The sequence below is a fragment of the Ambystoma mexicanum genome, chromosome 9 (genome assembly GCF_040938575.1).
Source record: "Ambystoma mexicanum isolate Mex_15411 chromosome 9, UKY_AmexF1_1, whole genome shotgun sequence".
Taxonomy (NCBI): Eukaryota; Metazoa; Chordata; class Amphibia; order Caudata; family Ambystomatidae; genus Ambystoma; species Ambystoma mexicanum.
In genome coordinates this window covers 235,132,407-235,276,585 of record NC_090931.1, presented here as the reverse complement: position 1 = coordinate 235,276,585, position 144,179 = coordinate 235,132,407, and the positions used below count along the sequence as shown (strand labels likewise).

Genomic DNA, 144,179 nt, shown 5'->3' with positions numbered 1-144,179 from the left:
GCACACACAAGACACCCCTTCAAGTATTGGTCGAGGTCCTGCCCCATGTGTGGCCAGTATGCAACCTCTCTTAAGATTTCCAGTGTTGTGTAAAACCCCCTATGACCGGCGGTGGCCGCATCATGGGCGTGACTTAACATCAGGCTTCGGAATGAGGTAGGGACCACCCACTGATCATGGCCAGCTTGGGATTTCCTTACCAACAAACCGTCTTGGATTCGGAACCTTTTTGGACAATTCATCAACACTCTTAGGTCCTCTTTCCCAATGTAATCGGTATCCGTCAGGGGAAAGTTCTCAGGGTCCTCAATGTGTTGGTAAAACTTACCAATTATTGGATCCCCCTTCTGAGCTGTAATCAAATCAGCATCAGGGGTCTCCTTACTCCACTGTGCAGTTGAAAGATCATTGTGAGCATTTGTCTGGGACCTAGTGATAGCAGTGACCTGGATTTCCCCCAATAGGGACTCTATTTCTATTAGCTCCCCTTGGATGGCGCAGGTTTTGGCCAGCTGATCAGATAAGTCATTTCCAGTTTTGTCTGGTCCCTTTACCTTGGAATGACCCTTGATCTTTTTCCAGTAGATGGTCATCCCATTCGATGTGACCAGATCATCAATATTTTGGATTAGCTTCCCATGTTTCAAGGGTTTGTTTTTAGCACATAACATGGCTCTGGTTTTCCAATTAACCAGGTGCTCCACGAACCCGTTCCGTACATAATCCGAATCTGTGATTATGACCAGTTCGTGGAGTTGACGTTGGACAGCAGTGAGGATGGCCTGATGCACAGCCATCAATTCTGCCACCTGACTACTTCGGGGACCAATTTTGTACCCAGCGGAGGGTTCTGGAATTTCCTTCACCTATGCATTCCCTACGCCGGCCACCAGTTCTTTTTCCCCGTTGTTGTCAACATGGAAAGAGCATCCATCCACATAGACAGTGGCCATTCGCTCACACTTGTCTTCTTCAAAGAGTTTGTGTGGGGAATTAAGGTATGCTTCCATGTTGTCCTTGATTTTTAGACTTTCGTCCTCGAGACAGTTTTCTCTGGCACAATCATGCAAGTCAGCCGGACCTTGCGCGACGGGCCTCTTCTTGTTTTGCCCATATCTGACCTCCAAGGAAAGCCTTGCATTGACAGAATCCAGGAAGTAATTCGGGAATTACTCACATTTCCGGCCCGGATTCTGTCACTCTGGAGATATTGCAGAGGCTGGTGTGGAGTCTCCACTATGATGTGTTCCCCCTGGATAAACGGGCGGTAATTCTTCAATGCCCACACCGTTGCCAGGAGTGCCTTCTCACAATCGTTGAATTTTTCCTCCACAGAGAATAAAGTTTTGCTCGCATAGGAGATTACTTTATTGACATTGTCATGCTTTTGGTATAATACTGCCGTCAAGCACGTATTAGAGGACCCTGTCTCCAGGAAGAACTCCTTGTTTCTGACAGGGTAAGCTAGGCAAGGCGCTTGTGAGAGGCTTCTCTTGAGTTGTCTTACTGCCTCAGATTGTTCTGGACCCCATTCCCACTTGACCCCCCCTTCAAGAGATGAATCAGGGGTCTAGTGATCTCTGCGTAGCCTTCAATGAACTTTCTGCTGTAATTAGTCAGTCCAAGGAGGCTTTAGTTCCCGCAGAGTTGTGGGGTCTTTCAGTTTCTGAAGTGCTTCCACTTTCTTTTCCTGGGGACAGAGACCCTGAGGAGTAATCTCATGCCCAAAGAAATTAACACGGGTTCTACACCACTGTGCTTTCTGAAAGGAAATTTTTGCTCCGGCGGCCCTCAACTGCGTCAGAACATAACAGATCTCCGCTATGTGTTCCTCCACAGATGAACTTTTGATGAGGACATCATCTACATAAGCCAGGTTACCCCTCGCACCCAGGTCGGGCATGGCCTTATGTAGGAAAATGTTGAATTCATTGCCGGAGTTGAGGTATCCGAAGGGAGTCCGGGTCCATGTGTACCGCTGGCCCCCAAAGGTAAAAGCAAGTTTGTATTGGTCCTCCCTACTGACAGGCACGGTCTAGTATCCATTTGTCAGGTCCATTACTGTGAATACCTGTGACCCTTGAATCTGGGCCAGCCCTTGGTCAATGTAGGGCAGAGGCCATCGGGAAGTATGGACCCGTTTGTTGAGCTCCCTAAGGTTGGCGCAGAGTCTCCACTGGCCGTTTGGCTTCAATATTCCCAGCACCGGATTATTGAAGGTGCTGTGTACTGGACGGATTATTCCCCGGGACTCAAGGTTCTTAATTATTTCAGTAAGGGACTCCATGGATGCGAGAGGCAAACGATATTGCTTCACAAACACTGGAGTCATTCCAGGGTCTGTGGGAATTGTTGTGGTGTGGATGTCGGTGCGATCACAGTCATCTGAGTCTACCGCAAAGAGATCTTGGAAATCCAAGAAAACTTGTTTCAACTTTTGCTTCTGTTCCAGAGTCACGCAGGCATCAGCTAGGTTGACCATCTCTTCCACCATCTGCCTGAAGCCTGGAATGACTTCTGGTTTGGCTATCTCAGCGGCCTCCTCCAGCTGGGTGGAAAAGTCCCTGGTCAGAGTGCTGATTTGGACTGGAGGCTTCAGGTGGGAAAGGCAGCCCTCATGGACCTGGAAAATCACCTCATCCCTCCTGAAGTCACAAATCACATCTTCCTTACCATAAGGGCAAGAAGTGTACACCAGGAAGTTCCCCCCATGCCAGGTGAAAATCCAGTCTGGTGTTGTGTTGTCCTCACTGTCACTGTCAAAACAGTCCTTGGGGATCGGTCCTAACAGTTCATTTCCTAAATCAATGGAGAAATGTCGGTCATCAACCGCCATTCCAATAATGGTGCTTGCGGCTAGAGTAATACTCTTTAAGTCGCTGTTATCCACCTCTATTGGAATGGTTTCATGTTCTATGTTGACTAATGGAGTTGGGTTTACCCCCAACCCTTGCTGTTGGAGAGAAGCATTTAGATGAATATAAGCATCAGGGTTTTTCAATTTTTGTCCTCTTTTAACTTTCACTTCCAGGGAGAATTGTCGGGTCCTTTCTGGGATGGTGACTTCCTTTTTAAGCTGAATTTCAACTGCATAAGGTAGCAATTGAGCTGACCTAAATGCTTTTTCCTGATCATCAAAGCCCACGGGATTATCCGATAATCGGGACCAAGCTTTGAAGTTTATTAGGTCCAAACTAATGGCGAAGCGATTGAGAATGTCACTGCCTAAGTAAAAGGCGGCAGTGACGACTCGCATGACCCAACAATTATGGACTATGCTCTTGTTGCCAATAGAGATTTTGAGCATACACCTGCTTGGCAGGAGATGTTTCAAATTGGGTGCTTCCAGGTCCATTTCCCATTTGTCTATCAGTTTGAATGTGGGAATGGCTGGATCTTTTGGGAGTTGGCGGAACATGGCTTCGCTAATGAAGCTCTTACCGTTGTTCACACACACTCGAGCGAGAACAGAGTCCTTCCCATCATATAACTGAACAGGGATGAACAACTGCTCTCCAATTTGCTGAATATCAGCCAGGCTCTAAGCTGATTTCCCATCTTTCTGGACTATAGGAGTGGGAGTGTCTGATTGTGGATTGGTAAAGAATTTCAGAGTGTTTCCTTCCAGTGTGGAATACCATCTTAAACTGGAAGGAAGGTTGATTTTCAGAAATAGAGAGGACCCCCCACCACCAGTCTGTTGTCCTACTGCTATTACTGTCACGTCTGGAATTTGGTTGTTCTGGAAGTGAAATTCTACTTGGTCAGATTTTTGTTCAACCATGTGGCAGGTGCCATTTAAACTAACATGGTTGGCACTCTGTTTTAATTTTATTGGTCGGCTAGTCTGGGTCCAGAGGACCTTGTTTACGCAATCTATTAGGGGTGACAACCTTCTCAGGAGGTCATTCCCTAATAAACAAGGGGTGCCCTCTGGAGTCACTACTATGACCGGGTGTTTCACCTTGTGTCGCCCAATTTTGATGTCCAAATCATCAGTCCCCTCGACGGGAATTTCCTTCCCGTCAAAGTTCTGGAGTTGTCCAGGAAGAGAGGTGAGGGGAATACGGTAATTCTCCCCCCTTCCTGCATTTAGTTCATCAAAGGCCCTTCTGGACAGAAGGGTAGCTTGAGATCCAGTGTCCACCAGCGCTGAAATTGTACCCTGCCCCTGTACTTGTACCGGGGCATAATATCTTCCCTCCTTCTCCTCAAGGGGGCACAGATAATGCACATTTTTGGACACCTGGTGGGCTAACTTTCTGGTTTTGGACATTGCTAGCGAAGAGATTTGGGCAGAATTCTGTGAAGAGCCTGGGGAATCTGAAAGAAAAAGTTGGCAACTGGAGATCAGAGCCATTGTGGGTTCCCCTGGTTCCAGTTATGGGCCACCCCCCCTTTTCAGAGGCAGTCATCAGGATGGGTTTGAACCAGGGGATTTTGGTATTGTCGGTTCTGGGATGAGATGATGGGCGGCGGTAGCTCAGTCTCCATATCTCCCCAGTCTGAATTGGCATCCCTTGGGACCCATTTTTCCTTGGGAGGAGTTCCCCCATCTCTAAAGGAGAAGATCCTTTTCCCAGGATCCTCTGAGGATCCCTCTCCCTCAAATTGGAAGATCTGTACCTCCTCCACAAAGTGGGTCTGTTTGGGTCCTTTGTTTCTCCTACCCCCCCTCTGCTCCTTGGGAGGCAGGCTTTCAGGGGCAGGAGATTTTGTTTCCGGTTCCTGGTTTTCCAGGGGCTGTTTCCAAGTTGGGAAGGAAGCTTCCTCCAAGCCTTTACACCCCCCTTCCCCTTGTGCCTCCTCCCTGGGAACCGGTGGGTTATCGGGGTGCTGCCCCCGTCATTTTTCTGGAGCACCAGGTCCAGAGTTTCGGGCATTCTGCGGTGGCATGCTCATCTGAGGGTTCTGTTGAGTACTCAGTATGTGACCCAGATCCCGTGCCATATTTTGGACCTGGCGTTCTAACTGGGAAACCTGCTCAGGCTGATACGGGGCTCTATTTTCTCCCCTGGGCTGATCCCGGGAAGGGTAGCTATCCCTTCTCTGGTAGTACCCCTGGTTGGGAAGATTTTGGTACCCCTCCACCCTTGGCCTCCCCTCTCCCGGATTAGGTTGTCTGGGCTCAGGGAATTGGGGAAAGAAGGATGGATGATTTTGGGGCTGGAAATTGGGTGGATACCTGGGGAAAAAGTTCTGCCCAGTATTTGGAGAATTTCTGCCCTCCTGTGGGAAGTTGGGAGGGAAGCTCCCTGGTTTAGGTGCTTGCCTGAATCCCCCCCTTGGGCTGGAGGAGTCCACACATAACCCAGGATGGGTCGGTTTCCCTTGTAGCGGGGACTGACATAATCAGGGGAGTGAGTGACCCCATTTGTGGGACTACCTCCTTGGCTCCCTGTCTGTGACTGGCCCGAGGGCCTTCTGGGCTTGGCATTGTTAGGTGCAGGTAGGTTTTTAGGCCCCCCCATCTCCAAATCCAAAACGTGGGTGACCTTTACCTCTGCCACCGTGGCAGCAGCAGGGGTGCTGTTGGTTTTGGGGTTTTTCTGCGCATTACTTTTATTTTCTATGGGCTTCTGCACCTCATAGATCCGGGTAGCCTGTTCAATGACCCAGTCTAAAGATCTTTTCTCATGAAAATCTCTCACGAGCTGGGTCATTATGTATTTGGGTAAGGCATGGAAATACGTATTGATAAATTCTCTGCTATCCGTGCGCACCCTTCTGGTGGTCTGCGCAAAAGCATGGTTTAATTCTTGCACAAACTCTTGTGGGGCCTGATCCTCCCCACATTGCAGATTGTAGGCTGCCTTGCGAGCCTCTTGAGGATTTCTGTGCACAGAAAAATGTTTCAAGATGGCCGCCTTATATGCGGACCATCTTGAATGGTTTTGGTCCTCCAGCCCTGCAAAGAAACTGGAGTATTCTGTTGAGAAGTTCCATTTGACGTACTGGATGCAGCTACTGCTGTCCTTCAAATGGAAAGCCTCCATCATTTGTTCATAGAGCTCCAAGTGTTCCCAAACAGAATACTTGGCGTTCTTATGATAAGGCGTGATGACACTCCTTATTGCATTTATTTGTTTCACTGGGTCCTAAGCAAGGCCCTTTTTGCCTTATTGGCCTTTTTGGTTCGGGTAACCCTGGTCCATTCATCCTCTGACTCAGAAGCACTGCTGCCAGAGGTGCCCGTCTGATCTTCCAGGTTTTCCCGGATTCTGCGAGCCTGGGAATGGCTGGCAGAATGTGTGGACCTGGTCTCCTGTGTCCTGTAATGCTCAGAGGAGTCTTCAGATCCCTCCTTGCTGCCAGGATTTGATGGGTACCCCCCCCCCACTGACCTAACTGGGCAGAGGTTTTCAGGATACCCTTAATGGGCCTACACTCCTGGGGTTCCCCACTAAATTGCACTGTGCTGGGGTGCCCATACCCGGATGCCCGCCCATCCATTCCTGGGAGGTACTGGCCTATGAGCCCCATACTTCTAGCTGGATAGTAATCTGCCATCCCCGTGGCCCTGGGCTCATGTGCGCGAGGGGACATGGGGGTTGCAGAGTCCAGGGACTGGTAGAGATGAAGGCCTCTGGTACTAGGGCTCCTGAGGTTATGCTCAGGAATTTCTATTTCCCAGCGAACCTCATCTCTATCCGCCCCTGCTTCCTGTTGCAATGCAAGAGCCTGCGCTTTAAGTTCCTCAGTTAAGGCCTTACTAGACTCTATCAGTCTCTCCTGCGTTGCTACCTGTTGCTGGAACCTATCATTGTGCTGGCAGAGAGCATCATTTTCTCTCTGTGCCTCCTGATTGGTCCTGGAGTACTGGGCCAGTCTTTGCTGCAGGAGGGTTACCTCCTGAGCTGTGCCCCTATTGGCCTGCTCCTTTCTTGCCGGAGCATCCTCCACCCTCTTGGTGTGCTCTAACAAGTTTTGATATTCTTTTTGGAGGTCACCCACTCCCTGGAGGGCCAGGTGATTTTCGTCCATTTTCCTTTTTATATGGCAGACTTCCTGGCCTAAGGTATCCCTTTCCTGACTAAGAGCCTGCATCTGTGCCGCCAGGTCGTCCCTTTGCCTTTGGACGGCACAAGCTTTCTGGCGCTCCTGGTGAAACTCTGCCTGGGTATCCAGGTCTTTCAAAATCAGTTTATTGCTCTCTGCCTTTTCCCTATCTAGGTGGCTTTGTAGGGTGACTACCTGCTCAGCACATGCCCTATTGAAATCTAATTGTTGCTCCAGCTTTTTCTGGCTCTGCAGTAGGGAGTCCAAACTGTCTTGGTACTCCTTCTGCAAGGCCAGAAATCTGGTATCCTGGTCAGCCTTTTCCTGTTGCAGCACATCCATATCCTCCTTTATTTTAGTGATGTGCTGTCTGCTGTCCTTTTCTGACTCCTGGCTCCTGAGCAGCCTCTGCTCAGAAGAGTCCAGATCAGATTGGGCCTTCTCTAACGCCATCTGTTGCCTATTTGCCAGATCTTGGCCTTCAGCACATTTGTCCTGCATGGCTCCCATATATAGGTACAAATATGCCGCTATCCTGGCCATCTTATTATGTTCATCTTTGGCTTTAGGGGCCATATATAGTTCACTCAGGGACACATGTAGGGGACCCTGATCTCTCCATGTATCTGACCCTGTTATAGTGACCTGTTGCGCGATTGCCTGCAACCAGACTGTTTGGTCCTGATGAGTCCACTCACCTCTCACAAATAGCTTATGTAAGAAGTGCTCTCTGACTATTTTGATGTCTACCAGTGTCGTCATTCTGGAATTTGAGTTCCTTCCTGACTTACAGAAGTTTGTATTTTATTTTTGCAAAACAGACCGTTTCCTTAGAGCGTTCCTTTGAGGAGTGCTTTCACAGTGTAAAACAGTGTGGTGATCTAACCGGATATGTGTATCTGGTCAGTTGGCACACTGTATTAATCTGCACAAGTGGTAAATCTAACCCAGAATATCCCGGCTCCGAGCCCCCACTTTTGTAAGCGATATTCAATCAAAACTACAGCTAAGTCAATGCCTAGTCTGGGATGCTGAGGGAAACCCTTATTGATATATTTTTAGGTCCAGTTCATGTACTCAGGATGACAACCCTTATATAACACCCCTCTCTTAGAATCCCCCTGACCCCACTGAGCCAAGAAGTAGGTCTGTTTTGCAAATTTAGGTTTATTTGAGAAATATAAACAATATATATATATATATATATATATATATATATATATATATATATATCACTTCTATAAATAAATTGATAATGGATATTACACTTGTGAATATGAGCAGTAATCAGCAAGAGGTAACTTATGAATAGGAACAGAAGAATAAGGTGGGAAAGAATGCTTTATATGGTTCAAGGAATCGCAATGATGAATGAAATGCAGTACAGAAAATAACTTGATATGGCTTCAACAAAAGACAATGTAATCACTTTTCCCCTGGTGGCAATTCACCCCCCCCCTATATGCAATGCAAGGAGATGGAAGTAACACACAAAGTCTTCGGTATACAATCAAATACAATACGGAATTCAGTTCCCCCCCCAGCAAGCTTAGAGGAAACAGGCAGAAGTTTGAAACACAGGCCCAAAATGCTTTAAAATGTGATGGCAATGGATGGGAAAATGTGCTAACTGATTTTAATTCCCTCTAGAGATTCAGGGTGAGTGAGAGATGCTTGTTGGAATTAGTTCAGGCTCACTTTAGCAATGCTCTATGAGTTATTACCAGGTTGCAAACGGATTTTAACAAAGGAAAGAATGGAGCTGCTATTTTGACAAGTGGAGAAATTGAGCCAAAATCGCAAATCGCAGTAAATGTCATGAGTGCGTAAATCGTTCGTTGGAAAGCCTAGAAGCCCAGCTTTAAAATGAAAGTTAAACCAGGTTCCTAGCCCAAACGGTTCAAGAGATATGGACGATTTAACAAAGGTAGATTTTCGGATTTAAAGTAAAACTCAAAATGACAGGTGACAGCTTGCAGCTGCAGAATTGACAGGTGACAGTTGTGCAGCTTTAAAAATGACAGATGACACGATTTCTAGGAGGCAGTTCTACTTAGGTTAAAATAGCTTGAATTAGATTATTTTAACTAAGAGATTGGTTCTGCACAGTTCTGCTAGGTACTCACAATATAAATTTGAACTAGGCCTCGTCACGGATCTGGTCAACACATCCGGCGGCGGTTCTGTCTGCTCGGCGGGTCAATCAGGCACCGGTCTGCTCACAGCGATCCGGATCTCTGGTTCTGCTCACAGCGGTCTGGGTCAGCTCTGCTCTGCTGGTCTAGCCTCTCTGGATACAGCGGCCTTTGGTTCTGGATACTGCTCTGCTTTCCGGTCTGGATCAGGTGGATTCTGGATGTAACACTGCTTTCTGGGTACTGGCAAAAGTTCTTGGCAAAAGAATTCAGACAGCTCGCCCGGCTGTGGAATAGTTTGCAAATGATTTTAAGGATGCTGAGGCCTGCTGAGAAGAGTTCTCAGTTTGTGGGTTTAGGCCCTTGCTTTAAGTACTGAAGTAAATTTCTGGTCTCTGAAGATTGATGGATGTGAAGTCTGGAGTCTCCCGGCAGAGCGTCCCGCAGAAAATGGAATTGAATGTCTCTACCTGTCCCAGCAGTCTCTTTTTATGTGTTTTGGAAAGTGGGTGTGTGCGTTGGTCATAACTAAACCTGCCCCTCTCACTTATCATTGGCCAATTCCTCCTCTCTCCCTTGATTGGGGGAAGGAAATGGATTGTCATCATGATGAGGTCTGTTTATGGGTCAGAGGATCCTCCCCTGGTCAATTTGCCCACAAATCTCTATTTGATTCAAATACATATTTCCCAGATACACAATTTGTTGAAATTTCATGTGCACATTATATATTCCTTATGGTCCATGCTTGTCCGTCTCTGATCTTCCTGGGGGCTTGCATTCAAAAATTACAACATTTTGCGCTTTTTGGTCGGTTTACCAATATCGGACATTTACCCAAAATTACACAAATGTGCGCAAGGAGTATGGACATTAATTGATGAAGTGTCAGATTTTTAACATGCAGACATTTGGAGTGAGACCCTATTTTCCGCTAGCAACCCCCAGAATATAACACAGGGTCCTAACGCCTCTTAAAACGTGCACAGACAAATCACCAGAATAATGATATTACTTATATAATTTTGACCAGTCCGCACTTTGAGTTATCTATCTTTTTAACTTATGCCCTGGTGAAAAAGGGGTGTGGCTTCCCACATCACATGGTGGAAGAACTGGTTTATCCACTTCCCCCAAGCTCAGCTGGCTCTCACAGGCACTTCTCCTCCCACTTCTCCCAAGAGGAATCCACTTTAAGGCCCCCCCCAATATAACATTTGCTTGAGTCCATTGTTCAGTTTCCTGCAGTCCCCAGGTAATTCAATCAGAGAGGTGTCACCTCCTTTTTGTGAGGGCAGCAGAATGCAGCCAGGCCTGGGAACACAGCTGTTGATCCAGTTTCAACTCCTGTCGGGGGTAGTTGTCAGGCAGAATCCAGTTTCATTAAGCCAGGTTTCAGCTAAATGTCACTTTTTGTTCCCAGTTTTCTACATTCAAATCAAACTGACAATTTTTACACATGCAGCTAGAGTGCTGATTCTAAGTTCAAAACTATGACATTTCAACAGTTACAAACTATGTGACACTCAAAAGTAGGTCCCTCATTTAATTTAAACATTTCGATTTTACTGGTTTTCAGTTCAGTTTAACTTAAGATGCTGACCTCCACAGCTCAGCCAGTTTTGTTATGAACATTGTTTTGGGCTCTTTTTCTTTCCAGAATTTGTATGCACACAAAACTTCATTCTGCCAAATGTCTGCTGGTGTTCAGTGAGATTTTTGAATATCCTGAAATGTTTGACATAGGCATTTTAGCTTGCATTCAGAGAAACCAAGGTGATTTCAAAGGGCTTTTTAAGCTAACAGGCACTGCTGTTTTTCCTTTGGCACACATTCCACTCATGGCACCCCTGGCCCATCATGCTCGCACTGGTGGGTGGAAGGTTAGACGACCATTTTGGTGTGCGCACAAACTGCGCGGTTCTCCTGGATTCTGGCGCACATGTGGGCTTTTTGGCCATCTTGGATTTTCTAAGCCCACAGCACCAAATGTTGCAGCTTAATGACTCAAACATGGGTCAATACACCTGACAATCTAGACAGAGATTTGATTACCAGCATGTGCCACACCTTGATGGAATTATCGAGTTTAGCATGCGTCGCATCGAGATAGAAATTTGATTGTTAGCATATGCCACACTTAGATGGAATTTTCCGAGTTTGGTCTGCGCCAAATCTGGACAGAAATGTGATTGTTGTCATGTGCCTCACTTAGATGGAATTTCTCAAGTTTAGTCTATGCCAGATCTAGACAGAAATTTGATTGTTAGCATGTGCCACACCTAGATGGAATTCTTAAGCTTGGCCCGCGTTGCATCTGGATAGAAATGTGATTGTTAGCATATGCCACACTCATATGGAATTTCAGAAATGTGACTGTTAACATGTGCCACACTTTGAATTCTGAACCTAGCTTGCGTTGCATCTAGATAGAAATGTGACTGTTAACATGTGCCACACTTAGAATTCTGAACCTAGCTTGTGTTGAATCTAGATAGAAATGTGACTGTCAGCATGTGCCACACCTAGATGGAATCCCACAATTGCAAGGACAGCAATGCCAACTAACCAACCAACTAACAATTCCATCGCTCTGCATACACCTCTCAAGCTATAACCAAACAGAACCACAAGCCTAAAACGCAGCAATCCGTACAAACTTCACAACAATGCAACAAAAAACAAACCACACATAGACCTGCACAACAGCACACGACGACTGCGGACCACAAAACACCCCAAGCCCAGCCAACGGACCCACCGGGCTGAGGCTGTCAACAGCACATCACTGCTCTCTTGCACTTTTCCAGCTTATCCCCACTAACCCATCCCCTCTACCCCCCTTTTCAGAGCCGCCAGAGCGCCCGGGGACCACTTCGATGGTGATAGTGCACGGTACAAATGTCCTTTAACATTAACATTAACACATAGAGCTTCTGACAGGATAAGGGCATTGGTGTTTGAGAGAGCCACCCGCCCTTCTCAGGTTGCCAGCGCTGCCAGGCCAAGAGACAGGAGCGCTACCGAGAAGGTGCCGCAGGGAAGCTCTCAAGGAAAGACGTTTCCAGGGGATTCTCGCGTGAGCACACACGGGCTGCAGTGACACAGGGCAGATACTAGCCACAGGTGGGTTCAGCCAGAATATATATTTGCACTACATATAGGCTGTGTATACTAGCTCGCAAGCAACACTAAGCTCTGCACAAAAAAGGGGAGTCTTGAACATGGAAAATACTGCTATGAATGCCTTGGGTGCTAGGAAGGAGGAGGGTGGTGTCTACTCCAGTTCATTCTCCCAAAATCTTTGCTGCGCAACTCAGCTGTCCCTCCCACCACTATCCATCCCCCCTGGCCACGCCCTTTCCCCATCACTACCCTCTGCTGGCTATTCCTAGGCTCTTTACCCACCCCATCCTTTCCCATACTCTCCTAGCCATGCCACACCTACTTACCACTTACACGTGTGCCAGCTCGACTCCTTGCCACTCCCAGCACTTCCCATCTCTCCACGCCCCTTTCTCACCTCCCGTCTTCACAGTTCCCAACTCCCCACCTCTTCCTAACATGGCCCACCCCTATCCAGCAGCTTACATCACGGCCCGGCCCCGCTCAGCATCTCACAACTCCATGCATATGCCCATAGGTCCTTTACAAGTCCCACCTTCTTACCCCCCCCTCCTCCCCTTCACCTCTCCACGCTGCATACCCAATACCTCACAATGCCTCTTCATTCATCTCCATAGCCCCCCATCTCTGCCTAACCTTCCTCCTCTCGCTATCTCTGTGCCTCCCTCCCCTCACTCATTATCACATCACAGCTCTCCCTAGTCTTCCACCGCTCTCTACCTCTCTAACCCCTCCCGTCTCTCATTATTAGATCACACCTCTGCCTAACCTTTCACCTCTCTCTACCTCTCCAACCCCTCCTTTCTCTCATCAGAACACACCTCTCTCTAACCTTTCATCTCTCTCTACCTCTCCAATCCCCAACCATCACTCATTATGAGATCACATCTCTCCCTAACCTTCCACCTCTCCATACCCCTCAAACCACCTACCATATCTCTTTATCAGATCACACCTCTCCCTAACCTTTCACCACTCTCTACCTCTCCAACCCCTAACCATCACTCATTATGAGATCACATCTCTCCCTAACCTTCCACCTCTCCCTACCACTCCAACCACCTCCCTTCTCTCAAAACCACAACACACCTCTCCCTAACCTTTCTCCTCTCTCTACCTCTCAAACCCCCACCCATCACTCATTATCAGATCACACCTCTCGCTAACCTTTCACCTCTCCCTACCTCTCCAACCCCCTCCCTTCTCTCATTATCAGATCACACCTCTCCCTAACCTTTCACCTCTCCCTACCTCTCTAATCCCCTCCCATCACTCATTCTCAGATCACACCTATCACTAACCTTCCACCTCTCCCTACCTCCCTAACCCCGTCCCATCTCTCAGTATCAGATCACACCTCTCCCTAAACTTCCAGCTCACTCTTCCTCTCTAACACCCTGCCATCTCTCATTATCACATTGCACCTCTACTTAACCTTGCACATCTCTCTACCTCTCTACCTCTCTAACCCCTTCCCATTACTCATTATCAGATCACACCTCTCCATAACATTCCACCGCTCTCTACCTCTTTAGCACCCTCCCGTCACTCATCACATCACACCTCTCCCTAACGTTCCAACTCTCTCTACCTCTCTAACTCCCTAACGTCTCTCATTGTCATATCACACCTCTCCCTAACCTTCCACCTCTCTCTACCTCTCTAACCTCCTCCAATCACGCATTGTCATATCATACCTCTCCCTAACCTTCCCACCTCTCTCTACCTCTCTAATTATCTCCTGTCTCTGATTATCAGATCACACCTCTCCAGGCGTTCAATGTCATTGAGCCAATCGGGCTCCCGTGTGAGGGTTCCGTGCTGAGCCTTTAACAGTTCAAAGTATCAGGAACATATTCCTGGGCACATTTTGTTTCTTCCGAGAAAAATCGACAATCTGCTCGGCTCAGATGATCAAGCACTGCCCCTTTCCCTGAGTCACAGCCCCCCTAAGACACACAGGGGCCAATTCATGGAATTTCACACAGAAATTGCGCAAGGGCCGAGTGCTGAGGAAGACACTGTGAGAGCCTGCACGCAGAAAGAAAAATGAACGTAACGCGTATTCATGGAATTGTTCGCGCAAAAGTAACCGTATTTGCAAGTCACGGCTGGAACGGCCCCGACACGCCCACACGCAAAGCAGGAAAGTTACCTCTGCATGCTCCCCGGGCGCGAAATACACGCACCCTTCAAACAGTGAATGGGGTCCCCCGTAAGCAGGCCTGCGATGGGGGGGGAGGGAAGAGCATGTGCATGGTCCCCAGTAACTGTATCCGGCACCCTGAAAACATGCCTATGAAAATGTGTAACTCAGCAATAACTCAGGAAATTACCAGTCGCCAGCTTGCAAAAAGATGGGCCGGGTCTCAGGAAAAGGGGGCGGGGACCTGACGACAAATGTAGTCAGGTATTCTCCTCACATCCTCTCCAGTCAGCCAGTCCTGCCAGCCTCTGTACTCAACCCGCCCTGCAGTCTCCCTGGTCTTCCAGCCTCTGCACACAGCCAGACCTGCAGCCTCCTGGGACTTCCATCCTCTGCACCCAGCCGTTGCCGACTGTCTCCAGGGTCTCACAGCCACTGCACACAGCCAGCTGCGCTCGCTCTCCCTGGTCCCTCCGCTCTGCACGCAGGACATCCCAGCACCATGGAGCAGTCCGCTCGCCGCTTTCCCTCCTACATGGCCCTGTCCATTTTCAACATGCTGTGCTGCTGTTTTCCTCTGGGAATTACCGCCCTCATTTGTTCCCTCCGGGTAAGTTTTACTATTTCTGTTGTTTTTCTCGCGTGAAAAAGCGTCAGGCGCCTTCCTTCATAAAGGTATGCACCAATGCAAAAAGCCAAGTAAAGTTAGTAAACACTATTTTGGCTAAACAGAGTAATCCTCTTCTGAAATCCTCGGTTATACTTGGAAACAAAATTTAAAAACAGCTTAACTTTTGAGCCACCGCAAAATCTTGTAACATGGATGTCAGAAAAGCATCTTCCACTGAGAGAATCCTTGCAATGGAATGGCGCAGCTTTCTTACAAAAGGAACTTTAGACGCTGCAGCAACGGGTCTCTCGGATCTCTTTGGAGTCTCCCGCACTACTAGCCACCCCAACGCTCCCCTCTTGCCTTCTCTCCAGAAAAAGGCGGATTTTAACTTGCCAAATTTCTTTAGACGCTTAACATATGGGGGGCAGTGTTTCTATAATTTTAACTGGCGAATCTTGCTGCTGTAACACCGTCGAGAATTACCAGCGACCCCACTTTTATGAATTTTTGGGAAATGTTTAAATTCAAAGCTTTGCCCGACTGCTTGGCACCAAGAAGGGTGTGTCCCGGGATCTCTCTGGAAAAACTGTGCTGCGGGCCGGGGGCCCTCGGATTCCCCAGGCGCTCTAGCGGATCTGTAAACAGCAAGGATGGGTAGGGTTAGTCAGCAAGAGGGGAGAAGGAGAGTGGGAGAGGTGGTGTGCTGTTGGCAGCTTCAGCTCGGTATACACAGAGTGCTGGGCTTTGGTGCTAGTATTGGATCGGGCGAGACCTCGAGTGCTGCAGGTGGTGTTTATGTGTTGTTGATGCGGTGTGCTAAAGTGCGTGCAGATTGCTGGGAGAGAGATGGTTGTGTGGCTTTGTGTGGTTTAAGTATGCAGAAGATTGAGGGTTGGGTTAGTGGGGTCTGTGTCCTGATTCAGGTACTTCTGATTCCGTTAGAGTTGTATCCCTGTGGGTTGGGTTGATGCTGGTTCCGCATGGGCTGCCTCGCTTTGTTGGTGCTGCGCTGATCCCGCTGTATCATAGTGAGTAATTGTTTGAATTGATAGGTATGTCTGAACCTTTCTTCGGGTGTGGGACTGGGTTGGTAATAGCTCTATCCTCTTGTTATCTAGCGTGACGCTGGTCAGTTGAGGTTTGAAAGGTTGAGGGTCGGAGTGGTGTTGATGTGGCATTCTAGTGCTTCCGTCTTGGTGAGCCTGTGTATTCAGTCGTTAGTTTCCTCCTGTCATGACTGTCTTTCCGTTGGTTCTTTGGTTTCTGTTGGGTGAACATCCCTGCGGATGTTGTTTGGTTGTAGTTTTTGTGTGATGGGGCATTGTGCTTCCCGCTGTGTAGTAGGTGGACAGTGTGTAATGATGAAAGATTCTGTTTCTCACCCACTGGGTTGGGGCTTGTGCTGTAGTGCTTCCTTTCCTATCTGTTATCCTTTGGTCTGTTGGGAATGGCTATGGTTTAAGGTCATGGTCCTCTTGATGATTCGTCCTAGTCTTTCTGTCTTTGTCTTGCTATGTATAGGGTCTTTGGTCGTATTGAAGCTGTCTCCCAGTCAGTCGTTTGGTATGTCGTGGGATATTTTCCTGAGGGTTTTTCCCATTGATTGCCTGGTGTGGATCCGGATCTCTCTCTACGTACATAGATGCCTTAGTTGTTTGCATGCCCCTGTGGCTGGTCTTTTTAGTTATTATGTGAAAAGCCAGGTTTGAGTAGTTTCCTAAATGGTAGGTGGTTTCTTGTGTTACATATGTTCTTTGGAAGGTCGTTCCTGGTTTTCGGGGCTTGGTGATAGAAGGAGTATCCTTCAAGTTTTCTTTTCTTGTAAGGTTTCAGTTCCAGGCGGATGTCAATGCTTGATCTGAGCGTTCTTGTTGGTTGATGTAGACGCAGTTTGTCTCTCAGGAACTCAGCGCCTTCGTTGTGTACCGTTCTGTGCGTGATACACATTGTTTTGAATTTTATTAGTTGTTTTATTGGTAACCAATGTAGTGTTTTCAGCGATGGTGTGGTGTGGTCTCTGCGGGGTAGTTTCAGAAGCAGTCTGGCTGCCGTGTTTTGAATGCGTTGTAGTTTTTTTTAAAGTCGTTCTGGCATACCTAAGTTTCGGCTGTTGGTGTAGTCTACTCGGACATGACTAGGGAGATAATCGTGGTTGTTCTGTTGGTGAACAATAGGAATGGTAAAATCCTCTTTGTTGCTCACAGGAGGAAGAAGCTTTTCTTGCAAAGGGTGTTTACTTGTGGCTCTAGCGTGAGATTATTGTCCATCAGGACCCCCAGGTTTTTTACAATCGGCAAGGGTGCTGGGGTTGTCCCGAGTTCCCTTGGCCAAAGGATGAAGTGGTTTTCTCCTCCATTTTTTGTGACGCTCATTATTTCTGTTTTGCCTGGGTTGATTTTGAGACAGTTGGAGTTCATTCAGAGGAATACATCTCTGAGGCAGTTTTCTAGCGTTGAAATTATTTCCAGGTTGTCTTGTATTTTAAAGATTATTTTTTTATCGTTGGCATAGTTGTAGTAGGTGAGGCCATGGCTTTGGATGATTCTGATAAGTAGATACAGGTATATGTTGAATAGTAGCAGGGAGAAGCAGGATCCTTGTGGTACTCCACAGGTGAAATCTCTCGGGCTAGATTTGAAGGTTTTCATCCATACGGTTTCCGTTCTGTTTCTAATCTCGTTGTGAGGGAGTCGTGGTTAACTGTGTCCAATGCTGCTGATAGGTCTAGGAGTATCAAGGCAGTGCTGTTGTCCGAGTCTGCGTCCATTTTTAGATCATCCCATATTGAGAGTAGAGCTGATTCCGTTCCTCTAATTGGTCTGAAGCCAACTTGTGCTTGGTCTAGTAGGCCGTGCTCTTCTATGAAGTCTTGTGTCGTTTAGTATATGTAAGTTTCAAGCAGTTTGGCTGTGTACGGGATGTTGGAGATGGGTCTGTAGTTGGAGAGGTCCTCTACGTTTCCCGCTGTATCTTTGAGTAGTGGCCTGATGTATGCAGTTTTGAAGGCTTGTGGCACTATCCCACTTTCAATGGAAAAGTTGAGGATGTTCCTGTGATATTCCAGGGGCGTTCCTTGTTTAAGAATCGATTTGTATATATCTGGTGGGCATGGGTCTTCGGGAGACCCTGAGTTATTGCTTTCATTCACCAGTTTGATACATGTCTCCACTGATATTTCTGGAAAGCCTTGTAGTTTGTTTGGGTGTTCCTCCAGGGTGTAGGCAGGGGTCGTGATCAGATCAAGCAGTCTGCTTTGTATGGTTTGTTGGATGCTGGTGATTTTGTTTTTGAAATGGTCAGCAAGATCATTGCAAAGTTTTGTGGACGGAGTTGGTGTGTTGTTACATCCTAGAGGGTTTTTGATTTTGTTTATGATTTTGAAGAGTTCTTTTCGGGCATTTGGTGCTTCGAAGATTCGGTTGTCGTCGTGTTTCCTCTTTGCTTTTTGTGTTTCCTTTTTGAATGCGTGGTTGTGTTGTGGGAATTTCAGTTTTTTAGCATCGTCGTTTTGTTTTCTCCAATCAAGTTCTAGTCTTTGGTTTTTCCTTTTCATGGTGCTAAGTAGTGGGGTGAACCATTTTGCCATTGCCCGTTTATGAGAAAGAGTGAAGGGTTTTTCTTTGGTGATGTTGTCTATAGCAGTTATAATCCAGGAATGCAGCAGGGCTACTTTTTTGTCCAGGTCATCTTCTTCCATGAATGTTTGGTGTGGTTTGCTAAGCTCCAGGAGTTCAATTTTATTGGAGTTTTTGATGGTTCACCAATTTCTTTTCATGGTGTTCGGTGTTTTGTTCGGTTGATTATTTGTTGGGTTGGTCATTTTGATTACGAAGGGGATGATCAGATGGTCACTCCAGGGTATTTGAATTGGGGGTGCCGTGGTGAGGAGAAGATTGCGTCAAGAGTGGGCCCTGCCGGGTGGGTTGCTCCTTTGACTAGTTGTTGCAGATTCATTGCTGCTAGTTGACTGGTTAGCGATTTTTGTATGGTCATGGTTTCTTCTTCAAACCAGATGTTGAAATCTCTGAGGACTATCAGGTGATTGTGTTTGATGGCTAGGATGGTGATTGCTTCTGTGAAGGTGACTATGAATGTTGCATCGTAGGTTGGTGGTCTATATATTAGTATGAATTTCAGGTTTGTTTTGGGGCTTACTGTTAGATGTATGATTAGGGATTCGCATTTATCAATGTTTAGTGGGTCTTCCAATTTGATATCCAGGTGTTCCTTGTGAATGATTGCCAGCCCCCCCACCTCTTTTGGTTTTTCTGTTGCTTGGACGCATTTCAAGTATTCGGGCAGGCAGTTGTTGAGGGTGATCTTGTAGTTGTCGTCTAGTCATGTTTCTGTTAGAAACAGGATGGCAATCCCTCCGTCGCAGAGCAGATTGTGTATTTCGGTGGCATGTTTGGACATTGACCTTGCATTGATGAGGTTGCAGTGGATCTTTTTGGTGTAGTTTTGCTTTTTAGTTGTTCCTTGTTTTGGTTTGTGGTAGTTTGGTTGCGGTGCATCGTTATTGGCGTTGATTGGGGGTGGATGAGGATCAGTGAAGGCTGCATCTTCATTGCAGGGTGGCGAATGATGATCAGCGAAGGCTGCTTCTTCATTGACGCAGTCTGCTAGATTGAAAGCTTGGCTGTTCACCGGTGGCGCTTCTCTATTCATGCCGGTTAGGTGAAGGTCCGTGATGGCTTCTTCGTTGAATTGGTTAGTTAGGTTGATGTTTGGGTTGTTGGATGTTAGATCTTCGTCATCGTTTTGTCCGGTGTGGTGTGGGTTTTGAGGGTGTCCTTCTGTTCTTGTGATGTATGGTGTGATGGGGTCGGAGTTTATCCACACTCTTCTTGGGTGCTCCCATCTTTTTCCTGGTTGTCTCTCGCTCTTCTTTGTGTGTTTTGATGTCTCTGTGTCATTGGGGTATCCTGGCACAGGGGTTGTTGCGAGGTAAGGTGTGAGATATAAGGATTTTTCCCTTTGGAAGATTGTTCTGGTCGTTCTGGTTTTTGGCGTTGTGTTTCCTCTATTTTCAGTTGTTGCTTTAATAGTAGGGGATGTGTGGGATGTATAAAGAGCCAACCTAGCTGTAAAGCAAAAGAGTGCTGTTCATAGGGGCAGTGCCGGCCCTAGGTCTGCCAGAGCCTTTTGTCAGATGTGTGTGCCCCCCAGGCCCCGCCCTGCCCACCACAAATGAAGAACAGCAGAGGCTCAGTTCTGTTGTTCCAAGTATCAGCCGAGCAACAGAACTGAGCCCCTTGCTGTTTTTGTAAAGTGTGTTTAAGGGTGCCTTACCTCAAGATCAGAATCATGCAAAAGGCGCCTATTCAACAAACAGGAATTACGCTGGGATTCTTTAATAGGCGCTGTTTACATGACACTGAGCTGGAGGCAATTCGCCCCCTTTTTGCTGCGCTGTGGGGGGCGCCCTTGTGCGGCCGCACCCTCTGAGCTCAACTTGAGCCAGTGCTGCCTATGTCACACCCAGGAGCTGTAAGTAGGCGGGTCAGGGGTAGCAGAGAACCTGGGATAGGTAGGGGTGGCGGGGTAGGGGGCGACTTCAAATGGGGAGAAAGGGTTGCATGAGTGCCCTATTCCAATGAACACTGCCTCACTCCCCCGATGGAGCGGGGAGGTAATCATCTGAATATAATGTTATTAAATGCGTCCAGCCACCGCAGATGCATTTAATAATAAAAGGGCGCCTGTCACACCTTCTTCCACTATGCCAGCTCAGGGAAGCCCTTGAAAGATTCCCCCGAGCCTGCGTGGCAGGGGGCTAATGGCTCCCTGGGGGGCATGGCACCCCAGGCGGTTGCCCGGCCAGCCCTGCCCTAAGGCCATCCCTGTTTGGGTCCTTCCTAAATTGTAGGGTGGAGGGGATTCATTAGGGTTCAGATTGCTTGTTAAAGCCGTGTTTTGTGTGCCCAAATGAACCTTCCTTAGGGGAAGATCACTGTAGCTGTGTGTTTTGTTACATTGTAAGCGTGTGAGGATTCCCGTCGGCTCTGTTGACCACAAAGGCTTGGGGGGCAGGGAAAGGATGCACAGAGAGGAGGTGGGAAAAGTGGGTTACACAAAGGGCTCTGTATAGTTGGAGGGACTGGGGACAGGTGGAAGGTGAGGTGGGATGGGTGTAGGGAAAAGATGAGACTTGTTATGAACAGGGGTAAGGAGAGGGAGTGGTGAGATGGCGTATACAGGATTTGGAGCATACCTGCCTGGTCACCAGGTTTTTACGCTCTTCTCCAGGTCTCCGGGGAAGAGCGTGGAGTCTCTGGGGTTTCCCGCAATCCAAGGAAATCCGCCCATGCCTCGATGTGATTAACTACAAACACAAAGTTTGTGGCCAATCACATCGAGGTGTGGGTGGAAACTAAGGATCTGAGACAGATCTGAAGGCTGACGGCCAGTTAGCAACATCTCCTGCACCGATGTGAAGAGTGACATCCGCGCACACGCAAAAGAAAAGAAGAAAGACTCCTCTTTCGCTTTTGTTGCATGTTTGGGCATCTCTCAGACGTTTTTTTTTAAGTGGGCGGGGACTTGGGGAAGGAGGCGTGACATTGGTGATGTCTTTCCCCAGGTTTTGCTTTTGGGAGTGTATGCAGGTATGATTTGGGGATGTAGGTTGGCCAGACTGTACAGCCGGTGGCAATGCATTAGAAGAGGTGGAAGGGTTAACAGGGGCGAGTTATGTTAGGGTAGGCAAGAAGGTTTCAGAGTAGGTGAAAATGGTAGGGAGAAAGTAACAGAGGAAAAAAGTGCTAGGGAGCAATTGGAAGGGGCCTCTGCTAGTGATTGGGTGGGGTGAGGGATGAGGAGTGTTAGAGAGAGGTGTGATGTGATAATGAGTGATGGATGGGGGTTAGAGAGGGAGGCAGAGGTGGAAGGCTCGGGAGATGTGCACATGTGCAACAAAACCTACATTTTGGGGCGGGGAGGCTAACTGGTGATGGGAGGAACCACTTCAGGAAATAGGAGGAGCAAACATTGAGGGTCTGCCCCCACTTTTCAACCCCCCCTCCATGGAATGGTGTGGCGACCAACTATTGTATAGTACATTTTAAAGCGCAATATGCAGGGAGGCGATGGAAGTCTTTCTTGAAAGTAGCAGCTTTAAAGTTTTACTGCACTTGTTCAAGTACATTTTTCTGCACAAACACTGTAAAACTTTAACACCGCCAGTTTCGAGAAAGGCTTCCCTCACCTCTCTGCCTAACAAAATGCAAGTACGAACATCCAGGGGTGCGACTAGGCTAAAATTTAGGCTGGGCTAACCCTTCAAATTTTGGGAGAGGAGCCTAACTATAGAGACGTCAGGGGAGTGACACACTTACTTGTGTAGCGGCATCTGACTTCTTAACTCATTATAGTGAGACAATTCTAGTGCTGCTTCAATGTTACAAGCAGTTAACTCTCTCCTTTAAGCCTGAAAACGCCCACTTAAGGACTGCCGTGAGAATGAGCTGTCTGCTGTCCCTCCCTACCCTTCCAATCACTCTCCTGGCATGAAAGTACCCCACATCACGATTTCTATTGTCTAAAAATGTATGCATATGAGTGCAAGTGCTAACATTTAAATGCTTTACACAACTAAGGTTTCCACAAAGCACTTCAAGGGATCAGGCCTCGGGTTCTCCGCATTTCATGACATATCCCCAAACCAATTGAAGGTCATCACTCAAGACTCGGGTGCTTCTGACCTGCACCCACCTGACAGCACTGTTACCCCTGATGCACGTCAAAATGCCTTTAAATTCCATATAGAGATGACATTAGACTGTAAAACCACACCTTCTTCGAATAAAAACAGTTAGCAAGGGAGGAGGCAAGTTCAAGTAGAGTCAGCGCTGCATCCTGTGCCAAGAAAGTTGTTTATTCATGTTAAAAGTACTATATTCAGAACAGTGGTGGAAGTGGAAAAAAGGAAGTAATGGAACTCTGCATCCAGAAAAGGAGGAAGTGGGGTGGTGGGAAATGGGGGAGGATAGGACTGTGTCAGATGGGGTTTGACCTGGTATGCGGTAATATCAGCACCATTAATATTGCCATATATACGGTTGCGGGGAATGGCCATAGGCAATATTATTGGTGTGGATAATTTCTGGAGTTAATGGGAGCGGGGGTTGCAGGTGTCCCCAGCTCCCTTTAAAAGAATATGGGGATTGCGGGTGGTGTCCCCCGCAGGTTCCATGGGTTAATATCGCAGCTTGTATGGCGTTATTTTTGCAGGGATATTAACACGTGCAACCTTTGACCTTTGGTTTGCCATCTACAATGTCTCTCGTTGCTTTGTAGGTAGACTAGATGTTGCCTGGAATAATAAACAAGCACTGGCAAAGCCGACAGTTTGGGCTTTTGTGCAAGTATGAGATAGCCACTGATATTATGGTATTGCCTTGCGATAAGATGGCAACGGCTGAAACATTCAGTGATTAACTAGGCATATGATGGAATCAACTGGCAAATGCCTATCTAATACCTTAACCCAAAACTGTTGCTTTGTGATTGCTTGTTTTTAGAAGGCGTTCAGTGCATGCAACAGATTTAAATCAAGTGGCTGAAGGCGCACTTGGTTGAGGCTTTTTTATTACACCAGAAGCCATTTACAACTGTAATTAAGCTATTAACTCTCATCAGACTGCATAGAAATAACCTTGGAAGGGTAATGGTTGATGTTAATGCTTGATAAAACTAGCTCATATAGATCCAATGAGGATGTGTTTTTGGAAGGGGCAGTTAGTGGGTGGGATTGGCCATAGGAATCTAGCATAGCCATGGGCACTCAGTGGGGTCGTAAAACATCCTCAAGCTGTGCGTCCCTCCTCACAAGTCATCCCCCTTCTAATTGTACTCCAGTTCAATAGTTTTGGTTTACAACCAAAATTAAAAATAGAATGAAATAAAACTAAGGCAAAAGTGCACCTCTTTGGGCAGTTGCCCCTCTGGTCCTTGGCTGCTCTGTTTAACTCTCATCTAGTCCTTGACTCCCTTGCAAGTTGAACCTTTGGTCCATCCCTCCTTTGATCTTTGTCTCTCTGGTGAGTCGGTGGCAAAAACAAGAAGCAAAACGCTTCAATTTTCTGTCAATTACACAAACAAGTACCATAACTACCCGAAACCTATATAACCACTGCTCCACAAAAAATATCCAAAATGTTCATCGTACAGAGCCATATCTTTTAAGAGCTGCACACATCAATGTTGTAATAAAGCAATCTTGGCCTGGTCTCTCTGCTACTTCATTAGTATTATCCCCCTACACTTTTTCTTGCAGATCCTGAAGCCCTTAGAAAGTGTGAAAATGGCAGATGGTGTGCAATGAAAGACTCAATATCATAGCATAACAGGACATAGTGGAGTGTGGGGCAGTACTCTGGATGGGCCAAGCAACTTCAGTAGCTGGGAGCAACAGGGGAGAACATGTAATGTTGGTTCAACCAAAGTAAGTCCGCTATACAAGAATCTCTGGTGCACTGACTGGCTGGTGAGACTATGGGCCTCATTACGAGGTCGGTGGTAAACCGACGGTGCTACTGGTGGGTTGCCGCCGACCTCGTAACGCTGTTCCGCTGCCTGATATCCCAGTGCCACCGGGATATTCCAGGTGGCGTTGGGCCGGGATGTCAGGAAGCAGAAAGTGTAAATTGGACTCCACAGGAATGAGGACATGGAAGTACCATTGCTAACGGTGCCGGTGCTTCCATGAAAACCATGCCGGCAGGGGCCTGTGCTCCAGGCAGGTCAGACCTGCTGGGAGCACTGGCTCCTGCAGGCATTCTCATAGTATGGCGGAACGCAAAGGGTTCCGGTACATTGTTACTGGCATCCTTATTTCTGGACCACCAGACTTGTAATGAGGCCAATATGTCTACCTGTCAAATCAAGTGATACGAGACTGAGGGAGAGCCAGTGCAGCAATAATGCAATTCTATGTGACAGTATTGGACTCACTAGCAGAGGAGCAGCAGGGTACACCAATTTGTCCCTACAATTATTAAAACTGTCCAATTGTAAGGGTGTAAACGTAATCACTTATAAGCAATCCAATGTTTGCAGTTGAAGTCAGGATGAGATTACATTATTTGCCAGGATCACACACTTATGCTAAACAGTGAAGCAGGGATTTCAATCCACTCTGGAATTTAGGCACGGCCACCTTCTTCCATGCTTTACTTGGAACAGATATTTAAGTTTTGGGTGTCATGGCCTACAATAATACTGTCATATAGAGAATACACAAATTGCATAGTAAAGCATCATGACAACATGTAAATCCTTACAGCAGCATGTTGAGCCAAAATAATATCAGTGTACCTTTATTTTCCACATCCTGAATGGAAAACTATAAGATTCAAAAGGCAAAATATCTATTTACCCACTTTTTTTCAGCAAGACATGTAATAAAAGAAGTTGTGTAATAAACTCACTTAGGTTTGGAGATTCGTCACAAACCTCCAGCGTGTTGTTATGTATAGTTTTAAGAACATTCAACTAAGGACATTAAAGCAAACTTTACTTTTAAGCATCTCATGCTATTAGACGTTATGGGTATGAACAAATATTTTGAAGGGTGCTTTATTGTGTTGCTCGCTTTAACTGTTACAGATTTGCAAGATGACAGGGGGACTTTCAGTTGAAAATTCACCATCAAGCATAAGAAAGGCTATACTGCTGATGACAAAAGAAAAGTGTTGTCGAGTTCATTATGGCTCTGGCTGCAGATCCAGGGACGCAGTCTCAGGGGCCAATTCATGAAATTAATTGCTCAGAAAATAGGCTACTTGCGCCCATTCTGCACCCAATCTATGCATGCAACTCTGTCGATTCATGGAATCAAATGGGCTGCACTTTTCGTGGACTTCTGTGTATTTTGCGCTGGCCTGGCACGACTGCGAGCTGTCGAGGGCCTTGAGCGAGATTCCGAGCAGAGGGTGTGCGTGCAACATTGTATGTAAAAGTGCATGGCAGACTATTCTAATTGGTTGGCAAGCCATATTCAACCTTGGATAATCGGCTTGTTAGCAGCACATACATAGAAATGAAAAACAGGTGGTTGGAGATACATCAGCTCCTCCTTTGTTTCCCAATTGGTCCATCCTCTCTCATCGGTAGGCCTCATGCCAGTGTCTTCTGTTTGAAGACTGGCCTTGCTGTCTCGGGACATTCGAGGGAGTGTAAGTACACTGCTATATTAGCTACAGGCCTAATAGCCCTTGTTTGCGAGCTCATCACATGTTGCAAACCGTGAAATTGTCCATATCAACAGTGCTTTTAACATCGTTTGATTAAATTTATGCTGGGTGCAGTTCTCTTTTTAGCCTTTAGAGACTTTCTCCCTCTATCCCATGTTGACTTTATGCCTTTTTAAACATCCAATATTTGGCATCGGTAAATGTTCTTATTCCTACTAATCTTTGGGAAATGTGTCCTTGCTCTTGGTCTGCTCGTAGACTCCCTTTGTGCTTTTCCTTCATCTCTCGAAATAGCATCCTTGGTTAGCAAGGAAAACAGCTTCTTCATCATCTTTCTATGTTAAATCTCTGTGCTCTTATTCTGAGGTAGTTGGGTTGATTGACATGAGCCGTAGTTGTTAGGGAGAATTCTCATCTATGGCTAATTTCTCTCACCTAGTGAGTCCCCCAGCAGCTTTGCTGGACTTCTGGAGTCTATTTTTTTCTCCACTTGGTAAGAGTGAGAGCTTTTCCCCACTGTTACCTGTGTTTTGCTATGTGTTTCTACCTGTTTTTGTGATTGTGGACTCTGGCGTACACCACTTCAGTAGCCCTCTTCTTTTTGTGTGTCACACAGCACCTTCAGTGCCGTGGCACAGGGTTGTCTTTGAGATTTCCCTCGACTCCATTTCTGAGGCGACTACCGTCCCCCAGAAAAGGGTAAAGTTACCATTAACTTTACTTAGTAAATCTACCACAGATACAGTACATCTCATCTTCCATGGAGTACTGGAAAGGGTTAATTCGTATCCCTTTTTATCTGTAACTCCTAGAGCATTGTTTCGCTCTTTTAACATTTAGACTTGGCTGGTGGCAGTGGTATCTACCCTACCTTTTCTACCGCGATTATATTAGATAAACGTGGTACTGTTCTTGGCTATTATATTAGCCTCGAACATAAACCCGCTTGACCAAATCGTCTTTCTTTTGGCTCCGGTTGGGTTTATTCACCATTTCTTTTTGTTAAAGTCCTTCTTGTGCTTTACTTTGCGTGGCAAACTAGGTTTGCCTTCTTTGTTCACTGTCTTTTGGCGGCCTTCTGCTCAGAAGCCCTCCTCAAGGCACCTGGGTGTCTAGTTGGGCTGAATGTGAGGGAGGGGTGTAGTCACCCTCTGCACAGGGTATCTTAGGAAACCCAAGTTGCACTTTGTCATGATTGGCCAGGGTAGTTGTCTGGGCTGGACAAATCCCCTGCTGGGTGATTGACAACCAGGCTGTGTGAATGGGGGTTTTCCGCATTAAAAGGCACGTATCATGGGCTAGAAGTCAGAGAGTCGCCACTGGAACTACAAGGAACCGAAGAGAAGCGGAGAGAACGACGGCTGCTGCAACTACCCCGTCCTGGTGAAGCCCTGCTGCAGTCCTGAGCTATCTTCCCTTCAACGACTTAGAGAAGATCCAGTCCAGAGTCTTCTTCCCTTGAGCTTGGTGCGGATAACCAGCTCATCTTCTATAACCAGAGGATCCTCTTCCTTGGTCGAAATCGCTGCACACTGCTGTAGTGGTCCGGATAGCCACCTGAAGAGCCTCTCCTGTTTTTAAGGAGCGTACCTTTTATTCCTCATCGCTGCTGCCGGTTTCATCCCTGTGTGGTGCAGACCCCCTTCAGACGTCCTCCTTTACAACAAAGCTCCAGGAATCGTGGGTTTGTGGGAAACCAACAGGAACAACTGCCAGGGCACCAGCTGTACCACTGGAACAAGGTACTGTGTTCTACTTGAGTAAACTGGGTGAATCCCTTTTCTTCATTTTCCAAGGCTTGCCCTTGTCTTCCCTCCTTCTTCTAACTTTTGCTTCCGAACATTGACAATATCGAAGTACTTTTGGCTATGTTGAATCGTGAACTGTCTGAATGTGTGATCTTCGGCAACAGGCCCGGTGTCTTTCGACCCTGGCTCCGGCCCTTTGACTTTTGAACTCCTGTCTCTGAGTGTTTCTTGATTCTGCCTGCCTAACCAAAATATTGCCTGTGATTTTTGCCTCCAACTCCTTCTGGGTATCTCAGGTGCTAAGTGTGTTCTTTGCCCTGGTAGCATTTCATATCACGGATACGTGTTTATTTAGTAGACCGAACTGTCAAAAAGTGATCGCAATTGTATTCACGGTAACGTGTTTTGTTCGTAACACCGGTTCATTCAAACACAGGGTACTTACCTTGAGACTTACTGTACAAAGTGAATTGGTTAGTTGTGGTATATCTAATGGGTGATTTTTATTTGAGTTTAATAGAAGTGTTGTGTTTATAATGAATGGTTTAAAAAATAAATTGACTTATATTTTTTACCTCAAACCATGAGTCACAGTAATTGTGGTCCCTTTGTGTAATCTCTGCTACTGCTCATATACTCTTGAGATAAGCCTGGCTGCTCCGCCACTGCTACCACTCTGATATAGTGGTACAGGCGTGTACTAAAGGTAAAACTTGTATTGCCACCTGTGGTCTTAATTGTGTGTAGTGGTCCCAAAGCGCACTGTACAGGATTCTGCCGAACAGTAGTCCGTCTTGTTCTAATGGTAGTCCTAAACGTTGAATATATAGCTCTCATAAATAAGCTTCTACATGTTCTTTCTACCTTGCGTTTCAACATATTTCCAGTTATTGACCAGGGGAGTCCCTTCATTCTTCTTTGTATTCGTAAATACTGCATAATGGAATACTTGCTTCTCTTAGTACTTCAGTTACATCGTCATTCTTAAGTATTTTCATATTGTTTCAACATAGGTTCATGTATCTTCTTTGGGACCTTCTTTAGCTGTCATTAAACGTTTAATGTACATCCATGTCACGCACCATTGGCTGCCTTTGGACAACTCGGCAAGGGACATCCTTCCTGATACGTTTCTTCAATTATTTCATCGTGAGGGTATCTTCTGAATGACTGCCTGAGCGCATATCGTTTTTCATATAGTCGACGAGGTATGGACATATCGCAAACGCTTGTACATAGGTTCCCAATTGTGGCTCCTCGTCTGTCATTCCAATAGGGTGGGGGTAAGGGGGCGTTGACTAGGGAGAATGTGTCCACATGCTCCTTTACAGTTACATTTGTGGAGACACCCTTTTTTTAAGAGGCCTGAACAAGAAAGCCAGCCACTCCAGAAACAAAGAGCCACATGGCGCTGGACACAGCCCAGGAGCTTCAATGAAACATTTTTTTTTCTTTTTTAGTGGTAGCAAGGGAGACCACAGGGGTCTCATGGGAGACCACAAGGGTCACATGTGCGACCGCCAAATGACGTCCTTGTGGAGACCCTGTGAGAGAGGTGGCTATGTGAGAATTTAGGTGGCCTTTAAGCTGTGAGAGAGGTGGCCATGTGAGAATTTAGGTGGCCTTTAAGCCCGCGGACCATCTCCGATTACTATATGCAGGTAGTGGAAAGAATCACAAAAGAGGAGTGCGCCGAGAAAAACTCTCTTCCTCTGTCCCAAATATCATTGCACACAACAATCAGACCTCGGCTATCATACCGGCGTTCGATTTTTCCTCGTTTCAATTACTGCATTTAAGGTACCCTTACCTGTAGGGCTCAACAAACATTGCCGCGCACAACCAAATTAATTTGTGCCAATATCTAGAAAGGCACCTCGGAAAGTAGCCACCATGAATTTATAAGTAACCAACCGTTCTATACATCACAGAATTAGGAGCACAAACTCAGTTATACAATTATCCACCAGCCAATCTCTTCTTACCCTCCTGAAGAACCAGTATTAATATATTGGAGAAACACGTGTCGAGGGAATCAGCATGTTAAGAAGAAACCCAGCAAAACCAGACATTTATATGAAGTAATATCAATGTCTGCACCAAATGCAACTATCAACCTTAGCACCCCAGCAACAAGAAAATAGGAAGCAAAGAAGGAAGCGACAAGCTATCCCATTGGATATTGAGCAAACTATTATAACTAATTTACCAAGGACCTACAAATGACAGTAGTACTTCAGCACACTAAAGACAACATTATCAAGAACTTTCTCCCTTTGTGGGCAATATAACTAAGGGACATAACGAAGTTCCAAGGATCATACTATGAAGTACTACTAAGGCTCTTCAAGGACTTCATTAAACAAGAAGTCTCCTCAAAGGACCCTTAAGAATAAGAGCAATTTCAACAGATCTTTACTGTGAAATTAACAAATATCTAATAAACACGAATTTGTACCTACTTTGTGTCTCTGCCCATCACTCAAAGACCAACTAACTTTTGATACCTGTAGGCGCAACCAATAAGGTATTCTATCCACCTTCCCTTATCTCTGTCCCAAATACAAAGGCATCGAGACACTAATTTCCAGACTTTCTGCATTAAAAAAGGAAGACTTCCTGTGGAGAGGAGAACGTGAGGAGCAGCGCTGTCTCTGGGGTACTAATAGAGAAGGCAGCAAAGTCTGTCCGTGCAGGCCAGCAGTAAAGACGGTACACAAAGGAGGCCACGCCCTGTGCCTACTATGGCAATAGCTGTCAAGACTAATACAAATACTCTCACATGTGGTGCTGGGAGTGAACGGGTGCCTCTGTGTTAATGATGGATCGGCTCTCTCAGAAAGGAGACCCAGCACCATGGGAGCCCCTCCCAGTCCAGATGCAGTGGGACGACAAGCCGTGCCTCTGCTCACTCTGACGTGCCTGCCTCCTGGGGTGCCTCCTCTCCAGTCAGCCAGTCCTGCCAGCCTCTGTACTCAACCCGCCCTGCAGTCTCCCTGGTCTCCCAGCCTCTGCACGCAGCCAGACCTGCAGCCTCCTGGGACTTCCATCCTCTGCACCCAGCCGTTGCTGATTGTCTCCCGGGTCTCGCAGCCACTGCACACAGCCAGCTGCGCTCTGCACGCAGGACATCCCAGCACCATGGAGCAGTCCGCTCGCCGCTTTCCCTCCTACCTGGCCCTGTCCATTTTCAACATGCTGTGCTGCTGTTTTCCTCTGGGAATTACCGCCCTCATTTGTTCCCTCCGGGTAAGTTTGACTAATTCTGTTGTTTTTCTCGCGTGAAAAAGCGTCAGGCGCCTTCCTTCATAAAGTTATGCACCAATGCAAAAAGCCAAGTAAAGTTAGTTAACACTATTTTGGCTAAACACAGTAATCCTTTTCCACTTATCAAATGTGAAATCCTCGGATATACTTGGAGTCAAAATAAAAAACAGCTTAACTTTTGAGCCACCGCAAAATCTTGTAACATGGATGTCAGAAAAGCATCTTCCACTGAGAGAATCCTTGCAATGGAATGGCGCAGCTTTCTTAAAAAGGAACTTTAGACGCTGCAGCAACGGGTCTCCTGGATCTCGTTGGAGTCTCCCGCACTACCAGGCACCCCAACGCGCCCCTCTTGCCTTCTCTCCAGAAAAAGGCGGGTTTTAACTTGTCAAATTTATTTAGGCGCTTAACAAGCGGGTGGCAGAGTTTCTATAATTTTGACTGGCCAGCGCCCCAATTTTATTAATGTTTGGGAAATGTTTAAATTCAAAGCCTGGAAAAACTGTGCGGCAGCCGGGGTCCCTCGGATTCCACTGGCAGACAGCCCAGCTGTATTGCTTGCAGTGCCCGAGGCTGGTCGGAGACTGCTGGGGTATGTGAGCCCATCGCAGAAAGGGGGGCCCAAATGAACCTTCCCGAGGCGAATATCACTGCAGCTGTGTGTATTGTTGCATTGTAGGCGTGTGAGGATTCCCGTCGGCTCTGTTGACCACGAAGGCTGGAGGGTGATGGGGGGTGATGGGGGGTGAAGGCGGGGGGCAGGGAAAGGATGCGCAGAGAGGAGGTGGGCTAAGTGGGGGTTAATTACACAAAGGGCTCTGTATAGTTGGAGGGACTCGGGCAGGTGGAAGGTGAGGTGGGATGGGTGTCGGGAAAAGATGAGACTTGTTATGAACAGGGGTCAGGTGAGGGAGTGGTGAGGTGGGTTAGACAGAATTGGGGGTTGTAGGTTGGCCAGATTGTACAGCCAGGTGACAATTGTAGGAAGAGGTGGGAGGAAGTAAAAGAGGAAAAAATGAGTGCTAGGGAGAGGTTGGAAGGGGCGGCCGCTAGTGATTGGGAGGGGTGAGGGATGAGGAGTGAGGAGTGGTAGAGAAACTGGATGGTTATTGAGAGGTGTGATGTGATCATGAGTGATGGGAGGGGGTTAGAGAGGGAGGTAGGTGGAATGCTTGGGAGAGGTGCATGGGCGCAACAAAACCTACATTTGGGGGAGGAGGGGCTAAGTGGTGATGGGAGGGACCACTTCAGAAAACGGTGGAGCAAACGTGGAGGCTCTACCCCCACTGTTCTACCCCCCCCCCCGCCCCCTGGCCCCATGGAATGGTGTGGGGACCAACTATCGAATAGTACATTTTAAAGGGCAATATGCAGGGAGGCGATGGAAGTCTTTCTTGAAAGTAGCAGCTTTAAAGTTTTTCTGAGTTTTGTTCAAGTACGTTTTTCTGCACAAACACAGTAAAACTTTAACACCTCCAGTTTCGAGAAAGTCTTCCCTCACCTCTCTGCCTAACACAATGCAATTGCGCACATTCAGGGGTGCACCTAGGCTAAAATTTAGGCTGGGCTAACCCTTCAAATTTTGGGAGAGGCGCTAACTATCGAGACGGCAGGGGAGTGACACACTTACCTGTGTACGGGCATCTAACGTCTCTACGCACTGTAATGAGACTATTCTAGTGTGCTTCAATGTTATAAGCAGTTCACTCTCTCCTATAAGTCTGAAAACAATCACTTAAGGACTGATGTAAGAATTAACTGTCTCCTGGACTCCCTACCCTTCCACTCTCCTGGCATGCAAGTACTAACCCCACATCTCGATTTCAATTGCCTAAAAATGAATGCATATGAATGCAGGTGCTAACAATGAAATGCTTTACACAACTAAGGTTTCGACAAAGCACTTCAAGGGATCAGACCTCGGGTTCTCCACATTACATAACATATCCCCAAACCAATTGAAGGTCATCAGTCAAGACTCGGGTGCGTCTGACTTGCACCCGCCTGACAGCACCGTCACTCCCGATGTATGTCACAATGCCTTTAAATTCCATACAAAGCTTACATTAGATTGCAAAACCACAACTCCTTCAAATCAAAACAGTTTGCAAGGGAGGAGGCACGTTCAAGTAGCGTCAGCGCTGCATCCCGTGCCAAGAAAGTTGTTTATTCATGTTAAAAGTGCTATAACAGTGGTGGAAGTGGAAAAAAGGAACTGGTGGAACTCTGCATCCGAAAAATGAGGGAGTGGGATGGTGGGAGATGGGGGAGGGGAGGACTGTGCCTAGAATAATAAACAAGCACTGGCAAAGCTGACAGTTTGGGCTTTTGTGCAAGCATGGGATAGGCACTGATATAATGGTATTGCCTTGCAATAAGATGGCTATGGCTGAAACATTCAGTGATTACCTAGGCATATGATGGCATCAACTGGCAAATGCCTATCTAATACCTTAACCCAAAACTGCTGCTTTGTGATTGCTTGTTTTTAGAAGGCGTTCAGTGCATGCAACAGATTTAAATCAAGTGGCTGAAGGCGCACTTGGTTGAGGCTTTTTTATTACACCAGAAGCCATTTACAACTGTAATTAAGCTATTAACTCTCATCAGACTGCATAGAAATAACCTTGGAAGGCTAATGGTTGATGTTAATGCTTAATAAAGCTAGCTCAAAGAGATCCATTGAGGATATGTTTTGGGAGGGGCTGGTAGTGGTTGGGATTGGCCATAGAAATGAGCATGGCCATGGGCACTCAGTGGGGTGGTAAATAACAAAACACCCTCAAGCTGTGAGTCCCTCCTCACAAGTCATCTCCCTTCTAATTGTACTGCAGTTCAATAGTTTCGGTTCACAGCCAAATTAAAAATAGAATGAAGTAAAACTAAGACAAAAGGGAATCTCTCTGGTCAGTTGCCCCTCTGGTCCTTAGCTGCTCAGGTGAACTCTCCTCTGGTCCTTGGCTTCCTTGAGAATTGCACCGTTAGTCCATTCCTCCTTTGGTCTTTGTCTCTCTGGTGAGTCGGTGGCAAAAACAAGAAGCAAAATGCTTCAATTTTCTGTCAATTACACAAACAAGTACCATAACTACCTGAAGGCTGTATAACCACTGCTCCACACAAAGTATCCAAAACGTTCACCGTACATAGCCATATCTTTTAAGATCTGCACACATCAATGTTGTAATGAAGCAATCTTGGCCTGATCTCTCTGCTACTGCATTAGTATTATCCCCCTACACTATTTCTTGCAAATCCTGAAGCTTGTTGAAAGTGTGAAAATGGCAGATGGTGTGCAATGAAAGACTCAATACCATAGCATAACAGGACATAGCAGAGTGTGGGGCAATACTCTGGACGGGCCATGCAACTTCAGTGGCTGGGAGCAACAGGGGAGGAAATGTAATGTTGGTTCAACCACAGTTAGTCTGCTATACTAGAATCTCTGGTGCACTGACTGGCTGTTGAGACTAATATGGGCCTCATTACGAGGTCGGCGGAAACCCGACGGTGCTACCAGTGATTTGACGCTGACCTTGTAACACTGTTCCGCCGCCTGATAGCCCAGATCCACAGGGATATTCCAGGTGGTGTCGGGCCAGAACACCAGGAAGCGGAAAGCATAAGTCTCCATTCCCGTGGAGTCCTATAGAACTCCATGGGAATGGGGACTCAGAAGCACCAGCACCATTGCTAACGATGCTGGTGCTTCCATGAAAACCATGCCCACCGGCCCCTGAAGCCATTCTTGTAGTATGGCGTAATGGATGCCGGTACCTTGATGGGCCAACAGGCTTGCAATGAGGTCATATGTCTGCCTGTCAAATCAAGTTATACGACCCTGGGGGAGGGCCAGTGCAGCAATAATTCAATTCTATGTGAAAGTTTTGGAGCCACGAGCAGCAAGCTACACCAATTTGTCCCAACACTTATTAAAACTGTCCTACTGTAAAGGTGTAAACGTAATCCCTTATAAGCACTTCAATTTTTGCAGTTGAAGTCAGGGTGAGATTACATTATTTGCCAGTATCACACACTTACGCTAAACATTGAAGCAGGGGTTTCAACACACTCTGGAATTTAGGCACGGCCACCTTCTTCCACGCTTTACTTGGAATAGATATTTAAGTTTTGGGTGTCATGGCCTACAATAATACTGTCATATAGAGATTACTTGCAAAATACACAAATTGTATAGTAAAGCATCATGACATGTAAATACTTATAGCAGCATGTTGATCCAAAATAATATCAGTGTACCTTTATTTTCCACATCCTGAATGGAAAACTATAAGATGCAAAAGGCAAATATCTATTTACCCACTTTATTTTCAGTGCTTTAAGACACATAATAAAAGAAGTTGTGTAATAAACTCACTTAGGTTTGGAGATTCGTCACAAACCTCCAGCGTGTTATTATGTATGGTTTTAAGAACATTCAACTAAGGAGGTCGAAGCAAACTTAATTTTTTATCATATCATGCTATTAGACATTATGGGTATGAACAAATATTTCAAATGATATGATATGATATTTATAAAGTGCTTAATACGCAGAGGTTTCTAAGCGCAGACCCGGGGATCGAACCTGTGGTGGTTCGTGTCGTCTTGCTTCCAAGGCGAGTACGTTGCCCCTGGGCTATCCTCCCGAGACTGGTGCATTACTGGGGTGCATTACTGAGTTGCTCGCTTTACTGTCACAGATTTGCATGGTGCCTGTGGATCTTTCATTTGGAAATTCACCATCATGCATAAGAAAGGCTATGCTGCTGATGACAAAAGAAAAGTGTTGTCGCGTTCATTACTGCACTGGCTGCAGAGCCAGGGAAGCAGTCTGAGGGTTCAATTCATGGAATTAATTGCAAAGAAAATAGACTACTTGTGCCAATTCTGCACCCAATCCACACGAGCAACTGTGTTTGTTGATTCATGGAATCAAATGCGTTGCACTTTTCCTCGCCTTGCATGGATTTCGCGCTGGTCTGGCACACCTTTGCGAGCCATTGTGGGCCTTGCGCTAGACTCCGAGCAGAGGGTGGGCATGGCCTGCGCAGAGGGCTAGGAAGGGGGTGGAACACCAAAAATGGGGACTAACTTGCCAAGAAGTGGGCGTTCTGGGGGACGGCCTCCAGCCGTCCCTCACACGCCCACTATTGCGCGGCAAGAGACATATTCATGGAAGCGATCGCACAACGTCTCGGCTTGGAAATGCTCATGCAAGTCCTTCATAGGATCCGCCACACGAAGGCTGGCGTAAGTACATGTGCGCATAGGATTCTCAGCACGAGGTGGGATCGCATATCGGATTTTGGGGTGTGTGTACTCAATCAGGGTTCCGATGTAATGCAGGGGTGCATGTAAGCGGGGTACAGGAACATTTTACGTGGGTTCGCATGCACATCTCCTGAGTTATTGCAGAGATACATATTTTCATACGCGTGTTTTCGGGGTGCCAGATACAGTTACAGTGGACCATGCGCAGGCTCCCCGAGTCACATGCCTGCTTACAAGGGACCCCATGCACTGTTTGAAGGGTGCGTGTATACGCGCCTGGGGAAGCATGCAAAGGTAGCTGAGCCGGCAGTTTCCTGCTTTGCGTGTGGGCATGTCGGGGGAGTTCCAGCCCTGACTTGCTAATACGGTTACTTTCGCGCACACAATTCCATGAATATGCGTTGAGCACATTTTTCTTTCTGCGTGCAGGCTCGCGCAGTGTCCTTCTCAGCGTTAGGCCCTTGCACGATTTCTGCGTGAAAATCCATGAATCGCCCCCTGTGTGTTTCAGGGGTACTGTGACTCAGGGAAACGGGCAGTGCTTGAACATCTGAGCCAAGCAGATTGTAGATTTTCCTCGGAAAAAACAAAATGTGCCCAGGAACATGTTCCTCATCCTTTTAACTGTTAAAGACTCAGCACAGAAGCCCCACACGGGAGCCCGATTAGCTCAGTGACATTGCACGCCTGGAGAGGTGTGATCTGATATTGAGATTCGGGAAATAGTTAGAGAGGTAGAGAGAGGTGGAAGGTTAGGGAGATGTGTGATGTGACAATGAGTGATGGGAAGGGGTTAGAGAGGTAGAGATCGGTGGAAGGTTAGGTAGAGGTGCAAGGTGATAATGAGTGACAGGAGGGATTTAGAGAGGTAGAGAGAGGTGGAAGGTTAGGGAGAGGTGTGATCTGATAATGAGTGATGGGAAGGGGTTAGAGAGGTAGAGATCGGTGGAAGGTTAGGTAGAGGTGTGATATGATAATGAGTGATGGGTGGGGGTTCGAGAGGTAGGGGGAGGTGGAAGGTTAGGGATAGGTGTGATCTGATAATGAATGACGGGATGGGGTTAGTGAGGTAGGGAGGGGTGGAAGGGTAGGGAGAGGTGCAATGTGAACATGAGTGATGGGAGGGAGTTAGAGTGGTGGGGAGAGGTGAAAGGTTAGGGAGAGGTGTGCTCTGATAATGAGTGACGGGAGGGGGTTAGAGAGGTAGGGGGAGGTGGAAGGTTAGGGATAGGTGTGATCTGATAATGAGTGACGGGAGGGGGTTAGAAAGGTAGGGAGGGGTGGAAGTTTAGGGAGACGTGTGATCTGATAATGAGAGACGGGAGGGAGTTAGGGAGGTAGGGGAGGAGGAAGGTTAGGGATAGGTGTGATCTGATGAAGAGTGACGGGAGGGGGTTAAGGAGGTAGGGGGGGTGGAAGGTTAGGGATAGGTGTGATCTGATAGTGAGTGACGGGAGGGTTTAGGGAGGTAGTGAGAGGTGCGATTTGATAATGAGTGACGGGAGGGAGTTAGAGAGGTAGAGAGAGGTGGAAGTTTAGGGAGAGGTGTGATGTGATAATGAGTGACGAAAGGGGGTTACAGGGGTAGGGAGAGGTGAAAGATTAGGGAGAGGTGTGATGTGATAATGAGTGACGGAGGGGGTTAGAGAGGTAGGGGGAGGTGGAAGGTTAGGGATAGGTGTGATCTGATAATGAGTGACGGAGGGGGTTAAGGAGGTAGGGGGGGTGGAAGGTTAGGGATAGGTGTGATCTTGAATGAGTGACGGGAGGGGGGTTAGAGAGGTAGGGAGGGGTGGAAGGTTAGGGAGAGGTGCAATGTGATCATGAGTGATGGGAGGCAGTTAGAGGGGTAGGGAGAGGTGAAAGGTTAGGGAGAGGTGTGATCTGATAATGAGAGACGGGAGGGGGTTAAGGAGGTAGGGGGGTGGAAGGTGAGGGAGAGGTCCAATGTGATCATGAGTGACGGGAGGGAGTTAGAGTGGTAGGGAGAGGTGAAAGGTTAGGGAGAGGTGTGATGTGATAATGAGTGACGAAAGGGGGTTAGAGGGGTAGGGAGAGGTGAAAGATTAGGGAGAGGTGTGATCTGATAATGAGTGACGGGAAGGGGTTAGAGAGGTAGGGGGAGGTGGAAGGTTAGGGATAGGTGTGATCTGATAATGAGTGACGGAGGGGGTTAAGGAGGTAGGGGGAGGTGGAAGGTTAGGGATAGGTGTGATCTTGAATGAGTGACGGGAGGGGGTTAGAGAGGTAGGGAGGGGTGGAAGGTTAGGGAGAGGTGCAATGTGATCATGAGTGATGGGAGGCAGTTAGAGGGGTAGGGAGAGGTGAAAGGTTAGGGAGAGGTGTGATCTGATAATGAGAGACGGGAGGGGGTTAAGGAGGTAGGGCGGGTGGAAGGTTAGGGAGAGGTCCAATGTGATCATGAGTGACGGGAGGGAGTTAGAGTGGTAGGGAGAGGTGAAAGGTTAGGGAGAGGTGTGCTCTGATAATGAGTGACGGGAGGGGGTTAGAGAGGTAGGGGAGGAGGAAGGTTCGGGATAGGTGTGATCTGATAAAGAGTGACGGGAGGGGGTTAATGGGAGGGGGAAGGTTAGGGAGAGGTGTGATCTGATAATGAGTGATGGGAGGGGTTAGAGAGGTAGGGTGAGGTGGAAGGTTAGGGATAGGTGTGATCTTGAATGAGTGACGGGTGGGGGCTTAGAGAGGTAGGGAGGGGTGGAAGGTTAGGGAGAGGTGCAATGTGATCATGAGTGATGGGTGGCAGTTAGAGGGGTAGGGAGAGGTGAAAGGTTAGGGAGAGGTGTGATCTGATAATGAGAGACGGGAGGGGGTTAGGGAGGTAGGGGGAGGTGGAAGGTTATGGATAGGTGTGATCTGATGAAGAGTGACGGGAGGGGGTTAAGGAGGTAGGGGGGGGTGGAAGGTTAGGGATAGGTGTGATCTGATAATGAGTGATAGGAGGGGGTTAGAGAGGTAGGGGAAGGGGGAAGGTTAGGATAGGTGTGATGTGATAATGAGTGATGGGAGGGTTTAGGGAGGTAGTGAGAGGTGCGTTTTGATAATGAGTGACGGGAGGGAGTTAGAGAGGTAGAGAGAGGTGGAAGTTTAGGGAGAGGTGTGATGTGATAATGAGTGATGAAAGGGGGTTAGAGAGGTAGGGAGAGGTGGAAGGTTAGGGAGAGGTCCAATGTGATCATGAGTGACGGGAGGGAGTTTGAGTGGTAGGGAGAGGTGAAAGGTTAGGGAGAGATGTGCTCTGATAATGAGTGACGGGAGGGGGTTAGAGAGGTAGGGGGAGGTGGAAGGTTAGGGATAGGTGTGATCTGATAATGAGTGATGGGAGGGGGTTAGAGAGGTAGGGGGAGGTGGAAGGTTAGGAATAGGTGTGATCTGATAATGAGTGACGGGAGGGTTTAGGGAGGTAGTGAGAGGTGCGATTCAATAATGAGTGACGGGAGGGAGTTAGAGAGGTAGAGAGAGGTGGAAGTTTAGGGAGAGGTGTGATGTGACAATGAGTGACGAAAGGGGGTTAGAGGGGTAGGGAGAGGTGAAAGATTAGGGAGAGGTGTGATCTGATAATGAGTGACGGGAAGGGTTTAGAGAGGTAGGGAGAGGTGGAAGGTTAGGGATAGGTGTGATCTGATAATGAGTGGTGACGGGAGGGGGTTAGAGAGGTTGGGGGAGGTGGAAGGTTAGGGATAGGTGTGATCTGATAATGAGTGATGGGAGGGGGTTAGAGAGGTAGGGGGAGGTGGAAGGTTAGGGATAGGTGTGATCTGATAATGAGTGACGGGAGGGTTTAGGGAGGTAGTGAGAGGTGCGATTTAATAATGAGTGACGGGAGGGAGTTAGAGAGGTAGAGAGAGGTGGAAGTTTAGGGAGAGGCGTGATGTGACAATGAGTGACGAAAGGGGGTTAGAGGGGTAGGGAGAGGTGAAAGATTAGGGAGAGGTGTGATCTGATAATGAGTGACGGGAGGGGGTTAGGGAGGTAGGGGGAGGTGGAAGGTTAGAGATAGGTGTGATCTGATAATGAGTGATGGTAGGGGGTTAGAGAGGTAGGGGGAGGTGGAAGGTTAGGCATAGGTGTGATCTGATAATGAGTGACGGGAGGGGGTTAGGGAGGTAGGGGGAGGTGGAAGGTTAGGGATAGGTGTGATCTGATAATGAGTGACGGGAGGGTTTAGGGAGGTAGTGAGAGGTGCGATTTAATAATGGCTGACGGGAGGGAGTTAAAGAGGTAGAGAGAGGTGGAAGTTTAGGGAGAGGTGTGATGTGACAATGAGTGACGAAAGGGGGTTAGAGGGGTAGGGAGAGGTGAAAGATTAGGGAGAGGTGTGATCTGATAATGAGTGACGGGAAGGGTTTAGAGAGGTAGGGGGAGGTGGAAGGTTAGGGATAGGTGTGATCTTGAATGAGTGACGGGAGGGGGGTTAGAGAGGTAGGGAGGGGTGGAAGGTTAGGGAGAGGTGCAATGTGATCATGAGTGATGGGAGGCAGTTAGAGGGGTAGTTAGAGGTGAAAGGTTAGGGAGAGGTGTGATCTGATAATGAGAGACGGGAGGGGGTTAGGGAGGTAGGGGGAGGTGGAAGGTTAGGGATAGGTGTGATCTGATGAAGAGTGATGGGAGGGGGTTAAGGAGGTAGGGGGGTGGAAGGTTAGGGATAGGTGTGATCTGATAATGAGTGATAGGAGGGTTTAGGGAGGTAGCGAGAGGTGCGTTTTGATAATGTGTGATGGGAGGGAGTTAGAGAGGTAGAGAGAGGTGGACGTTTAGGGAGATGTGTGATGTGATAATGAGTGACGGAAGGGGGTTAGAGAGGTGGAGAGAGGTGAAAGGTTAGGGATAGGTGTGATCTGATAATGAGTGACGGGAGGGGGTCAGAGAGGTAGAGAGAGGTGAAAGGTTACGGAGCGGTGTGATTTGATAGTGAGTGATGGGTGGGGGTTCGAGAGGTAGGGGGAGGTGGAAGGTTAGGGAGCTGTGCAATTTGATAATGAGTGACAGGAGGGCGTTAGAGAGGTAGAGAGAGGGGGAAGGTAGGGAGAGGTGTGATGTGATAATGAGAGAGGGGAGGGTGTTAGAGAGGTTGGGAGAGGTGGAAGGTTAGGGATATTTGTGAGCTGATAATGACTGACGGGAGGGGTTAGAGAGTTAGAGAGAGGTGAAAGGTTAGGGAGAGGTGATCTGATAATGAATGACGGGAGGGGTTAGAGAGGTAGGGAAGGTGGAGGTTTAGGAGAGGTGTGATTTGATAATGATAGATGAAAGCGGTTTAGAGAGGTAGGCAGAGGTCGAAGGGTAGGAAGAGGTAGAGAGAGGTGAAAGTTTAGGGAGAGGTGCGATGTGATAATGAGTGACGGCCGGAAGTTAGAGAGGTAGGGAGAGGTGGAAGTTTAGGAGAGGTGTAATTTGATAATGATAGATGAGAGGGGTTTAGAGAGGTAGGCAGAGGTCGAAGGGTAGGGAGAGGTAGAGAGAGGTGAAAGGTTAGAGAGAGGTGTGATCTGATAATGAGTGACGGGAGGGGGTTAGAGAGGTAGGGAGAGGGGGAAGTTTCGGAGAGGTGTGATTTGATAATGATAGATGGGAGGGGTTTAGAGAGGTAGGCAGAGGTCGAAGGGTAGGGAGAGGTAGAGAGCAGTGGAAGTTTAAGGAGAGGTGTGATGTGATAATGAGTGATGGGAAGGAGTTAGAGAGTTAGAGGGAAGTGGAAGGTTAGGGAGAGGTGTGATGTGATAATGAGTGATGTGCGGGGTTCGAGAGGTTGAGAGAGGTGAAAGGTTAGGGAGAGGTTTGATCTCATAATGAGAGAAGGGAGGGGTTTGGAGAGGTAGGGAGCGGTGTAAGGTTAGGGAGCGGTGTGATCTCATATTGAGTGATGGGTGGGGATTGCAGAAGTAGGGAGAGGTGGAAAGTTAGGGAGAGATGTGATCTCATAATGAGTGATGGTTGGGGGTTGGAGAGGTAGAGAGAGGTGAAAGGTTAGGCAGAGGTGTGATCTGATGAGAGAAGAGAGGGGTTGGAGAAGTAGAGAGAGGTGAAAGGTTAGGCAGAGGTGTGATCTAATAATGAGAGACGGGATGGGTTAGAGAGGTAGAGAGCAGTGGAAGTCCCGGGAGGATAGCACAGCGGCAGCGTGCGCGTCTTGGAAGCAAGACGACACAAAGCTACAACAGGTTCGATCCCCGGGTCCGCGCTTAGAAACCTCTGAGTGTTTAAGCGCGTTATAAATACGTAACTAAGACAAAGAAAAAAACACAATTGCACAACTAAGAAAAACTAACAATTCCTGTAACAGCGCCTCGATGCCTGCGGGCTGTGTGAGCGCTTTATAAATGTAAATAAATTAAATTAGGGAGAGCTGTGATGTGATAATGAGTGAGGGGAGGGAGGCAGAGAGGTAGCGAGAAGGGAGCGAGAAGGGGAAGGTTAGGGAGAGATGCGGGTCTATGGAGATGAATGAAGAGGCATTGTGAGGAATTGGGTATGCAGTGTGGAGAGGTGAAGGGCAGGAGAGGGGTAATTGAAGGGGGGAGTTGTAAAGGACCTATGGGCATATGCATGGAGTTGTGAGATGCTGAGCGGGCCGGGCCGTAGGTGTGGCATGCCTAGGGGAGTATGGGGAAGAATAGAGTGATGGAGGGTGGCAACAGAAGGGGTGGGCAAAGAGTCTAGGAAAAGCCAGCAGAGGGTAGTGATGAGGAAAGGGTGTGGCCAGGGGGAAGGATAGCAGTGGGAGGGACAGTTGAGTTGCGCAGCAAAGAGTTTGGGACAACAAACGGCGACTGGCGAAGACCCCACCCTCCTCCTTCCTAGCACCCAAGGCATCAATAGCAGTAATTTCCATGTTCGAGACTCCCCTTTTTTGTGCAGAGCTTAGTGTTGCTTGCGAGCTAGGCCCCCTCCATACACAACCCATATGTAGTGCACATATATATTCTGGCTGAACCCACCTGTGGCTAGTATCTGCCCTGTGTCACTGAAGCCCGTGTGTGCTCACGCCAGAATCCCCTGGAAACGCCTTTCCTTGAGAGCTTCCCTGCGGCATCTTCCCGGTAGCGCTCCTGTCTCTTGGCCTGGCAGCGCTGGCAACCTGAGAAGGGCGGGTGGCAATGCCCTTATCCTCTTAGAAGCTCTACCTGCCTAGAGAAATAAAGGGGCCTGCACCTGGCAGCACCCCCTGCTCCCCAGCAGGCTAACTGCCATTAGCCATGGGCTATACAGTGCAGTGGAATGGGGAACTCCATTCAGGAGAGGGCAGGCCTTTCCGCGTGCACCCTGGGAAGAGAAACAGAACTGCATACACGCCCCCCACCCCCTGTTCATTGTCCCATCATACTGCTCTCCAGAAGTTCGGGACTCTCTTTCTTTTCACTGTCACTTGCTTTAATTCTCTACCGGAACACCGGCTCCACCGTCCCCCATCTGTATTATTCCCACCCCCATTTCTCCTCCATCCATAGGGCTTTGAAACTGAAAGATATGTTATGTAATGCTACTTTGCATTTATATAGCGCCTTATGTATCATTGGTATGATCTCAAGGCGCTGATAGGTTGAACGCCCTCGGGAACCGTAGTTCAAGTCAGTAGAGAGAGAGAGTCATAAGGTGCGTGGGTGCACCGGATATTTATGCCGCTGGTGTGGCACTTGCATGATAGCTGCTTCTTAGCGGTAGGTGTGTTGGTTGGGTGATCAGGAATATGTGTTCATTCTGGTGGGTTGATACCCAGACTGATTTGTGGCTGCCCTAGGCCTGAGGAGACGCATAGGCTAGCGGGTGTGCTGAGCCAGCTGTGTTTAATTAGGATGATGAGGAGTATGTGGCGGCTGTTAGTATGAGAACAGCTATACCAAATGTGTCATAGTATTGCTGTGTTCTAGTTGAGTGGTGGTGTATAGGAGAGAGTAAGGGTGGTGATGAGATATGGTGGTTTTCAGTAAGGTGTATGAGATCGGGCACACATCTGAACCATTTATTCTATCCGGTCTATCCATCCACTCCGTCCGTTCCATCCACTCTGTCCGTTGAATCCACTCTATACGTTCCATCTACTCTATCCGTTCCATCTACTCTATGCGTTCCATCCACTCCATGCTTTCCATTTTGTCCAACCACTCAGTCCGATCCAACTTTTCCTTTCGATCCGACCATTCCTTTCGATCCGACCATTCCTTTCGATCCATCCATTCCTTTCGAACCATCTATTCCTTTAGATCCATCCACTTCATCCTTCCCACCCACTTCATCTGTCCGACCTACTCCATCCGTCCCCCCACTCCATCCGTCCCCCCACTCCATCCATCCCACCCACTCCATCCGTCCCACCCTCTCCATCTGTCCCACCCACTCCATCCATCCCATCCACTCCATCCGTCCTACCCACTCCATCCGTCCCACGCACTCCATCTGTCCCATGCACTCCATCCGTCCCACGTACTCCATCCGTCCCACGCACTCCATTTGTCAAATGCACTCCATCCGTCCCACGCACTCTATCCGTCCCACGCACTCTATCTGCTACATATATTTGGCACTACACAAGAAACCTCCAGAACACAACATCCCTGCCCTAGCAAGCTATCGCGAGAGACCATCTCTGCAGCACTCGTCACCACTGGGCTGCTGCTGTGAGAGGAATTATCTGTGCCCTGCGCCAGTGATTTGATTCTCTGATTCGCTCAAATCCTGATGAAGTCACCAACATTCCTCAAAATAGGAGCCACAAAGTCAGATGTCCATAGATGTCACCGTGCTGTGGAGTCTCTGACATATTCTTAACCCATCAAGCGCTGGGCTATTATGCCATTCTCTGTGAAGGTATATTTTTATTAACATGGGCAGTCCGGTACCGCTTGCCCCCCTATTCTGTCCAGCCGGTAAGCTACATACCATCCTGTTGTAGCCCACCTTGCTTAAATTACTGGGGCCAGACCAACTTTTCACATTCGAGGCATAACAAGGCTGCAGCTTTATTATCACACATTTCACACTGTCATCGCAAAGCAAACAATAACATCTTCAGTACATTATTACAGTCCCAGACGATTGGGAGCACCTTTTTGTTTGCACATTCCTAGGCACCCCCCTTTCACCTTTCTCTGTTCCTGCTGCGGTGGGAGCGGGCATGCTTATAGACCGCTCCCTTGATGATAGATTTACTGAGGGCTGGACTGGCCTAGAGGGATCTTTGGGGATTTCCCGGTAGGCCTCCTCAGCTTGAGGCTCTTTTGTGTGGTAGAGGCTTGGAAAGTGTGTAATATGGGACCACAGTGAACATTATTTCCAGGGCCTCTATTGGTACCCAGCCCACCCCTAGATCCATCAGTGGTGATTTTTGGATACCAAGGTTTGAGCCTCATGACTCCATCTTCTCGGGTTGAGTATCTAGTCGTGGGTTAGGATTCTTCGCCTCATTACTCCATCTTCTCGGGTTGAGTATCTAGTCACGGATTAGGATTCTTTGCCTCATTACTCCATCTTCTCAGGTTGAGTATCTAGTCATGGGTTAGGATTCTTTGCCTCATTACTCCATCTTCTCGGGTTGAGTATCTAGTCACGGATTAGGATTCTTCGACTCATTACTCCATCTTCTCAGGTTGAGTATCTAGTCGTGGGTTAGGATTCTTTGCCTCATTACTCCATCTTTTCGGGTTGAGTATCTAGTCATGGGTTAGGATTCTTCATCTCATTACTCCATCTTCTCGGGTTGAGTATCTAGTCGTGGGTTAGGATTCTTCGCCTCATTACTCCATCTTCTTGGTTTGAGTATCTAATCGTGGGTTAGGATTCTTCGCTTCAACACTCCATCTTCTTGGGTTGAGTTCTAGTTGCGGGTTAGGATTCTTTGCCTCATTACACCATCTTCTCAGGTTGAGTATCTAGTCGTGGGTTAGGATTCTTCACCTCATTACTCCATCTCTCAGGTTGAGTATCTAGTCGCGGGTTAGGATTCTTTGCCTTATACTCCATCTTCTCAGGTTGAGTATCTAGTCATGGGTTAGGATTCTTCATCTCATTACTCCATCTTCTCGGGTTGAGTATCTAGCCGCGGGTTTTGATTCTTTGCTTCAACACTCCATCTTCTTGGGTTGAGTATCTAGTTGTGGGTTAGGATTCTTTGCCTCATTACACCATCTTCTCAGGTTGAGTATTTAGTTGTGGGTTAGGATTCTTCACCTCATTACTCCATCTTCTTGGGTTGAGTATCTAGTCATTGGTTAGGATTCTTCATGGTCTGTGTGGACAGTAGGGCTGGTTTCACAGGGTCTTTGCTGTCAGTGGACCGCTCACCCCTGCGTCGGCTCTAGTTATAGGGGCCATGTTTGTGGTCCCACGCCTCACTTTTGAGGCGGCAAGTGGGGGAAGGGGCTGCTCACCCCCTCCGCCCTGTTAAGCCTTGCAGCTGCTAGCCTCTACGGGGCTGCGCCATGCGCCCCTCCCCACATTTCCCTGGCCAGAGTGGGCCTTTTATAAATCCAATTCCTTCTTGGTCCTCTCTGTTGTTCTCAGACTTAGAAGCTAGAAGATTGCAGTGCTATTTTAGTGGCATGGCTGTTATATATAGTCTTGTACTTTGTCACTGGCCTGGAGTGATTGCCAATAGAATGTGATGTATGATGCAGCCAGGAGAATGTTGAGTGCATCAGTGTATGAATGTTCTGAGTGAGTCAGTTGGGGGCCTGAGCTGGAGTGAGTGGATGGCCGGTGGGTCTTCTCCTTCATGTGTACTGTACTACCTATCCCTGTCCTTGTCCTGTTATCCGGACTACTGTAAATACCTGAGAGTAACTGGAACTGTACATATTGTACCAATAAAGCATACCTGGACCAACATCAGTCTCCACAGCTGGTCTGTGTGTCCCTTGTGACTAATAAGAGACTCTATTACAATGGCCAGGGCTGCGAGTAGCCACAGCGGTTCCTACATTACTGGGGCCCATGAATTCCCATGTGTCTGCGGTCAGCTAGGGCTAGTATGTGGATGTACGGGTTGCTCCGGTTTTTGGGTGTGACACGTTGCCAAGCACCTCTCTTCCCACGAAGAAGGAGCCCGCACCCCCGCACGACAGCAGAGGGTCCCCTGCCCCATCACTAGGAATGCATTCTGCTTTCCCACTCTCCATCTGGCCCCTTCCTTGCTCAACCTCGCCCACTTTAATGAGGTATAAATCCTCAAAGGGAAGGGGAAAGGGCCCGGGAAAGGGTAGCCCGGGGATGTGGTGGAGGAACGATCAGGGCCATCGCGCTCTTTTTTCCGCCATCCCTTTGCCACTTCTCTCTGTATCCCGGTCTGTAGCCTTCTCTATAGCTCAGCACACACCTACCTTAGCCCCCACCTCTCTGCATACCCCATCATTACTAGTACACCCATTCTCACTGGGGAAGTGATTTGGCGCCTTGAAGCAGCTATGTCCACGTTAGGCACTTACGAAACGCCAAAATTAACTGCTTAATGCGGTCCCGAGACACACACGGAAACGACCACAACGTTGTCCTGGGGAGGGTGCAGCGCAATGACTCCCACCTCACAATTGACACTTTCAGGTCTGTCCCTTCTAGGAGGGACAGCCGCTCTCAGAATTGTTACCGCCTGAAATGCTGCGCCAAGTCCAACCCATGAGGTTGTCATTTCCAGGCCTGCCAGTCGGAGGACGATCAGACACATAACTGTCACCAGTCCAAAACTGGCACTCGATGGACGGCCATTCACATGACTGTCATGCCAAAAGCTGTCACTCTGAGGACTGTCTCTCGGCGGACTGCCATGCCCAGTACTTTACTGACAGGAATGTCACTTTAAGGAGTCCCCGACCGCCATTTCTGGGACTTAACCCCCAAGACTGCATGCAGCCTGAGCAATATCACCATGAGATCTTGGGCAACAGTACATTTCAAGGCCTTGAGCTCGATATGGATAAAATAAAAACAATCTTAAGGAAAGGAGACAGGTGCGAGGGTGGAGTTTGTTGCAGTGCAGCTTTTTTATTTTGATCACATTTAACCTCTTGTGTTGCATCTGTTGGACAGTAAAGCAATCAGCAGTGGGAGGGTAAGGCAATGGATGGATTCATTGTACTTCAAACCTCTGATCTTGGTCAAACAGCATGTACGTACCTACTGTGTTTCAAGGGAGGGGAAAGTGGAGTATTCAGTACGGACGGATGTAGGGTCCCCACGAAGCCGTCTTGTGCAACCTCTACCCACTAAGCTCTTGTGTGCTATGGGTAGGAATGGAAAGCAATCAGAACACGAATTTTGAGTGATTCATCAAAGAATAGTTGTATGATCTCACCAACCAAAACGTTCTAAGATCTTCTGTTCGATGAGATGGTCAGCAGTCCGCTTTGTTGGAGTGAGCGATTCATTGCAGACAGGGCCGTCACGAGGGGGGTGCAGGGGGGGCAAACTGCCCCGGGCCTCGCGCTTGCTGGGGGCCTCGCGGCCCCCTCTCCTAAGTGGAAGGCAGCACAGTCTCCCGTGTCCTTTATTCACACGGGGGACTGTGCTGCCCCTGCAATGATTTTGCTGTTTCTTGTGAAGCCGTTTGGCTCCGCAACAAACAGCAAAATAATGGGAGACAGCAGGGCTCAGAAGTGAGCTCTGCTGCCTCCCGTCATTCAGCTGAAAACGTGGACACGCTGACTGACAAGAGAGGACTGTCAGTCAGTGTGTTCACGTTGCTCAGCGTGACCACACTGACTGACAGGAGAGGAGTTCTCTCTTGTCAGTCAGTATGTTCATGTTGTCAGTGTGACCACGCTGACTGATGGGAGAGGAGTTCTCTCTCGTCAGTCAGTGTGTTCAGGTTGCTCAGCGTGACCACACTGACTGACAGGAGAGGAATTCTCTCTTGTCAGTCAGTATGTTCATGTTGTTAGTGTGACCACGCTGACTGATGGGAGAGGAGTTCTCTCTTGTCAGTCAGTGTGTTCATGTTGTCAGTGTGACCACACTGACTGATGGGAGAGGACTCCTCTCCTGTCAGTCAGTATGTTCATGTCAGCGTGATCATGCTGACTGACAGGAGAGGAGTTCTCTCTTGTCAGTCAGTATGTTCATGTTGTCAGTGTGACCACGCTGACTGATGGGAGAGGAGTTCTCTCTTGTCAGTCAGTGTGTTCATGTTGTCAGTGTGACCACGCTGACTGACAGGAGAGGAGTTTTCTCTTGTCAGTCAGTGTGTTCATGTTGTCAGTGTGACCACGCTGACTGATGGGAGAGGAGTTCTCTCTCGTCAGTCAGTGTTCACGTTGCTCAGCATGACCATGCTGACTGACAGGAGAGGAGTTCTCTCTTGTCAGTCAGTGTGTTATGTTGTCAGTGTGACCACACTGACTGATGGGAGAGGAGTTCTCTCTTGTCAGTCAGTGTGTTCACGTTGCTCAGCATGACCACGCTGACTGACAGGAGACTTCTCCTGTCAGTCAGTGTGTTCATCTTGATTAGAGAGGACTCCTCGCTTGTCAATCAGTGTGTTCACGTTGCTCAGCGTGACCACGCTGACTGATGGGAGAGGAGTTCTCTCTTGTCAGTCAGTGTGTTCACGTTGCTCAGCGTGACCACGCTGCCTGATGGGAGAGGAGTTCTCTATTGTCAGTCAGTGTGTTCACATTGCTCAGCGTGACCCCGCTGACTGATGGGAGAGGAGTTCTCTCTTGTCAGGCAGCATGTCTACGTGTCGGCTGTGTGGATGCTTTTTAAGGGTGCATGGAGGTAAGGTAAGTGTTTTTTATTTTAAATTAAAAGTGGGTATGTGTATTTAAATTAAATTAGTATGTATATGTGTATGTATGTATGAATGCATACATGCATGTTGATGTTTGTGTCAATGCTGTGTTTGGTTTTATGTATACATGCATGTATGGAGTTGTGTAACTGGTGGTTGAATGCATGGGTGAAAGTGTTTTTTGTGAGTGTGTGTTCAGCACCACCCCTAAATGTAGCCACCCTGGGGGCCACTTCATTAAGGGCTGGGCTCATGGCATCAGAGGTGCACCTAGGCTAAAATGTCAGGGGGGAAAGGGGACTAATACTTCAAATGTTGGGAGAGGTGCTAACGTCAGTAGCTGTGAGGAAGGGGCAAACTTCCTTGTGTGGGGGCACCTAAAATCTTTCCACTTTTCGAATGAGACTATTCTGGTGAAGCTTCAATGTTACAAGCAGCTACCTCTTGCCTTCATTTCTGAAACATCACACTTAAGGACTGCTGTGAGAATGAGGTGTCTCATGTCACCACTTCCCTTCTAATCACTCCCCTAGCATGCAAGTGCTAACCCCACATCACGATTTCAATTACCTAAAAGTGTATGGATATGAATGCAGGTGCTAAAAGTGAAATGACTTCCCATGGCCATGCTTATCCCTATGGCATTCTCACCCAGTCCCTGTCCTCCCCACCCAAAACAACTCCTCACTGGAACTCTTTGGGCTAGCTTTAAACATGGCTAGCCATCAAACTTTGCCCTCAATGTGCCTGCAAGTGTTTCCTCAAAGGAGTCTTCTAAGAGTTCATGACTTCATTGGAGTTGTAAACAGGTAACTGGTGTAATAAAAATGTCTTAATCAGGTCTGCCTTTGGCCACTCAATTTAAAAACACCCTGCATGTCTTTCGCTGAAATTCTTTTAAAAATAAGCATTGGCAAAGCCAACAGTTTTGGCTTATGTATAAGTATTAGGCATTTACGAGGCACTGCTATTAGCTGCTCAGGTACTCAAACCATTTTGCACTGGCACTATCAATGGCCAGCTAATACCAATACAGAAGTGCCTTTGCCATGCCTACACAAATGCCCAAACTGTTAGCATTGCCAGTGCTCTTTTTGCTTTACCCTTGATGCACAGGACTATGCATCAAGGTTAAAGCAAACATACTACTTAGCTAAATTGGCCCACTTTGAATGTAGGCCAATCTAGCCAGTAATAACACTTATGGTACACAGTCAGCCTGGATATACTTTCTGTGGCATGGCATTTTTACTGGTTGGGAATCCGTACATGGTAATAATGGAAAATATTGATGCAGCCTGCTTCAACATAATTAGAACAACCAGCATGAATATATGTTTATACTAGCATATCCCGTGTGGAAAGGCGGCATGAAATGTATTGGAAAATGTTCCTATGCACAATTTGTGATTTGCAACTATTGGGAATTTCCATGTGCTTCCATACAAAACTAATTGCAAACTGTGTGGATTTCTACCCAATTTTGCAAAGAAAGTGCTATAAAATGCATACTTTTAACCCAATGTTTCAAACATTTTCTTGGGAGTGAGAACCCCCTCCCCCACCCCCAAGCCACCCTTTGGTTTGGGCTCCCTCACTGTGCTCTGTTGATCCTGACTAATTGGAACAAACATTTAAGCCTCTTAAGTTCAGAAATGTACCAGCCTCCACTGTACATCATTTGTCACTGTGTATGATGTGTGTTTTAATGCGCAAACAGGGGCAGGGTGCTCCTTAATTATATTATATGGCATTTATAACGTGCCTGTACGCAAGTGTTTCTAGGCGCGACAAGGCAAGGAGGGAGAAACAAAAGAGTAGGACAAAACACAGATCTTACTAGGCCTTGTGTCATTCAGATCGTACAAGAGCAGGGAATGGGGAGGGGAGAAGTGCCGAGGGTGGGGTAGGATGCAGAAGTGCAGGAACAAAGTAGAAATAAGAGTGCAGCCAACTGGTGGCAAGTGTGAGTACTCATAAGTGTAGCCAACAGGTGGACAATACGAGCAAGAGCGGGGACTGTAGGGTTACAGATACAGACCACAAGTGCAGGGGAGCCAAGAGGCAGTGCGGGATTGCAATAGGACGTACAGGCAGGGACCTGGGCCCGAATTCAGAGCTTGACCAGGTGACCAGTGCATGGATCAGGCAGGTGATCAGCAAGGGAGAGGAAGAAAGAAGGCAGAAGCAAATAAACAGGTCTTGAGGTGCTTCTGGAACCGGAGATGGTGCTCCTCGTTTTTAGCGAGGCAGGGAGGCTGTTTCCAGAGGGAGGCCCCAGCCGAAGAAAGAGATCTGCCCTCAACTCTTTGCTTGGAAAAGTGATTGACCCTCAGAGAATTGGAGGTGGCGCAGTGGAGAGCTCCTGCCATCTTATATATATTTATTCATATGATAAAAAAGTTAGTCTGGCATGAACCTTTCTGCAGTAGAGAAAGTAGTAATAAACCATATTTGGGATCCTGCACACAAACTCAAGGGTAGATTTCTCAAGTCTCCTGTGTGCGGATATGCCGCCGCTGGCCGAGTGCAAAAAACTGTAAGGGGGCCTCACCAAATGTTTTGCCCCGGGCCTCACCACATCTTCTGACAGCCCTGGCCGTGATGTAAGCTGCTGTATAGGGGTGGGCCATGTTAGGAAGAGGTGGGGAGTTGGGAACTGTGAAGACGGGAGGTGAGAAAAGGGCGTGGAGAGATGGGAAGTGCTGGGAGTGGCAAGGAGGCGAGCTGGCACACGTGTAAGTGGTAAGTAGCAGGGCCGTCACGAGGGGGGTGCAGGGGGGGCAAACTGCCCCGGGCCTCGCGGCCCCCTCTCCTAAGTGGAAGGCAGCACAGTCTCCCGTGTCCTTTATTCACACGGGGGACTGTGCTGCCCCTGCAATGATTTTGCTGTTTCTTGTGAAGCCGTTTGGCTCCGCAACAAACAGCAAAATAATGGGAGACAGCAGGGCTCAGAAGTGAGCTCTGCTGCCTCCCGTCATTCAGCTGAAAACGTGGACACGCTGACTGACAAGAGAGGACTCCTATCCTGTCAGTCAGTGTGTTCACCTTGCTCAGCGTGACCACACTGACTGACAGGAGAGGAGTTCTCTCTTGTCAGTCAGTGTGTTCATGTTGTCAGTGTGACCACGCTGACTGATGGGAGAGGAGTTCTCTCTCGTCAGTCAGTGTGTTCAGGTTGCTCAGCGTGACCACACTGACTGACAGGAGAGGAATTCTCTCTTGTCAGTCAGTGTGTTCATGTTGTTAGTGTGACCACGCTGACTGATGGGAGAGGAGTTCTCTCTTGTCAGTCAGTGTGTTCATGTTGTCAGTGTGACCACACTGACTGATGGGAGAGGACTCCTCTCCTGTCAGTCAGTATGTTCATGTCAGCGTGATCATGCTGACTGACAGGAGAGGAGTTCTCTCTTGTCAGTCAGTATGTTCATGTTGTCAGTGTGACCACGCTGACTGATGGGAGAGGAGTTCTCTCTTGTCAGTCAGTGTGTTCATGTTGTCAGTGTGACCACGCTGACTGACAGGAGAGGAGTTTTCTCTTGTCAGTCAGTGTGTTCATGTTGTCAGTGTGACCACGCTGACTGATGGGAGAGGAGTTCTCTCTCGTCAGTCAGTGTTCACGTTGCTCAGCATGACCATGCTGACTGACAGGAGAGGAGTTCTCTCTTGTCAGTCAGTGTGTTATGTTGTCAGTGTGACCACACTGACTGATGGGAGAGGAGTTCTCTCTTGTCAGTCAGTGTGTTCACGTTGCTCAGCATGACCACGCTGACTGACAGGAGACTTCTCTTGTCAGTCAGTGTGTTCATCTTGATTAGAGAGGACTCCTCGCTTGTCAATCAGTGTGTTCACGTTGCTCAGCGTGACCACGCTGACTGATGGGAGAGGAGTTCTCTCTTGTCAGTCAGTGTGTTCACGTTGCTCAGCGTGACCACGCTGCCTGATGGGAGAGGAGTTCTCTATTGTCAGTCAGTGTGTTCACATTGCTCAGCGTGACCCCGCTGACTGATGGGAGAGGAGTTCTCTCTTGTCAGGCAGCATGTCTACGTGTCGGCTGTGTGGATGCTTTTTAAGGGTGCATGGAGGTAAGGTAAGTGTTTTTTATTTTAAATTAAAAGTGGGTATGTGTATTTAAATTAAATTAGTATGTATATGTGTATGTATGTATGAATGCATACATGCATGTTGATGTTTGTGTCAATGCTGTGTTTGGTTTTATGTATACATGCATGTATGGAGTTGTGTAACTGGTGGTTGAATGCATGGGTGAAAGTGTTTTTTGTGAGTGTGTGTTCAGCACCACCCCTAAATGTAGCCACCCTGGGGGCCACTTCATTAAGGGCTGGGCTCATGGCATCAGAGGTGCACCTAGGCTAAAATGTCAGGGGGGAAAGGGGACTAATACCTCAAATGTTGGGAGAGGTGCTAACGTCAGTAGCTGTGAGGAAGGGGCAAACTTCCTTGTGTGGGGGCACCTAAAATCTTTCCACTTTTCGAATGAGACTATTCTGGTGAAGCTTCAATGTTACAAGCAGCTACCTCTTGCCTTCATTTCTGAAACATCACACTTAAGGACTGCTGTGAGAATGAGGTGTCTCATGTCACCACTTCCCTTCTAATCACTCCCCTAGCATGCAAGTGCTAACCCCACATCACGATTTCAATTACCTAAAAGTGTATGGATATGAATGCAGGTGCTAAAAGTGAAATGACTTCTCATGGCCATGCTTATCCCTATGGCATTCTCACCCAGTCCCTGTCCTCCCCACCCAAAACAACTCCTCACTGGAACTCTTTGGGCTAGCTTTAAAAATGGCTAGCCATCAAACTTTGCCCTCAATGTGCCTGCAAGTGTTTCCTCAAAGGAGTCTTCTAAGAGTTCATGACTTCATTGGAGTTGTAAACACGTAACTGGTGTAATAAAAATGTCTTAATCAGGTCTGCCTTTGGCCACTCAATTTAAAAACACCCTGCATGTCTTTCGCTGAAATTCTTTTAAAAATAAGCATTGGCAAAGCCAACAGTTTTGGCTTATGTATAAGTATTAGGCATTTACGAGGCACTGCTATTAGCTGCTCAGGTACTCAAACCATTTTGCACTGGCACTATCAATGGCCAGCTAATACCAATACAGAAGTGCCTTTGCCATGCCTACACAAATGCCCAAACTGTTAGCATTGCCAGTGCTCTTTTTGCTTTACCCTTGATGCACAGGACTATGCATCAAGGTTAAAGCAAACATACTACTTAGCTAAATTGGCCCACTTTGAATGTAGGCCAATCTAGCCAGTAATAACACTTATGGTACACAGTCAGCCTGGATATACTTTCTGTGGCATGGCATTTTTATGGTTGGGAATCCGTACATGGTAATAATGGAAAATATTGATGCAGCCTGCTTCAACATAATTAGAACAACCAGCATGAATATATGTTTATACTAGCATATCCCGTGTGGAAAGGCGGCATGAAATGTATTGGAAAATGTTCCTATGCACAATTTGTGATTTGCAACTATTGGGAATTTCCATGTGCTTCCATACAAAACTAATTGCAAACTGTGTGGATTTCTACCCAATTTTGCAAAGAAAGTGCTATAAAATGCATACTTTTAACCCAATGTTTCAAACATTTTCTTGGGAGTGAGAACCCCCTCCCCCACCCCCAAGCCACCCTTTGGTTTGGGCTCCCTCACTGTGCTCTGTTGATCCTGACTAATTGGAACAAACATTTAAGCCTCTTAAGTTCAGAAATGTACCAGCCTCCACTGTACATCATTTGTCACTGTGTATGATGTGTGTTTTAATGCGCAAACAGGGGCAGGGTGCTCCTTAATTATATTATATGGCATTTATAACGTGCCTGTACGCAAGTGTTTCTAGGCGCGACAAGGCAAGGAGGGAGAAACAAAAGAGTAGGACAAAACACAGATCTTACTAGGCCTTGTGTCATTCAGATCGTACAAGAGCAGGGAATGGGGAGGGGAGAAGTGCCGAGGGTGGGGTAGGATGCAGAAGTGCAGGAACAAAGTAGAAATAAGAGTGCAGCCAACTGGTGGCAAGTGTGAGTACTCATAAGTGTAGCCAACAGGTGGACAATACGAGCAAGAGCGGGGACTGTAGGGTTACAGATACAGACCACAAGTGCAGGGGAGCCAAGAGGCAGTGCGGGATTGCAATAGGACGTACAGGCAGGGACCTGGGCCCGAATTCAGAGCTTGACCAGGTGACCAGTGCATGGATCAGGCAGGTGATCAGCAAGGGAGAGGAAGAAAGAAGGCAGAAGCAAATAAACAGGTCTTGAGGTGCTTCTGGAACCGGAGATGGTGCTCCTCGTTTTTAGCGAGGCAGGGAGGCTGTTTCCAGAGGGAGGCCCCAGCCGAAGAAAGAGATCTGCCCTCAACTCTTTGCTTGGAAAAGTGATTGACCCTCAGAGAATTGGAGGTGGCGCAGTGGAGAGCTCATGCCATCTTATATATATTTATTTATATGATAAAAAAGTTAGTCTGGCATGAACCTTTCTGCAGTAGAGAAAGTAGTAATAAACCATATTTGGGATCCTGCACACAAACTCAAGGGTAGATTTCTCAAGTCTCCTGTGTGCGGATATGCCGCCGCTGGCCGAGTGCAAAAAACTGTAAGGGGGCCTCACCAAATGTTTTGCCCCGGGCCTCACCACATCTTCTGACAGCCCTGATTGCAGAGCAGCCTGGGGATTTTGAGAAAGCGATTGGATTCTGAGCGTGTCCATTACATGTGTAGGAAAGCAATCGACATGAAGGGCCTGATTTACAAAACATTTTTTTGTAAATCAAGGCCTAAGAGTGGGAGGAATTGGTGGCAGTGTATCTTTGTGATCTTATGCAAATACGAGTATGAGCTCTTGTGTTCAATTGGATGTAAAGGACACCAATGAGCTCTTACTGTGCTGCGTTTTGAACTTGGACAGTGCAGGATCTGAGAATGTCTAATATATAATTAGGAGCACCAGGGCCATTTTAACAGTTTCGGGCCAGGGGCACAAGCAACCTTGGGGCCCCCCTCTGAAACCCATGTCCTACTCCCACCCCCCTCCAAACCCATGTCGCCCCTCCCCTCGATACCCATGCCCCTCTCTCACTTGCCATCTTTACCACCAGAGTCCCTGCATGCCCACGTTTTTCCTACCGACCTTAATGATTTTAAAGCGAGTAAACAAATGCATTGTGGATACCGCCGCACTGGGGTGCACGGGTGGCGTGGCAAAACACTGTGCTAAAACTTGGAACTCCCCTCCATCCGTCGAAGAGTTAGAAGCATGTGCACATTCAGTACCAACGACCAATCGGCACAGGAGCTTTGAAGCCTATACACGAGTGTGACAGTGGATGTAGCATCACGACATGAACCAAAGCAGCCACACCAAAAGCATGAATTGGCTTCTACACTCTTAACACTTTACTGTACATGTGCATCAGGAATTACTGACGTTGGACATAGGGATATACGCCACGCGCAGAACCGTGCCAGAGCTTCCCTTTCTGAAAACAAGCAGAAGAGAGGCCACCAGCTGAAAAAAGGTGCAAGATCACAGTCCTTCCTCAAAGGCTTTGCACATTTGTGGTTGAAACCCCCATCCCTCTGCAGATTTAATTATCAAAGAGATTCCTTTTCAACAAGTCACAATTCAAAAATCAATCTACAACAGTGACAAGTGAAGAAACAGAAAAGGGACATTTTGTTTATCAGTGGAAGAGTTGGTTACTCATACTGGATTAAGTTACTTCCAATGATGTAATAGCCTTACCTAAAGCATCATATAGCAATCTAAAATGCAGTGGCATATAACGCCAGGCACCTGCATTAGGATTTCATTCTCTGGATTGTGGTGTAAAACCGGATCCTGGGGAAGAAGGACTAACCAAATAACCAGTCTATGCAATTGTTTAAAATATACTCTAATAGGGTGCTTTATAACTGCTCTTTTCAAAGCGCTAGCCGAAACCGTCTTTTGAAATCCAACGTGGCTCTGTTTGTTCAGCTTCAGGGCGGCATCCTTGCACTCCATTTCCTTTGTGAACTAGGTTGCTCGTGTTGTGTTTTGATATTGATTTTATGCACAACATGGTTCTGTTTTTAACATTTTAAGCGGACATGGAGTTTGTTTGGCCGCCTCTGATACAGCAAAATGATATAATACAGTGCAAGTCCTCTCTAGTGCATGGCACACGGCTGCAAGGGCCCTACAGATGGGAGGTTAAGAGGTGTGTGCTCAAAGCTGACACCCATAGTACATAACACCCAGGCATGTAAATGCAACACAGTTAAGGGGACATGAATGCCGTTAGCAATGGGTCAGAAGGGGCAGACAGTTGTCTAAGGTTTGGGACCATACTGCCAACCAATGAGACTAAAGAGTATGTGCCACAGGTACACGTGTGTGGAGGTTTCCACCATCTACACAGATCAAGAAATTTGCACTAGCGGTTGACGATGAGGCATGTTTAAGCAGTTGCATACTGTCAAACATGCGTTAAAAGCTGCTACATGAAAGGAAAAGAGATGCCAAATTCCCTAACCCAGTGCACATTAAACAGCATTTGACTCTCGTGCAGCCACGCATTATCAGGGTTTCTGGTCTTTCCATCTAATGCCATTCCATCGAATTTCTTCCATCTAAAAACTTTGCATCTAATGCATTTCTTTAGGGGGTAAAGGGTTAATTTTTGTTTAGGTGCATTATAAAGGGCAAAAAACAGGGTTTGGGCGGGACCCATTAGGTGCAAAGGTTTTAGATGAAAAAAATGGATGGAGTGGCATTAGATGGAAAGACCATAAACCCATTGTCAGAGATACACCGGCAAGAGTTTCTTCTCAGCTGAAGACATGTAGCAGGCAGTTGTGTTTTGTCTAGAATACATACATGCGGCGTTGCCCCGTAAGGGCTGCGCACGCGGCGGTGTGACGTTGCACGTCGCCGCGTGCGGCTTAAATAAACGGGCGTTCCCCAGAAGCGGGAGAGCGACCGGGGAGCCCGAACCTGACGGACGTGTGAGTGTGAGCTCTGTTGGGTTGGGGGCTCACAGGCACGCCTGGGGGGCAAAGGACAGACCCCCAACAGTGGCGACGAGTGATGTCGGATGCCCGGGCCCGGCGGTGAAAGGCGTCCGGAATTTTTCAAACGATCGGAACGTTCACGGACGTTTCGTTTCATGCTGTGGCTGCGGACCGCACACGCGGCTGGCGGCCATTTTGCATACAAGGCCGCGGAACTTCTCGGCGCTCCGGTTCGGACCGAGAAGGTGATCCGGGTCTAATTTTTGGATTTTGTGGTTGCTGAGTGCATGACCTGCACGCCCATACCCAATTTGTGTGTTTTCATCAGATTTTGGGACTGTTACGTCGAGTGTAAGCCAGGATAAGGACTGATATGGTAGGGCCTGCTTAGTCCAGTCCATCCATGTGGCTCAATTTTTGGGACTTCTATACGGCAGTGCTTTGCTGCAAGGTGGCAACAAGGCACTTCCTCGCCCCCTTCATCATCAGGACACTCTTTTTGATCCTCTTCATCATCACGAGGTGGTGGCCGTTTTGGAAGTTCTTCGTGTGTTTGCACCAGGCTGTGTGTGGCACGGGGGTGCATCCTTCTGCATGGCGATGGTGGGAATCTGAGTTGCGGCCCCAGGTCTGGTAGTGGGGTGCCTGTGCGCTCAGTCCCATGTCCGACAGCGACCAGGACGGTGACACCGCAGATCCTGGGGAAGAATCTCAGGACGAAGGTCAGGCGGCCCAGCCTGAAGCTCTGCAACCGCTGCCACCGGGGAATCAGGGGCCTGCACCACAGGCACCACTAGGGGCACAGCCTGTCGCTCCACAAGGGCCCCCCATTATGGCTCAAGCTAGAGCCCAGGCGGCCCTGCAACCGATACCAGAATTCGATCCTACGGGCCCCCCGTCCAGTCTGGGGCCCCGATGGAAGAGGTGGGTGGCCCGCCTGGACATGTACTTCAGGGCTGCTCGAGTGGATGACAATGACAGCATGGTAGCCACCATGCTGTACTCGGCGGGAGCCGCGGTTCAGGAGATCTTCGAGTCGCTGACTCCGGTGGACCAGACCTATGGTGAGGCGAAAGCGGCTCTCCTCGCACACTTCCTTCCACTTGCCAGCGTGGACTTTGAGAGATTTGTGATGCTGTCGGCCAAGCAGAAGGATGATGAGACCCTGGACACGTTTTATGGCCGCCTACGCCGCCTTTCCCAAGGGTGCGCGTGGGGGGACGCGGAGGACATGATACGGACAATGCTGATCCAAGCATGCTCCTCCGGCAAACTGAGGAGACAGGTCCTCAGAGAGCCGGGAATCACTCTGCCCCGCATACTAGAACTGGGTCGATGTCACTAAGTGGCTGGGGCACGGGCAAACAAGATGGAAGCGGGTTCACGCTCGATCAAGGCCGAAGAGGTGTGCGCTGTGTGGCGGGGCGGCAGAGGAACAAGAAGGCCTGGTGGAGCCCCCCGAGACAGGGCAGGAAGATCGGGGGAGTCATGTCAGAAATGTGGCTATGACCTCCCCCACCCCACAGAGTGCCTAGCCGCAGGAAGAACATGTGGCCGATGTGGACTGCCAGATCACTTCTCGAGAGTGTGTAAGTCGGCTCTACCTGTCATGGTACCCAGAGGTCCTGCCCGAATCTGGACTCCGCGCCAAACCCGGCCATCCAACGTGGCCCAGGTGGATCAAGCGGAAGAGGAGGCTCAGGCAGAGGAGGCTGAAGTAGAGGAGGAGGAAAACATCTTCTTCGTCTCAAGCATGGGGATCCTGAAAGGCAAAAGCAGGAGACAGCCAAGGTGCGTGGTGGAGGTGAACCGCTCGCCTGTTCCCGTGCTGGTGGACACAGGGGCATCGGTCAATGTTATGGCGAGGGGACATTATGACGCTCTTGACCCATTACCGAACCTGGCTGTGCCAAGAGCTCGCATCTTCGCCTTCGGTGGACTCGAGCCCATACCGCTGGACGGAGCGTTCGTGGCGAAGGGGGAGCATGAAGACTCGAAGATCAGAGCCGGGTTCTATGTGACCCCCATAAGCAACAACACCCTGCTGAGATGTGCGGCTGCGGAGGCACTCGGGATAGTGAGTTTTGCGTACTCAGTATACCTGGAAGATATCAACGATCTACTGGGCAAGTACGCAGCCCTGTTCAACAGCATTGGGAGAATGACCGGTGATCCAGTCCGGCTACACATTGACGACTCAATACAACCAATTGCCCTGAAACACCGGAGAGTTCCTTTTCATCTGAGGGAGCAAGTTGACAAAGAACTGGACAACCTGGTGGCCTTGGACATCATCGAGAAAGTGGAAGGCCCAACACCATGGGTGTCCCCCATTGTCATGGCCAGGAAACCAAAGCAGCCGGACTCCGTTCGCATCTGTGTGGATATGAGGCTTCCCAACAAGGCCATTAAAAAGGGAGCGACACCTGACCCCGACCATCGATGACATAATTGCTGAGGTACAGGGGGCCAGATTCTTCTCCAAACTCGACCTCAGAGCAGGGTACCATCAAGTTGTCCTCCATCCGGAGTCCCGGTACATTACTACATTCACCACCCACCGGGGACTCTACAGGTACAAGAGGTTGAGCTTTGGGGTATCGTCGGCTGCCGGAGTGTTTCAGAACATTATCCGGGGTGCACTTGCTGATCTTGAAGGGGTACTCAACATCAGTGATGACATGTTGGTGTTTGCCAACACGGAGGTGATCCACCTGAAGCGCCTGGCCAAGACCTTCGAGAGAATACAGTCATTGGGCCTCACCCTCCATAGGGACAAGTGCGAATTCCTGCGCCCATCAATAGAATTTTTTGGGTTCGTGTTCAAGGAGGGAGGGGTGTCACCCGACCCGCGGAAGGTTCAGGACATAAAGAGTGGGGGCGGTCCTGACCCAGGTGGACCGGGATGGAAACCTCCGGCCCGTAGCATACGCCAGCAAGGCGCTCTCGGAAACGGAGCAGCGGTACTCCCAGATCGAGAGGGAGGCCCTGGCGGGCTTGTGGGGATGCTGACATTTTCGCCTCTGTGTGCTGGGGCGCCCGGTGACTGTGGTGACTGATCATAAACCCCTGCTCCCGATTCTGGCGGGCTCGTCATCAAAGCCCCCGGCCAGAATTGAGAGATGGATGCTCGCATTGCTTGAGTACGGGGTCACGCTGGTATACCGGCCAGGTGCCAACAATGCAGCGGACTTCCTTTCCCGTCATCCCGGAGTGCGTGGGGGAGTGGCGGGAGACACCTGCGCAGAAGAAGCGGGCGACCATGTCCGGATGGTGGTGGAGGGAGCAACACCAAATGCACTGCCCCTGTCGGAGCTGGAGGCTGCGGCGGCCGAGGATGGGTGCTTCCAGATACTGAAGCAGTCGATGCAGAGCGGTTCCTGGAAGCTCGTCTTGGAAGCTCTCGCAGGGCGGACCCATGAGGCGAAGACCGCCCTTGAACAGCTGTGGAAGGTGAAGGATGAGCTGTCTTTCTCGGAGTCGGGGCTCCTGCTCCGGGGGGATCGCATAGTGGTCCCCCACTCCAAAGTGGGTGAGGTGATCGCTTTGGCCCATCACGGACATCAGGGTGCTGCCAAGACGAAGGCGAGGCTGCGGATGAAGGTCTGGTTCCCGGGGCTGGAGAAAAGGGTCGATGACTTTGTGGCAGCCTGTGTATGGTGCCAGGCAGCCTCCCCGGTGCAGAGGGAACCGGCTATCGAAGCAATGCCTCGAGGGACCAGGCCCTGGGAGGTCGTGCATGCGGACTTTGGGTCCACGTCCGTGGGCACCCATTTTCTGGCCATAGTCGATGAGTACTCCCGGTACCCCGAAGTGGAGTTTGTGGAATAGGTGGCATTCTAGCATGTGGTAGTCGGCGTGGAAAAGATCTTTGCAACCCACGGATTTCCCCTGACGCTGTGCTCGGACAATGGGTCGCCATTTCAAAGCGAACGCTTCTCAGAGTTCCTGGCCAGTTGTGGAGTTCAACATCAAAAGATATCCCCGCTGTGGCCTCGGGCCAATGGCGATGCAGAAAGACTGATGCGAACACTAAACAAGACATTTCGGATTGCGCAAGGACAAGGCCAGCCCCTCCAACGGCATTGTATCAATTCCTGAGAATGTATCGCACCACCCCACATGCCTCCACTGGTGTCGCCCCGGCGGAAGTGCTGTTCTGGCGCTGCTCCCGGGGTCTACTGCCGGAGGTACAGGAGAGAGAACCCGGGATTATCAACGACCAGCAGGTTGAGGCCGACCGACTGGCCAGGATCAGCCAAGAGAACGTGCGCCGGGGCCTGCGGCCCCAGCGGCTGGAACCCGGGGATGAGGTGCTCATCCGGAATCGCCATCCTCACGGGAAGTTGTCCCTACCTTATGAACCAGCGCCCCTGGATGTGGTCGCCGTGAAGGGGTCAATGGTGATGGCCTCCGATGGGCAAACGGCTGTCACCCGTAACGTCAGCTTCTTCAAGAAGCTGGGGGACTCAAGAACTGAACCCCCTCTGGACCCTGGTGTCGCCGAGATCCCTGAGGATGATGGGCCCCCTCTCGGTGTTCCGGCCTCTCCGTTTCGGGAGGCTACTGTTGATGGACTGCCGGTGCCGGAGGTGAGCGGGAGGTACCCCCAGAGGACTGGGCGAGGGAAACCCGCTTACCTCAGTGAGTATGTGTTGGGACAGTTGGAGAGTCGTCCGGGGTGAGGGTGGCTGACATTAAAGGGGCCTGGGTCCAGGATGGGCAAGTTGTTTGTTGTGTGATATGTTGTGTTTAACTAATAACGTAATTGTGTGTCCTCCTGAAAAAGGAGGAGTGTGGCATTGCCCCGTAAGGGCTGCGCACGCGGCGGCGTGACGTTGCACGTCGCCGCATGCGGCTTAAATAAACGGGGCGTTCCTGGAAGCGGGAGAGCGACCGGGGAGCCCGAACCTGACAGACGTGTGAGTGTGAGCTCGGTTGGGTTGGGGGCTCACGGACATGCCTGGGGGGCAAAGGACAGACCCTCAACAATAGAGAGGATGTATAGGAGAAGCAACACATTTTGTACCCAGTTCCTGGCTTTGAAATAGTCCACGCATTTCGAGCCCAGAGCACCTCTCCCACCGTATACAAGCACTTTTGGAGCCTCCGTTGCTGCCATTCTGTCTCCCCTGATCCTGTTCTGACTGCACGCAGATGCTGTGCACGCTCTGCACACTAAAGACAGCCTATCTGCTGTCGAAACAGCTGGAGCTGCTAAAATATACAATTCTTGTAGGTTAGATATATGACATTTTGTGATTGATTGGCCCCTACTGCAGCCAGTGATTGGTCACTGCTACATCCAATACTTTGCCCTTGCATGGGGAGCTATGACAGGCTGCTTGGAGGACTACACGTCCCAGCATGCATTTCATCTTGAAAGTTTTGCACTGTCTTGTCTTTCATTTGAAAGTCTGCGCAGCCTTTGCCATAAGTTTCCTATGTCTGTCAAGGCATGGCCCTGCGCACCACAGACACTGAAAGCAGAGAGCATCGAGGGAAAGCCAAACAAGTGTGTGTGTGTGTTTGTGTATGTGTGTGTATGCGCGCCTTTATTTTGTAAAGTGTTTCCGTGTGTTCTAAGCCTTGCTATGTCTGTGTGGGCGTGCATGTATATATGTTTGCGTGAGTGTCCATCGTGTACGTGTGCATGGATTTGTCATTGGTCAGGTTATGTTCATTGTAGGAAAGTGATCATTTATACGTCTTAAGGATGCTGTTTTTTATTTCACTTTACTCTGGCCGTTCTCATTTATTTAATACCTGTACAGTATTTTTTAGATACCGCTATAATGAAAATCATGGCCAAAGTCTTTCATCAACTCAAACAAACGGAACAAATGTAGATTGCGATCTGGACATGCAACAGTGAAAGTTTCGTCCTTACAGTTGTGTTTTCTCATTCTGCTTGATAAAGTGATTGTGACGGGTCACAAGCGATGCAGGTGCTTCCAGTGATAATGTTTATTCATAAGATACACATAGGTGTAAAAATGAGAGACAGGGTTCATAGTCTTGATGTGGCAGAGAAGACGCCTGCACTGACCTTGCGGGGCAGGGGTAGCCCAGGTTAGGCAGCAACTGCCAGTACAATAATGGTGGTAACCTCGGAAGGGCCGCCGGACCTAAAGCAGCAGGCGACACATGGGGCCTCATGAGTGCCGAGGAGAGCTTCTTTACACTGAAGGAAAGGGCGCTTCAGAGAAGACATGCTCACAATAGAAACCAACTAAAAAACGATTGGCTCATGGAAGCTGCTGCATGCATGGCAACAGTGATTTTTTGATTCCTCATTGGTTGATGTGGGGGCAGAGGCAGAGCCAGGACAACATGAGGCTCATTAATCACAGTTGCTTTTTCCATGTCATTTCAACTAATGTAGTCACTTCCAGCCAGGCACACTGGCATAGGGGAGTGATCACCCGTAAAAGGCCTGTAAAAGAAGAGGCTACCCCAGTGCTATGTAATTAATGCTGGTTGGGTGCAGGCACTGGCAGAGCGAGCAGGAGAATCTTCGAGACTTTAACTTAATGCAGCTCAATCAATTACATTGTTGACTTTTCACTTGACCTTTAAGTCACACTGTGTAGTGGCGCCCCAGCCTGCCGCATGTGCCTGCCTGCTGCAGGCACGTGTCGTGTCTCACACACTCACACTCTTGTGCCCAGCCCAGCCAATATGCAACCTCTGGGGGGCCCCTCCCAGGAACCCAGGCATGGGGCCCCCCTTGAAGGGGGCTCGTGGCACGTGCCCCATTTTCCATCCCATAAACACATCTCTGCCGAGCAGACGGGGCCTGGTTTACAAACATGCTTTTATATGGGAGTCCCATTGAAAACCTTTTTGTAAATCAGGCCCTTGCTGTCTGTTTGAAGCAGATTATTGAGCAAAACGCATATTTTAGAGGTATCTTTAGGAGGCACTCTCATGCCACTGAATTATTTGTGCCAAGAATTCATCGAACATTGATACAAGTAACCTGCAAGTACCAGGGCATCTTTGTATACATATTTGTCTATCCAAATGGTGGACTGCTGATTGGGCAAGAGCTTCTGTGAAAAAAATAAAATGCATGCCCTACCGACCACATATTTATTTATTTCGAAATTTGTATAGGGCACCCAGTCGGGAGGCATCTGGGCGCTGTTCTTGACAGTGAAAAGACATTGCAAGTTACAAAGTTACACAGGTGTTCTTGACAATAAGGAGTACAGTAGTTACAAGGTCACGCATGTGCACAGAGAGGTACTTTACAATTTTCATAACATATATAGTAGGACCATGACTTTTCCAGATTCTCTGACCAAACAGACCTTCTGGGGATAGAGGGTGCTGGCTGGCACCAAAGATTCCTATGCACCGCAAACGTGCTTACGGACGATTTTTGTGTCTCAGCATTGGGCTGAAAAATGTATGCCAAGTGTCAATTCTGCCAACGTCGGTGCAAGAGGTAATCAAATAAAGATAGACTGATTATGACGCTAGATACCTTGGATGACTAGGCTGCAATCTGCACAAAAACCTTTCATAAATCTCAGTTATACCAAAAAATGAAAGTCCATTCTAAAGTTATGATATTAATCTCTTAATTTAATGTTAGTCTCTTGAGCCGACATGTGTTTCATGCCTTAGTCTCTTCCTCAGGGCTCTTAACAAATAAATCAATCATCTCCCTACTGTAGTTGTTAGGTTCGTTTTGACAAATGATGTTACAGTCCTAGATATTAAATAGTCTCATGCTTGTTGAAACGCTTGAAAAATCTCCTTTCATTCTACATGCTTATAAGCATCGATGTACAAACAAAACCACGAAGCATGTGATACTGCTCCCACCATATTCGCTGCTCCTGCCATGTGGAGCCACTGGTCCCTCGCAGTCAGTGGTCCCCCATGGTATGTGTTTTGCATTATGACACTATCTAAACTTTGTATAGCCTCCTTTAGGTGTTGCAGAAAACTATATATCCTGATTAACACGAGGGAAGAGGACCACACGGACGATCATCTCCACCGGAGGGAACTGGTTCATGTGGACAATCACACTTCGGTGCTGTAGAAAGTTGCAAACCTTTATCACTCCGGGGGAGCAAGCTCAAACACATAACCAAACTCATCCCTCCTGGAAAATTGTAAAACCCAAACACCCAGAGGGAACAGGTTCTTACAGATATCTAGGGATCCAGTTAAGATTTTGAAGTAGGAGTATTTTATTGCCTATTTTTGAAGTGAGGAGTAAAATCATTTTTAGGAAGTAAACAGTAACTCCGATTGCCAAACAAGGTATTTTTTAGATGGGCAAATGATTTATTGTAACTTTAAAAACAGATATCTTTGTGAGAGCCCTGCATCTTTGCATTTAGTCGTTTATAGGTATTTAAAAGATACTTAATTACTTTAAAGTTCCTCTTTTGATCAAGCCGTAATAATATAGAGCTACTTTTTCAGCTGCTACCACTGATGTAAAATGTACCTGTGGAACTGTGTGGGGCGGAAGCAGAGAGGCAGCGCCCATGTGTCCAGGGCCGTCACGAGGGGGGTGCAGGGGGGGCAAACTGCCCCGGGCCTCGCGCTTGCTGGGGGCCTCGCGGCCCCCTCTCCTAAGTGGAAGGCAGCACAGTCTCCCGTGTCCTTTATTCACACGGGGGACTGTGCTGCCCCTGCAATGATTTTGCTGTTTCTTGTGAAGCCGTTTGGCTCCGCAACAAACAGCAAAATAATGGGAGACAGCAGGGCTCAGAAGTGAGCTTTGCTGCCTCCCGTCATTCAGCTGAAAACGTGGACACGCTGACTGACAAGAGAGGACTGTCAGTCAGTGTGTTCACGTTGCTCAGCGTGACCACACTGACTGACAGGAGAGGAGTTCTCTCTTGTCAGTCAGTGTGTTCATGTTGTCAGTGTGACCACGCTGACTGATGGGAGAGGAGTTCTCTCTCGTCAGTCAGTGTGTTCAGGTTGCTCAGCGTGACCACACTGACTGACAGGAGAGGAATTCTCTCTTGTCAGTCAGTGTGTTCATGTTGTTAGTGTGACCACGCTGACTGATGGGAGAGGAGTTCTCTCTTGTCAGTCAGTGTGTTCATGTTGTCAGTGTGACCACACTGACTGATGGGAGAGGACTCCTCTCCTGTCAGTCAGTATGTTCATGTCAGCGTGATCATGCTGACTGACAGGAGAGGAGTTCTCTCTTGTCAGTCAGTATGTTCATGTTGTCAGTGTGACCACGCTGACTGATGGGAGAGGAGTTCTCTCTTGTCAGTCAGTGTGTTCATGTTGTCAGTGTGACCACGCTGACTGACAGGAGAGGAGTTTTCTCTTGTCAGTCAGTGTGTTCATGTTGTCAGTGTGACCACGCTGACTGATGGGAGAGGAGTTCTCTCTCGTCAGTCAGTGTTCACGTTGCTCAGCATGACCATGCTGACTGACAGGAGAGGAGTTCTCTCTTGTCAGTCAGTGTGTTATGTTGTCAGTGTGACCACACTGACTGATGGGAGAGGAGTTCTCTCTTGTCAGTCAGTGTGTTCACGTTGCTCAGCATGACCACGCTGACTGACAGGAGACTTCTCCTGTCAGTCAGTGTGTTCATCTTGATTAGAGAGGACTCCTCGCTTGTCAATCAGTGTGTTCACGTTGCTCAGCGTGACCACGCTGACTGATGGGAGAGGAGTTCTCTCTTGTCAGTCAGTGTGTTCACGTTGCTCAGCGTGACCACGCTGCCTGATGGGAGAGGAGTTCTCTATTGTCAGTCAGTGTGTTCACATTGCTCAGCGTGACCCCGCTGACTGATGGGAGAGGAGTTCTCTCTTGTCAGGCAGCATGTCTACGTGTCGGCTGTGTGGATGCTTTTTAAGGGTGCATGGAGGTAAGGTAAGTGTTTTTTATTTTAAATTAAAAGTGGGTATGTGTATTTAAATTAAATTAGTATGTATATGTGTATGTATGTATGAATGCATACATGCATGTTGATGTTTGTGTCAATGCTGTGTTTGGTTTTATGTATACATGCATGTATGGAGTTGTGTAACTGGTGGTTGAATGCATGGGTGAAAGTGTTTTTTGTGAGTGTGTGTTCAGCACCACCCCTAAATGTAGCCACCCTGGGGGCCACTTCATTAAGGGCTGGGCTCATGGCATCAGAGGTGCACCTAGGCTAAAATGTCAGGGGGGAAAGGGGACTAATACCTCAAATGTTGGGAGAGGTGCTAACGTCAGTAGCTGTGAGGAAGGGGCAAACTTCCTTGTGTGGGGGCACCTAAAATCTTTCCACTTTTCGAATGAGACTATTCTGGTGAAGCTTCAATGTTACAAGCAGCTACCTCTTGCCTTCATTTCTGAAACATCACACTTAAGGACTGCTGTGAGAATGAGGTGTCTCATGTCACCACTTCCCTTCTAATCACTCCCCTAGCATGCAAGTGCTAACCCCACATCACGATTTCAATTACCTAAAAGTGTATGGATATGAATGCAGGTGCTAAAAGTGAAATGACTTCTCATGGCCATGCTTATCCCTATGGCATTCTCACCCAGTCCCTGTCCTCCCCACCCAAAACAACTCCTCACTGGAACTCTTTGGGCTAGCTTTAAACATGGCTAGCCATCAAACTTTGCCCTCAATGTGCCTGCAAGTGTTTCCTCAAAGGAGTCTTCTAAGAGTTCATGACTTCATTGGAGTTGTAAACACGTAACTGGTGTAATAAAAATGTCTTAATCAGGTCTGCCTTTGGCCACTCAATTTAAAAACACCCTGCATGTCTTTCGCTGAAATTCTTTTAAAAATAAGCATTGGCAAAGCCAACAGTTTTGGCTTATGTATAAGTATTAGGCATTTACGAGGCACTGCTATTAGCTGCTAAGGTACTCAAACCATTTTGCACTGGCACTATCAATGGCCAGCTAATACCAATACAGAAGTGCCTTTGCCATGCCTACACAAATGCCCAAACTGTTAGCATTGCCAGTGCTCTTTTTGCTTTACCCTTGATGCACAGGACTATGCATCAAGGTTAAAGCAAACATACTACTTAGCTAAATTGGCCCACTTTGAATGTAGGCCAATCTAGCCAGTAATAACACTTATGGTACACAGTCAGCCTGGATATACTTTCTGTGGCATGGCATTTTTACTGGTTGGGAATCCGTACATGGTAATAATGGAAAATATTGATGCAGCCTGCTTCAACATAATTAGAACAACCAGCATGAATATATGTTTATACTAGCATATCCCGTGTGGAAAGGCGGCATGAAATGTATTGGAAAATGTTCCTATGCACAATTTGTGATTTGCAACTATTGGGAATTTCCATGTGCTTCCATACAAAACTAATTGCAAACTGTGTGGATTTCTACCCAATTTTGCAAAGAAAGTGCTATAAAATGCATACTTTTAACCCAATGTTTCAAACATTTTCTTGGGAGTGAGAACCCCCTCCCCCACCCCCAAGCCACCCTTTGGTTTGGGCTCCCTCACTGTGCTCTGTTGATCCTGACTAATTGGAACAAACATTTAAGCCTCTTAAGTTCAGAAATGTACCAGCCTCCACTGTACATCATTTGTCACTGTGTATGATGTGTGTTTTAATGCGCAAACAGGGGCAGGGTGCTCCTTAATTATATTATATGGCATTTATAACGTGCCTGTACGCAAGTGTTTCTAGGCACGACAAGGCAAGGAGGGAGAAACAAAAGAGTAGGACAAAACACAGATCTTACTAGGCCTTGTGTCATTCAGATCGTACAAGAGCAGGGAATGGGGAGGGGAGAAGTGCCGAGGGTGGGGTAGGATGCAGAAGTGCAGGAACAAAGTAGAAATAAGAGTGCAGCCAACTGGTGGCAAGTGTGAGTACTCATAAGTGTAGCCAACAGGTGGACAATACGAGCAAGAGCGGGGACTGTAGGGTTACAGATACAGACCACAAGTGCAGGGGAGCCAAGAGGCAGTGCGGGATTGCAATAGGACGTACAGGCAGGGACCTGGGCCCGAATTCAGAGCTTGACCAGGTGACCAGTGCATGGATCAGGCAGGTGATCAGCAAGGGAGAGGAAGAAAGAAGGCAGAAGCAAATAAACAGGTCTTGAGGTGCTTCTGGAACCGGAGATGGTGCTCCTCGTTTTTAGCGAGGCAGGGAGGCTGTTTCCAGAGGGAGGCCCCAGCCGAAGAAAGAGATCTGCCCTCAACTCTTTGCTTGGAAAAGTGATTGACCCTCAGAGAATTGGAGGTGGCGCAGTGGAGAGCTCATGCCATCTTATATATATTTATTCATATGATAAAAAAGTTAGTCTGGCATGAACCTTTCTGCAGTAGAGAAAGTAGTAATAAACCATATTTGGGATCCTGCACACAAACTCAAGGGTAGATTTCTCAAGTCTCCTGTGTGCGGATATGCCGCCGCTGGCCGAGTGCAAAAAACTGTAAGGGGGCCTCACCAAATGTTTTGCCCCGGGCCTCACCACATCTTCTGACAGCCCTGCATGTGTCCCCTGTTTCCTATATTTTGTTGGGAATACTTTCACTACCTGTGTTTTTTGGGGAGTTTTGCCTGCTTTTAAGGAGGAAAAAGTTGGTGTCCACTATTTATTCACAGGTCTGCAGACAACTACACAGTGGAGTCATTTGAGGTTGCAAAATCAGACCACTGAGAGGTAACATGTGCACCAAGATGACAATAATAATAACAATTTAGCATTTATATAGCGCCACGAACCCTCAGGTGTCTGAGCGCTGCTTAGAGGGACCCACAGTGTGTGGTGCTCATGTGTCGGCCTCGGAAGGAGGGTTTGGCCCTGCCGGGATTGAAGCGCTCTACTTGCTGTGCTATTGGCCCGGCTAACGGTATGAAACCACATAACGCTGTGGTTTCATGGAATGTTGCAGAACACAACCACCCCGAGGCAAGATGCCACACTTGGGGGCCTTGACAGGATGCGAAATCCCAAAACCCAGAGAAAACAACACATATACATCCACACTCAGTTGTCACAAAAGGTTTCAAAGCTCGACCATCTGACTGAACAGATCCACACTGAAAGCAACTATGACCCGCCCAGAAGTTTAAGGGAGCAGTTCATTGCTCCCCTGAAGATACAGGCAAAAGGGTGCGTTTACATGGCACGCACACCAACTTTAGCAACACTTAACTTAATGGGCAACGGGGAGTTCAGTGTCGGAAAATCACACTCTGGTATCAAATAAAAGAGTACATGCCAGCCTCCCTGAGGGAACAGGCGACATTGACGACCACAACATCCGGCGATACAGACTGATGATAAGCCCTAAAGGACAGACCACCCCAACCAACACATTGAGACGTCGTGGCAGGTTGAACATTCAGACTGTCCTTAAAGAACAGACCCGCCCACACCCATCACACTCATGTGTTATAGGAGGTGACAAGCGGCGAATGGACCTCTCAATCACCCAGATGGCTACTGCACCACAAGACCATGCCAATGCAGAACGGTGCACGTTACACATACCACAGAACATATAATGCCTGCACACACCAACGTCAGAGCGCCCCACTAGGTTAGAGGAAGCTTCAGCTGATTTTAAAGGTTGGCACTTACTGCCTGGAGGGAACAGTAACTCATGGATAGCCACGCCCAGGGTTTATGAGCGGGTGCAGAACCCAACCCTTGTGTGGAAAGAGGCTATGCTGACAGCTGCACTCTGGTTTCTTGAAATCGTTCCTAATCCACCCACCCTTGTGGCGAATAGTTTTTCATGGCAAGCTACAGCCAGGTATTGTGAAATATTGCACATTCTTACTACACTATGGAAACAGGGTACACCCAGTGATCGAAGTGAGCGGGAACCGTCGGGCGCGGTGTTCCACTACTTTTATTTTGTTCTGTTTCCCATAACTGTAGTCACCATTCCATATAGAGGACTTGTCCATTCATTATCCCTGTGCAAGTGTAAAGTTGTAATAGGTGCCTTAGTTACTAGTTACTTAGACTTTTCCAATGCCCGGCCACAACACTTGTCACATGTTGCCCTATGTTTCCACCTACCCGCTCCCCTGCCGAGACCACGGTTTCACTACTTTTTTCAGTACACTTCTCCCACTGGGTACATCTGCAACCACACTTGAGGGGGGGGGGGGGATCATGGGAGGTTTCAAAACCTGACACCGCTGAGTGAGCAGGTGCTCCTGGACAACCACCTGGAAGTGTCATTAAAGGTTACAAACGATGAATACACTGAGGGAATTGGCACAGGGACAAATCACACCCTGGCTTTGTGGAAAGTTGTGAAACCCAAATACCCTGAGGGGAAATGGCTACACTTATAACTGCACCCAGGTGTCTTGGAAAGTTGCAAAATCAGACAACCAGGAAAACACACACCACATTGATAGCTACTCTCAAGTGCAAAAAAAGTGCAAAACCCGGTGACTCGGGGTGGACAGGTCCACCTAGCAGACTTCACTGGCAACCACGTTCGGGTGTCCCATTAAAGGTTGTCGAACGCTACCACCCTGAGGCAACATGCCCCACAATCACCCCAGTTATCGTGAAAGGTTGAAAAATGTGACGTCCTTTTGGAAAAGGCCCACACTGACAAAATAGCAATTCAAAAGCAGATCCAGGTATTAGACTGTTTTCAGCTGAACGATTCTTATAATTGCAAGCAGGAAGCAAATGGCTCCTGATTTGGTGCAGAAGATGAGGACAAAATCCCCCATGATGAAATTGACTACAATCAGTGTAACGCTCTATGTGCTGCAAGCAGGGCTTTACGTGGGCCGGGGCTAGTTAAGGCTCAGCCCTGGCAGTCTCCAAATATTGTCCAAATATCCGACCTGTCTTTCCCAAACAGATCGCTTCCTTTCAGTATTGTAAATACCAAGTCAAGTGACAATACTGCTCGTCGCCAGTAGATGTCACTAACAGTCATTATATAATTGCAATATCAGTTACATACATTTTGAATTAGGCTGTTTTCAAACAAGTTTGATTATTGCAACACATAACATAAAAATATTGTCATTACAATGGTGTTAATTAGTACATAGGAATGTCGGATTACTTTGAAAGGATCTTTGGGATTGCATGGCGCAGTGACCTATTTTGATTAGAAGTTCTATTTTACATATGAATATATTAATGTTGGTCAATATTTTTAAGCACATTTATTATATTTAATATATTTTAAAGTAGAATTTACTCCCTTTTATTGCACGTATGAAAACTCGAGTGGGTCAGTTCGATCATTCCTAATGACTTAGGCCCCACCTCTTTTAAAGGCGTTGGGATTTTAGGGTGCGGCCCTCCCATAAAAGTGCATCACAGAACGCCAGAGCCCCCCTGGCCCTCGATTTCTCATCCCACTTAAAGCACTGGCTGCAAGTCAGAATGCTCTTAGGAGAATGCAGACACATTTCAGGCAAGGCTATTTTATCTAAACATTCCCCTATTCACACCCATAGGGTTGAAGGTTTTGCCGCGCCCGGTGAAGGGTGCATGTATGTATGTATGTATTTATTTTTGTATAGCGCCGGTAGCCCGAGGGCATCAGGACGCTTAAACATTACAACACAGAATCTAAAGGACAGGCATAGTATGTCCCGTGCTGTGGGCTCGGATGACCCAACAGCAGCTTACACCCCAATTCTTTATCTAAAGAGGTGTGTCTTCAACTGTTTCCTAAATACAAGGTGGTTTGCTTCTGACCTCAGAGAATCAGGAAGGCTGTTCCACAATTGAGATGCCAGCACCAGAAAGGATCTACCCAACCCAGTTTTCAGCTTAAACTTGGGTACAACCAGAAGGCACTTTCCTTCTGAGCGTAGTCTTCTCCTGGGTGTGTAGAGAGCTAGGCTGTTTTTCAAATACTCTGGTGCTTTGCCATAAAGGCACTTATGTACCAGAGTGAGGGCCTTGAACTTTATTCATTCCTCTACTCTAAGCCAATGAAGGGATATCCTATCGGAGGGGACATGGTCTTTCTTCTTCAGATTTTTGACTAGCTTAACCGCATTATTCTGGATCACTTGACATCTAGATAAGTCCTTAGATGAGGCCCCTAACAACAGAGCATTGCCATAGTCGAGCCGCGATAGAATAATGGCTCTGGCTATAGTGGCCAGGTTGCATTCATTAAGGAAAGGCTTGATAGATCTCATTAGCCTAAGATAATACGCTGTATTTTTTTGGAGATAGCTAGTCTGGGCATGAGAATCGAACGCCCATGCCCAAGGTTTTCACTTTAGGGGCCACCAAGATGATGGCTTTCTTGATTTGAAAAGAATTAGACTCTGCCCCCAGGTTGGCCAACTGACGACTGGAACCGTACAGCATCAGTTCGGTTTTTGAATCATTCAGGCACATCCAATTAGCCTGCATCCAGTCGTCTATCGTCTTATAGACCCTTGCAATCACTTTGCTATCAGCGGCGTGATAGCTACCCCCCAGTTCCAAAATAAGCTGGGTGTCATCTGCGTAATTCGTAAACGACACTCCAGCTTTCACCAATATGCAATATATGGATAGTGATCTGGGTAAGGTTGGTTTTCCACACAAGCTCTGCAACCAGGAGAAACCCCACTCTGCAGTGGCAGTTCTCTTACCTTCCTGGATGACTGCAAACATCTTCTGTTCACCTTTCCCCACAGTGTCTCTGTCACATAAATGTCCAAATAGTCTTGCAAAGTGGCAGGAAAATCTTTCTTTCGATTGGAAGAAGAGCGTGAATCTGTTTAGTTGTTATGTTATGTAAAAAAAGCTCTTATGCTACACCCATCACCACCGTACTGGTTTTACTGAGCGGGGGCCTGTCCGGAGAGTGGCGTTTTATGTCCCCGTCCGTGGTGAACCAGACTCTGGTGGAAGAGAAATAGGGAAAAACGACGAGAGGATGTTTGTCAGTTCGTGGACTGTTCCCAATATTTAAACTATGAGCTGAAATCCAGGTCCTTAAGATTACTCATGTTTTCAGGTTTATAAGGTAGATTGCTATCTACATCACTCAGATAATTCTGAAAAACAAAGAACAACGCAGCACAAAGTTATCTTCAATGTTTCCTCTTGCCACATTAACTTAACCCCCACGTCCCTTCCTACATACCAGAGCGCCCGGTGAACATGCAAATGGCGGAGGCGCAGTATAAATCGCAACGTAACATGACACGCTTAGCTACTACACGCAAAGGGCTTGTTCTAAGGGCGGGGCTGTAATCCACTGCCTGTCAGGCTGACCTGCGCACCCCAGATCTACTCTAACCTTTGACACTTGAGCGCAAATGTGGGTGATTCTGGGTAAATTGCTTCATCTCCCTGCACCTCATACTGTATCTGTTTATTCAAATCGGCTGTATAGATTGTCACTAGGCACTGCCCCAATTACTTGCAGCATCCTCTCCAACCCATCCTGATTTCTGTAACCCAATCCCTACTGGATCCAACCCGCTACGATGTTCTGTGCCAAATCACCCCACGTTTGAAATGCTGCGGCTAAAATAAATGCTCACTTTAAAGTGGTGCCCTCATTCTTGGAGATGGGGTTCCTGAATACTGCGACTGTTATGTTATTTGGCATTGATATAGCGCTCTATATATCATTGGTATGACCTCAAAGTGCTGGATGGTTGAACACCCTCAGGGACCATAGTCCAGACCAGTTGAGAGAGCAAGGTATCATAGGGTGCTTGAGTGCACCAGTTATGTGACTCATGCTACCAGGCAATGGCCACCCTCTTAGCAACAATTCACTCTGCAAGAGCACACAACAGAAACAGAACACCGGCAACACCTGCACACTCAGCCAAACACAGAACCATCACCACGTTTACTCCATAACCTTATACATGCAACACCACAACACACACCAGATACCTCAAAAGCACGCTCCCAAGCAACCAATCCAATCAGAGTTACAACAAAATAAACATACACAGAATCCATCCAACCATCCCTTACCAGAGGAGAGGAATTACTGAACAGTGATCTTCACACTGCCGGCACAACAGCAGATGCAGCAGCATAACCGCTCCATGCAATCAGGGCCGAGACAAAATGTATCAAGGCTCGTTGGGGCCGATTTCATAATGAGGTTTGGGGGCCGCCTTGCCTATAGCTATGAAAACCAGTGTGGTACACTAAATGTCCAATGAAAATCTATTAAGCTTGATTTGTCAACAAGATGTTAATGTAGTCGAAACCAGAGTAAAAAGGCAACCAGGTGATAAGAACGCTGCTGGATACTGCAAGACCCCAGATAGGTGATGGCCTGGAGGTGCCATCAGAGGCAGCCTGTAACACACACGCTGCAAAGCACTCATTTAATGTATTGCATTATCAAAGGATTTTCCTTTTCAAAAAGACTGCCAACTTTGGAGAATCAGCTCCTGTGTTGGGCTGATGGGAGTTGTAGGCCAAACAGCTGGAGAACCATAGGTTGCCTTCCTCACCCCAGGGGATTGTGACCACCCCAGCTTCAAGTCCCTGAACGCAGTCCAATAAACTGCCCGGCACCTACCAATCAGAAGTGGAGTCTGAGGCCAATGCCTTGCTCATATTCAGCAATCCACCCCGTGGACCCACAAAGATGGCAATGTTACCCATGTGAGTGTGGACTGGACTTTGGTGTGTGCAATAAGAGTCCTTTTCGGGGCCAGTTTCTTTTTCACATGCATCTACTGTATTTACTGCCAAAACATAGCAGGAAAAAAACAGTGTTTTTTTTTTTTGCAGACTGATTTCGCAATAACTTCACCTCCAGTGTCCCAGCCAGTACTTGTAATAATCATTTATGTAACACACAATGCAAGACAAGACAATCACCTGTCATGCTTTGTTTAAATAAAAGGTGTCCTTATTTCCCAAATTGCTGGTGCTCATCTGGCAAGCTAGAATGTGTACTTGATTTGATTTCCTAGCCTCTTTTGACCTGCTTTTTATTGCTGCTTTCTAGTGTTTAGTCTTTTTATACCTTTGTCTATTTTGTCTCCGCTGTGTTGCTTGTTTGTTTTTTGTAGCGCCCATTTGCCCTGGGGCCTAAGGCACTCTACAAATGTATAAATAAATAAATAAAAAAGAAAAAAGTAAAGCGGCTAATGCGTGCACACACAACACATCACTGAACCGACTGCGCTTCCCTGGCTAGTGAGAGACCCACCTTACTGGCTCATTATGAGATGGGCAATAATGGAGTCCAAATTACTGTAAGTCAGATACCGCAGGTGTCATTTCTTTAGGCCAGGGCCCATTAGCAGTTTACTGCCATCAGGCCAGTAAGCATCAATACATGTAAGAAAATGGTCTGCTCAAGAACAATGGGGCTCATTTTGCAAGTCTCCGTAAATTACCTGGAGAGGAGCCGCCACCTTTGCACTTAAGTGCAACAGGTCCCCTCCACGTAATTATCATAGTTTGCACTTCGGGGTTCAAAAGGGAGGTGTAAAGTGGAGGCAACATTTTATTCAGGCCTCATTTATGCCCTTTGCAGTACAATTAAGCAATACGACTCTAGCGGCGGGGGCATTACCGACTCAGGTAATGCCACAGGACCCATAGTTATAGGCCTGTGCGCATTTACAGTGGATTTCTATGGCACGCAAATGGTTTTGCTGGTGTAAATAGCAGGCAGACCACATAGCAATCCGCAGCATTTATGCCAGTATGAAAATGCCACCCTGGCATGAATGCTGCTGCATTCTTGGGGCAGAGAGGCAGGGATAGGCGGAATCGTACATTATGTACCATGCCCCCACTCAATCATACACATGAATGAAAATGAGGCTTAATGTAAAATAAATCCGTAAAAGCTTTATGCATGGTTTTTACACATTTATTTTATTTTTTTCCTTAACATACTTGGACCGTAATGTGGTAGGTTTGGAATAAGACCATACCCTGCAACAAGGGTTGAATACCCAGGTTGGGCCGCCGCAACCCCCATCTGCCAGATAAATTGAGTACTATGAGTAAAGGTGACACCACTTATTACAGTGCATAGAAACTGGGAGAATCCCACAAGAAGCACCACATACATTTCCAAAGTGTTAATGCATTGAAATTTCTATGGAGCTAATTTTATATGAACTTGTAAATCGGCGGCGGGGACCCGTTACGTGCAGACTTACACAAAGGCAGGTCCCTGCCTCTGAAATTTCACCATTTGCACAGAGGAGGGCAAAAGGCGAGGGCAAGCATGTATGCTGCCTTTTGCCCTCCCATTTTGCACTACACCATGCAAATTCAATAAACTTAGTAAACACCTTAGTGAACACATTTAGTAAACATTGGGCTCATTACGATAGTGGCGCTAAGGCAACAATGTTGCCCGTAGTGCTACCGGTGCTGTTGTTGCCATGCCGCCACATTACGAGATCTGCTTGCGGGTGGCGCTCTGCACGCCTGGTCAGACCAGGCGTGCAGAGTGGCACCCACGAGCAGAACTGGATGGTAGCAACTGCCTCCTCTCTGTGAGAGCCCTCTCCCATGTTTGGGGCGTGGGTGATGGAGTTCTCTCTTTAAAAATAGTAGGGAGATGTAGTCCACTAACCTCACATGTATCCTCGAGTTGTGTCCTTCAAGAGAGGGCAGAAACCATTTATATATTTGAAATTCACTTTCTAAGTAAGCTACAGTGCAGCTTGCAAGAGGTTGCAATGTGAGTGATTTTCAATGGCATTTGAAAATTGGAGTATCCATCTGGTGGATTGCAAGCAAACACTTTGCATTTGTGAAGCCTCTAACTTTGCATGTGGACCATGCTTACGTGTATGTGGTCTGTGCTTTTTTGTTAATCTGTGCTTTTCTGGATTGTGTCTGTTAAATAAGGATGAGATGTTGGTTAAAATAAAGAGAAATGAAATATGGGAAAGAATATTTCAAAATAGCATTTTCGTTTATTGAAAAGGATGTATTTTTCAAGTTTGAAAATGGTTTATTAAATTAAACAACTATTCAGCTGTCTATTCTGGTTCGGCCAAATACTTGACAAACTGTTTGGTATTCGGCTGATGGTGAATTCACCCCCACTTTGTATCCTCACTGAAGGGGTGTAAATACAAGCAGGACAGCAGCTGTTCAGACCCTTGATTTCCTTTTGGAAAAACACAAACTATATCACGGAGAACAGCCACTATTAACCTTTATGATTATGGGATATACATTCAGATTCTTGGAATTCCTCCTCTGAAGTGCACAGTCGTGCAAATGGTGGAAAGGTGGCATCAGGATGTGTGCACTCCAAAATATATACACTGATGCTCTCTGCAAAATTGGTGAAACATTGTCTTCGACAATTGAACGACATGCTCTGCTGCAACCCTCGCTTGCAGGAAAACATGTTTTTGGGAAGCACCAAAATAGTTTGGAGCTAAAATGTAACTTAAGTTGCATCTTTTGATTGGATACAAAATGATGAGGAAAAATTGTGGAATTTCACCCCATATTCCTAATGTAGCATTTTTCACATTTACGTCATGCAGCAAATACCTTACGTGGCCCCAAGACCTAATGGGGAGAACAGGGAAAACATGCACTAAACAAATACTGTATCATCATCATAACTTTATTCGGTCATCCGTCCATCAAAGTACATCCTATCACAATAGTATACAAAATAATCCAAAACATAATGCAACACATCAAAGTTAAGAAAATGGGGGAAGGCGCGACAATGAGAGGAAACCAGCCCTATTCAAGATCTCACTAACTCCATGGGCCCAGCCGCATTAGCCCCCACTATGCATTGTAAGGTTTGCGCCAGTTATGGGAGTGTTCGACAGAGTTGTTTCAGGTGGGCCATTGAGTCCTGGGTGAGGGTACGGGCTGATTGAGATCCCCCTCTTAGCCGCCCAACCAACCCCCCCACTTCTTTCCAGGACCCCTTTGGCCACTCTCCAGTCCCAAAAAACGAGCTTAGGAATTCTTCAAGAAGACCTCGAGCAGATCGCTCTGGACCTGGGAAAGGGGTGATCTAAGGGGGGGAAGTTTACATAGTTTTGTGGTATGTTGTTTGACATAAATGCCAATAAAAAAGTACAAATAAAAAAAACGAGTTTAACAGTGTCATCGGAATTCTTGCCCTTGTTTGAAACTCTACAACATCCCGCCATGGCATCCCTGGAGATGAAAGTGCAACCTCTAACAGTCCCCAACCATTGTAGACTTTTGTTTAGGAGGGCATCCCTTGGTTCTAGCTTGTTCATCGCCAGTTTGGGTACCCCATGAAGATTTACAGTGGCACATCTAGGCCCTCCTTGGTAATGGTACTTAAACATACTCCCTCTGTACTGTGTATCATGTACTCTAGTTTCGTCCGGGCTGGAGCGTTGTGTACCCACGGAGCTTGAAACATGGTCCACCAAAAACATTTGGACTTTGCCTTAGTTTTGGGCATCCCATTGATCTCTCTGTTCTTAACATTACATACACAGGGGGCATTGACAGGGTGTAATCTCCCAGGTGCCAGATTGTGGGGGGCAGCATTCACTTCAGGAGTTACTGGGCTCAGATGGACCTGTTCAGTAGCGAATTTCAAGGGTAGGTTATTAGGCCTCTTGCTAGCCATTGGAGCAGTACAGGACTCCCACTGCAGCCTCCCTCCGCCCCTCCTCTGAGTCTCTATCAGGACTGAAAGCAGTTTTCTGATTACTGCCAGCTCGGCAAGCACTTGCTGGCACTCATCCTGTGCAGTCATCCTTGGCAGGTGGATCAGGGACCATTTTGATACCAAGATTGGTTATGCATCTTGATGGCTTGGGAGCTGTAAGTGGGGTTAAGCGAAGAAACAAACTAGCCCCTGAGCTCGTGGGCGACAAGTACACACTCCAGGCTCGTGGAGAGGAGCAAGAGGGGAGAGTGCGTAGAGATGCATCATGAATCGCTCTGTCTACTTTGACCAGGGAGGGTGAAGCTTGGGTAGATGAGGAAACGTCAGTGCGAGGATCAGTGGCAGGTGCAGGAATAAGGCCCAGGCTGGAGGTCGCAGAAGTGGAAGCAGAACTAGAACTTGGTGGCATGCTACCACTTGCAGATTCAGCCGGGATGACAGCCTCCATTGCAGGGAATACCAGCTTCTCCGACCCGAAATATGATGGGTCAGGTGGGGGATGCTGGATAGACACGATGGAGCGCAAAACGGAACCAGGGAGCTCAGAGTGCCGGGAGGTGCCAACTGAATTTGAAGGGGGAGAAACAAACATGCCAACAGATTCTTTGGTAGCAGGTGGGCACTGGTAACAGTCATGAAGATACTGTATATTTTCATCACTATTGCCAGTTTCCAGCCCGCGCTAAACGATGCCCAATCTCTTGTCTGTTTCCGGTTTGTCTGAAATAAATTCCAGCTCCATTCTTCTTCGCCCTGTATTGGGAGGAACAGGCTATGAAAGTTTGGGACTACCTGTTTAAATTGCTCACATTCCATGGGAGCATCATCAGAAACAATGCCCCCATCTCATGGCTTCAGGAGCAACGCTAACACCTGTGTTCGGGTACAAGTCAGACCAGCAACGGCGCTCTCCTGTGTAATCTAGGTGGGTTATGGAGCCAGTGAGACTCTCTCGCCATTCTTCCTTAATTTCCACTCTGTCTTTCCCAGCTCTCCCTCCCACACCGGCGCATTCCACAACTTAGTTCACCCACACAGAAAATTGCACAAATGTATAACTGGACACATAAACAAGGAAAGCACCACAACTGGGCTTGAATGTAAACAAGCATCGCCAAAGCCAACCTCGTAAATGTAGAGTGTAAGATTGTTTCGGCAAAGTTTGGCTGGACAAACTAGCCCTGTTCCCTAGATTTGAATATCAAGAGTGATTGGCTTTACCAGTGCTTGTTGTTGTAGATTTGGCATGCAAGAACATTCTCTACTCATTTGCTCAGCCTCACGGGTAATTGGTGGCTGGGAGAAAGCTCTGTCCCCACACACCCACCCACTTCTACCCCTACAGTACCACATTTCTGTTCAGATCAGTGGTACCAGCATAGGAGTTCTACTATTATTACTGCCTGATCTGAAGAGGAAATGTAACGTTAAAATACATCTTTTCAGTGGTGAAACACAAAATATGCCCCAAACCGTCAGTACTGCTGGCTGAATGAATTCCCCCCCCACCCCACACCCCTGCCGGCCCCCAAGCTACTCTACGAAACGCTGGCCACGCTACACATCCAGGCCAGCCTGAGCTTCCGTGCATGCGCAATGTGCATGAAGATCATGTTGCCAAAGCGCGTGCTGCCGTAGGTGAAAGATGTACATTTTTTAATCAAAGCTGATATATTTCACCTACTGTCAAAACAACAGGGGAGGAACCAGTCACCTGGTGCCAAACGTACCAGCCGCCACTGGGCATGGCCAGTAAAATTATTATGTGCATGCCAGTGGGGGAGGCAGGTTTTGCTGCCAGTGGGGCGGACAGCTCATGAGGGGGCACTAACATTGTAAATGATTCAACATCAGTGATGGGGGGTGAATATTTTGAATGGATGGGCTATAATATCTCCCATAATTTGGTGCAGGGGATCAGGAGTATCGAGGGTGACAGAAGAAATGCAGGAGTTTCGGGGAGGAGGGGGGAGGGGGTGGTTCTTAACCCCAAGAATATCTTAAAAATAATGCTTGAAATGGTGAATTTTATTTAGGGCACCATTTTTGAATAAATAGGGTAAAAAACCCATACAGTGTATAATTTAACAAATGAAACAATCCAACAGTGCACAGGTGCAGTTTACATTTTCATATCTGAAGTGGCCAGGACATATCTCATTCTGGTAATTGTAAGTCATTTTTATGGAGTTATGTCTTGAGAGGATAGCTCAGGGGCAACATGCTCGCCTTGGAAGCAAGACGACGTGGAGCAACATACTTAGAAACCCCTGGGTATTAAGTGCGTTATAAATAACATACCATATCATGCCCACAATCTATGCTGGTATGCCAACTCTAAATCACTTTCACGAAGTTGTGACCACAATCTGTGCCAATATGGTCACAGGAAATCTCATGCGTGAAGCTGCAGCCACAATCTGTGCCAGTAGGGTCTCCGTCAAACACTTTAATGTAGCTTTAGCCACAATTCAAGCCAGAATGGTATTTGTAAATCACTTCCTTGAAGCTGTGACCACAATTACCGGTAACGGACAAAGTAAATCAATTTAAGCTGTGGCTGCAGTCTATGGCAGTGCCGTCACTGTAAGCATATATCACAGTAGTATCTCAGCAAAACATATTCTGGCACACACACACAGAACACCCACATGCACATGCACGCACATTCAAAATCTTACACACACACACACACTGCAGAAAATGCAACCATTCATGCTTACAAACACATATTTGCTTTACTTATCTTTAAACTTACTTACTTGTAATTTTGCATGCATCTGCGTCAGAGGTCTTCCCTGTACGATGACCTTGTCCACATTGTTGTGGATTTACACGTGTTTCAGTTCTTTTTCTAGGGGAATTTAGAATGGCTTCCTCTTTTTCATAGGCGCTCGTTCATAGTCCCTTAGGAACAGGGCCACAACGAGCGCACACAAACAAGAACACTGCCAGTGTCCAGATCATGAGCATCTGATCTTGGACTGACCCCACAGCCCCTGCACTGCCATTGTCCAGTCTCTGTAGGACCTCCCTTTTCTTCGATGCTCCCCACACATGCAGGCAGTCGGATAGCCGGCTACCACAGTGCTTTTAATTTGTGTGAAGTATTAGGTGCAAAGAATTATGAATGACAAAATGATACATGTATCAGACTTGAAATATATATTTTCCTCACCGAATAAATGCCATTATTGGAAAAGGGAATTCTTTTTTTGCTCCCCAAAAAATAATACCCCCATTAAAGAAATACCAAAATATTGCTACCTTAAAATCTTATCTGAATGGCTGCTTCTGCTTCATAATTCATGCCAGGCTGTTTGCTCTGAAGCTATATCCATATTTTAAATCCCACCACCAACATATATTGTGTATGCTTTAGAAATCAACTAGGCCATGTGTGACTATGAAAGCGTGAGGAAAGCAGGTTGGGAAGACTACAGAGATAAGCATATGCCAGGGCAGGTCTTAAGGACCTAAGAAAGCCACGTAGAAATAGAAAACATGAAGAGCCATTCTGAATGACTAGTCGTATCTTTGAGCAGCAATTGATGCACACCGAGATTCAGCCCGAGAAGCCTCTCTAACCAGACCTAAAGATGGCAAAGAACAGCCTGTGATTATTAAATGAGAGGATTACACTGTTGCGCAAACGCCCCCATTAAAATGAGCACCTGATTTCCTCTTTCACCAAGCTGGTTGGTTACATGCAATTATAACTAGTGAAATACTAACTAATGAAAAAGTAAAGAATCTAAATCAACTAATTCCAAAATAACGAATTTCTTTTTCGTTGTTTTGGGGGTATTCCCCCGTGAACCTCCCTTTTTTTATAATATGCTCCCTACTGCTAAAACCACTATTCCCTCTCACAACTCAATTTCTGGTCTTTTCCAAAGTGAGTTATTTTGGTATTAGTTGTTTTTTCATTCGTTATTTTTTCATGAGTGGTTTTGTATGCGATGTAAATACTGCTTACCAGCTAGTCAGTATCTCGAGAAATGCAAAGAATGGCTATGCCTTTTTAATGTGGCCCGCCATTGCTTCTTGCGAATGGTGCCCACTGTGTCTGTATATTAGCCTAACCTCACGGAGGTGTGAGTGCCAACCGATTCCTCGCATGGTACCGCTTATCTCCTACCTTACTGCCACAACTACAATGAAGAATGAGTGCTTTTTCTTAGAGAAATAGATGGGATATCAAAGCATTTTCCACATCTTAATCAGAGCGCTTGGCAGGGCCACCCTACAAAGTAAACCCCCAACCTGTGCAAGTTTCATGAGCCTCCTGGCATCATCCTACAACAGAAATAGTTTCCACATGAGCACAACCTGAAGTGTTCTTCCTACAGTTTCGTGCATGATGCTGTCGAGCCCCTTGCAGTTTTGGACTGCAAAAAGGTTTGCTTCTGCCCTAATGGGAACATTTTAACTCCTGCATGCAACCTATACACGCCCTGTTAGTATGACACCAACAGCTGCCAGGGGCTACTTTTTACTCCCTTAGTCTAATGGGTGCCACACCCACAAACTCACAAGAGACATAAACTAACAGGGTCATTGCGGGCTTGGCGGTAGCCCACCTGTAATACTGGCAGGTTACTAGCAAACCCGCTTTACCGTTACTGGCGGCTGATATTCCAATATCACCAGGATATTACGGGTGCCGGTAAATGTGGTAAGTTCCCATTCTATGGAGTCCCATTCGGGTAATTCTTTGCCAGTACGGGTCTGAAATCCCGGCAGATCAGACCTGCCAGTAGTTCACTGCCTCTACCGTCAAACTTGGAGTGTGCTGGTCTGGTAAAAATGCTGGTTCCGGTATTACTGGCATTTTTGTCTGCATTTTTACCAGACCAGCACAATCATAATGAGGCCCTTTAAGTTTCTTTGGGGATGCATACAAAGTAGGATTAGGACACATCTAGACGACATTTAAAGTACCACAGGTCACAAGCCTTGAATCTTGCATTGGCAAGTAGCTATATGCAAGTTCAAAATCTGTTTTGCCAGTTTGCAAATTGGACAGGTTGTGCTTGCCAGCTCTAATTATCTGTGACCAGTGACCGCTTCCCATGCAAACTGCTAGGGAATGTGGGATGCATCTAAAGCCACTTCTAAAACGTTTTCAAAACATTATTTGTATTGAATAACTATTAATTTCAGATGCTAATTTATTCTAATTGGCACCAGCAGCAATGTTGTAACTGCTGGACCCACTTTATATATTTAATAATCAGGTTTGAAAAAAATAAAACTAAGAAGGGGTCATGGAGCTCGTAGGGCTTTAAAATTGGTTTGTTTATTAATAAATATTGAAGTATGCCAATGTATCTATTTCTTGGAGATCAAATTCCATACTGTTTGACCAAGATCAAAAGGCTGCGATTAAACCCCCCTCCAACATTATATCCCATTGTCGATTGGTTTCCGTTTCTCCACATTGAACAAGAACACTCAGAATAATTGCTTGTCCAAGATCACCAGGTTGCACTGTAATGAATCCCCCAATCTTCCAGTGCTGACTGCTTCTATTTCATGGAACACAAGAGCTTAGAATATTTTGTTTGTCCAAGAGAATGACTGTACTGCAATGAATCTTCCCAACACTCACTGCTGATAGCTTTGCTTTTTTACCTCCCCATTGAATACAAGAGCTCAAAGCATATTCTTTGCCATAGCTTCTCGAGGCTCCATTCCGGTAAATATCCCTGTGATTAATACTTTCCTTTAATGTCCATGGAGCATAATATTTCAGAGTAAAATGTTTTTGCCCAAGGTCACAAGTTTGATCTGCACTCTCTCCCCTTTTCACTGCTGATCACTTTCCTTTGCTCCCGATAGAACGAACGTACGAGTTTAGAATATATTGTTTGCGCAAAAATAAAGGAGTGCTGCATTTCAACAAATGTCCGCCTCCTGAGGCTGATTGCCATTATTAAAATAATATGGAACACAGGACTTTGGAATATACTGTTTGACCAGGATGACAAGCTGCTACTCCTCGGCTCTGCTACCTCATTGTAACAAGCTGTTCTGAAATATTTCTAATACGATATAAAATTGGCATGCGTTTATGGTAAGCTGTTTTGTAAAAAGAAATTGGGGTCTATGAGCGACTGAACTCCTATTTAAATTGCTATTAGTTATTGACTTTTTATATTTTTTGGCGGTTACCTCAATTGAAATTGCATTGCAGTTGAACATTATCCATGGCCACGCTTTGTCATGCAGTATAAAAACCAAGAAAAACAACTTTTACAATTATTATTTATTTGTAGATGTAGTAAGGGAGACCACAGCGGTAGAAAGGGAAACCTCAGGGGTCGCAGTTGCAATCCCTGGTGACCCCCAAATGACGTACCCAGAGGGATAGACATAATACGCCAACTCATTAATGAACAAGGCAGGGACACCATTTCACCCAAATGCTAGGGGTAGCGGAAGTGACATCACATGACCCTTGACCTCTGATGACATCACAGGAAGTGATGTCATTTGACCCACCCCGAAGTGACGTCATGGGAAGCGTTAGAACATGACCTTTCACCCCTTTAATGAGTCTAGCAATTATTGTATAGAAATCCAGAAAGACAAATTATTTGTTATTCCTATTCTTTTTTATTTAGGGTCACTCCTCAAAGTGTTACACTTGTGGAACCCCCTGTTTTTTTAAGAGGCTTCAACATAAATTCCAGCCACTCCAGAAACAAAGAGCCACATGGCACTGGCAACAGCCCAGGTGCTTCAATGTAAAAAAAAACATCTTTTACAATTATTATTTATTTGTAGAGGTAGTAAGGGAGACCACAGGGGTAGCAAGGGAAACCTCAGGGGTCGCAGTTGCGATCCCTGGTGACCCCCAAATGACGTCCCTGGAACAAGGCATAGTTGACCACATTCTCCACATGTTGATCGATCTGCACTGCAGAGGCGTAGCCAGGATTGTCTAACAAGTGGGCTCTGTTGCTAATGTAGTTGGGCCCACCACAGTGACATTAACATCTGTAGGTGCAATCTTCTAAGGGGAGATAGCCCCCCTCATTAATTTGACCCTGTAACATCAATAATAATAGGCTGGTTGCAGCATATTTTAAATCCAAGCCAAGTTATAATATCTTCCCTTGACTATGAGTCTAAATATTTTTGTGTCTACATTTCTGTGTGTGCAGAATCAGGGGCACCCTTCTAATGGGAGAGGTGCCTCATCCCCCATTAATATGACCCTCTAACGTTAGTAATAACATGCTGGTTGTGGCCTATTTTGAACCTTAGCAAAAGTTGTAGTGTCTTTCTTTGACTATGAGTCTAATTAGTTATGTGCCCAAATGTCTGTATGTGCAGAAGCAGACACACTCTTCTAAGGGGAGAAACCACCACTATTCATTTGACCCTCTAACATTGTTAATAACAGGCTGGATGCAGCCTGTTTTAAACCCATGGCAAATTGTAGTTTCTTTCTCTGCCTGTGAGTCTACCTAGTTACATTTCTTGTGTGTGTGCATACTCTTGTGTGTGGTTGGGTACTCAGGATTGAGAGGCAGCCTGTCTGTTAGGCCTCTCCAACTCCCCTTGCAATGCATTAATGCAAGCTCCCTGCTGCCTAGCAGAAAGGTTTCTGTACGAGGCACACTCTGCAAGCCAGTTGCCTCCATTAAAGAAATTAAAGAGAGAATATACCAGGGGGTGGTTTTCTGAGACTGTGTCCGCAGTTAATGGAAAACCATGCCCCCAGAATTAGACTCACATCTGTATTTTTCCAATTCAAAAAGTGACTGAAAGCTCACCTTTTCAGAGCTCTAATTATAATGCACTAACAAAACCTCAGCCTCCTCTTAGGCAGGACTCCTTGAACTCTAGCCCACTGTTACAAATCAAATTACGGGGAACCATTGGTCTAGGGATGAAAATCAGTTTCTAAACCATAAATCAACCCCACACCTCCAGTACACCAGAAGGGGTCCAAACAGATTGGAATACAAGTGAATTAAGACCTCCTTGTCCAATTAGGTAACGTGGATGGAACGGAAGGCTTATCTCTGCAAGGTCGTGGATCCTTGGTTAGTTGCAACACAGCGAAAATACAATTATTATCCAATGATAAAAGGGAGTGTCCAGTCAATGTTGTATAAAAATATCTACTTTATTATTACTACAACAGACAGTACTAGAACACTACAATTACTATGTCGAATGTCACTTTTTCGAATGTCATTTTGTCGAACGAAAAATGGCAGGAACCAAATGTTGCATGTTTTTTTTTTGTTTAATGGGAGGGTTTCCCCCGATCCCCTGTGTTTTTATTTACACTGTTTTTTTACTAGCTAAACCCCAAAAAACATATAACATTAAAAAAATGCATTTGACATTTTTTTTCGGCAATTTGTTTTTGGACGAAATGGCATTCAATTTTTTTTTTTTTACAATATGACCGGATACCCAATTACAACCCACACTGTAAAGGAACACAGAGCACAGACAGTTTCACAAAGGAAAGGGGTGCACTCTGGATACTGACAGGGGGTAGTTGATAAAGCAATCAGTCTTACTGTTCAATGTTATTTGGTTTCAACACCAAAGGGGCAAAGGGGTGTAACTGTCTCTAGGGGCATTCCGAGAAGGACCATGGGGTCAGACCCACAATGTACCTGATGCTGAAGAAGTTCTTGGTGCTCGACAGTGTTGAGACGGTTCCAGGGCACTTCACAGCCCGTAAGACAGAGTTAGTGGCGGGAGACAGCTGCAGGACCAGGCAGCAGGCAGTTCGGCAAGCGAGGCTGGACGGATGTCTGCAGGTTGTCCGGCATGACAGCTCAGGGCCAAGAATCATTGTCTCTGTACTGGTTGGCGGATTTGAAATGCTGGTCGAGGCATCTCGGATGGCTCTGGTGACTGCGGTGTGACAACAGTCGGTGGTGCAGCCGGGTGCGGTTCGAGGACTCGACTGCCTCAAACTTCCTTAAAAGATGGATGCTGGATGATGCTTGTGTGGCACTCCTCTTAGCTTCTTCACAGGCTTGTGTCCTTTCAAGGCAGACGGCCCAAAGCTCAGGAGGGTGTTAGCAGGCAACAGCCTTGTCCTTTGTCCAGAGACTCTCTGGCACTTCTAACCTAGGAAGCTTGCTGTCGGAACCTAGCAGGGCATGCTGTGTGCTGGCTGGGTTCCGGTTCAGGAGCTGCTGGACAGGTCCTCTGAGTCCGGTATCTCCCTCTTTTCCCTGGGAGATGTTTAGGGGAGGTATTCTGCTTCCCTCTTGGAACTCCTGGCCTTCTTTCACCGGTGGAAGATGTAAGGTAGACTGTACCTTGAGCTCGGGTCCAAATGAGTCCTTCTTCTTACTCCTTGCAAAGTCTTCAGATGATGTGCTTCAGTGAGGGGCGCAGCCCTCTGTTAAAGCCAAACGGGGCCCAGGGATTGGTGTATGCTCAGCCTAACTTATGTGAGCCAATCTTGGGTCTCCACCAACAATCTTCAGTGATGCTTCAGGTCAGAATCAGAGCGCTTGGCAACAGACAGGGGAAGGATAACAACATATAGTTCTATGTCCCACCCATCTTCCTGTATGCTGTGCATCAAAGTGTTTCCCTAATTACCTGAGCCCTATGTGGCGCTTGATCACAACATGGGACTCCTTTGAAGTAAGGGGTTGCAGGCAGACTTTCATCTCCTACAATTCACATACTTCCCTGCTTTGAAAGGAGTGGTTCCAGACAGGACGTTCACTCCCCTTTCATACCAAGGAGGGGTGTTAGTACCAAATTGACACATTGCATTACAAAGAGGTGTTGGCAGCTGGTCTCCATTGTCACTTCCTGCACCGAGGCCTTCCCTGAGGCCTGCTAATTAACATTCTTTAGTATTTGCCACCACCAGCAAGGTTTAACAATGGAGATGCAAATCCATAGTGCCTTGAAATTGTAATCAGGCTACCCACGGCCAAAGGCTTTTGATGTACCCGCTGCTGTCAGGTGTCAGCTACACATGATAGGGGAGGGCGGTGCTGGTAAACTGTGTCCTCCCAGACTACATGACTATTTTTCTGCTGTGCAGTGAGGGGAATGGCCCAACATATTTTCAGAGGTTGAACTCCGATCATTCATTCTTTTGAACAAACAAAAAAAGCCCAGGCGAGCACACTCTTCCCGTGCATCTGGTCGAATCCCTCACACCCACCAATCCTTGTTCTCCACTTCTGCCCAAAACCCGAATCGCTATAAGCTACTTGTATAATACCCTCACCTCTCGTACCACAACCTGTAAGCTTTGCCTTCTCATTGTACCATGCTCCATTACTTCATGAAGCTAAGTCATGCTTAACAAATACTCAAAATAGGATAAATTGCCGGTTCCATGTCATTTCATCGCAGGATGTTTTTTTGCGGGGTTTTTTATCACAAATTTTTTATCGGAAAAACCCATTGGATATTTTTTTCATTTTTTGGGGGGGTTCCCCCCCAGCCCTCCTTTCCCTTTCAGTTTGTATCTATTACCAACAACACACATCCCATATATATAATTTTTTAACCCCCCCAAAAACAATTTGATGGTTTTTTTTCTAAATAAAATTTGCGGTAAAAAACCCTGCGAAAAAACGTCCCGTGATGAAAGGGCGTTGTATCAAATTGCCTGGATACATAAACACATATTGCTTCTGAGAGTAAACACAGTATTGTTAATATATACTTCTGAAATACTACGCACTATGAGGATGGAAATCATAGCTACTTAAGTCGATGATTGCGTCAAATGCTCATTGTCTTGCCAAGGATTAGCGGAATTCAGTGCTACAGTAGTATGCCATAAATTAAAACGGCTTGTTCTAGTACAGTTTATTAGACTGAGGCACTAGAAAATCGTCTTTGCTAAAAAAAAAAAATTTGAAAAAGACTTTAAGTGGGCCGGTGCTAACTGGGACCCAGCCCTACAGTTTCCAAAAATTGCCCCTGAGCGAGAGCTCATTTGACATTTGGAGTTAGAGAATCTGTTTCGTAATACTCTGGACCTCATTATGAGTTTGGTGATAATTCGGCAGTAAATCTGCCGAATTACCACCAAACTCGCTTATCTTGACCACCACTTGGTCATGTACTATTGTGACGGAAAGGCAAGTGGTGGTAGGACGGTATAATTCCCCATTTTCTGAGTCCATATGACTTCACAGGGATTTCAGAGGAATTATCGCTGGTGGTAATTCCACTGATTTGTCTTTTTTTTTCTTTTACCTTAAAGTGTCAGATTTAACTCCAGCATGATGCTGTAGAAAGAATCCTCCACTTTAAGGTCAGACTATAGTTCGCGGAGCGGGAAGAAGGTAGTTAATTTTTTTTTTTACTGCTAATACTTTGCGTAATATTTAATGCACCTTTTAAAGTTGATTTTTCTCACTTCTATGCACACAAACTCAACCTCATGTGTTCGGCCACTACTCTAGATTTATAGGCTACATGTCGCCTAAAGGTTCCTTATCTACTTGCCCCAAAAATTATTTTGCAACTCACTATGGACCCTCCCTGTTGTCTTGTCCCACTTAAAGCACCTTTATGTTCTCCCCAGCCGTTAAAGTAGTGGGCCGCAAAGGGACTCTCGAGGTAAGTACGTGTTAGGGAGAATTCTCTTTTTAGGCTGAATTTCCTAACCTAGTGAGTCCCCCAGCAGCTTTGTTGGATTTCTGGAGTTTGTTTTTTTCCATCCTGCCAAGAGTGTGACTCTTTTCCTCCCACTCTTGGACATGAATGTGTGTAATTCCTTTGAATGTCAATGTGTTCTATGGGCTATGGGGTCTTTTACTCCATAGGGTCTCATATGTTTTTCTATGTGTGTTACACCGCACCCTACGTGCCGTAACACTGGGGCATCCTAGCGGACCTCCACCATAGACTCCATACCCGGGGACTGACTACTGTCTCCCCGGGCATGTAAAGTCACCATTGGCTTTACTAGACCTAAATTTACTAACAGAACTAGTACAAACCACCTTATTGTGGACGTGCTAGTAGGGGTAATTCGATTACTCCTAGATCTGTTACTCGAGGGGGCACTGTCCCGTCCCCCCTCGTCGAGTTTTGGCTGGTGGCAGTGGAAACTACTTGTTATGCTCGACCCCGAACATAACCCTATGGGATTCGTCCCATTGTTAGAGATTGATACTTTTCCTCGTTAATCTCTAACGTACCACCGGTCTACTTATCTTAAATAAGTTTTTGATCGGATGGTATTTTCTGCCAGAACTCGGTTTTTAAAATGGCGTCTGTGTTCGTCTCTGTGACTCCTGAACCAAAGGTTGAGCCCTTTGTTCCACTTTTGGCAGGCCTCTGTACAGAGACCCTCCAAAATGGTGCCATTCTGTCTGGGTTACCACAGGGGTGTGGGAGGGGGTTTAGGCACCCTGGACCGAGTTGCCTTGCCAACTCCGGTCGCACTCTGGTGTGATTGGCCCAAGTGGTGAGCCTCCCTGCTCACCACTTAGCGTGTGTTGATTGACAGCTAGGCTGAATGAATGGGGGCTTTCTGCATAAAAGCAGGGCTTTTTTGACTGGATCTTCAGAAGTCGCCACAGGACCTAAGAATCCGACGAGGGTAACGCTGAGCCGACCTGCACGTCGACACTCCCGGTGGAGCCCTGCGGAACCGACTCACCACTTCCCGACGACAGAGGAGATCTCCCTGCCGGAGAGTCTCTTCCCCTGACTGGTGCGAACAACCAGTCCCCTTTGCTTTTTCTTCGCCTCAGGACGCAGTGGTCGAATTGCTTGTGCAGAGCACCTCGGCAACCGGATAGCCACTACCCCTGTACCGCGACCAAAAGGTGGTGCCTTGTGACGGAGCACTCCGCGGCTGGTCTCTTCCCTGGTGGTGCACCAGACTTCACTTTTCTTCAACGACGAGATCATCTCTACTCTTGGCAAAGACCCGACGTGCATCCACCACCAGGAACAACTGCCCCCGCCGGAGCTGTCTCTCCACAAACAAGGTACTGTGTCCGCCTGGCTTCCCTTTCGATCGGTTCGAGTGAGGTGTCTTAATCCTCTCCTTTCCGTTGGGTCGCCTCCAAGCTTTCTCACGTATTGTTCTGAACTGGTTCAATCTGCAGATAACAATTTGCTATAAAGACTCGAACGCATTTCTACTAAGAGACTTTTTGGGACATATCGCCTTGCCTCTCTCCGAGTGGGCCTGGCCTCTGAACTTTATGATCTATTGTGGTTCTTGCCTTCTCGCCTTGCATTTTTCCCGTGAAGTATTGAACTGTGTTGATTTCGTAACCTGCTTATTTTTCTCTCCCGTCCTAACTAATATTAGAGTGCCATCTAGGTTGAGGCATACACCTCTGTCTGTAAATAAGTGATGCTGGTAGAACCTAGACTTGTCGAAATATTGTTAGGGGAATTGATTGTTTCTTCTTCGTAGAGTAATTGTGATTGAAGTGTTTGCCGTGATAGTGCCATAGTGTTTTCCATAGATGTTCCGTTATAAATAAATACCTTAATATCTTTACACTGAGCCTCGTTGCGTGTTTGCTTGTCTTACTGTGAAGAATTGCCCTATATTGTATACTCCACATACTGCTTGACTCTTCTTGAGGGAAGTCTGACTGCTCAGCCACAGCTACCAAGTGAATCTGTGTGGTACAGACTGCTACCAAGTGGGTTCACCGCCAACCACCTGTAGTCCTAAATCTTTTGCAGTGGTCCCAGAGGGAACTGCACAGGTTTCCGCCTAACAGTACGGTACCGCAATTTGTGGTACTGTACTTACCGCCTTCCCCACTCCCATTATGCCCCATGGGGCAAAAATGGGAATGGGGAAGGGCCATGGTGGCATGGGGAATTACCGCCCTGCCAACCTTGGAATGGGGTGGTAATTCCCCATTCCGCCATGGCGGACTCTGGCATCGACCATGGTGCTAATAGCACCATGGTTTTCCGCCAGAGTCCTAATGAGGGCCATTGATCCTGAAAAAAAAGCCTAGAGAACCCAGGAGGTCCTGGAATCCTCCAAGCCAATCATCCTCATGAGGTGTAGTTGTGGGTTCACCCGGGGAATGCCTGAGAGGCTTTGTATCAGAAGCCCATTCTTTTTTCTTGCGTAACATACAGGCCAGGAGGATAGCTCAGGGGCAACACCTTTGTCTTGGAAGGAAGACAGCGCGTTATAAAAGAATAATTACTATAATTATCGTTCAAGATTGGGCCAAATTTTGGAGAGTCGGAAGAGAATAATAAACAATAGCATTGCTTTTTTTTAATATGTTTTTATCTACAAAAAAACGCTGGGAACGCACAGCCTTTAGGACGAGAATAATGGGAATGAAATGCATCCAAAAGCATTTCACTTCCGGGTCAGGTGGCCACATGAAGAATATCGTCAATTGGAGTTGAGACAAGAGCCTAAGTAGTCTATGTTGGAAAGATCCCCAAATAGCTTGGAGTAGCTTGAGTACTAATCTATTCAATATCTAATCACTGCTGTCTTTCAGATACTTGCAATTCAAATTGGTTAACATGTTTGATAGCACAGAAAGGCACTCTTCTAGACATGGCCACAGAGTTGGCAATTACTCGGAGCCATTTAGCTCCTGCTTGCAGCCTTGGTGAGACTGGTCTGCTAGACACCAGAAGCCACTAGGGGCTCATGTTTACTCCCCAGGATCGCTGGTGTCATGCTAGTATATCTACGTGATATTAACTGTGTGAGTGTGTTTTTAGGAACGTGCATAAATGAACATTAGGACATATCTAGAAAAACTGTGAAACATAATGGTTCAAATATAATGCACAAAACGTTATAGTTTGCATCTCACATAGAAGTTAGATTTGGGAATATAGTCACTAGCTACTCTCGCTTTCTAAAGATATAGCTGTACAGGCCTGGGTGTGACAGGCCTGACAAAATGGATGTATTGACAGAAGGATGAAAGTTAACCGAGACTGTATTTCGACAAATGTTATTCAGAGTTCTCATCCTTGGCACTGGTTTTCTCCAGGTTGAGATGCCACTGCGGTGCACCTGCTCAGGATGTATTGGTCTATCAGCCTCCAAGTGCCAAAAAGCACTGTACTCTTGTAGCATTTCTTTCGCAGAGTCTTTCAGAGTTCTGATTCTCTATGCAGCATGCATCATTTTATGTCAATGGTTCTCACGTGGGTCTCACTCTGGGAATGTATACAATAATTTCCAGCAATGTACGGGTGGGATTTCCTATTCTTTAGGAACTCTGGGCCTGATTCATGGAATGTTTTATCGTAGTGCAAAATGTCTTTGCACTGCCAAAAAACAACCTGATTCACAGAGCGGTGCAAAGTGTATTGTTGCAGTGCAAAGTGACTTCGGACCAGTCCAAATTCAGAGCAAAGTCACTTTGAACCGCAAAAATACACATTGCACCACTCTGTGAATCAGGGTGTTTGTTGGCAGTGCATATGTACTTTTCAATATGCTAAAATGCCATGAATCAGGCCCTTTCACTCTAAATCCCAAAATACACTGGCCCTCATTACGAGTTCGGCCGGTAGCCATGCCGCTACTGGCGGCATGTCTGCCGCCGAAATCGCATCCGTGTCCGGGTCCTCGGAATGAGGACTTACCGGGCCATTCTGAGTTCGGATGGCCCGGTAATTCCTCCCTCAAGGACCCGGACACGGTCCTTCCCCATTCCCATTTCAGCCCCCATAGGGCTGAATGGGAATGGGAGAGGGAGCAAACAACGGGCCATAACGAGATGGCCCGTTGTTTGCTCCCTCTTCCCTTCGCGGGACCCGGTAAGCACGCCTGGTTTTCCAAGGGGTGCTTAACGTGTCCCGCGAGGGGACCTCGTAATGTGGCGGAAACGGTTGAACGGCGCCGTCACCTTTTACGGTGCTGTTTAACCCGTTCCGCCAGGGTCCTAATGAGGCATACTGTGTCTTTTCACAGTGGTTTTCTCAGTGCGTTCTAGGAACCTGCACTATTCAGCGTGTCCTTGCAATTTCTTTTTCATTGTGCTATGGAAATTCAGGCTTTAACTCCCAGTATGCAGCAGGTCTCTTTGGCAGGGCTGGTCTTTGCATAAAGCAGTGCAGGCGGCTGTCTGAGGTGCCAGGCTCTGGGCGGCACCAATCTGACTTCAACAACACCATTGTCATTGTTTTCATTATTGTACAAAATTACATATGGTACACAAAAAACAAAGTGAAACCTGTTAAATCATCATACTCTCTAATTCCTACAGTCAGCAGTGGTGCGTTCAAAGCCAGGCCTCTCTGGGGTCTTTGCAAGCCGTTGCGACCAGGCCTTAAAAGCAACATGTGTTGCTTATCAGTTTCCAGGCCAAGGCTTGGGTGATCACACAAACCTCCTCCTCAGCGCATGTGCTGCACAGAGTTGGGGCTGATTTATTGATTGGTTGGGCTGGTAGGATACAGACGGCACTTGCAAAGTTGTGCTTGAGTGGTTAGTACCTCAGGTACATGCAACTCTTTGTGCCAGCATGGGACACACGGTCCGGATGCGAAGAGGTGATGTGCCTCTGTTTGCATTATTGTAGCTCTGCATCTTGCTCTGTGAGGCCAGTGGTGTGGGGCAGTGGTGCAATGACCATGCAGTACGAGAGTAACACAGTAATATAAGAGTCGCTCATATCATAGGCTGTATGTGTTATCAATGCAATTCAGGCATGCAAAGGTGTTCATTTGTCACTGTAATTGAGCACTACACAGCCCCTCCATTAAAAGAGTAACCGCCTTTAATGTACATTTTACTCACATATTAAGCAATACCTATATACTCAACTTTTAAAATGCTGGTCGCCACTTTAACACAGACATGAACAGCTCTTTCTTTGATGTGCTCTGGGTGTAGCACATGCACAGCAATTTATATACATCAATTATTTAATTTCTAAAATTACCAGTGTAAAATAACAACCTAAAATAGCTTATTTTTACTATTAATATTGTTCGACCAATATATACACTATAGAGGAGCGAGCATTTGGAATGTAGTATTATACTGTAATACCACAAAGTAAGGATGGGGTTGCGGACCGCAGGAGCATCAATCTATATATATTAGAAGTCCACCATTTACGTTTCCGCCTCGCCATCCATGGTGTCACTGAAACAATGCAAATAACTTGAAAGTGAGTGACTGTCTGATGGTTAAATGGGCCGTGCAGAGAAGTGATACAGCACCCACATGCGCTTATATATTTTGCGGGTCATCCTCGCTTCCCAAGCACTCTGCAATTTGTCACAAAGGTTCCCCCAGGCCTTGCTTCCCCGTAATGCTGGTGTTTGCTAAGAGACTGCACAGGGCACACACAGACACAAAGCTGCACCCATCATTGTGTTGCACCCGGTCACACACTGAGGCACACAGAGGCAATGGAGAAGCACCAGATCAGACACAAATGAGAGGGAGGGAGTAATGGGGGGGGCGCACAAGCACTGGTTAGACCCCACCCACATGCTTCTCCCCAACCGTCCACCTCGAGTGAATCAAGCAGGGCCCAGGCAAATACCCCTGATCAGCTTAAGTGATACAGATATGACACCTGGAATCTTAAGCAAAACACATCAAACCCCATGACCCATCCCCTTATCTTAGTAGGACATTTCAGACTTCAGCGATTCCCCCTCTTCCATTCATCATGTATGGTAAGGCAAACAGAGCAGTAGACAGACAGAACAGGACACAGATAATAAATGGTGCTGGCGGCTGCACAGTTAACTAATGGCCAGCGATTACTAATGCAAAACATTTCATTGTTAGCACATGCATTCGTTTGCATACATTTTTAGGCAAAGGAAAGAGGAGGGGTGTTGTACTTGCATGTCAGGTGAGTGATTGGAAGGGTAGGGGCAGGAGACTGTTCATTCTCATAGCAGTGCTTAAGTGTGTGGTTTCTCTGGTTTAAAATTTGAAGGAGAGAGTTAACTGATTGTAACATTGAAGCTGCACAAGAATAGTCTCATTACAATGTTTAAAGAAGTTAGATGCCCCCCCCACAAGTAACTTTGCCCCTCCCCCATCATCTCTGAAGTTAGCACCTCTCCCAACATTTTGGGGGGGCGCCAACCATGCTTCCTGCCTGGGGTGCAATCTGGTCTACGACCGGCCCTGCTCTTTGGTATGGCTTTCTCAATGAGCTCTAAGAACTCACACTTTGGTCCTGGTGTATGGAATTTCTTGCGCGGTGCGAAGTGACTTTGTACTGCAAATATAAACTTTGCACTGCTCTGTGAATCAGGGTGTTTGCTGGCAGTGCAAAATATTCCACGAATCAGGGCCTTTAAGTTCCAGCATATAGAGTGTTCTTTATCCAATGCGTTCTGTATCTTCGGAGTTCGGCCTTGGTTGCTTAGTCTCAAGCATCCTAGCCGTTCTCCTGACTGCGCAATGTGCACTTTGTATAATTTGTCCACAGTGGCAAGCTTCCGGTCAGGTTTACAACATCAGCTTCTCCTCATCTCCCAGGCGGCTCTCAGTCTCGTGCCCCTATGTCGGGATTTGATTATCTAAGCACCACAAGCCCAGACCCTCCAGGGTTTGAAGTTCTTACCTTGTCTCTGTGTTCCCCACTGTCAGGATTATAGGGTACATCAATACCATAGTTAAAGTGTGTGTTAAGGTTGGATTTGTAGTGCTATGGAGTGTGTGTTTCGAGCATGAGTTTTCTGGTTGAATTTGTAGTGGCATCTAGTGAGTGTTTATAATTATAGTTTTATGTTTACATTTGTATTGGGATTGTTGGGAAGGAGAGAGGGTCTTCCCACCCCCCTACGCGATACCAAATGAGAAATAAATGCTAAAAGAGCACATGCAGAGAGCAGGGGGCAGAGGGGTGCACATAGAGGAGTGTGCACAATCACCTTAGTGCATGCATTGTAAGCTACATGGTAGATGTGGGTTTGAACGCCATCTTAGAGAACGGCAGCCATTTTAGAATTTAGGCCCAAGCATGGCAAAGCAGCATTATTTGTGTTAGTATTAGATCCCTTGCATGAGCGCAGACACCACCCCCACCCTGGCCAGGTTTCAGAGATCCATAAAACCCTCCATTGTCCCAGAAGTTACAAGCCCTCGCGCCCTGGGAAAAGTTGCGCCCTGCGAGGTCATGAGAACGGAGCACAGCGCTTCTTGGCAGTACCATCCCATGTAACAGCTCGTAAGGCCCTCCTGCCCCCACGATCCTCACATAAGAAATACAGCTTCACCATGCTTTCATCCTATAACTCCCCTCATGCCACAGCACCACCCAAACCCAGACCACCGACCATAAAATGTTTACACCCCTAAATCAATCACTAAGATCAGAAGGCAAGGATATCGCACTTTCACAAATGGGTCACGTGATTTGTGCAGCGAGGTGCAGGGTGCCATCAAAATGATACCCTAAGAATAAGGTGAAGGACCTTGGGAGTTGCTGATTTGGCTGGGAGCGGTTGAAGCATGTGAGTTAGTGTGAGGTCGGCTCTCCCTCCAGGCTCATCCCTGTGTCTGTCAGGTGCATTGTTGCAACGAAAAAATAACATTGTTATTGCAAGTAGCTAATTAATTGTTAGGCCAGCTTCACCGCGGATGACGAGCCCAGCAGCATCAGTGACGTTGATTGTGCTTATAATGTACGTCTGCGGAGTTCAGAACGTTTGGCAGCAGCAGAATTCTTTGCTGATGCACTTCTATTTTGTATAAATAAATACTTTTATCCTTGCAAGCGTGTCTTGGGCATTTTTCCCTAACGGGCTGTATTTTTTTCTGGTGTGAGCGTGCAGGGGCGTGTCTTCAGTATATGGCTAGTAAATGTACCTTAACCTTTTTATTCCCACTGTTGGTAGAGTTTACATTTTGTTGGGTTAAACTTACCTCTTTTTTTAGAAAGTTGAAATAAATAAATGATATACCAATTCAAAATCCTGCACAGAGCGGGAAGACCACACTCCAAGGACCGCCTGATGTATCCAAGAAACAGGAGTCCCACTTGGAAAAAATGTCCTTTATTAAGAGTATAAAGCTTCAGGGAGACAGTATAAAACGAACAGCAACACGCTTTGCACCGCTTGGTGCTTGTTCACACGTGTGAAAACAAAGAACTGCACAAAACGTGCATAGTTCGCACTCCGCCGCACCATAAAAAAGATTTGCTCAGCAACATTGTAGAAAGTTTATTGTTTTATAATTAAAAAATGCCCTGGCAACAACACAGGAAAAAAACAAGTAAAGCGTTGCACACCCTGCTGGGCGCTTGATCATATATATATAGAGAGAGAGAGACAGAGAGTGCAAATCTAACATCAACATGACAGTCAAACAATGGGGTTCATTACGAGGTTGGAGGTAGCCATGGCGCTATTAGCGCCATGGTTACCCCCTTATAGCATACGGGTCCAGGTTCCCGGAATAGGGATTTACCGGGTCATTCCGACCTTGGAGGACCCGGTAAGTCCCCATTCCGGGAACCATTCCCCATTCCCATTTGAGCCCCCATAGGGCTCAATGGGAATGGGGATGGAGCTAATAACGGGCCCGCTATTAGTGGGCCCGTTATTAGCTCTGAAGTCCCTTAACGGGTCCCTTCCATAACGCCTGGTAAAACCAGGCATTAAGGAAGGGACCCGCTAAGGGACCTCGTAGTAGGGCGGTAAGGGATTACCGGCACCGGTGCCCTTACCGGTGCCGGTAATCCCTTACCGCCCACCTCGTAATGACCCCAATGTCTCTTATTCCAGCAAGTAAATGACACTGTTATTGACACAGTATGGTGCATTGTAGCTTCTAAAGCACTCCCAATGCAGCAACGTCAAAATAAAGGCAACACTTTCTAAACCAACCCTTACATTTATGGCGAGTACAAAAACGTTCTTCTCAGAATCAGGCCTAGAATCAGTCCCAGTAAGGAAGGTAATTCCAAAAAAGCAAACCAGTGACTTGCATCATATCATTTTGCATAGTTTAAAAAATAAAACTCACAATTACGACATTTGAAGAAAAACGAATTTATGGAAATTCCAAATGGCTACCATATAATGTCACTTGTGTATATTTGTATGGCACGTGCCGCCTTAGAGCCAAAAGTATTATTATGTGATAAGCTAACAGGGTGCTTTTAAGCTGCAGCCTCCGCTCTGTTATTTCGAAACCTGCATGCTCAAAAGAATTAGGAAATGCAGACAGAACAGTGTGCCTAGAGTTAGCACTACTTTTGTGAAGAATGCAGGTAACTTCAGATCTGCCTCTCGGAACCTATGAAGCAGGAGCGTTGCTGGGGGGACGCTTTTGGTTGTAGCCCCGGCTAGAAGCTCAGGAGCTACAACCAAAAGGCTAGCTAGCCCCGAGTCCCGACAGCCTGGACATTAGCATAGCCCCAGATCTTTTCCAGACCTAGCAACAACCCTGCTATGAAGCGCTCTGAAGTTCGCTAGAAATCGATGCAGTGGACGCTTCCTTGCTACCTTTGGATTTTAACTCTCGAGCAACTTCCCGCTGGATCTCAGATCTGATCTTTCTTTCTGAAAATTCTTCCTCAGACTCAACATGCAGCTTCTGCCATTTGCTTACTATGTCCTGTCTTCTCCTGTCTTAAGTTCCTGAGGCCCCATCTGCCTGTCTTACTTCATCACGTGAGCCTCTTGAACAGTTGTTCACTTCCTTATTTTCCACCTTGCTTCATTCCTTTGGCATGTTCTGCTGTTTCCTTCCCCTCCAGGTACAGGCTCTTCTGCAATGAGATCTAAAGTGAAACTGATCCTTTCTCCTGCTCTTCTGGCGCTTTGCAAAACGAATACTGGACTGATTGCTCTTCAAATACAGAAGCAAACTCCTGCCACTATTATGCCCTGCACAGCTCATTGAAACTTAGCTAAAAGCCTGTTAACTCAGTAGCATCACTCCTGAAGGAATACCCCCGTTCAGGGTCTGCCGCCTTTGGCTCTCCAGATAGTTTGTACTGCAACTCCCATGAACCCAGCCCGTATGGCCAATAATGACACATAGGGCCTCATTACACGGACGGCGGTAAGGGTTTACCGGTACCGGTAAGGGCACCGGTACCGGTAAACCCTTACCGCCTTACTACGAGGTCCCTTTGCGGGTTGGTACTTTAACGCCTGCTGTTTAGCAGGCGTTAAAAACCAACCCGCAAAGGGACCAGGGTGCTAATTACGGTACCGCAATTTGCGGCACCGTAATTAGCGCCTTCCCCATTCCCATAGAGCCCTATGGGGCAAAAATGGGAATGGGGAAGGGCAATGGGGGAAGGGGGAATTACCGCCCCGCCAACCTTGGAATAGGGCGGTAATTCCCCTTTCCTCCAAGGTGGTGCCAGTATTTTACCGGCATGGACCTTGGTCCTCCGCCTACCGTGTAATGAGTCCCAATATATTCCGCTTGCAAAAAGGGCTTGAAATCAGGATACCGCCGTCACCAAAAGAAAAATTGGCCCTCATTACAACCCAGGCGTTAAGGGGTTAACGGCGCCGTAAAAGGTGGCGGCGCCGTTAAACCCTTAACGCCTGATTACGAGGTCCCTTTGCGGGTGGCACTTTAACGCCTGCTTTTAGCAGGCGTTAAAAAACCAACCCGCAAAGGGACCTTGGTGCTAAGTATGGTGCTTAGCGCCTTCCCCATTCCCATTGAGCCCTATGGGGCAAAAATGGGAATGGGGAAGGGCCATGGTGGCATGGGGAATTACCGCCCGCCAACCTCGGAATGGGATGGTAATTCCCCATTCCGCCATGGCGGAGTCGGTAAGTTACCGGCATGGACCATAGTGCTATTAGCACCATGGTCCAACGCCTGGATCGTAATGAGAGCCATAGTCCAAAACATCTGCAGAGCCACAGGTTGTCAAACCCGCTTTACTTACACGTTTTCTGTGGAACGAGAGTGAGCCCTTAATATATATTTTAGACAAGATCAGGCAGCTAGTGAGCACATGCCGAGGGGTTTCTATGGACATGTTACAAAGCCTACACAATCTGTCTTGATAGCGTATACCCATCCAGCTTCCCACATGTTCTCTGTTAGGGAGGATATTGAACCTTAAATAGGAACTAAACCGATTTAGTTACATGCCGCAGGGTTTGGCCAAGTATGAACAAGGAGCGTTGGGAGTAAAGCTTTGTGTTGCATACAGGCTGTAATTCTTTCTTTTAAATGCAGTTTAGTCAGACCCATGTCAGTATCCCAACGCTGGTTTTATTTTTTTAAATCTGCAGACCATTGGGGAAATCCAACAAGCACTTGATTGTCATTCCAATAGACTCTAAGGGCCTGATTCATGGAAAAGTGTGCATTTCTCCTGCAATTGCAGCATGCTGAGAACGACACTGCACGAACCTGCATGCAGAATAAAATATGTGCGCCCCGCGTATACATGGAATTTACTGTGCAAAGTAACCATATTGCCAAGTCGTGCCGGAACATCCCCCACACGCTCCCACGCAAAGCATAAACAGCCAGAAAAGCCACCTTTGCGTGCTCCCCCGGATGTGAATACATGCATTCTTCAAACAGTGTGCACGGTACCCTGCAAGCAGGCCTGCATCTTGGGGACCCTGTCCAGGGTCCCCTGTAACTGTTGCTGGAACTCTGACAACATGCATATAATACTTCGGAACTTGGGTTAAACTCCGAAAATCTGCGTGTGAACCCCCATGAACCGTTCCTGCACCCCGCTACATTGCGTACATGCACCCCTAAGTTAGATCGGAACACCGGGTGCATACACGCACCCGTAAATCTGACATTCAAACCCATCTCTGCACTGTGATTCCTATGCACAAGTGTCTTTACCACCTGCTTTTGGGTGGCGTAGCGATCGAGGGATATGCGTGGCCATTTCTATGCTGATAGGCTGCGTGGGTGGTTTCATGAATACATCTTGTTTGGTGCAATCGTAGGTGTGCAAGGGATTGCCTGCGAACCGTCCCTCGTAATGCGCACATTTTGACTTGTTCTTCCTCTTTTTGCGTGTTCCGGCCCTTACTCTGGTCTCTGCGCATGCCACTCCCTCGCGCAAGGTGCTCAACTGCTCCAAGAGAAGTGTTGAGCCTGTGCGAACTCCACACAAGTCCTGGAAAAGTCCAGCGCATTTGATTCCATGAATCAGTGGATGGGATTTTCCATGCAGTTCGGCACACAAGTTCCTTATTTCCCGCACAAATAATTCCATGGATCAGGCCCTAAGTGTATGCTTTTCTCTTTGGCATTCCAACATAGGTGTCCTGTGAGTTATAGTATTTAGCTCGCTACGTAATATATACATTCTGTGATAATACTTGATTCCTTATTTCGCTTTTGTTAATGTGTAGGAGGCTTGACAAGGGGTGGGTGGCCGAAACATGTGTCAACTACTGCTACTTGATTAAGACCAATAAAACAATCAAATCTATGAGATATGGAATCGACTTTCTATGAATCTCATTGGGAGAAAACCATGTGGACATTGAAGTTAGTAAACTGAAATATGCTTAAGTTAATACCGTGGTATTTACATTCTTGGCTGTTAAAGCCCCAGAGTGGCTGTTCTATGACTCACATTCTAAGGGTTCTGATTGGCTTCCTAGCCTCAGTAGGCGTGAAGGAAGAAATAGGTGCCTCGCAGTGTGTCTGTGTGCGCAGCCCATTAATCAGTACATTTCATTTTAACAGGGATGAAGTCCTAAAAATAAAGGTGAGGGGACTCATCAACAAACGCAATGGGATGTGACGTTGCCAGAAAAATTTACATTTCATTAAATTGGCTTTGCATAACCCCCCAAATTGCAGAGAATGAATGTCATTTGCCTTTCATAAAATCAACACACAGACACACACAAAACTAACAGAGGATATTGTCTTCAAATCGTTTTTTTTGAAAACGTTAAAAGGTGTGCATGTTTAAATTCCAAGAACCAATACAAATGCTTTCTGTGGAACATGCACTACCGAAATGGGACATTTCACCTTTAGTTATTTGTTATTTTCCATCAGGTTATATAGCAGAGTGGTGAAGTGTCCAACCTGACAACTGCAGTTCGATCCCTGAGGTTGGCCTTAATTCATAAATTCAAGGGAGAGTTCAATGTTTCTCGTTTTAGCTGGGGGAGGGGGGACTGAGTCCACCCTCTGAAAAAAGTGGGGGGACTCCGTCCACCCCCGTGTACCCTCGACTTTAGCCCTGCATTTTAACCTGCATGCATGAACCATCTCTGCAGGAGTGCAACTCTGCTGCTGCTGTTAATCCACAAGTGTGGCACAATGAAATAGGCACATCATCACAATCCGAGGAAACCTCCACGCATGGCAATTAACAGTATTCACCCAGCACTCCATAGTGTAAGCACAACCTGTTTCCTGTTGCGCCAACCTGCACAGACCGTCCAGCAAGGCGTGGATAAATAGTGCTTGCACGCGTCAGTGCGAGCCTCCCATCGGACTCTAACACAGGCACATCACACCACAATGCACGCACGCACACATACTCACACACACACACACAAACCCCTTAACTGGGCAATGCCTCCCTGGACAAGTCTTCAGTAGTACACAATAGATGTGTGCTATACAATCAAATCCCAATTGATATTACCAGAGAAGTCCCAAAAGCTCCAAATCTGGACCATGACATTTGGTTCTGATACTGCCTCTCACCAGATCAGCTGGATGCTCAATGCTCCGACACGCAATCATTTGCTGGGTTGTAGGTTATGATTCAAGCTTCAGATGTGTTGATCTCCACGCCATTAGTTCGCATAGTGTAATCACAAGGAGCTATCTTGTTGGGACTGCATCTATAACAGTTGCAACCCGTTGGCGGACTGTCCACTTTGTGGGGTGTGTTGTCTTTCTTTTCAAAACTACCAAGCCAGTCAGTAAACATTTCTTCTCTTGTTGCTATTCTCAAGAGTTTGGCTAGGATGTCCATATAGCATCTACTGTTGGAAAGGTGAGTTAAAATTGCCTTGCAGTCGTGGAACTGTGCATGGTGTGAAAACTGCCAGATAGATTTCTTTTCTGACTTTTGTGGCATTGCAATTGTGGAATTGCACATGGTCTGAAAACTGTCAAAAGCGTGTTCTTCTTTGAACTCTAGCCTTGTAATTGTGGAACTGCGTCTGGTTCAAAGACTGCCAGAAAGTGTTTCTCTGTGATTTCTGGACTTACTATGGTGGAATATGCAACTGTGGAACTGTGCATGGTGTGAATCTCTGACCTCTTGCCTTACGGTGGTAAAAATGTGCATGGTGTGTAAAGTGCTTCTCCGCGATAGACTGCATTTTCTTTGTCTTGGATGGCCTTGAACATTTTACGGTGTGACATCATTTGGATGCAGGGTGGTAGAGGGCGCTATTGGAGTTTGCAGCTTTTGGTTATATTGGCGTTGATTGGTGATCAGGTGTGAATCGGCTTGCAGCACTGCCTTCAGATGCTTCAGTTGAGTTGGGGGAGACCAGTCATCTGCTTATTGCTCTGTCTAGAACGAGAAATTGGAGGGAGGCGCTGATGCTCTTAGGTTGGTGGTTGGGCTTGGTTCTTCTAAGAGGCGGCGTCTTTCAGATTACTTTTGGGTATATGAAAAATGTAGGAGACTTTGCAATGGAGGACAGGCTGTGGGGTGGCAAACCCAATGTGTATATCTGTCTTAACCCCTTAACTGACAGGCTATTATGCAAGTCTATGCAAAACTGACGAGCAACTCGTCCTTGGCAGTCCTTACAGACTATTATGAACATTGATTACAAACTGCCATGCCCAACGAAGAAACGCTCTACTTCTTCACACATATCCCATACAACACTTCAACACCTGATATGGTTTCCTCCCTCTCAAATACACTTTCCTCACTTTTCACGCTAGGAAACTCCTTAATGCTGACACCTTGATTTTCTCTCGCCTTGGCTATTGCTCCTCGCTCTTTATTGGTCTCCCTGCCTCTCATCTTGCCCCCTACGCTTTATCTTCAATTCTGCAATCCGTACTCTTTGTGGCTTTTCTGCCCATACGTCTGTTTCCCCTTCTCGCCACTCCCTCTCTTCGCTATTCTTGGAGTCTTGTCTACTGGGTCACCTTCTCAGCATATTTTTCAATTGTCTGCTCAGTCTAGCCCCCCACCACCTCCCTCCACTACCTCTGCTTTCTTATTTGTCTTTACTTCCTCAACCGCTCCCTTCGGTCTCAGACCCAATTTCTACTAACTGTCCCCACGCCCCCCTGAGCCCACTCTCGATTTCCTTCATGACACTGGAACTCTTTGCCACTCCGCCTCAGGTCTATCCCCACTTACCCTCCATTCCGCCTGCACCCGAAAAACCATCTGCCCGCTAATACGTCTCACTTTCCTCCTTTTTGGTTTTCATGTTGATTTTGCATTATTTTTTGTGCCGATCCATTTATGTACGGTCATTTGGTGAAAGCGCCTGACAAATGAAGAAGTAGAACATATTGCAAGTAAGTAAAACATGAGTTATTGCCCTCTCTTTCTTTCCTCTAAGTGCAGATTGGGAGGTCAAAGCCCTGTCTTCAGAGTCAGACCCTGGTGTTACCATTGATGCTTGTTCATAGCCATTAAATAATTGTGGTACACAGTGGTGTTGCTAGGTCTGGAAAAGATCCGGGGCTATGCTAATGGCGGGACTCGGGCTGGCAAGCCTTTTGGTTGTAGCCCCTGAGCTTGTATCCGTGCTATAACCAAAACACTCAGGGCTATAGCTCCCTCAGCACCCTCTAAGCCATGCCTCGGGGGTGCAGTACAGTTTAGGGTTAACCTAGGGTGACAAGACATCCTGGTTTTGCTGGGACTGTCTGGGTATTTGCACCTCTGTCCCGGGGTCCCAAGACTTTTTTTAGTTTAAAAACAATGTCCTGGCATTTGGGGATCGGGTGGATACCAACACGTTTTTTTGTGCGGATATCATGATTTTTACCAAAAACCGGAAAGATATCCATCTGATCCCCAAATATTGGACAGGTTTTTTAGGCTTAAAATAGCCTCGGGGCACCAGGTGCTGCAACATGACACAGTACAGGCCACCCACATAGAAGCAGGACTACAGTTTCACCGCTGAAGCTGTAGTCCTACTCAGCGGTCGAAGTGGGCGGGAGCAGTGCTCCTTATTTTTTTTTTATTAACTTGGATTTTCAAAGGAAACAGTACCAGAATGGTCTTCTTTTAAAAGAAAAGTGTAGGATAAGGTCGAAACTTACACTTCAGTGCAGTGCACTGAACATTCCCTTAAACGGCAGGTGCATTTGCTTGGAGGTTTGAATTGCGCGTGCAAGGGGGCGTGGTCATGGGTTTTGTGAGGAGCGGGGACAGGCCAACAGGGAACATAGTTCCACTACTTCTTTTCGTACACTTCAACCACTGGTCCTACTTCAGTGGTCTGTCCCGATTTTTTATTTTAGAAATCTGGTCACCATGATATGGGTGGTCGTGGAGCAAAGGCACCCTTCCCATGCAGACACGCCCTTCCTTGGTGTGCTCTGACAGAATGCTCCTCCGCTTTAGGGATAAGACTGTGACCTGAATCCAGAGCCTCAACACATGACTTTGTCTGGTTCATATTGTGTCTATCTCTCCTTCACTTGCCGAAGAAATGTGACTCATGCCGTTGCCTGAACAGCTCACGTGCAAAGAGCACATTAACGCGCTGGACTAGTCGGCCATCTCCATCGGCACTGAGCGTTACTATCTCATTAAAGTCTTCAATGCTGCAGTCTGTCCCCTCAACCCCTCTCTCTGAGGACTAGGAAGAGCGTGCCTGTGTGTCCCGTCTCTGAAATCAATAGACTACTGTTCAGCAGGCGACTGCCCTCGATGGCACAAGACTTGGTAGGGACCCAACTGACCCTGCCAGAACGCCTTAATGACCTGGAGCTAGATTACGAAAAGTATTCATGGCATTTGGAATTGCCCCGGGCAACCACCAAATGCGTCGATGCATGTTTGAACCCAGGCAAACCCAGGCAATCACTTTCTAAGTGCAGATCGAGTGCAAAAAAGATTCTGTAATACAGGTCCACGGTGCCTGTTGGGATTGAAGGACTTCAATATTACAAAAGGCAAATGGGGCGGAGGCCTGAAACTTTTGGCTCTCCAAATATTTTGGACTACAGATTCCATGAAGCCTCACCATTGACTATGTATGTCAGGACTGATGGGAGTTGTAGTTTCAAACACCTGGAGAGACAAAGGTTGCAGACTCATGCTTTAGACTACAATGCCTATTTAATTTTCGGAGAGAAAGTTAATTACTGGGATGGAGGGTGCAATCCTCTCCCCTCTTTGTCGGTAACCCACAGTAAACAAATTCTATTTCCAACTTTGAAAACGTTCACTTCCCGCCCCGGCTTCCTATGTGAGTTTAGCCCTTTTTAATGAAAGACCGGCCAATTATGTGAGAACTGTGTCTTTTGATGGCAGTAGTTGCTACGCTACCAGAACAAATGATGGCCAAGGTGTGTGTGTTTGTGCTTTATAAAAACTCAATACAAATAGAAAAACCAAAAAATACAAACATCTGGCATTTAATGGTAAAAACCGGGAAATGGTGAGTGCCCCCAAATGCCCTTGAAATGCACACATGGTTGGTTTTGTCAATGTCAACCTATTTTCTCAACCCAATTTTTACACATTTCCGTAACGGTCATACATATATATGGTTGGTATGGAAAGGTAATTATAGTTATTTGAAAGGTGAAATAAGAACAAAAAAGTTGGGGAGCAAGGGTAGAAAGGGGAAGGGGAAAAGGGAGGTCTGGGCTCCTCATTAAGAACATTTGAACAAATCAAAAAAATCATCATAAAACAATTCAACGTTTAATCATTTTCAGGGAGTCACAAAAAATGGCAATTTTCAAGTTTGACATGCAACCATTCACGCGTCAGTTCCTGTTTTAGTATTTCATTCCTTTATTTTTTTTTATGTTTTCATAAAGCGATCGTTCTTGTGGCTGCTTCTGAGCACTTAGCATTGGAGGAGGGGTCAGGGAAGGGTGCGGGGGTGGCTTTGTGATGAACTCCCCTCCTCTGGCTTCTGCAGAGTTGGGAATGTATGCATGGCAGAGGTGGCGGGTTTCAGAACTTCCTGGTCCCTCCTCAAGGCGTTCCATGAGGGCTGTCCCGTATGAACGAAACTGACGAAGGTGTGACTTTGTAGCTCGCCAATGGGCATCTCTCTAGGCACGGCCGGCGATAGGCGTGTGCAGCTTGTGCGGATGCACTTGGCTCTGCGCAGATATGACCCCGCGCATAGGGTACCGTCGGCTCCCTCTTTTTGCAGGCTGCAGCATGGGCCGTGTGCTCAGAGTAACTAAACTTGCTGCAGTGCACTTTGAGCATATGGGTGGCCCAGCTTCAGCATGCATGATGATGGGGTAGCTTGCTGTTTGTCCTGTGAGGCTATGTGTCACATCTCAACCTCCTGCTCTGACACATACCCACCCTCTCCGTGGCCCAATAGGCGCCGCTGCCCTTGTAAGCACTGCTCATAACTTTCTTTCTTAAAGCAGACCGTTTAAAGCTGTGCCATTTACAAGTGATGGCCTATTGAAAAGACCATTGTTGTGGACAACGTGTTCTTAACGTGTTAAGAAGTGCAGAGGGGCTTTTTTTATTTTAAAAGCACATGCATAGAACCGTTAGCTGCCTAAAATCTGTGCCTTCCTCCAGCACATGTTCTTTCTGAGATTTTTTTTTTAAATCAGAGTGCAGAAATTAATGTTATACATATGCTTTCTGGTGTAAATTAAACCCAAATTCACCTTAAACTCCCAAAAGCACAGAATGCTTTAAGAACACCAAATGTCTACAACATAGGGAATGTAATGTAGTTTTCTAAAACGGAATGATTTGAAACATAACCTTTTTTTAATCCTACGCCTTTGAACTCCTCTCCTCCCTTTCTGCACCCATCCTTTTGGAAGTACCATCGGTAAATCTGAGAATGCAAGAAACCAAATGCTTCTTCTAAACTTGCTCTCACCTGTCAGCACTGTGCCGTGAACTCTTTCAAGCATCGGTTCCCAGTAATACAGAAAAAAACCTCTTCATTTATTGCAGCACACATGACTGACATCTCATTACCATTATCAACAGATGACGAAATGACTACTGCCGCTGCTCCTATGCAAGCCAATGAATTTCAGCACAAGCCTGCAGAGAGTTCAAAACTCTGCAGCTGCATAGCGGCAACAGAGTAAATGGGAATTCTTTTTTCCCCACTAATGACCTCCGTTGGCTTTATATGAAAGCTAGGATAAACTTGAAGGTCATCTGTTTTACACATGCTCTAAAACGAGGGGGAAAAAAAACCATGGCAACCGAGCTGCTGTCCTTCAATTTCACTTTCATTGATGTCCCCAAAAAGCCACCTCATCTTGAAAGGTGGCAACAGATTTTCACATGCTGGTTCCCCCCTTGGAATGTCGTGTTCTTCTCATTAAGAACTTGTCCCAATAAAGCAGAACTTGGAAGAAAACTCTTTTCTTCTGTCCCCAAATGTCTGCCTGATCTTATACGTAGATGTGTGTGTTGTAATAAAGCTCCTACATGATGTCAATTTTCTGTGACGACTATACAAAAGTAAAGTAGATAAGGTAGAAGGTGCACACCATATGTCGCAACAAGTTCAATTTAGCAGATAAGTCCAGGCAAGCTGGCTTCAAATTCTAAAGGTGCAAGGGAGGAAAAAAAGGACCTTGGCACAAGATCCCACTATACAAATGAAGGGAAAAAGAGGATCCAAAGTAGGAAACCTCCCGCCCCTTGCACACTATCTGTAGTCCACCAAATAGGTGGTAATTAGTCATAAATGTTGATTCATACAGGTTATATATCTGAAATCTATGAAAATAATTATAGAAAAATGCATTCACAAAAATGCTCTAGAAACACAGACTGTGTAAAAATGACAAGTATTTTAATCACATATAAAACAAGAATGTGATAGCGGGCACAAACACAGTCCTCAAGTCCAACACAATGTGGCTTTACGCCTTTCAAGGAAAGTTCCTCTTCATCAGAAGCCCATATTGAACTGTTGGTAGTTGATGGTCGGTAACAGTGAAAAAGAAAAAGAACGGAAGAACACACAGTTATAGATTAACAGGGAATATCTACTAGAGTGACCCTTCAACAGTTAATTCCATATGGGTAAATTCAATGTACAGACATAACCAATAAGCGTACCAATGAAGAATTGTAATTACATGCAGTTCCAAAGACATGACTACCTGATAGTTTGAATAATTCTAAACATCACAGGACGTCCTATACTTATTTAAATGAGACATATATACAGATAGGTCCAAAGAATATAAATTTAGCCATTACTAGTAGGGCTAACGCAAAAGAAGATCCAAAGACTTCAACAGTTTGGACAAAGACAGTACCTAAACTGTTCACTATCCAGGTAGGGCTACCTCGTGGTATAATGTGTGAGAGGTATATCACTAAATGGCCAAGCAGTTTAGGGGATATCCCCAGATCTATACAAAAGCACTGTTGGAACGCCCTAATCAATCACATCTTGATTTGCTATGCATGTAAGGCCAACTGGGCATCCAAACTCTTCAGATTTGTTCAGGGCTTCTGTGTGGAAAACATTTTTCCAAACAAACTGATTTTAGCTTGGATGTTTGCAGGTGAGCAGTGCTGGAAATGAAAAACATTTATTCGGGGAATCGTCACTTCTTAGGAGGGGTGGGATTTGGGGGAGGGGGTGTTGCCAAGGGGCATGGCCCCCAGCCAGATTGTGCTACAAAGTATCTCTGTATAGAACCCAATCCTGGCGATTTGCATAAAAGCAAAGAGCATTATGGGAACAACATCACAATTTTAAATGTTAAACATGCCTTATGGTGATTTGTTAAGGAACCATTTAAAGCAAATAATGGACTCTTCTGTCTTGATTATTCGCAATATTTACCCTAATCAAGAGATGTCTGTAAAATGCAGGACATGTATACGAGTTTGAACAGCTGCAAAACTGTGTGTGTGGCATCAGCAGTTTCTGTGTGTGTGCGTTCTAAACTCGTGTTCTGCACGCCCATAACGAGCAAACTGCTCGTTATGGGCGTGCACAGAGCAGACGGTGAATCTTCTGAAAGTGGTCTGGAGGTTCAATCACTATTGCTGTGAAACTTGTTAAAAAAGGAGTCATTTTTGCACATGTATTTGTATATTATTTTTTGTATGTTGTATATATTTTATGGAATTTCCTATGTTTTGTTTTAAGATGTATTTGCAACATTTGCTCTGATGTATTAAATTTGAATCACATGTAGTAGTCATTGGCACCAATTATTTAAATGTTCATCTACCTGGGTAGAGCAGGGACGTAACCAGGCGCCCTTTCGTACACATTTTAATGGGAAGATCACATATATTTTGTTGGTGTAAACTATAGCTGCCATGACCTCGTGATACCCAGTACTGTGGTGTAGCAGTGGGGTATATTATTATTATTATTATTATTATTATTATTATTATTATTATTATTATTATTATCATCATCACTATTAGGGTATATATTGAGTGCAGACCTAGTTTCGGGAAGCAACAAAGCGCTTTACAATCATAGGTAGTAGCACTTGATGAGTAAGCCTCAAAGAAAGTGGAGGTGATATGATATGATATGGCATTTATAAGGCGCTTATACACAAGTGTTTCAAGGCACGTTGAGGCAAGGGAGGGGAAACAGAGGGAAGATAGAGGCAACAATCCTACTAGGGCAGGTGACATTGAGATCGCGCAAGTGCAGGGGAGGGGGTAAGAGGAAAAGTGCAGGCGGAAAGGGGAGGGGCAGTGCAGTACATAGGATAACAGTAAAATAAATAAAGACAATAAATAAAGACAATAAATAAAAGTGCAGCCAGCTGGTAGCAAGTGCAAGGGTAAGTGCAGACGTCGGGTGTCAAGTGCTAGTAGGGGCTGTAGGGATACAGAAACAGTCCCTGAGTACAAGGGTTGCCAGGGGGCAGTGCAGGTGTGCAACTGGCGGGGGGTCCTTGGTCCGAGATCAGAGGGTAGCCAGGTAACCAGTGCAGTATCAGGTCAGCCAGAAGTTCAGCAGGGGAGAGGAGGAGAGAAAGCAGAAGCAAAGAGGAAGGTCTTGAGGTGCTTTTGGAACCGGAGAAGGTTCTCCTCAAGTTTTAGAGAGGCAGGGAGGCTGTTCCAGAGGGAGGCCCCAGCAGAAGAAAGAAAGAGATCTAACACCATCTCATTGCATGGAGAAGCGACTAACCCTGAGGGAGTTGGAGACGGATGAGCAAAGAGCTCGAGAAGAAAGATATTTAGAAAGAGAGAGTTGAAAGTATTGAGGTCTCAGGCCCCAAAAGGCCTTGTGGACAATGCAGAGGGTTTTGAATGAAATCCTCAGAGCCACTGGGAGCCAGTGCAGAGATTTCAGTTCTGGAGAGATACGATCCCTGGGCTTGAAGTCAAGGACAAGTCTCACAGTCCTGTTTTGGAAGAGTTTCAGAGTGCGGAGAGTAGAGACAGGCAGATTTAGAAAGAGGCTGTTGCAGTAGTCCAGCCTAGAGAGAAACAGAACTCTGGAGACAGTGAGCTTCTGGGGGAAGGAGAGGAAAGGAAGAATACCTTTGGTGAGGTGCAGCTGGTAGTGTGACTTATTAGAAATGTCAGAGATGTGAGGAGAGAAGGAAACTCTTCCAAGAAGGCGGAAGAAGATATTGTGTTGATCTTGCTCACCTGGGTTCACAGGTAATAGTGCAGAGTTTATGGTAGCACCTAGGTTGTCCATTACGCTAGATGGGGTCTTTAGGGAGGGATTCAATCAAACATGAGTGATGGGGCCTGTGGGCCACCAGGGGCAAGTTGCGTGGCGACTGTTTCAGCACCACTGTGGTAGTGCCAGTTCCTTACTCAACAAACACTCACCAACTACAGATTAAAAAATACAGAACAACAAATTCTTCTACCCATCACAACTTAGTCAAAACTCTACACTTCTCCACCCGACTGCTTAAACCTACCCACATTGCATAGATTCCACCGCCCCCCTCAGTTCTCCAATAGCGAATCATAGACCTCCGGGGAAACACGACAAACCACGTAGTAAACTCACCTGCAATGACACCAGTTGGCTTGGCACCAACAGTTGAGCACAACACCATGTCTTTTGCCATTATTCAAGTCCAATAAGATAACGAAACAAACATTCACTGTTGACCTTATGGAGGCAACATATGATATGGCTTTAGAGGCTATTAAGTCATTTTGTGCTGTGGACTGTGGTACTGTCTCCATTATAGATGTACACCCAGCTTCCTGCTGATTACCTACCTCCAGCAGTCGATAATATTTTTAAAGTGGCACCCAACCCCCTTTCCTTTTTCCTTTGTTCAGTAGAGGGGGAGTGAGCCACTGTGCAAGCTTTGCAGAATATGCTGGGTGGCGATATAGAGACCAATTTCCCTTAACTCACTTTCCTCCGTGTGCATCAGAGGCGGATTTAACACTCAAATGATGGAAAAAGGGCAAGTGGCCCCTGCTGTCTCCTGGTCCGATCTTTTCCATTCTCTTCACACCAGCCACAACACACACGCCCTCATCCCTCCTTGCTGGCAGTCAGGCACATCGGAATAACAAAGAGCAGTCTTGGTGCTTGCTCACAAGGCCCTGCTAGACATTTGTCAGGGTTTGTGGGGGCCCATTTCAATATGATTGCCCACATACCCCCTCTCCCCCCATTGTCCCAAATTAGGGGAGTGGGTGGACACAATCTGTGGCACCCTTGAGTTGCTTAAATAAGAATGACTACAAAGGAAGGCTCTTTAATCTCATGGGGCAGGCAGCCAGAGGGACAATGGAACACTAAACTGCTCTGTCAGCAAAGTGCTAACGCAAATGAAACCAGAGTAAACGTCAAAGAGGTGATAACACTACTGATGGATGCTGGGTGCTATCAAAGCCAGTCTGTAACCTGCTGCAAAGCACACATTTAAACTCTTCAGTTAAGGTGACAACAGCCAGCAAAGGGCAGCATCTAACATGCACACATGGCAAAGTGCACATTTAATGCCATGAAAGTAAGAAATATGTTGCTTTGTAGTGGCCCAAATAGGAATTCAACATTGGGTACTCCCAGTTTTTTGTTATCGGGGGGAACGACACTATCAATGAGAGACTGATACACTGAAAGCAAAGGATAATAGGTCGACTACCCCTACCTTAAGACCCTGAGTCACACCAGGTTAGATCCAAGGTAATCTCATGCAATTTTAAGATTACTTATACCACACATAATTAACAAAAATATTTTTCTTTTTATTGTTAAGACAACATATGCCTAAAAAGGCTTCCTAACGCCTAAATCTATAAAAACAAATTGTGCTACTCACTTACAATCTAACTGGTGTGGACACACCAGACCTTTCAAGGTGCCAAATTACATAGGGAAAGGAAATGGGAAAAACAGTGTATATTACTGCAAACATGGATGTATTTAATCTTGAGGAAGAATCAAATATATTAGAGCCTCCCAACTATAAATGTATGCCTCAAAGGTTTTTTAACCAGAGCGGATAATCTAGTTCTGTATTTTGTTTATTACCTACTCTATTCTAATTAACCTACGTTGTTGTAGGGTAACTGCGGGTTACTTAATACACACCAGCTACCCTTTCACAAATTACTGAAATGAGAGATAGGAATCAGAGAAGTGAAAAAGTTCCTATTAGCAAGTCGACATATGTTTCGGCCTTTCTGACTCATACGGGACTCTCTCTTGGTGCCGTTGGTTCTGTTGGTAATAGTGGCCGTCTTCAGGACAGAGAAAATTTTGTTGTTTTCAGTAAATTATACTTTCCCATTAATATCTGAGTGTTTTTCAATTTCTTTGGGAAGTATAAGGTAACTTAATCGGCATTTTCATCCAGCTTCCTAAACGAATGCCGCGCATTCAAAATGTTTTCATGCACTGTATCTTTAATGTTTTTTTACTTTGACTTGTGACGAACTGGTGAAAGCAAAAGATCTCCACTCAGCTTGGTTCACGATGGTGCTGTGTTCAAAGTAGTGGCGCTTTCATCTATTAATATGGAGGAGCAGCAGCTTCAAGAAGCAGTGTAGCTCCTGATTAACGCTCGTGTAACTCAGGCGTCTGCTGTTAACCCGGAAAAACGTTTTTCATCCATCAAACGCTAATCGGTTTATTGAAATGAGTTTGACACAAATATGAACCTAGGGGTTCTGGGTGAGCAGTGGGAAAGGTACTGTGCTTCTCGGCACTTTTAACTGTTATGCGAAAATGTGTGATCTTGGAAGACTTTGGACAGCTGATCCTGCTTCAGAGAAGAAAAGTCAGGCCTTATTCCTATCCCGACTTGCCTGTCTGTGAGTCAGGGGACATGGCCCATGAAATTGGGACAGTCCAGCAAAATGCAGGATGTTTGGCTACCCTACAGACACACCCAGCCCAGTTCCCCGAACTTGGGTTTCATCTGGGCTTGTTTAGCTCCTAACTTGGGATAAGGTGAAGATGGAGAACTTGCACAGAGGGGATTTTCATCATCCATGTGGATCGCTTTGGCCCATTTCAAAACAACCTTATCTAAGTGGCTGGTCTTTAATGGTTTCCCTGTTCAGTTATCTATTGCAGCTGTGACTGCCTATAGGTGGGCAGCTAGGGCAAGCACCTGCTCACCTCACATCACAAATATGCTCTACTTTTACTCCTTTGCCTCATGCTTCCTTTTTCTCCCATATATCATTCTTTCTGCCCCCTCTTTATTCCTTAGCAGCAATTTCCCCTCTTCTATCCTACTCTTTCCTGCTCTTTTTTAACACTATGCTTCCACCTGTTCTTGCATTATTTCCTTAAACCTCCTGTCTTTTTCTTTCTCTATTTCTGTCAAAAGTTATTTGTTATGATGATCCCACTCTTTCTCATTGTACTGCTATTTGCATGCTCACCTGCCTTCCTTCACTCAATGATTCCCTCCCTCGTTTACCCACGTCACACACCATTTGCCTTTTCCCCCACCTCCACTCTATATTTCCCACTCACTTGCCTCCCTTCTCTCCCTTTCTCCTGCCCTTCTCACTCTTCATTTCTCCCTGACTCTTTAGACTTCCATTAGCCTCCATTCTCTTTACACAACTGAACCCTGTGCTCTCTATTCCCCCTACCTTTAATCCTCCTCTTTACCCTGCATTTGCCCTCACACTTGTGCCTTATTAACTATTGCCCCATTCTCCTGCCCTTGTTCAAGTCTTTACCCATTCATTCTTTTACCCTCACCTCGATGCCTTCAATCACCTTATCTCCTTCCTTTCCTCACTCTTAATCTCAGGCTTCTGCCCTCCTTTCTTCTGCACTCTCCTGTTCCATCCGTATTCCTGTTACCTGCTCCTCCTCTGCTATTCACCCTCACTGTCCTGCCCTTATTCCCTCTCCATTTCCATTCACTGCCTTGCAGCAGGACCCTGTGGATCAGGAGGAGATATGGAGGTTGTGCGTTGGAGTTAAGGTATTTTTCAATTGCTGCAAGCAGCACCCACAAAAAAGGTAACCCCTGGTATGTTTTGAGATTAAAAGGTGTACTCCTTTAAGTCTGTGACGTTCAATGACATTTCAAGTGTGTGGGGTAAGAACAAAGGGGAAGAGCACAAAATGGTTGTACATGGTGTAGGAATTATCCTGTGAGGTCACCTCCTGTAATGTCCCTTCCCTTCCCAATGTCCATTACCTTCAACACTATCATTCCAACATTAGTTTCAGGCTTGACCCTTCAATATTACCACCATTGAGAGCAAGACCTGGTGAGCAGGCCCAACTGTCTCTAGCTAGAGTCAGACCCCCAAACACAGAAAACTGTAAAAAACACAACTTTAAAAAAATGAAGCATTTGTCCCTAAAGTTCATCATTTTTTATTTTTTTAAATATATTTTTATTGATGGTCTCAACAGTTACATTGGCACACAGTGAACACGGCTTACAATTGCATATACAGTTATACCTTCGTTAAATAATTAACAGTTGTCATTCAAGTGGGTGCATCAGTGTCTGAAAGCATATCACAAAGGTATGCCCTGAATGGGCCCCAAATGTCCTTTGGCCTACTCATGCTCGGTTGGGTCATTACATACTGCTCCCCACATTCGTTTATGTAGGTTAACTCACGCGGGAAAGTGTCCATGGTGGGGCAGTCGGGCTCTTCCATGCTTTCAATATACATCTCTTAGCAATAACACATGACACATTGAACAACCTTCTGAGTTTTTCAGAGCATTTGCCAATATCACCAAACAGATATGTTTGTGGGGTCAAATGTGGGGGGATCTGTGTGATTTCTGTCAGCATACCTGCAACGGCCGGGCACTCCCAGTACATATGATAGGGCCCCGCTGCCGGGGTCCCGCATTTGGGGCACTTGCCTGGGTCATTAGGCACAAATGTAGCTATCCTGGCAGGTAAAGTTCATCATTTTAAAACTCCACTCCGTCTAGGCTCACCTTCATGCCTGCCCACCTGGGACCCCTCTGTCATTTTTGCGCATGCAGCCCTTTGCCTTAAATGTGGGACTGGCGTGCATATGTTTTTTTTTTACTGTTGGTTTTCCTTCCTGCAGTCGTGCACAAAGAAAACAGTGCCACTGTCACAGCCTTCCTTTGTCCGTTCCCTACACACGTCCTTTCACTTAAATGGAATGCCCAATACAAAAAGCTGAAAACAGATGTCTGTAGCCTGAGCAGGACGGCCCTGGAACACTGGTACAGGGACGTCTCGGAGGAAAGGGGCTCCTGTTTCCCCTGTTGCCGAGCACCACCCAGCATCAGCCAATGACGGGCATCAAGAAGACTCTGAGTATTTTCCTGAATTAAGTCCAGACTCTCTAACTGACTGGTAGGATTAACAGTTAAAGTCATTCAGATAGGCTTGCATGGAATGAAGTCTGTCCAGGGGAGTAATTGAGCCGGAATAAGACGAAGCGCAGCTCCTGCAAAAATGTTCTTGCCAGAGTGCTGTTAATTCCCAGGCATTTTAACCTTCCCATTCCATCGAATGTGTTAATCAAATTTTTTACGTGTGGGGGGGGGGGGGGGTTTGGAAAGGACAGATACGGGTTTGGGTGGGTCGGCAATAGCAAAAATACGTGTGGGAGGGGGGCTTGGGTGGGGTGGGGACCCCCCAAAAAATAAAATAAACGATGAGCATTTTCCATGGAATGTGCACGTTGTTAAAATGACAGGGGATGAAATGACATGGAACCGTAAACACAAGCCCCAATCCCCAGAAGCTCTGCCCCCTCCCCCCCCCAACGTCATGTGTTTCTTGACAGCTGTGTCTGAGAAACACCAGGAGACGTGCAGCAAATAGCTAATTAATTTGGTGGATGGGGTGTTTAATGCATATCACCGCTCATTTGAACACATGCAGACAGGCCCTCATTACGAGTTTGGCAGGCTCTTGCAATGAGGAATAACCCGGTCATTCCAACATTGGAGGACCCAGTAATTACTCCTTGCAGGAACCATTCCCCATTCCCATTTCAGCCCCAATAGGGCTCAATGGGAATGGGGATGGAGGTGGAGGTAACAACGGGCAGATTACAACTGGCCCATTGTTACCTCCTTCTTCCCCTCGCAGGACCCAGAAAGCACGCCTGGTTTTACCAGGCGTCCGATCCGTGTCCCACAATGGGAAGCTTGTAATCGGCACTCCCGTAATGAAGGGGGACGGTCCCGTACTGGCCCCCTTCATTAGGGGAGCGCCAGGGTCGTAATGAGGCCCACCAGTGTTTTTGCTCAGGAAGTTGAACAATTGAAAGTTGCTCTTTGCTTAACAGTCCAAACTCAAACAACAAAACTGTCCAAAGCTGTATATATGTGTCATGCTTTGCACACATTTTACTGTCAGGGTGACTATTCTGACAGAGGAAACGAGCACCATTCCAAGTGTGCATTGCATGCTCAGAAGGAATGCACATTTCAATAAATAGCCCACACGTGTTTGATAAATTGGTGGTCATTCTTATGTTCCCAAAATACACTTTGTTTTTATGCAAAGCAGCCAGCATCCTATATTTAGGGCACGCACATCATTCGATAGTAGTTTCGCCCCCTCAGTTCCGCCCACACCACTGGCAATTGGGCCACAGTCCACCCACACCACTGACGATCTGCCCCTTCCTGTCTCCCCTGTGCCATTTCCAGCACTGGCTCATTTTCATCTATACCAGTCTTTCACAAGCAATGCCCCATCTAGACATTCCCTAATTCCCACTTGGCATAGGCCAGTGTCCTTGCAAGAGATGAAAAAGAACTGGAGGGCTGAGCCAAAGCTGTGCTCATGGGACTTGCTGGCAATGCAAGCCATTGTTTGAGTGAAAAATAGCGCACTGAAAGTGGCACTGGACTTGCGAATGAGGGATCACGGTGTGGTCTTTCCATATCTCTGGTGGCTATGATTACAGGAATTAAGCACTGGAACCTGAAGACTGCCATGGCCACACAAAAGTGGGAGTTTATCTCAGTGCCATATTCTCTTCATGCCCAACAGTGTCACCTTCTCACACAGTGCACAAGGGGCAGCTTCGTATACTGCTCCTCAGCTTTTCACACTGTCGACGGTACAATTCGGAAGCTTTACATTGAACACCGGTACCGGATCCTCCCACTGTCCACCTGCCATTTTCTCCACCTGCCCTGTAGTGAAAATGTCTTGCTGCCATCAGTTAGTGCAATCTTCTCCCACAACTCACGACTTCCCTATTATTATGCTACCATTCATGTCCACACCTCACACTTCCCCCCCAAGGCCATCTTCTAACATTCTCAACCTGCACCATCTAAACACATTGCCCAGCTGCACTATCTTCTCACACTGTCCACCACTGCTATCATCTCGTTCGGTCCGCTGGTTCAATGTCCTTATGTCTCCTAAAAGTGCCAGTTCCTCACACTGCTCACTGGGATCATCTCCTTACAATTTTCATCAGTGTCAGATCCTCACGCTGCCACTAGTGCACGTCAACACTGCCCTGTTGACAGGGGTGGGCTGGGAGCAAATCAGACCCTGACATTTGTTTTCAAAGTAGCCCCATATTAACTTGCACACACAAATGTAGCTATCCCAGCCACTCTAATGAGGGGTTGGGGAGGATCCCCGACGAACATTTGGAGAAAATTGTGTGAGGAAATGCTACCTTGCACGGGTGTGGTAGCCCTGTTTTTTTGGATTTAAACAGTTAATGAAATAATGTGGGTAATTCCATCTCAGAAAGGGTGGTCAGCTACACAACACCCTTGCCAAAAGCATAGTGATATATGTGCTCTGCTACATCAGTCTTCCGATCTGCAGCCCCTGCTTTCCCCTGAGCCTGACACAGAGCAGGTTCAAAGGACATATGTGCCCTTTTGACAGCTGTGGTGACAGCCATGTGACTGGAGAACAGAGGTTGCATTTGAAATATGCATCTCTGTTCCAAAGCCACATAGTTATTATTACCCTGGTGTCAGATTATTCTTTAAACATAAGGCATACCTGAGTTGGCGTATTGTGGGTGGTGATTCACATTATTGTTGAGCCACATCTGTTCTGCATGACACATATGTGAGCCTAGCCATGCTCCATAGACTGGCTGTCTCTGCTGCGACCAGAAGGACAATAGCAATGGGAGCCAGCTGTCTTTCGATCCTTTGTGAGGTCGGGTGACTCCTCTCACCAGCAGGACAGACTTCAGCAGCTGTCATTGGAAACACGAATAAAAAGGCACATCCTAAGCAAAGGGATTAGGCACACACCAGGATGTTGCACACCAAATGTCCTTTGATGCTATGGGTCTGAGAAGGGTAGGGTTAGTCAGAGGGAGTTCAGCACAGTTGGGTAAGGTTTCCACCCTCTTGCTTTTCTCTGCACCTCTCCTTCCTTCCTTTCTCCTACATTTCCTTTAGCACAAAGTGCTTTGGTTATGATCTAACTGGGCAAAGACAACTTCCAAGAAGGACAGGGATTGGACCCCACTTTTGTTACCCTTTGAACCAATGAGACCCATCAGTGCTGCTTCTGGCACCTTCTCAAACTTCAAACTGCTGCTGCACCTTCAAACCAGCTCGCTGCCGTATTGTACCCAGCAGAGCGCAGGCTCAAACAAACCACCAACTCATTGCCGGACTTGAATTAGAACCACTGAGAGCATTGTGTCATGCATCGACACAAACCAGTGGCTAGTAACATCTCAAATTGCTTGACTTCGAACCGCTGCCTCATCAAATCACACATTGGACAAACGGGATCACAGCTTTGAACCATCACCTCGAACGGACTGCTGTAACATTACTCATCGATCCTAACCAGCAGTTACCAAACAGTGCAAACAGGCTCAACCTAAGAAATGATCCGTCTGAGCTCTCTGAAATGCATCGCTTGATTGCCGCCTCTGAACTGCTCTGAGGTATTGTTTCAAGCTGACCTGACGACTGCTTGCAGCTTGGACATATGTGATTCGCTGCATCTGAACCTGGTGCAATCAATTTGCTCAACGATCAGAAGGTCAGGTTCAACACCATTGAACTATCAAGAACTGAAGAAAGTAATGTTGGAAGGGCTCAACATATGATGCCCATTTGTTAGCACCATAAAGACTGGTTAACCCTCTTTTTGCACCTTTTTTGAAGAAACATAACCTGTTTCTGATAGGTATACAGAGTGCTGCATCATTACTCTTTCCTCCTTTAAAGGGGTGTGTTTTTTATGCTGTTTTTGAGATCACCCCACTCACAAAATCTACACTAACAGTGGCTCTAGGAATCTGGAGGTACTGCGGTTATCTCTGCAACCACGGAACCGTGCTAACCTCACTGTCTCCCTCCCCCTTCCGTCCCTCTTAGCCTTGCTTACAACTGCAATGTCAATATAACCTCCAAATGTCAAGTATCCTTATGTAGAATCCAAAGAAACCATCAACGGTCATCTATCAGGCTCACTGTAAGCAAGAGCCATAGACAGGTGATATAATTGCTCTCATGTAACTAAGTAAACTTGCTGTAACAGCGCCACGATGCCCCCGGGCCGCCTTGCGCGCTTTACAAATAAATAAATAAATAAATAAATAAATAAATAAAATAGTCTAGTGTACAATTGCATTATGTAATTAATGTATGTATTTGTATAGAACCTTGACAGGACATGCTTTTATTTTGGGACTGTGTATTATTGCTGTTTGCATTGCTGCTGGATCACGTTCACCTCCCTTCTGAGAGTGTAGCTTTCCCTTTGCCCAGGTTACCATAAAAGGGGATGGAGGTATATCTCATATGTGTGCCTGTTTTACCATTATGATTGCTTTGTAGAAGTGTGGGGCCTGAGTGGGCAGTTTAGCCACTACTCAGACCTTGTATTCCTGCAGAGCAGATGCCATTTTGTCACAAATGGAGGCAGGAGTAAGTACTATAAGATTAGTCAAACCAACATATAACATGTATTTGTAAGAGCGAGTAAAGACAGACTGGAAGCTTCACATGAAATTCTTCAACCCTACGGTCTATAGTGGGTATGGTGAGACAGAAGGAATGGAGTGAGGTGACTTGGAGAGAGGGTATGAGCAGCCAATCAGCAGGCAATTCCGATTCCAACCAGGAGTGTTCCAATGCTCCTGCAGTTCATGAAAGAGCGTAGGACCTTTCTCTTGAGGTAATAGCTAGTGGTCACTTGGGACCTGCTACTCCTAGGTATATACCAAGCACCCCCGAAGCATGGGACATCAAAGCATCTATAACCTGTAACCTGATCTTCCACTAACCTCTGATTCCCCCCAAATTACTTGCACAGCATTCAGGTGCTTCCTACCTAGGTCCACTCTATATAAACCCAAACATGAGACACAAAACATGAAAAGCAGCGCCCCTACCTTACAGACACCTGCTTCCCACACTCCGCAGGCTTGTCTCTTTTTATTATCCCTCTCTCCCAGGGCAGCTGAAATTAAGTTGACTTATCTTAGCAAGTCAGGACCTGTCAAAGGATAACTCCCTTCCAGCAACCCCCTGCTGGCCCCCCAGCCAGGTTGCCTGTCATGACCATGCGTGCCCATTGGGTGGGTGCGTCAGCACTAGCGACGCCCCATTTTCAGGAAACAGAAAGATGTGCATACCCCAAATGCTGCAGGCGAGGGATATGCAACGTTTTCTTTGTTTTGTGTGTGCATCTTAACCACGTGTGATGCAATGCAGCAACGTACACAATAGCCAGAGTGCCCTCACAAAAGAGGCGCATGGCACAGAGGCACATTGGGAAATCTCCAGATTTCCCTGTAGGCCAGTCCACCACTGTCTGCAGACAATAAACCATAATCCACTTGCATTCAGTGCTGCTCCTCTCTGCTGAGAGCACCTTCCAAAGTGATATTTCAAAGACTGGCAAAAGGGGAGTTTATCACACACAGATTACTGGTTAAACTGCCTGGGCAAGGGTTGGTCACTAACACCACAGAGAAAAATGACCTTTTTATAAGCAGATGTCACAACACTTGTTGAATCCTGCTAAGCCAAACTGGAGAAGAAAAAAAAGACTTCACAGCAAGAAATAACCAAGCAATGATAAAGAGAGTTGCGCCTGTAAAGTGAACCAAATAAACCAGTTCAAAGGATACACCAATCAGTAGACTGGGGCAGGATTTGACTGGGAACCAAAAGAGATCCTGGAAATATGTTTCAAAGGGGCCCAGTATAATGGTGTCAGCAAGCCCAAACCCTTTCCCATGAGAACATTTGGAAATAAAATGCGGTAACCACACAAAGAGGTCGATGGTGCAGAGAACCACTTGGAAATCTCCAGAGTTTCCTGTAGGCCAGACCAGCCCTGGGCTGGGGAATTGCAGGTAGATCATGAAAGCATTGAGAGCATGTATTTGTAAGAAGCACCCGATCAGTCTGGCTACAGATCGGTCGTGGATTCTAGGTAACAAGGCACCAAAGTCTATGACACCCACATCGTGTTTCTTTACTTTGCTTCCACTGTTGGGTTCAGGCCAGAGGTTACAGTTTGCAGACATTCACAGGATTACTTCAAAGAGAGGAAAGACTACAAGAAGTTGGGGAAAGGGTAAGGGAAGAGAGTGGTGTGCTTAAGGAAACATGGGACAAGAGAGATCTTGACAGCCATGCACTATTGAAGGACCTTTAGGTCAGGGATTGAGTCAGAGCCATGCCAAGCATGCATGGTAAGCATTTCCAGATGTTGACGTCACTGCAAGGAGTTCCAATGTTATTAGTAATTGCACAGTCACTCGGTTTCCATGCATATCTGAAAGGACCTAGAACTTAAGCAGTCAGTCAATGTTGTCAATCTTTCATGATGCAGATTTGTATATTTCTGAGATTATTGAAATGAGTGCCGTTGTGAATGATGATACAATACAATAGTGAGGATGAAAATGAAGTTTGATGGCCACCACCATGTGAAATATTGAAATGGAAAAGGGGCTTAGTCCCTTTTTCCCATGGCAGCAGCCATCTTTTTTTGTTTTTTCTCTGGAGATTGACTTCACTTGTGCAGCCAAACTCCAAAGAAAAAGAAACCGAAACCATTTACACCCAGAATAAATCCTAAGGTTCGAATGACTTTCACCCCCGCTATAGGGAGTGGACATGGCCTTTAACGGCCCTCAGTGAGGCCTTCGATTTGCTCGTGCCTACATAGGCTCAGGCTAGCGGGCCGTTGAATGCCATGGCCTCCCCCACAGCTAGGGTGAAAGCCATAGGAGTTAGCCCTGATGGGCCACTATTTATTTCTGGTGGATTGCTGCAGTCCAGAATGGCTTTGAACTTCTTACTCCCTTATCTATGGAAACCTTGCAGAGTATGAAGCTGTCAACATTCACTTAAACCTTTTGTTGGTTGGGGGAAATGTGGGCTATTGCGAGTTTGGCTAAACAAGGTGTCCAAGGTCTCTTAAGCCCTCAAGCATACTCACCTTTTCTATAATGAGCAGAATCCTACAGTTCATTGGCCCTTTCTATGCCAGGGCTGTCTTGCATAGGAGCATACATACATTGATTTACCGAATGCTTGCTTTAGCTCTTATTGCCACGTATTGACCCGTGTAGAGTGCATTAGGGGTCTAATAATAATAATAATAATAATAATAATAATAATAATAATAATAATAATAATAATAATAATAATAATACACTATAAGGAACACACATTGTATACCTAAATGGCAAAATAATAAATAGCCTGATTACAAATCTGTACATAAATACTACACAGCTCTAATTGTATTCCCAGTTTGTCGAAATCAACTTTGATTAACAGTAAGTTTAGATAATGTCTAATTTTCATCACATTTTTAAAGACGCTCTTGTGAAGAGCAAAACTAGAGCGCCGCCGTCTAGGCACTCAAGATGGGACATCCCATATTAACCCCAGCTAGACCAGGCATGACATTTCCGACACAGTTATGGTGCTTAATGTGACCTGATGTTTTTTGCATATATGTGGATGAAATGTTCAATAATGAGAGCTCATCCATTTTTCTTCCATTCTTTTTCTGAAAGGTTGAGAATGCTGCCGGCATCGGTGACGTCGATCGTGCATCAAAGGCGTCCCGCACAGCCAAGGTCCTGAACATCATTGGGATCGTCCTGGGAGTCGTCTTAATCATCGTGCTCATCATCATCTTCATCGCGGGGAAGAACAAGTAACATCACTGAGGTGAAGACTCCGTTCCTAGGGCCTCCCACACCATCTCATCCGTGTTGCAGCCGATGGAATCATTACACTGAGCTCCTGGCCTTCATTGCAGACTTTTCACAGCGCGTGACACCATGTATCGCTACTGCTATGCTTGTCTATCCATGTAGTGTGTAACGTAGGTCTGACTTGTAATCAGGAATGGCTGGACACGCCATTTTTGTAATCCTTTTTTTTTTAGTTACTCATTTATACCGAACATATTTGTAATAAAATATTTTGTTATCTCGGTTTCTGGTGAAATATTTCTTCAAGGCATCAGAGAAAGAGGATAATAAGGATAAGACTGTAGAGGATAATAAGGGTAAGAATGTAGAGGATATTAAGGGTAAGAATGTAGAGGATAATAAGGGTAAGACTGTAGAGGATAATAAGGGTAAGAATGTAGAGGATATTAAGGGTAAGAATGTAGAGGATATTAAGGGTAAGACTGTAGAGGATAATAAGGGTAAGAATGTAGAGGATATTAAGGGTAAGAATGTAGAGGATATTAAGGGTAAGAATGTAGAGGATATTAAGGGTAAGAATGTTGGCTGCATTTCTTTAGCTCCTATTACTGGGGTCATATCAATTTTCAGTGCCTGTATTAACAAAGTAAAGTCTTTATCTGCAGTTTATGGAATGCACTCACCTTTTCACAATGTATTCGTCATATTCCAGGGGCTAATTTTTGGAGCAAACCAATGAAATTGTAAAACCCTGTTTTCAGCAATGTTTCCTGAGAAATGTGCATTAAGAAGTTATCAAAGTTCCTCGTTGATGCAAGAATTACACATTACAGGATTTCCTCAGGTAACCATGTGGTCACGTGGTTATGCTTTGCACTATTCACTCTCGACTATAACCATGGAGTGTCCAGATAATGAAGAAACAGAGAACATTGTGATCTTTTTATTCTCAGTAAGACACCTGTTGAATGTAGGGGATTGTCGAAGGGTGGGGAGGAGTAGATCCCCATGGCATCTGCTGCTTTGTGAGATGGATACGGAATAATGGCTTTCACTGCCCTCTCCCAAGTAGGGCACAGAACATGAAGGCCCTTACTGCTCAGTCACTTCCTAGACCTCAGTGAAGGTAGTTTTCACCAAAGAGAGGAGGCATATTGTGCATAGTCAGGCAGGGTCCTGAGATGATTCAGCTCAGCATGCTTAATGTGAAAAGTATGCTGAGTGTGGCTTTATAAAGCACAGTACATGAGCTGATGAAAGGTTATTGTGGTGAATAGTTTGGTACTGCTATCTGGCAGAAACCCACCTGAGTGGTGTCCACTAGATTACAGTCTGCCACAAACGACTGCATCTGGTAAGTGACCGGACATTCTAGCTGAATTGCCAAGAAAGGAATCCATGCGATAGGTCTACACTTTCCGAGTAACTTGGGGTCCAGGCTAGATTTTTTCAGTATAGGATAAACGGTTACATGTATTCTTTCCATCGAAAATATTTTCCATCAAACCTTTTCCATTGAAAACTTTACCATTGAATCACTGTTAATATAATTAAATGTGAACATTCTTCAAAACTGTTTCATCGAAATGAATAGATGGTAAAGTTTTCAATGGAAAATCGCTAATACTACACAAGAGGGAGCTGTCCAGTGCTGAAAATGCTTCGATGCGGTTAAGCACTGGACAGCTCCCTCTAACTTGTGTAGTATCAGCGAGTGCACTTTTATTTTTTAATGGGGGGGGTTCCCCGCCAACCCTAAAATAAAATAAAAGTCCACAGTCCAGTCAGAGGGCGCTGTGCCATGCTGAAATATGTTCAATACGGTTGCAATGTATTTCAGCACTGACAGCTCCCTCTAACTTGTGTGGTGTTTATTTTTTTATTGGGGGGGTCTCCCTCAATCCCCCCAACCCACGTTTACAAAACTGAACCCTTTCCCCTACCCAAACATCAATACATCTATTTCTTTAAGATCCATAGACACTCTTTCCATAGAAATGTAATGAATGAAATGCTTTTCCATCGACATTCAATGAAAAAAGCAATACATTTCGATGGAAAACGTGTCTATGAATCTTTTTTCGATGGAAAGACTGCACACCAGGATAAACCACTGACATTTTCCATTCTGCAGCAACTGTCTTCTGTTTCAGAAATACATTAAATTGGGTTCGGTTCTATCTCCTAAAGCTAGGACAGAATCTCTGAGAAAATGACTACAGCTCGGCTGTTGTGTAGCATGAGTAATGGATACCACTCCTACTCAGCCTGCACCACTACTAAACCAGCAGTGACCCCAATCATAAAGGTGTAACAGGCACATCCCGACAAGCATAGATCCTTCGCCTCTTTAAGGCAGCATGGGCTAACGGCAGGCTACACTCTTCAGGAGGGATGTGAGCTAGCTCAAAAGCAGCACAAACAACAACAGTACTGCAGTATCAAAATAAAAGATTGTTCAACCAAAGGTCTATGCAGAACCTATACTTTAATTAAACTACACATACAAATACCACTAATCAGAAATTCTATAAGCCACTCCTATAAAAGAATACACACAATGTGGAGACCTTGTAAAGAACAGCGGGTACTCAAGGTCCGAAGACAGGGCTGCAGAAGCAAATATTTCAGCATCAATGTCAGTTCTCTGAAGAAGTCTTTTAAAAAAAGTAGAGAGTTGGGGACTTAGTAGGTAATAGGGCCCTTTGGGAGGGCCAGGAGGACAGAACTACTTAAACTACAATTATATTATTGCTCTTTGGATCCATAGTGTTGAGCCATGCTTCTAGGTGCTTTAAATGGTTTGTTTTTGAGTAGGTGGTTCTCAATGGATTGTGAGTATCGAGACAGTCGAGTCAGTCAAGATGGTTCAGCAATGCGGTGTGGTCCTTTAGTGGTGATCGACTCTAATCGGGTGAGGAACCAGGCAGGTGATGGGTAGAGTTGGCATTCAAATAGGTTTAGTCATCGCAACAATGTCTAATTATGTGATGCAGTTCTTTATTGGTGTTCAGATCAAAAGCGTTAGAACACAGGCAGGCAATGAATCAAGGTAGTGGCTCCATGCCTGAACAGTGAATTGTTCAGCAGCGAGTGTCAAAGGCAGCTCTGGGTGCCTGCGGCGGATCTAAGAAGATTTGCAAAGTGGTCATACTGGCTCAACATTATTGAATGTGGAGAGCAGGGCCCAGAGCTGTTATTTTACTTCTGGGTGCTGCAGAACCCAATCCATGGTTTTCTGGTGCAGTGTAAGCCATTTCTCTATCACTTCCCAGCCAGGAAGTTCTTAGAGCACCCTTGCAGTGTTCCGTCTCCTTCAGTGAGCAGGTTTCTTGGTATCAGAGGTCTCAGCCGTAGAAAGCATGGTTCAGCTTGCAGAACACCCACATGTTCCTCAGAGATGGTTAAACAGGGTATTTCTCCCTTCTTGGAGCCTTTTCATTTGCCTCTATGGCCGAGGGCTTTGACGCAAGCTGTACTCCCAATAGAGGCCCAAATCTAATCCTTCTTCTTAAGTGGCTCAACAATGATTCAACTAATGGGGTGGTCTCATCCCCTTAAATAGGCAATCTTCTTCAGCAGATTGGTTCCCTTGCAGCCATCTGTAAGTGGTCCAATCCTGACTGCCATGTCAGTATTTTCTGCCCGATGATGTCATACCCGGAGTGCTTTGTCTGCAGGAAGTGCATCAGTGATACAGTACATTTGGGAGCCCTATGAATTCATTCCCAAGATGATCTACTACACCCCCTTCCCCTGTCTCTCTTAAGGTATGCACTGCTGTAATTTCATTTGGCCCGGCAATGTTTGTCCTTTGAAGCACTGGGCTTCTTCCTATATCCCAGGGGAAGTACCTGGCTTTCTGGGAGGTGACAACAGACAACAGAACACAAAGACTTTTGCCAAATGGTCTTTTTGGGGAAAAAGTCAGTAACAGTGAATACACTGGAGGCATTGACAGGAAGATCATTTTAAAACCAGCTATTGATAGAATGACACCACGCTGTGTTGCTCATTATAGAGACCATCATAACCAGACATGGCTTATATTTAGATTTGACATCTGCAGATTCTGGGGACCACAATTATAATATTTAATTTAGATGCAGCATTGCCATATATGTGGATGAAATGCACATATGAGATGCAGCATTGCCAACGGTTAAAGGCGGATTGTGGCTGCTGCAGATGTGGGCTCCATCACTCTTTACAGGAATGCATTTGTAACCTTGTTCTGTCATGTTGCCAAACTTCGACAGGGACAACAGAGTTACATGCTTGTGCTATGCTTTTCAGCATAGAAAGTTATGAAAGGGGGCTCTGATTTTCAATCCTCACTTTCAGACACTGATCTAACCGCACCATTTTACTACTAACAATAAAAAAAAGGTTCAGGCTGTTCCGCATCACAGATGGGATTTGATCACACACATCCCAGTCAAAAATTGATGAGCGCCACCCTTCTGAGGACCTGACCTGGATTATTATCGGGGCAAATGTATCTAATAAGGCCATCGGAATTGGAATGTTAGAATTCTACATATGTGCTGAATGTCGATGTTCAATTCATGCACGGATACGGCCCACAACATCTTTGGATTCTCTCCCTGCATGACCATTAACCACTTGAGAATCCTGTGATCAGTTTAGACAGGAAATTAAAACCCCAAAATGTAGGCTAGCAATTTACACACAATCCAAACTACTGCAAAAGCCCCATTCTCATTTGTGGCCCAGTTTGTCTCTGTCTTGGCCAGTTGCCTGCTGATACAGTCAACAGGTTATTTCACCTTTTCTGAGTTTAGCTATGCTAAAACTGCTCCAGTTCCAAATGTCTATATACTGAATCCCTTAGGTTCTGGAAAGTTTTTGGAAGCCAGGCATCAATGTGGCATCCATAAGCATCTTCTTCTATGTTAAATCTTTCATGGAAAAGGTAAAAGTCCCATACCCCTTGAAAAAAGACTGGTAATATCCAGTATGGCCAAATACATGCTCTCACCAGAGTCTGAGTGGTAGGAATGCGGCAATCCTCCCTACTTGTCATTTTTCCTAAAAAGCATGTTTCTGACCACCACCTACTTGGTGGTCTCCGTAAGTTACAGTGACATGCATTGTCTGGCACTTTTAAGTCTTGATAGTCAAACCAGCATTGTGAATGGCTTGTAGCACCTTCTACAGATGGGATAGATGCTCTTCTCAAGTGTAGCTGAAGATTGCAGCATCATTTAAATAGGCAATGCTCAATTATTCTTGTAAGCAAGATAGAATGTGGTCGAACATCCTCTGAAAGGTGGCAGGAAAATGTTTCAACCCAAAGGGCATACTAGTTAAATGGTAATGTGCCTCTGATGCAGAAAATGTTGACCACACCTGTTCACTATTAGTCAGGCCAACCTTCCAGTACCCATCCATAGGGTCGAAGGTACTCATGTACATGGCAACGCTTAACTTGTTAATCAGTGTATTTGCATGTGTAAGGTGTGTGCATCTGTTGTGGTCACAGAGTTGAACCCTCTGTAGTGCATATAAACACAGACTTCAGTTTTCCCATTGCCTGACGTATTAGGAACCAGCACCACAGGGCTACCTGATGGAATATAGGATGACTCAATAACCATAGGTCCAACATCTTTGTCAGACATCCTGTGAATTCTGTTTTGAACTGACTTTATAGCCCTCATTATGAGTTTTCCCGCAATGTGCCGGTAATTCCGTGGAGCATGTGGCACTGTTTCCGGCAACCACAACAACAGAATCGCCAGCACATCAGAACCTTGAGGGAATGCGGAATCCAGCATTCAGGTAATTGTGTGATCGGCATGATGGAAACACTTTCATTGTCTATTAAAATCGGTGGCCCCCTCACCAAAATGCCAGTGGCACCATTACCAGCGTGTCTCTCACAGAAACACAGGCAATGGAAACACTGGGACCAGAAACAACCTTGCTGGAACTGCAAGCTTGCCGGTGTAAGCTTGCCAGTGGCCATTTTAAAATCACCTAGTTCCCGTTGTCATCCGGACACGTAGACACCGGCATCGCAACAGCAGCATTACATCTCAGGCCCTTGAAGTGCGGCAGCAGAAGTCATCCTTTCAGAGCAATAACTCAACATTTTTACAGGCACCATACTGCAACATGTTGGTGAGCTGTTTGTCACAGATCACTGGTGCAGTACACAACTGCGCAAAAATGCCATCTTGCGGGAGGTGGTGCCAAAGGTGTCAGCCATGGGAGCCATATCACCCTCAGAACATGGCTGCGATAAGCAATGGGATGACCTCTGTATGAAGGACCGCAACCTGCTGTCAGCCCACAGGAAGGAATGCCAGGTCACTGGCGGTGGGACAACTTCACCAATAAAGCTTATGCTGTGGGAGGAAAAATGCAACAGTGTGCTGCACCTTGAAGGGATTGAGGGAGTGGGAGCGGCAGAGGAGGCCGGGCAGGGAGACATGGAGAGGGTGGTGAGTACAACGTGCCACACCAAAACAGCTATACACAGTGGGCAGGAAAATGCAGTGCACACTACACAGAGACATGTCCAACTGCATGCCACTGAACCACATCCAACCCATAGAGTGGCCAATGAACCATGGCCATTGCCCAAGGGTTCACAAACATTTCCCCCCAAACATACACATGCCCACATGGGTACTGGTCATGTGCACAAAGTGATGACATGAGAAGCAACACATACACGGTGCATACACCCTCCAAGGTGGCGTGCATGCACCACGAGCAATGTGCCCCCATAACACATTCACATGCATGCACGCATGAAAGCCATCCTGATAGACTGGGCAATAGCATGGTTGACCACCTTCCTGTCAAACCAACCCTCCCAAGTGCAATTGGTCCCTTCACTCATACACCTCACTCTCAACCTGTGGTGACCCCTAGGGCACTATCCTATCATCATGGCTCCTCAACATCTACCATACCTCTCTGGCCCACTTGATCTCTACCTTTCCTCCTCACTTCCAGTGTCACGCTTACGACACACAGCTCACCCTCAAGCACCCATTTCTACGCCCCTCATCCCACTCCTATGTGTGACTGCCTGCCTGCTATTAATGCATTGTGCTCTGCTAATGATCTGTGCCGTAATGCTAGTAAGACAGAGAAGCTTCTCATTGTGATGTCAGCACCGTGTTTCCCACCCATTCACTGTCCACCTTCCATGGGCCCCCTGCTCTAAACCACCCGTGAAGCCGAAAACCTTGAGGGTCATCTTTGACTCATCCTCTCCGCACATCACACACCTTGCCAATAAGTTAATCTTACAGCTCCACCTCCTCAGAGGCACTCTCCTGTTCCACACCTCCCCCCACGAAGCCTATTTTCTGCAGCGCTCTGGTTATTTCTAGGCTTGACTATTGCAAAATCTACCCTATTCCTCCCTTCGCACTCTCAAACCAACCCAGAATGGGGCTTTAAGAAACATCCTAAGCCACACGCCATGGGACCGCATCTCTCCAGCCCTAACATCTCTCCACTGGCTCCTGGTGACCGCAAGGATCAAAATCCAGACCCTTTGAATCATCCACAAGGCTGTCTGGTCCCTTGTCCCTCATAAGTCTTACTGGGGCCATCCCATCCTCAACCAGTCTCCCCAGCATACCTTACCAGCACTTGCCCATGGGCACCCTCCCCTTGGATAGCCCCATTCTGGTCCACCCCATCCTTTGCACTGTATTACCCTCTCCTTTTCCCCCTTGCACCTGCCCCTGTGGCTCCCATCAGCACTTGCTCAGCCCTTTGTGCTCTCACCCCTTGCACTACACCCCTCCCATCCCTGTCCCCTTACACCTCCCTTCCCTGCACTATTTAGTTCTCTGCACTTGCAGAGTAAGAATGTCACAAAGACCAATACAACTGTTGATTCTGGATTGTTTCCCCTATGTATCACCCCCTTTTGTCTTGTGGAGCCTGGAAACAATTGTGTATAGGCACCATACAAATATCTAATGAATGAACTGATAACGTCAATGCACAGGCATCATGTCACACAATGTATAAAGTGCATGTTGCAAGGCCAAAGGATGTCACATAAGTGAAGAACGGCAGGGCCATCTCTCCCCCACAGGCACCACATCTGACAGCGATTAAGGTGAAACAAGCACCTCAAGGCCACCCACACAGAGGAGGAGAGGCACGCCTGCATCAGCACTACCAAGGCCACATCAGCTTCACCCATGGAGGCACAGCCGGCTGCCCCTGACACACAGCAGTGTTGGCCAGCAAAACAGCCATTCCATCCCCAACAGCCACATGTATATGTCTCCACCTCAACGGACGATGAAACTGGGCAGGAGGGCGGGGACACCACTAAGGGGATGCCAGAACACATCCCATGCCATCTTCCATCATTCAGCCCTTTCCACCTCCACAACCCACCTCCACCAATCCCCAGCATCGAGGCATGGCGTGAGGAGGCGTTTCTCCTTCCCTTCCCCCTCCTTTTCTCTTCCTCTTAAATGCAAATTGTTCCACATGCTGTTTTTCTGGTTTGATTCATGTTTATTATTATTGCTTCTATGTTCTATGTTTGATGTTTTCTTGTTGTTAAACTGTAAAGCGCTTTGGATTAAAGTTCTATATAAACAAAAAATACAAATACAAATACAACCAACATAGCTAGACCTGTGTCCACAGTGTTGAAGCATGAGGGAAAGTGTAAGCTCAGCTTTGCTCGTCAGGGTAACAGGTTGCAACTATATTGCTGTCCAGCAAACTCTGGGTCAAATATGTGTCGTTCTCATGTCTGCTCAATTAAGTTGCTTCTAGGGTCCTCCCATTAAATATTGCTTTGTTAATGTCAAGAATCTGATCAGACTGCATTTACTTTTTATACCCACTAGCTCTGCCCCATATTTCACACCGCTCATTTTTAGACACTGGCTGGCGGTAGCCGTGTCTGTAATACAGACACGGCTGCTGCTAGTATTCATTTTTTTCCGGCGCCCAGAAATGGGAAATTACCGGGTCATTACAGCCTGAAGACATTTTTCCGCATTCCCATTTGAGCCCATAGGGGGCACGTTATAAACGGTGCCTGTGCATCTGAAATGCTCTGCTCGTGGGTACCGGTACGGCCACCAGGCCAGCCCTGGCAGCTGCAATGGGACCCGTGAACAGCACTCATAGTTTGCTGGTCTGGGAACTACGGTACCGGCATGCTTACTGGTACCGTAGTTCCCGGACCGGCAAACTTATAATGAGGCCCTAAAACCCGTTTGAAACTGCATTCAAAGGAAATGAAAACAGTATAACAAATGTCACTTTCAAACAATACAGAGAAATGTTGGACAATGAATGCCAGCAAGAGGAGGACATTGAAGCTCAACTACATAAAGACACTCACGAGGACAGTCAACCTTCCCTTAAAGCAAGTCAAGAACCACTTGGAGTACCACTCATTCTAAGTGAAGCATAAATAGTGATGACTGATGTAGGAAATACCACGTGTGAATATAAACAATCTGAAAAAGACTTGCTAGTGCTTAAATCACAGTTAAATGATGAACAATTTACCATTTATCTAGAAGTCACTAAAGATATTGAACATGGTTTCAAACATGAAACTAAAATGTGTAGATGTAAAAATTATAGACCTCAGCTCCTATTTCTAAGTGGTAAAGCTGGTTCTGGTAAAACATTCTTAATTTAAAAAATCAGCAATTTTCTACAAACCTTAACAAACAACAACCTTTTGGCTGTTGTAACAGCCCCCACAGGTTTAGCTGCCTACAACATAGGAGGTGTAACATTACACTGACTATTCCTGCTTCCAGTAGAACACCAAAATAAATTAGAATACTACAAATTATCAGCATAGGCTTCTACTGATGTACGCAGAATTCTGAAAGAAATGAAAGTGCTCCTAATAGAAGAGGTAAGCATGGTTTCCAATCTCATGTTGGCTTTAATTTACCTCAGAATGCAAGAAGTCTTAAAAACCGTCTACGAAAAACAGTTTGAAAGAAAACATGTTATTGTTTTTGGAGACCTCCTAGAGTTAACACCAGTAAAAGGTCAACCTATTTGAACCCCTTAAGTGCCATGGGTATTTCTCCCCAGTGCCAGGGCCTTTTCTGGTGATTTCATTATGTGGCCATTCAATGGCTTGTAACTTTTTTGTTACATGAGGTATCTCGACCTAATTTGGCTCCTTTTTTTCCCACATGTAGGCGGTGGTAACGCCACCGAGGAATCCTAGGTTGTTGTAGGGGGGTGAGAGAAAATAAGCAAAAAGGGCAAACATTTTGTGTTTTTTCAAAAAATGCCAATAAAATGATGTACAAAGAAGCCTGTGTTTTTTTCCTTGTAAGAGTTAGGAACAAATGGTTTGCTGTGCTGAATTCCCCAATTTCCTGGCTTTCAAGAACAGGTTGAGTGGAAAGGAAAAAAATTATTTTGATGTGGTTATAAACCGTTTTGTGAGAGGTAGGCGATTTTGGCCATTTTTGCCAACTGGACATGCATGGACGGAATGGAAGAAAAGGGTAGGAAAGCAGAATTGGAGGACAGAAAGGCAAGTATTTCTGAAAAGTAGACAAAATTTCAAGTTTCGGAAGGAGTGATTTGCATAGGTCAGGCAACAACTAGGTAGGGGAAACTGCCATAGATTGGGGGAAAAGCAGAAAAATTACCGAAAAAAAGGTATGTGTTGGACATGGTTGGCTTGGTACGGCAATGGCTTCTATGAATTTTGAGAAAAGCAATGCTCCGCTACATTCCCCCGACTCTTGCAGTTAGGAGAGCACACATTTTTTTGTAGTGTTTTACAAAACAAGCAATACCACAAGCCAAACACTGAGCCATGGTACACAGGAGTTTTATGCTCACGGCCTGAACAGACGCACTTAGCATGTGTAAATCGGTAAAACCAATGTGGTGAGGAACGGCAAGCATACAGTTTTTGAAAGAGAACAGGCAGACCTTTTCAAGGGTAGGTGACTTGTGCAGGTTACAAAAGTGTATGGTGCCTAAAGCAGCGACTAAATGTAGGTCACATTTGGGAAATTAAAGGGTTGTGTGACAAAGGCAACCAGCAAATGGGTCAAAACGTTATGAAACCCACACAAACACAACACATGGCCTACTGTCCCGCATTCCCACAGGTGTCCCGATGAAAACGGTACCTCACATGTGTGGGTGCACCTACCTTGTCGCCAAGGGGAAAACAGGGAACCCCATGCATTTCCAAAATGAGGACACCCCGGGGAATCCGCAGAGGTATGATATGCCCAAATTGCCCCAGAATTTATTACCCAGACACCCCTGCAAAGTCCGAAATGTGGGGAAAAAAACATATTTTCCGCACATTTCGCTCTGCTAACCCATCGAAACACGCCCCCAACAACACATGGCCTACCGTCCCGCGTTCCCACAGGTGTCCCGATGAAAACGGCACCTCACATGTGTGGTTGCACCTAACTGGCCGCCAAGGGGAAAGCCTAAAACACAAGTGACCCCAAGTCTGTTTTCAGACCGGAATTTGAGACGCTTTGCCGACCGGCACAACATACAGATATGAGCCTCGGGTGTCCAAGCCACCAGGGAAAACAGGGAACCCCATGCATTTCCAAAAGGAGGACACCCATGGGAATCCGCAGAGGTATGATATGCCCAAATTGCCCCAGAATGTATTACCCAGACACCCCCGCAAAGTCCGAAATGTGGGGAAAAAAATGCATTTTCAGCACATTCCGCTCGGCTCACCCATCAAAACACGCCCCCAACATAACATGGCCTACCGTCCCGCGTTCCCACAGGTGTCTCGATGAAAACGGTACCTCACATGTGTGGGTGCACCTACCTGGCCGCCAAGGGGAAAGCCTAAAACACAAGTAACCCCAAGTCTGTTTTCAGACCGGAATTTGAGACGCTCTGCCGACTGGCACAACATACAGATATGGGCCTCGGGTGTCCAAGCCACCAGGGAAAACAGGGAACCCCATGCATTTCCGAAAAGAGGGCACCCGTGGGAATCTGCAGAGGTATGATATGCCCAAATCGCCCCAGAATTTATTACCCAGACACCCCTGCAAATTCCAAAATGTGGGAAAAAAATGCATTTTCCGCACATTTCGCTCGGCTCACCCATCGAAACACGCCCCCAACAACACATGGCCTACCGTCCCGCATTCCCATAGGTGTCCCGATGAAAACAGTACCTCACATGTGTGGGTGCACCTACCTGGCCGCCAAGGGGAAAGCCTAAAACACAAATAACCCCAAGTCTGTTTTCAGACCGGAATTTGCGACGCTCTGCCGACCGGCACAACATACAGATATGGCCCTGGGTGTCCAAGCCACCTGGAAAAACAGGGAACCCCATGCATTTCCGAAAAGAGGACACCGTTGGGAATCCGCAGAGGTATGATATGCCCAAATCGCCCCAGAATTTATTACCCAGACACCCCAGCAAAGTCCGAAATGTTGGAAAAAATACGCATTTTTCGCACATTTTGCTCGGCTCACCCATCGAAACACGCCCCCAACAACACATGGCCTACCGTCCCGCGTTCCCACAGGTGTCCCGATGAAAATGGTACCTCACATGTGTGGGTGCACCTACCTGGCCGCCAAGGGGAAAGCCTAAAACACAAGTAACCCCAAGTCTGTTTTCAGACCGGAATTTGAGACGCTCTGCCGACTGGCACAACATACAGATATGGGCCTCGGGTGTCCAAGCCACCAGGGAAAACAGGGAACCCCATGCATTTCCGAAAAGAGGACTGTTAAAATGGATTTCTGAACTCTGTCCTGGAGGGGCAGAGGTTCAGAAGGCCAGCCTAGTTTCTTGGAACAGGGTAACCTCTGGACAAGCCAGATCAATCAAGGTAGCGATCGCAGCGGTCAAGACTAGGTCTCAAGAGGGGTGAGGGTGACTGAAAGCCCGCAATGAGCACACAAAGCAAGGACGCTTACAAATTACTCCAAGCAGGTGTTATATTAAAAATATAGACACATTTATTACAAGGCCTTTGTAATATTGACCATAGGAAAGAATCACAACAAAACTTAAGTAAACCAACACATCACCATCAAATACAATATATATACAATCACCGAAGGGTCTAAAGAGTTCAAAGCACGAAATATGCAGACCACCTAGATGGGGAGGAAAACAGGCAGTGCAAGTAATCGTTAGACCCAGTTTGCCTTCAGAGGCCACCTAACTAGAAGGAAGTCCGAGCCCTACGAAGAGTGGAGCCTTGTGCTCAAAAGTACCTGCACACGCTGGTGCCGATAGGCCAAGGGGAGTCCCTTCAAGGAAGTCAGGCAGTTCAGAGTGGTGAACAAAGGAGGGCGAACAGATCTCTGCTATTCAAGCGCGGCCTCCACTTGTGGGCAGAAGCAGAGCGCGAGTGCGAAAAAGGTGTGCTGTTTAACACAGCGAGGAAAAGGTACGGGCTACTGCAGCAGGGCGACCAGTTCCTAGAGTTGCTACTCACTGGTCCCCGATGCAGGCAGACCCAGGCTTCTCCGCGTCAGTTTCAGAGCTGGCAGGTTCAGATACGAGCAGGGGACGTCTCGGCATCGTGTAGATTCCATGGCAACAGAAGTTAGAGTTGAGGATGTCCCAAACGCAGTGAACCTGCACAGATTTTTACCACAGCAGGGCAACGAAGCGGCTGTGTGTATTTCAGCCCAATGCACACTTCACACTTCAGACCTGGGAATGCCAAGTGAACGAATCGTGTGAAAGTGTCAAGGACTCGGAATACAGCATCAACCTGACGGCGGTTACAAACCAAGACTCCTGGGTAAGCTGGTCAGTCCACTGGATGGCCCAGAGACGCTTCCGAAGGCTTACGTGCAGGAGATGATGAAGATGCCGAGAATAGTAGTTCCCACTATTCCAAAGGGTCGAAGTACCAGTACAGGCCTTCTCATTCGATCAGAGGCAGAATGGTTTCACAGGGCGACAGCAGTGCAGAGGAGCAGTCCTTCAGCGGGTCACCAACGATTCCTCAGTTCAGCCTCTTAGCTGCAGGATACTTGGCTCCTGTATCCGTCGTTCGTGAGAACTCAGGAGATCGACATGGTAGTGGTGTTTCAAGCCTCCTCTTATCCAGAGTTCCCATCGCGCCAAAACGGAGAGGACCCAATGGGAGATCTGCTCACAAAACACTCACAGCATACGTGGACCTATCACGGACCACGTGGTCCCAGGCATTCAAGACACACTAGACTCTCTGGCACCCAGGATGTGTATTGGGACCAGACATCCCAGCCCACATCCTGGAGGCACACACAAGGCCTGTAGAAGCCCGCGAAAGCATCTGTGTTTCACGGGACAGTACATGCCCAAATAAAGAAGGCCCGGGTCGGCTCGACCTGGGGAAGGTGAAGGGGGAAAGACGGTCAGCGGGCAGGACAAAGAGCCTCGTGGTCTGGCCATTTTGGAAGCCAGGCCCCCATTTTGGGCCAAGCGCGAGAAACGCGCTTAAACAGCCAAAAGGAGCTCAAAACACAAAGAAACGATCGCTAGCACCAGTCCCATCCATGATTCACTTGAACCGTTTGTTAACAATCCAAAGAGAGTGTCTAGGGCCTGTAGAGTGACTAGAGACCCAAGAGCACGGTAATGTAAGTTACGGTGCACTCTTGTGTCATGTTGCGCGAAAGCTGCAACATGCGAAAAAAACTACGGAAAACAACGTTTCCCGGTACTGACTGTCTTAAGGGCATGTCAGTTTC

General features: G+C 46.7%; 1 long non-coding RNA gene across 1 annotated transcript; it reads left to right on the top strand.

Annotated features, from left to right (window-relative positions):
* Positions 1-30,635: 30,635 nt before the first annotated feature.
* LOC138487902 (uncharacterized) lies at positions 30,636-129,541 on the top strand. The gene is made up of 2 exons (XR_011274554.1): positions 30,636-31,211; positions 129,318-129,541. It is a non-coding gene; the product is annotated as an uncharacterized lncRNA (long non-coding RNA).
* The last annotated feature ends 14,638 nt before the right edge of the window (positions 129,542-144,179 follow it).